General features: G+C 40.3%; 1 long non-coding RNA gene across 6 annotated transcripts; it reads left to right on the top strand.

Annotated features, from left to right (window-relative positions):
• Positions 1 to 50,489: 50,489 nt before the first annotated feature.
• On the top strand, positions 50,490 to 128,896 carry LOC125631277 (uncharacterized). 6 transcript variants are annotated; one of them, XR_012667284.1, is made up of 6 exons: positions 50,490 to 50,576; positions 55,274 to 55,370; positions 65,463 to 65,587; positions 86,180 to 86,305; positions 98,021 to 98,177; positions 128,405 to 128,896. It is a non-coding gene; the product is annotated as an uncharacterized LOC125631277 (long non-coding RNA). The 6 variants fall into 6 exon arrangements; XR_012667283.1 differs by lacking the exon at positions 128,405 to 128,896 and adding an exon at positions 83,952 to 84,168 and having other exon boundaries at positions 98,021 to 101,454; XR_007354899.2 differs by lacking the exon at positions 128,405 to 128,896 and having other exon boundaries at positions 98,024 to 101,454.
• The last annotated feature ends 15,283 nt before the right edge of the window (positions 128,897 to 144,179 follow it).

The raw sequence follows: 144,179 nt of genomic DNA, 5'->3' as shown, positions 1-144,179 counted from the left end.
ACAGATACACACTCTTGTGTAGGATCCACCCTTATTTATGGCGCCAGTTTCAATGGTTTAAAATATTTCATTTTTTTTGTTTTCCGGACACCTTAATTCTATGATATTTTAATTCTGTTTCTTCAGCAGAACGAACTGGGAATTTTTGGACCAAACATCTTTGTGTCAGAAAATGCTGATTCGCCAAAACTGAAACTGAGAAAGTCTTGATTTCAATGAATTGCCTGATTCAAAAAAAAAAAAAATGTTTTTTCAAAAAACTTTTGATGGTCCCATTTCAACATTTTCAAAACAAAAACGTTTTAGTACTTGGTCAAAATGACCTTTTGTTTTGAAATGTAAGTTAATTTGTAGTAAAAAAAAAGTTAAAGAAATTAAAAAGGTTAAAATTGAAACAAAATATTTCAGAATTATATATAAAAAAAAGTTTTAATTGACCTGATCTAAATAATCAAGATTTCAACTTTTTGTCCCAATGTGGGCTGGAAAATTTGTATAAATTTTGAAAATTCCCATAGGACAGAAGAAAAAAAAATCTTGCCTGGCTCTATTCTTCAGTACCCTCAGGGCACTGGAGAAGGGGAAAGGGATGCTATTATTTGCATTATTATTAAAATTATCAGAAACCAAATTTCAGTGCTAATAGTTTCAGTTAAAAACTCTACTACCATTGACTACCCACCAAGCCCCTAACTGCACATTCACCCCTGTTCCAAAGGCATATTGCCAAGGGAAACGCGTAAAGTTGTTTCTAGCAGCATAAACCAACATACAGACTTCGGCCCTGAAATCTGCTGATGCTGAAGGAAAACACAATGTGTATAGTGGCAGCTCCCCAACTCCTGAACATTTGCATTCGCCGGTTACGGTGTTCATGCAAAACTTTTAGACTTACTAAGTTAAAGCTGACTAACTCACTAAATGAACAGTGAAAAGAAAGGGAGGAGGAGCTAGAATGATACTAGAGTAGTACAGCTCGGGGAAATCTCTTTGTCTTTGACGTTCCCCAGGGACCTGAGCTTCTCTGAGTTGCCAATTAGGAATCTATCGTGTGCCAGTTTTTTACGGCAGAAAGTGAGAGACCCCTGAAGAAACAGTCATCTGCTCTAAACTGACTGCCATGGATTAATATTGTATCATTACATGTATAATTACAGTTGATTAAAAATCCCTGCAATGCCATGTAATGCTTTATCTGGTCTTTTGGATGAAGCTAAGAAAACCTACTGTGCATTATTAACTGATAAATTAACACTGAGAACCTAACAATGCAACTCACTGCATGGAGGGAATTTCTGGGCAGAAAACTTCTTACTGATTTCAGTGGACAGTTTGTCTTAATAGTCAGCTGCAGAATTTGTTCTGCGAAGAGCTCCCAAACATTTCATATAAATACAATGATGCTAATTATAGGCTTGGTCCCGACAGAGGTGACATTTGGAAGTGTATAAGGAGCCTTTCCCACACCTTGCCTAGCCTGCGTGAGAGTCAGGCAGCACTGCAGCCTTTGGGGGAGATTTTCCAAAGCACCTCAGGGATTTAGAAACACAAATCCAATTGAAATTCAGTGGGGGGTGGGGAGTCTGTGCTGCTCAAGAGACACAGGGGGCAGGGAGGGAGCTAAGGTGGCTTTAAGCCACCTTTTGCACCCTCCTGACTTTGGGCTGCTCCAGGGGCCCCTGGCATAACTTAGGAAGCCCTGGGAGCCCAAAAGTTATGCAGCCTTCCAGGGCTGCTCTATGGTCCACAGCACTACCCAATACTTTTGCACCATTGTGTGCTTGCACCCTATCCCTGACATGCTCCTCTGCTCCCCTGTCCCTCCCTCCCACTGCTCCCTATGCTAGGGCTTCCAAGAGGGATCTCAGAAGGCAGCCTTACAGCTGTCTTTCCCAGTTTCTGTGCTGGGGAAGTTCTCCTCTGGCCAGAAGTAACACTTTTAGGGCCTTTCACATGGTGTAATAAGGCTTGCAAGGGTTAAGGATCTCACCCAATGGTCTAAATTCCTCAGGTGCTTTTGAAAACCTTCCCCTCCTGTTGAGGGGGAGAGCAGAGGCTGCTTCATGCCTGTTCTTCTGATATGGTTGCCAACTTTCTAATCCCAGAAAACTGAACACCCTTGCCCCACTTCTGCCCCACCCCTTCTCTGAGGCCCTGTCCCTGCTCACTCAAATCTCTTTACCTCTGTTGCTTGCTCTCCCCCATCCTCACTAACTTTCACTGGACTGGGACAGGGGATTGGGGTGTGGGAGGGGGTGAGGGCTCCAGCTGAGGGTGCATGCTCTGGGGTTGGTCCAGAAATGAGGGGTTCAGAGTGTGAGAGGTGGTTCCGGTCTGTGGCAGGGGTTTAGCCAGCATCAGAACCCAAATCTCCCTCCCTCAGGGTCATGCACAATGCTTGTCTAGACTGTATTTCTCTGTCCAAGTCATCTTGGTTCCTCCGTCTTTAGCACACCCTCTCCCCAACAACCCCAGACATGCCCAGAAATTCCCTCCATGCAAATCAGCCAAATCTCTGGGCAGCCTTACATTTGCCTTTGTTTTGGGCAGGGACATGTGTCTGTGTTTTGGGTTTGGAGAATCCTATTATTTCAGTCACTTCCTTATGTTCATCCTGAATGAAAGGTGGAGGTTATGCCGAACCCATAACAGCAAGGTTTTACCTGGCGCATAATAATAAATAAATAAATAAATAAAATAATATTTCTGTTTTAATTGGTCATCAGAGAAATAACTAATTTGCCACCTATATTTGTCAAAAATACAAAATGCTACCATCTATGATCATGCTTCACCCAAGAAGTTTTTAGTTTGAGGTAGATAAAAGGAAAGATAGATGAATCAGAAAAATCTGGTTTTCCATTAAATTACACTATATTTCTCACAGGATGACTGATTATAAGATGATTAACTTTTCAAGGAACACACACAAAAGTGTGTTTTCTGTGTTAACAATATACCAGCCCTTACTCATTTGGTTAAAGCCAAATGAAAAGAGGAAACTCAGTGTTGCTGTTGAATTCCATTTCATGCCTTATGCTAGAGATTTGTAAAACTGTCTCTAGCTGACTCTGAGATAAGTGAAATAACAATGAATTCAGCTTGAGGCAAGCTGCTTTTCAAACAGACCTGTCAGGAGACAGAAAGACAGCTCAGAGTAATTCATTCTTGCACTGTGTCTCAAGTGACTTGTGAAGGAATCTGGTGTATTAACTTACTGTAAAAAACATGCATTGCAGTTCATGTTTATAGAGAGACAAAAGCTGTGGAATAGACCATAAGGAACCAGGCTGCAGTTGCTAATCGACAGGAAAAGAGGTCCAATGTATCCACCGTAAGTGCTTTTTAGAGTGTACACACATCCAAAGAAGAGTAGATTACTGAGGTTAATCCATTTTCTGTATTTTTACATGCTGCCTGCTCAAGAAAAGTCTCAGAGGATCAAGTACAAATGAACTGTGAACCAAGAATGAAAATAGAAATTGCCAATTGGAAAATAAAATGGATGGGAACAGCTAGAGATATGCAGAATCTCGTTGCAGCAATATTCCTACAACCAGGCAATTCAGCAACCAAATCCTTTTTTCCAGGGGAGTAGAAAGTGCTTTAACCAGTATCCAAACTGAATTTAGAGCTACCACTGGAGCAAGGACATCCATCTCATTAAGGGAGTAGGACCAATGCCATACAACGAAATAACAAACATAGTTATCATGTCATAGCTTTATTCTGCTTCAAACAGCTGTAATGGGGTATTTTTATTTTTTGAAGAAATGTGAAAGATTTATGGCAGCAAACTGTATAATGAAAAGTGAAAAGATAAAGCCAGCCTTTCCCGCCCTTTAAATTTATAACATTATTACAAATTCTGAGTCACTACCAAATGCTAATAAATAACGATGAAGGAAAACAGTGAGTGGCCTCACTGAAAGCAATCCACTCCACAAAGAAGGATGCTTTGCCTGTAATAATTCTTATGGAGATGAATCACTCTCTGATATTACAGTACTTGGAGCTATTTCCCATTTGGGTTTTATTTGGCAGGGGGAAAGAAAAAAAACAGCCTGAGCAGTATTAAGGCAGGCTTTGCTACCGCCATGTGCTCTCTATGGCAGAGCAGACCAATAGTGTGGGGAAAAGGCAACCTCCTTATGTCGGATGAATCATCATCCACTTTTTGTCACAGTTTAGGCACGCCAGTTTTATTGAACTGTCTTTAAAACTTTCTCCACGAGTGCCACATCAAACAATCTGAGCATGCAGCTGGATGTCTGCTCCAGTGGAAGGGCCTGAGCTGTTAAATAACAGCCCAGATGCTGCTAGCGCCCTTTGGTAAAACACTGATGACATGATCTTTGGAGAGCCTTCTATGCTAGAAAACAGATGTTCTGTTGAGTCTTAAATTAGTTGCACTCTCTTGGTCATTTTAAGTGGCTTTTTCCTAATGCTTAAGTGCAGCATGGATAAAGCTTTTAAGCGGATCTGAGGAGACTGAGGTACTACTGGGTTGCTAAGTGACCTTGCACTAGTCATTTCCACCCTGTGCTTCATCGATAAATGGCAATAACACTGCTTTCTTCTTTTGTAAAGTCCTTTGAGGTCAGTGACTAAAAATTGCAACGTAAGAGCTGGGTATGATCCTATTATCCAAACATCTGCATACTCCCAATCCCTTCCCAGTCCCCCATAGGGGATAATCCAGAGGTTCAGACAATTGAGTAGAGACTCCCAGCTGCGGAGGAGGCAGTCTTGCTGTTAAATGGCTGCTGTGACAGTGCAGGGAGCCCTCTGCAGCCCACTGTCACAGGAGTGAGTGAGCGGGGACATGACAGTGGAACCAGAGAGGCTCCCTGCATTGTTGCTCCTGCCCTATCAATTATCTGAACTCCCGATTATCCGAATAAAATCTGAGTCACCCTGGCTATTTGGCTAAGTGGGAATATACTATGTTTCCAATTATTATAATATATTTATTGCAGCAGCTCCCAAAAGCCTCAGTCAGAACTGGAGTTCTGTTTTGTGTGGCTCTATACAACAGATACAGAGACATGGTCCCTGCCCCAAAGAGGTCACAGTCTAAGTGGTCCCTTCCAACCCTGATATTCTGTGCTGCTTGTGGAGTTATAGAGTCTAGGTTCAGCCATAGAACTTCTACTCCTGCTAAAAAGTCTAAGACAAGTGGTGTTCCAAAGGTGGGTGAGAGGGCTACAAACAGAAAACAGTACAGCCTATGCTGGCAGGACTTGAAGGGGGTTAGGTAATGAATGGAGTGTATGGAAGGGCTTTGCATGGAGAAATCACAAATTCTGCATTGCACAGAATTTTAGCAGGAGTAGAAGTTCTATGGCTGAACCTAGATTCTAGAACTCCGCAAGCAGCACAGAATATCTGTGTTGGAAGGGACCAGGAGGTCATCTAGTCCAGCCCCCTGCTTAAGAAGCAGGACCATTCTCCAACTTTTGCCCCAGATCCCTAAATGGCCTCCTCAAGGATTGAACTCACAACCCTGGCTTTAGCAGGTCGATGGTCAAACCACTGAGATATCCCTCCCTCTGTCCCTCCCACACTCATTGAGAGAGTGATGGTCTGTAGGCCCCAAAAAGGCAATGAATTGATTATGGCTGTAGCATGGGGGCCTTGCAGCTCCTGAAGAAACTGCATTGGCATGGGCCAGACCCTAGAGTGCAGAAGCAGGGGTGGTGGCAGGCATCTGTCTGCAATTATCTTACATCAGAATGGATTTGAAGCCCAGAGGAAGCAATGGAAAAGGCATAAAGAAATGGAGTAATAGGAAAGACACAGAGATTTGAAAAAGGAAGATTTGGAGAGGGAGAGAGAGACACACACAGTGTGACGGAAAAGAAGGACAAATGGGAGAAAAAGAGAGAGAGAACTGTACTGGAAACAGGAAATGGAGGAAGGAGAAAAGCTGATGGAGTACATTGATGGGAGAGAGGGATTGAAGGGTTAGTCACAGAAAGGGAGCTGGGGAAAGATAGACAAAGGAGAGAAAAAATACTACAAGAATGAAAAATAGAAGAGCATACAAGAAAAAAATATGGTAGAAACATAAAATGAGAATGATCAGGAGAAAATGAATCCAACAGAGTGTTAGTTATTCATCACCAACTTAAAAAAGAAAAAAAATACTTCTTGTCCTTTTTGAGTAAGCTTGGAAGGATTAGATTTTATTGTTAAATGTCAGTAAATGTTGATTTCACCATACACACAGAAACTTCTGAAAAATTATTTTCATCAATAATAATAGAAATTTACAGATACAGATACAGATACAGAAAGTAAGAACAATGCTACTTAAGAACTTTTTAGAGTTTAATTTAAATATATTTACTTTGTAGAATTTGACATGTGATGTTGAAAATTTGTGTTTTAACGGTTATAAAGCTTTAACTATTTGGATCTACTGTTATTAAATAATTATCCAACCCCCTTATTATATTGCCCCCCCCCCCAATTTCACACAAGTTTGAACATTTAAATTGATTTAAAAATGCTTTAAGGTAAACATAGATATTATCTGTTGAAATTATAAAAAAATAAAAATCCCATTCTGCCTAATCTACTTTTGAGGAACCAAAACCAATTTATTAGAAGAATGATAAAGTGCAAACAACAATAGGCAGACACCGTTTCTGTTTTGCTTTGTTTTTTCTCCCCATTTTTATGTTATGGTATATAATCATCTCTGAGAAAAGATGCTCTCTATCACACTAGATAGTTCAGATCTTATTGATTTATAAGAGGCACATTATTTCCAATTCCTTGCTAGGGGCATATTTTCGCCTGTGAACTGGATGATGCTTTGGCTGCTGCTGGCACTGTGCTCAGTTCCATATTGCTGCATATTACATGTCAAAAGGCAAATGCCAGTGGAAAATAGCCATCCTCCCACCCCTCACCCCAAGATTGCATAGGCTGCAGAAGGGCATGAATGCTGGCTGACCAGTTTGCATGAAAGGGCAAAAAAAGCCTTTCCCGTACATCAGGCAGACACAGAGGTTCTCGAGGTAAAGAGAAGTCAATCAAATAAACTCCTGTACTCCTCAAACACCCTATCCTGGATCTATCCAGCCCTCCACTGGAACTAGGGAGCCCATGGTAGACATTTGTATACTCTGCAATAGCACAAAACTTGGAAGAAAAGTGTCTTAAGGCAGATCCTTGCAATCTATTCCTTATTATTCCCTTTGAAAAGTCCTATTGTGATGAAATCAATAGGGTTTTACAGAAATGTGTAGGATTTAACAGAAATTAAATAGTTATATCATTCCTGGAGAAGGATAGCTTTTCTTCTGTTGTTGTTGTTTTTTTCTGTACCATCATATAGAATTCTGTACTACGGATGTAAAAATATATTAAATTCACCAAACCCTCAGACAGAGACAAACACCTACAAGATCTCTATCAAGAATTCTTACAACTACAATACCCACCTGCGGAAGTGAAGAAACAGATTGATAGAGCCAGAAGAGTTCCCAAAAGTCACCTACTACAGGACAGGCCTAACAAAGAAAATAACAGAACGCCACTAGCCGTCACCTTCAGCCCCCAACTAAAACCCCTCCAACGCATTATTAAGGATCTACAACCTATCCTGAAGGATGACCCAACACTCTCACAAATCTTGGGAGACAGGCCAGTCCTTGCCTACAGACAGCCCCCCAATCTGAAGCAAATACTCACCAGCAACCACATACCACACAACAGAACCACTAACCCAGGAACCTATCCTTGCAACAAAGTCCGTTGCCAACTGTGCCCACATATCTATTCAGGGGACACCACCACAGGGCCTAATAACATCCGTCACACTATCAGAGGCTCGTTCACCTGCACATCCACCAATGTGATATATGCCATCATGTGCCAGCAATGCCCCTCTGCCATGTACATTGATCAAACTGGACAGTCTCTACGTAAAAGAATAAATGGACACAAATCAGATGTCAAGAATTATAACATTCATAAACCAGTCAGAGAACACTTCAATCCCTCTGGTCACGCAATTACAGACATGAAAGTTGTGATATTACAACAGAAAAACTTCAAAACCAGACTCTAGCGAGAGACTGTTGAATTGGAATTCATTTGCAAATTGGATACAATTAACTTAGGCTTGAATAGAGACTGGAGTGGCTAAGTCATTATGCAAGGTAACCTATTTCCCGTTGTTTTTTCCTACCCCCCCTGGATTTGTGCTGGAAATGGCCCACCTTGATTATCATACACATTGTAAGGAGAGTGATCACTTTCGAATAGCTATTACCAACAGGAGAGTGGGTTTGTGGGGGGAAAGAAAACCTTTTGTAGTGGTAAACACCCATTTTTTCATGGTTTGTGTGTATAAAAAGATCTTGTGTACTTTCCACAGTATGCATCCAATGAAGTGAGCTGTAGCTCACGAAAGCTTATGCTCAAATAAATTGGTTAGTCTCTAAGGTGCCACAAGTACTCCTTTTCTTTTTACTGTTGTCTAAATTAAAAAAAAAAAAAAAGCCTAAAGCAGCTCTCATTGATTCTTTCCCTATGTCTTGGGCCTTGATGTAATGCCTGAATGGGCATTACATAGCCACTACTCAGATGGAAGTACCATCTCTGAAAAAGGATGAGCTTCCATGCCTATATATCCAGTAGGTTCTCTGTTACAGAAGCTAGGTAGGCTAGTTTCTGTTGGATAGTTTGAAGTCTCCTTGCTTAACTTCTTGCTTGCCTATGAAATCTACCAAAAAAAAAAAGAAAGAAAAGAATGTTACAGCACTGGCACTTAGGTGACCTCAGGTTATCTTTAATGACCAAGTTACTTAGAGCTCTTTTGACACAATTTCTTCAGCAATGTCCAAACCCTTTCTTTGGATAGAAGGGCTGCTGGCTATTTTTGTACAGTGTAAACACAAGAAAGCTCTTCATAATTTCTGCCAAGACAGGAAAATGGAAGACATAAATTAGACTTGAGAAGAATCTCAAATATTTATGCAGTCAAGTGGAATTAACATAAAGGAAGCATGAATTAATAGTAAATAAAGTAACGATATAGTAGGTCTGAAACCTCTAAACATTCCAGGGAGAAGCATCTGGGCTTGAAGAATGGCCCTTGAGTGTACAGAAATGTGATGTGGAGTTAAATATGGACTCTGGCATTTCTTCTTATTCCATCTATTCATTCTTAGGTAGGTCCCTTTCCTTCCATCCCACCCACAACTACTTACTGTGAAGTACATCACACACATTTTCTTCTGTGGCATACAAGTCCAGTGTTATCTGGCTGTGCAGAACTACGAAATTATTAATATCAGAAATACTAGGTGAAAACAAGTTTTTAGAAACCTTGAAATATATTTCAGAAATTCAGCCCATGCTAGTCCAAGGTCCTCTGCTATGTTTTTGTTGTGTGCCACACATTCTGATTGTTAGTTGCACATAATAAATGCCACTGTCATACATCTGAGCTTTGGAACCATCTTTTCTGGTGCCTGTAGCTACACAGTGATTTAATTAGCATGCATTTTTCCATCAGGGTAAAATATTGCCTTACTTTTATGTCATTGAGATATTCACCTCACATCTTGAATGATATGAGCAAAATCTTATGCAGCACCTGACCCCAGAAACCTCTATTATGATTCTGCTATTAATAAGTGGGCTTGTCTTCCCTTCATAAGATAGGTGTAGCTTCACATGTTGCCTGTGAAAAGTGGCTGAATAAAGAAGTCCCTCCTCTGCTCAAATTGCAGTCTATGGTCCCTTGTCTCTTCCTAACTCCACCCATCTACTTTGAATGGATGGGAATAGAGTCCACCCTGTCAGGCTGCTTTTTTTGTTAACCTGGAAGCCTTCAAATGAGATCCAGGGCAGGTGTGTTTCTCAGGTTCTTCCATCCCTAACAGCCAGAGTGTGAAGAGCATTGTAGAAGGTGGTGAGGAGAGTGTCCGAAACTTTCGTCCCTGGTAACTTTACACAGACACAGGGGCTATCTATAATCACAGTCTCTGCTTTCTGCTGGGCACAGATACTGCTCCTTCCTAACACCCACCCTGGGTGGCAGAGGTAGCTTGACTCACAGGAAAGAATGAGCACTGAGGGGAATTGTGCCTTTTAGTGATTCCCAGTACCTCCTGATGCTCCATCCAGGACAATGTGGCTTTGCTCTATCACCAGAGAAAATTCATCACAAAGATCAAAGCTAGAAAAATAATTGTCTTTATATAATAATTTGGCTGTGTGTAATAACATATAACCTTTGATTGGAGAAGAATAGTTAATTTGGTTTGTTTGAAGGGAATAAAAGCATTTTTGCTGAATCAGTTCAAAAGTAATGGGATCACTGTCTGTCTATAATACAATCCAGCATAATTCATCCTACACTGCCTTATTCCATTTGCTTTAAAATCAGTTATAAAGGGGAGTTTGGTGCAATAATTTGCCCTAGATCTCCCTTGGTGCTATTTAAAACTAAAGCTAGTCAAATTCAGACTGGAAATAAAGCATACATTTTTAACAGTGAGAGTAATTAACAATTGGAACAATTTACTGAAAGAGTGGTAGTGGATTTTTTATCACTGACCATTTTAAAATCTAAAAAGATATGCTCTAGGAATAATTTTGGGGAAGCTCTATGGCCTTTGTTATACAGGAGGTCAGACTAGATGGTCACAATCATCTCTTCTAGCACTGGAATCTATGAAAAGGGAAAGGACAACACCTCAATGTTGAAAAGTAGAAAAGTAACGTGTCTTTATTCTCAAATAAACAAATAATAAAATGTAATGCTTCTGCTAGGTGGAGGCGACAGTGACAAGGGCTGGGTTCAATATCTAGAGGTTCCTTTTTAACAATATAGCACAAAACCGGCTCCAGCCCCCACCCAGTAACCTGGGAAAAATGACACACCACCCCGGGCACCTCTAAGAGGCAATACTTCCCCTCAAAAGGACTGAGTCCATGTGTAGAAACTTTTAATAAAAAGGAGAAAATAACCTGGCATTAATGTGGGAAAACACTGCAAGCATGGTTCAGAAGCACAGGACCATGAGCAGAACACCCACCGCAGAGTATGCTGGGCAGTGTTCTTTACCTTAGATTCTTACCTTGTGGTGAGAAAGTCCAACAAACAAAAGTTCCTTCAATGTCACTCCCCTCTCCCTCCACCACCCTCCATTCCACTTGTCGTCCTTGGTCAGTGAAGACCCAGAGTTCAGAGGTGCATTCACATGAGTTCATCTCCCACCTGGGGTGGGTGGGCACAGAACGCAGTGATGGAACATGTGAGGATAAATTCCTCATTCCTACTGGTGTAAACGGGTGAAACTCTACTATAGTTAGCACATCTTTTACACTAGCAGAGAATCTGGCCCATACATTGACTTTCCATTTTCATTGGCTGTAGAGGGTCACATCTCCAGACATTTATGTAAAATTTTTCAAAAGTATCCTAGATTATCCTAGGTTGTCCTACTTAAGACACTGAAAATCAGGCCCAAAAGTTGTCTCAGAAGGACATACAAATTGAGGCATCAGTGTCCGTTTAAAAAAATATAGGCCTTATTGCTTGCTCTGTAGAGCACAAGAAGCTTGATTGGTAAGTTAATTCAATATGAAATAGTGTAGGTGAACTTCAAAAAGTTTAGGAGATTTGGTTCAGTTTACAGGGGCACTTACAAGTTGAAATATTTATATCTGAACCTCTTAGATCTACCAGACTGAGCTGCAAGTCTGCAAAGCCCATGTGTGTGATTTCCAGCACTTCATAGTTTGGCCAAAAGTGTTGTAGGAACGATCTATCTTGCAATGTTGAACATTTCCACTTGCAAAAATGAAAAATAATGAAATAAAAAGTTAGGAGGACATTTTCCCATCTGTAAAAGGATTTTGCTCCCTAATTTGTGTGCGTCTGGGGCCTTGTGCAAAGAGTTAGATTTGTTTCTATTTTATCCAGGTAGATTCCTCCACTTACCCTTGTAGGCAGCTTGCTTGTCTACTGCTCTATTATGTAGTATAATTTTACACTGTGTTCTCACTGTACGCCTTAAGCTTTCTGTGTTTCTTTCTCATTTAACGTTAATAAAATGCAGTTTTTTGAATTTCAAAATGCTTACTGTCATGCATAAAATGTTATGGTTGAAAGCCAGATGCAAGGGCCAGCTGAAATCAGAGTCTGTCTGTTTCCAAGCTCTCTATATACCCATGAAAAATGTGTATCCCAAAGTGTTTGCAGAAATGGTGTATTTGATCTGATCCGATCTTTACCAGCTGTAACTTTGTTGATTTCATGCCATTATATGCTGATTTTTAAAAATAAGAAAGCGTTTTTTAAAAATAACAATAGCTTTTGTGAAACAGAAACACAGAAATACTCCAATCAGTTACTTTGTTTGGATATTTTCCACTGACACACCTGAACAAATTGCTTCCCTATCTCTCATTATGTAATATTCTGGTCTGTAGGCTTTCTTAAATTGTTAAATATATTGGTGGCAGGAAAGAAGATTAGAATCTCATACAAAAGACTAACTCTCTAGTAAACATGAATCAATCCATTATTGAATAAACACTTTTTTTTAATTCTTTTTTTTTTTTTTTGCAAAAGCCCACAATAATGAGCTAAAAATTCAAAGGGTGGCACATCTAATTGTAAAATGAAGCTGTTTTTCTGAATAATTGATTTCAATAATGTCAAAAACACGGGGACAAACAAGTTATCTTCATGTGTTGTTATATGAAAGAATGGGTTTTAATCATGTATTTGTTTTAAAACTTGGCTGAAAATAGAAAACATCCAATTTCTTTCAATTTCTTTACCAAATAAACCATTTTAAGAAAGAAAAAAATATAACTTAATATTCAGAAGCATCTTTCTCCTCTGCAGGGGAAATAAAACAAAACTTAAATTAAATTCAGAGATGTCCAGCACTTACCCTCTTGGCCTGTATTTGCAAATCCATTTCACTATATGTCTCATGAAGAGAATGAAAAAAAGATGTGAAAGTGACCAGCTCCCTCATGGTTAAGAGAATGGTAGGAATGAAAAAGGAAAAGACCTGCAGGACAATTCTACCCCATCAAGGAGAGGCTGAGAAAACTGGACTTATTTAGTCTGCAGAAGAAAAGAGTGAGGGGGGATTTGATAGCAGCCTTCAACTACCTGAAGGAGGGTTCCAAAAAGTATGGAGCTTGGCTGTTCTCAGTGGTGGCAGATGACAGAACAAGGAGCAATGGTCTCAAGTGGCAGTGGGGGTGGTCTAGGTTGGATATTAGGAAAAACGATTTCACTAGGAGGATGGTGAAGCACTTGAATGGGTTACCTAGGGAGGTGGTGGAATCTCTATCCTTACAGGTTTTTAAGGTCCTGCTTCACAAATCCCTGGTTGAGATGATTTAGTTGGAATTGGTCCTGCTTTGAGCAGGGGGTTGCACTAAATGACCTCCTGAGGTCTCTTCCAACCCTAATCTTCTATGATGCTATGATTCTATGAATACAGGCCTCAGGAAACATTTTGTACTTGCCACGGTGATGCAACATAATATGATGCTGTTGTTTTGGTTGTATTGTCTAAAGCTACAGAGCCAGGTTCTTTGGCCTGTTCTGCTTCCTTCATGCCATTTAAGTGACACAAAGGGAACAGACTTGTTTAAGGAAGTTCCAAGAAAATATAGAGCTGGCATACTTGGTTCTCATCCCTCCCTCCCTGCAGAAGGCATGGGAGAGGAACAGTGGCCAGAAAACACTTCATTTTGTCAAATTAATCCCTAGCTGGCAATTGGAGCTTGAGGGCTGGAGCTAGGCAGAGATCCAGGAAGCTGTAGAGGGTCTCATATAGCACCAGTGCTCAGCTGAAGCTAGCTGCAGCAGATATTCTGATCCAAAAGATTTACTGAGAGAGAAAGATTTACAGCTAATTGGTGTGTGTGTGTGTGTGTAATATATATGAAAGTTAAATAGAAAAGAAAAGTGTTGATGGAACTTTAAAACTGAGAAATAAAGCACTCAAAACCAGGAAATTCCAAAAATGAACTTGAATATCCTGTGGAGTGGATGGTATATGTTAAATAAGAAACAGTAATACTTTGAGGGTTACATTTAAAAGGAAAATGTGGAATAATGCCAAGTTAATGCTACACTAGAAAAATATTTTTTGTCCTTTCCTGGCTTTTGAGTGCTTGATTTTTAAACCTTGATCTTATACTAACACTCTTCTTTCTTTCTTTTGCATTTAATTTCCTAATTTCCCTGGTACTTTTAAGGAGAAAAAAAGTCAATGACGGGAAAAGGGAATAAAAAAAGATGAAATACCTGATACAGCGAATAAAACTTTTATAGGTGACATACCACGATCTATATTGTCTATCCCACTTTTTTTTTTCCAAAAAGCTAATTTAGTTAGGTACTAAAATGTTTTATATCATTGTAGTTAAACTATTTTTCATATGCCTCTGCTCATAGGACCCAATTGGCTTAATGTCAATATTGTACCAGTGCAGGAAAAAAATAGCACTAATTGATTATTAAAACCTTTTTAAAAGTCTAGAGTAGGGTTTTCTTAAAAAACTGTATTTTATTGTCTAATATCTCACAATGTTCCAGTTAGGAATAAGTTGTGGCTGGCACTATGGGCATACCAGTTTCCCAAGAGTGGTCCTGGGAACAAGATCCTCCACTGGTATAAACTGGCATTACTGCACCATGGACTTACATCAGTTTGCACCAACTGTTCTTCCAGCATTGATACATGGAAAGAGATGAAACATTGAACTTGTCATAGATCCAGGATTGATTATAGCAAGTCCTGGACCACAAGCCAGAAAACTCCCACTATGTGGAATATGTCTATGTGTGTGAAAGGAATATTTTTGTATGTTTATAAAAAAATTGTTATATCAGCTAAGAAGTTTGTAATGCTAGTAATAGTTCTGTCAGAGATGGATCAATGGGCAGCATGCAGGTGAGTAGACAAAGGTTGTAGATTAATGTTCTCTGTGGTCATACAGTTTATTCAATGGTTGCAGAAATAATGTATTATATGATGATCATTATATGATCATCATATAATATGTGAGACTGACAAACAGGCAGGTAGGTTAGAATTAAACAACTCAGGATAAAGAGGACCTGACATTAGTCCCACTCCTGAAATCTACTTTGTAAACAATGGTCACTGTGACACTATTTGCTTCCTTTTTCTGCATTTCATCACTCTCATGCCCAGCACCTGGAAACACTGGAAAACAGCCTCAGAAAGCAGCCAGTAGTTCCATCCTGTAGTGGTTTCCTAGGTAACCAACAGACCAATACAGAAACAGACTGACAATGTGGAAGGAAACAAAAACAAAACAAATGAAACCCTCCAGCATCTCCCCTTTAAAAGCACAACAAAGATTCTGACACTGAAAGTGATACATTGTGAGCAAGATTCATAAACAGGAAGCATTTAAATATCATAGTCTTGAAGCCTTAAAATTAAATTCCTCTCCTGCAGGAAGGCACAGTTCCCTTTACAGAAAATTATTATGAGTTAATTATTATTATTAGTAGTAGTAGTAGGTAGTATTTCAGGAGCACTGAAAGACCCACACCAAGATCAGGGCCCCGTTATATTAGGCACTGTCCAATCACATCATCAAAGACTGTTCCTTACCCGAAGAGCGTACAGTCTAGAGCCACAAGATAAACAAAAGATGGGCAAAAAGAAGTATTACCCCATTTGTAAAACGGGGAATTAAAACACAGAGAGATTAACTGACTGACTGAAGGTAACACAAGAAGCATGTGGCAGAGCCAGAAACTGAATCCAGATTTCCTGAGTCCTAGTTCAGTGCTTTAACCACAAGGTCATCTGCAATGGCATTCATTTTGTGAGGCAAGAAGTTTGCAGAAAATAGGAGGATTTTTAATGCTATAGAATTTTTTTTTCTATATATGCATCAGAAGAAAGAGAAAAAGAAAGGGATTACATATTTTGGAATACCAAAACTGATACAATTAGATAAACTTTATGATGGCACCTTTGTGTGACCTTTGGCAAGTCACTTAACTTCTCTATACCTTTATTTCCTCATCTGTAATTCAGGATAATAATACTTACCTGCTTTCGTGCATCGTTTGAAATCGATGTAGGAAAACCACTATACCAATAGAATTGCTCATTATTTGTATTTTATTTTATTAATGTGAACTGAAATAACATTGTATTATTGCTGCTCAATAGTTATTGGTACCAACACCAGGAGATTAGCCACATGGTTTGTATAATATATAAAACAGATCACCCTGAGAAAAGGTAAAATCTAGGGCTGTCAAGAGATTAAAACAATTAATCACAATTAATCATGTGAATTAAAAAATTTGCATTTTGTCAAATTTGCAGTGAAAGTGTTCTTAAAACCAACATGTGCTGATCATCATCTGAGACTGCTGTAACATGAAATATATGGCAGAATGCGGGTAAAACACAGAGCAGGAGACATACAATTCCCCCCAAGGAGTTAAGTCACAAATTTAATTAATGCATTATTTTTTTTTAACGAGCATGGAAGCATGTCCCCTGGAACAACGGCCAAAGCATGAAGAGGCATCTTTAGCGCATCTGGAATGCAAATATCTTGCAATGCCAACTACAACGATGTCATGCGAATGCCTGTTCTCACTTGCCGGTGACATAGTAATTAAGAAGTGGACAGCATTATCTCCCGTAAATGTAAACAAGCTTGTTTCTCTTAGCAATTAGCTGAACAAGAAGTAGGACTGAGTGGGCTTGTAGGCGTTGAAGTTTTACATTGTTTTGTTTTTGAGTGGAGTTATGTAACAAAAAACTACATCAGTAAGTTGCACTTTAATGATAAAGTACTACAGTACTTGTATGAGGTGAGTTGAAAATTACAATTTCTTTTGTTTATCATTTTACAGTGCAAATATTTGTAATAAAAATAATATAAAGTGTGCACTGTACACTTCGCATTCTGTGTTGTAATTGAAATAGATATATTTGAAAATATAGAAAAACATCCACAATTATTTAATAAATTTCAATTGGTATTCTACTGCTTAACAGTGTTTAATTTTTGTATCATGATTAATTTTTTTGAGTTAATTGTGTGAGTTAAAATCTAACACTGAAGCATATTTAGGGCCAATACTCTGGGACAAATTCTACCCTCTGTTATTTAGGTACAGTTTCCTTTAACTTATAGAATCATAGAATCATAGAATATCAGGGTTGGAAGGGACCCCAGAAGGTCATCTAGTCCAAACCCCTGCTCGAAGCAGGACCAATTCCCAGTTAAATCATCCCAGCCAGGGCTTTGTCAAGCCTGACCTTAAAAACCTCTAAGGAAGGAGATTCTACCACCTCCCTAGGTAACGCATTCCAGTGTTTCACCACCCTCTTAGTGAAAAAGTTTTTCCTAATATCCAATCTAAACCTCCCCCACTGCAACTTGAGACCATTGTTCCTCGTTCTGTCATCTGCTACAATTGAGAACTTCATTAGGAGTTGCACCTCTGAAACTGACAGCAGAATGTAGCCCTCTGCATGTAAGGTATTTAACTGCAATCCATATATACTGAAGTTTATGTAGCTTGCTGGACTGCTAATGTTGATTTTTAATAACTCTTGGAACATAGGGGAAGTTACAGAAGACTGGAAAAAAGCTAATGTGCCAAAATTTGAAAAAGGTAAATAGGATGACTTGCAAGATAGAGTCCTTAGTGAGCAATTACTCTCATGAGCAGTCCAAAAAGTGTACATTTTTACCAGTGTGAATAAGGATTCCACAATCTAGCCAATAGCTTCAACCCCTGAATTCATTCTCACTATTTTTTTGTTAGGGGAGACTGACAGGACACTTGTATTTGTGGCATCGGATGATGTCTTCAGTCCCTTGAGTACTGCTTTGTCTTTTATTGTGTCATGATGAGAACTGTGTGATAATGTTTGTATTGAAAGCAAAGCCAGGACTTTTTTGGCTTTTTTCCAGTTTCACTTGAGAGCAAACATTGCTGGCTGTTAGCCATGAATATTTTCGTGTGGCTTCTCTGTAGCGAAAAGCAGTTTTCATGGTCCAAGTATGTCTTAAAGTCTTCCTTATCATTTAAGGTGGTTGCCCTCCATTAGGTGGTTCCTGACGATGCTAACACATTCCTATCTTTGCAGAAATGGAATTGGATTTTGGAGAGGAAGCCCCATGAGTCATGACTCAGAGCTGACCTGATCCAGTGACTGACAGCTCGATTTACACATATTCCCACCTATTATATTCTGATTAATTCTCAATAAAGAAATTCAAAGGACACATTTTTCTGTTTTGTTTTTCTGTTAGTGTCCCAGCACTCACCAGCTTATGTGCAGTAAAGCTTTGGGTAGCCTCCTCTAAAATTCCTGTCAAATTGTTGGCAGAAAGGGAAGAGCTATTATTACTAATAGGCCAGATTGTGCCTGGGTCTTAGAAGGCAGTAGAGTAAGAGTATTCCCTACACATAACTGTGTGGCTATGCAACGCCTGCCTAAATCTCAGATCCAGGTACAAGTGGGGAAAGTAAGTGCTGCATGTCCTCTACACCTTCCTGTAAATGAGGGGGCCAGAAGAAGGCCCTACTTCTGCCCCTTCCTCATACACCAGCCCAAGGGTGGGGTCAGTTAGTATAATGCATCTGGAACTGGGCAGATGAATTAAACCCTCTCCCAGCCCTCTATGGACAAACGTAGCTCTGGAGAATTGTGTGTGTGTGAGGCTGAATTCCTTTTTGAGCTGCTCCCAGGGCACCTAAAGGCTCAAATGAGCTGATTATTAACTGAAGTATTAATTTAATGAAGGCTGACAGTGTGCTCTGTGCTGTACAAAGATACAATGCAAGAGGGATGTTACCCACCTGCCAGATGCTTACAGTCTAGCTCAGACACAGAGAAAACAATCCAGACACCCATAATATACCTTGTAGTATAAGGATGGGAGATGAAAGTGAAAAGCCCAATTTCTTTTTGAAGCATGTTATTGAGGAGTTACAAGGACTCTGAACATTTTCAAGTAGATTATAATGAGCAGAAAGACATAATGCCTGAATAATTACATTCAAATCATCCATTTTCATAAGATTATCTCTTTGAGATGATGGATCTAGCAATTAAATAACTGGAATTGGAAATCTGGAGTTATTTAACTAGCTGCAGCTTTTTGTCTGTGATAAAAGATAATAAAAACAAAGTGGCTCCACTTCATCTAACCTCATCAAGAGTGAAAGGTCTAACTGTATTCAGGTGCAATAGTTGTCATGTACAAAAGACACTGCATAAACTTCTCACTGTCCCACCCCCACCCTGATGTTCCTTCCCCTACTATTTGCCCTTTGGCACTTACTGCAATTCACATTATTCTTTGGCAGGCTTGCAGGAAATGCCACTGCTTGCTCTTTCATTATCATTCTGGTGAGCTAGATTGAAACTGAGGCTCTGATCCTAAATTGAGATCCACGATATCGGATCCCTGCACCCATGTGGATTCCTACTATCTTCAGAGGAACTCTGTAGCAACACGCACAAGAGTCCATACTAATAGAACTTGATGCAAGATAGGAACCATTATTATGGGAGGCAATAATTAATTATTACATGACTTCACAGAATTTAGATGTTGATTTATATTAGCGGGGGCCTATCTCAGTTTTGTTTATTCTATTGATCACAAACCCATTCCCATTCATGAATGCTGCTATTATAATGTATCCCTATTTAAAGAGTTTCTACTTTACAAAAAAATCTTAAAGGTTCAAGGTCTTCTCATTTACCTTGGCAAAGAGATAATGGAGTGGTGCACATAACAGTCTATAACACATAAACCACAATCTAGAAGAGGAATTTATGGTGGCAAGAGGGTTTATAACTGCATGACAGGACTTTTTTAAGAAATGGAAATTTTAGGCTGACTATCAGGAAGAACTTATTACTTGTGAGATCTGTTAGGCTTTGTAATAATGTCCCTGAAAAATGGTGGATCCTGCCTCTTTCTCAGCAAAAAATTCAATGATCATACATGCATGATACAAAGGATCTTGTGTAGAATATTAGCAAGGCAATATCCTCCAATCTCCATTCATTAGATCTTGCATAATTGAACTTTCGATGCCCTGCATCAGCATATGATCCTTGCAGTTTTCTTAATATAGATAGGACTTCTCTACATGTAGAGTTAGTGCACTGCAAGCTCAGGTGTAAATCTATAGCACACTAGCATGCTGCTCACTAACTGACCATGCAGACTCTGCTGCCATGAATTAAAAGTTCTCTAGTGCGCTTTCATAGATTCCAAGGCTAAAAGGGACCCCTATATGATTATCTTGTCTGAACTACTACATAACATAGGCCATAGAACTTCCCCAAAATAATTCCCAGAGCATATATTTTAGGGGGGAAAAAACCTATCCAATCTTGATTTAAATGTTGTCCGTGATGCAGAATCCACCATGACATTTGGAAAATTGTTGCAATAGCTAGTTACTTTTACTTTTAAAAAATTTATGCTGGTCTGAATTTGTCCAACCTCAAGTTTTAGACATTGAATCATATTATACCTTTCACTGCTAGATTGAAGAGCCCATTATCAAATATCTGTTCTCCATGTTGGGACTAATAGACTATAATCAAGTCACCTCTTAACCTTCTCTTTGTTAAAATAAATAGATTGAGTTCCTTGAGTCTATCATCATAAGGCATGTTTTCTAATCCTTTAATCATTCTCATGGCTCTTCTTTGACCTATCTCCAATTTATCAACATCCTTCTTTAACTGGAGACAGCAGAACAGGATATTCCAGCAGTGGTTGCACCAGTGCCAAATACAGAGGTAAAATAACCTCTCAACTCCTATTCATGATTCCTGTTTGCATCTCCAAGGACCTCATTAGCCCTTTTGGCCACAGTGTTGCCCTGGAGCTGATTTCAGCTGATTAACCAGCATGACCCTCCAAATCTTTTCCAGAGTCACCGCTTCATAGGATAGAGTCCCCATCATGTAAGTATTGCCTACATTCTTTGTTTCTATATATATACATTTACATTTAGTCATACGGTATTAAAACGTATATTGTTTGCTTGCACCCAGTTTACCAAGAGATCCAGATTATTGTGTATCAATGACCTGTCCTTTTCATTATTTACCTCTCCCCCAATATTTTTGTCATCTGCAAGCTTTATCAGAGATGATTTTATGTTTTCTTCTAAGATATTCATAAAAATGTTAAATATCATAGGTGAAGAATCAATCCCCACAGGACCTGACTAGAAACACACCTGATCAATGATGATTCCCCATTTGCAGTTAAATATCGAGAACTATGGATTGGCCAGCTTTCAATCTATTTAATGTGTGCCATGTTAATTTTATATTTTTTTAAATATTTTTTTTATCAGAATGTTGTGTTACACCAAGTCAAATGTCTTAAGGAAGTCTATCATATCAACAGTATTACCTTTATCAACCAAATTTGTAATCTCGTAAAAAATATCAAGTTAGTTTCACAGGATCAATTTTCCATAAACCTATGTTGATTAGCATTAATTACATTCCCCCCTCCCTTAATTCTTTATGAATGACACAGGAGTAGGTCAATGTGCTCTGAGAACATTCAGCACGTGGTAGCAGGGTCCACACAGCCAGTTAGTCAGTTGCGCACCAGTGCTCTATACCACAGCTTGCCATGCCACATTTCTCCATCTAGTCAAGCCCTTTGATTTGTAATTTGGGACTTTTAAGACCCACATCAGACAAAACACTAGACAATGTACATCCCTGATCTAGCAAGGAAATAGACTGGTAATCAATCTTTTCCATCTCTAGCTTTTTGTTTGTTTGTTTCTCTGATACATAAAACTGTTTTTGCGAGAGTGAAAACAATGTAAATAAAATTATTTTTATTGAAGAACCTTAGTCAGAAGAACAAAAACTTGAAAGTAACAGAAGATATTTCTTAGCACTGAAACAGAGTCTCTTTCTGAACATCTCCATTTAAATTTTGAACTTCAAATCTCATTTTGAGGCAATTGAACTCACTGAAGTCCATGTGATTCAATTCTCTTCTCAGTGACACCTCTTTACATTCCCAGTAACTTCATTCCAATGGTAGAATTACTAGGTAGTTAGATTTAAAAAATATCCACCTAATTTTTTATGGAAAATTGTGGTTTCAACGAAACAGACCTGTTTTCCTCAAAAATGTATTAATTGGAAAACCAAAATATGTTGTGGGGGTATGGGGGAGGGGGAAAGGGAAAACTAGGACCAAAAATGTTTTCATTTTAAATCGTTTACTCTTTTGGCTGAAATTGTCTCAGTTTTAGGCAGTTTTGCACATCCCTTTTCCAACTAGCTATAGCTCAGACTCGTTGCAAGTGAAATCAATTGGGGATTTTTCTGACTGCAGTGGAGGTGGATTACACACTTACACCCATGTGACACAGAGCAGACTTTGGCTTGAATCGACTGTAACAGTGCATGGAGGCTAGCCAGTGCAAATCAGGAATGCAAAAGTAAGATTCATGCTATCTTTTCACATCACCCCCTAGCCTGTGTTCTCTACAGTTTTGCAGGACTAGACCTATAACTCTAGACACACAACTGTCCTTTCCGGTATTACCATGTTGAAAATTTATCCTTGGGAATTTTGTAATAAAAAGTCTCTTTCCCACCCCCAGGAACAATAAAAGGAGATCTGATCAGCTCCCTAGTTCATGCATTACAGAAAAAGATGGGTCCTTTTAATCTCATTAATTTCAAGTAACAATTTTCAGCATCTTGTATATAATTAGTATATAAAACAAGTGCTGTGTATCAAATTATTCATTAGATGCTAAACCATGTCCCTTTTGCCCCAGTCCACACTAGCTGCACTGCAGATTGTGATTAAAGAATAGCCACTCTAAATAGGTGAAGTAGTGAGTTTAATTCTGTTGAATCACCATATCTCTTGTGTTCCCGCTCAGTGATTTTTTAAACATATTTGCAGACTGTTGTAACATTCTTTTCCTTTCCTCTGTCTTATACAATATATCTCCTCCAGGCAGTCTCCTTCTGAGGTTAGAATTGCCAACTCATCTTTCTTTGTGGGTTCTCATGGTTTTATTGGTATTAGAATAAAAATAATTTCTTCTTTTATTTTTAACTTGGTAATTATATATTACAGTTTATCATGGGATTTTCCTGCTATTTTCAGTTGTTCTCATATTATATTTCCTTTGAAGAGTGTTCAATGTACTCATACCTAGTCTTAACACTTTTGTCCTTAGCTGATGTACAGTGAACATTTTAAGTTCAGGTATTAAAATTTTAAGAGCTCATTAGAGACTTTTCTTAAGAGAGTACATTTATATCCTGTCATTCAGCTATATGAAGCACATGTGCCCACGGATGATCCAGTTGTGGAATAATTATTTCACATTTAGCAACTTATGTAACCTTGCATTCAGAAATTCAAGGTAATTCTATTTTTATAATACTTGGTTCTTTGTCACAGTTAGCAGCACAAATTATGTAAGAGAATTCTAGTGATACACGTTATCGGGCCCCAGGGGGACAGGTAGAGATGGTTCTGATTCAGTTGTTTGTCTAGCATCCTATTACAACATTGATCTGTGCCAGATGTTTCAGACGAGGTTCAAGAAACCCTGAAATAAGCAGTTGTGGGATGCCCTGTGCCTATGGAAAATTCGCTCTTAAATCCCAAAAGTTAGAGGTTCCTAAAGCCCTGAAAATTTATATCCCTTCATTATTTTATTAATATGATCACTCCGGCTATCACTCAGGGGAATGCCTAATTTCTTTTAAAATCTATTTTAGGTACTTGTATGGCCCCCAGTAGAACATGAGAGTTCTGAACTGACCAGCCAACCATACACCTCATCTGGAACCAGAAATACACAATCAGGAAGCACCAGAGACAAAAAAAAAAAAAAGAAAGAAAAATACGACACAGTATTGTGTTAAACGTAAACTACTAAAAAAAATAAAATAAAGGGAAAACAGCATTTTTCTTCTGCATGGTAAAGTTTCAAAGCTGTATTAAGTCAATGTTCAGTTGTAAACTTTTGAAAAAACAATCATAACGTTTTGTTCAGAGTTACAAACAACCTGCATTCCTGAGGTGTCCATAATTCTGAGGTTCTACTGTATCTGAACACCTCAGTCTTTAACTTATTTATCTTCACAAGGCCTTTTGAGGTCGGGAAGTGCTATTATCTCCATTTTACAGATGGGGAATTGAGGCACAGAGAGTCAAAGTGATCTGCCCAAGGTTATGCAGGAAATGTATGGTGGAACAGGGATTTAAACCCCAGTCCTAGTCTAGATCCTAACTACTGATCCATCCTTCCTCTCTTGAGCTTACAAAGCACTTGGCCTCAGTGATATCTTGTGACAATGAATATCACAGGCTAATTGTGAATTATGTGAAACATATATTTCTCTTTTTTCCTTCAAATGGTAAGGGACTAATATGGTTTACTGGCACTCCCTTCCAATGGACCATATCGTTGCATTGATACTGGCACTGAAATTAAGGGGGAGTTCTGTTTAACAGTTGAGAACATGATTTAATCTGAGGAAATTGATATACTTCAGTTTTAGGCATGGTTTCCCCTTAAACTACTAAACTGTGGCAAACTGAAAACATTTGGCATTTTAACTAAAATGAAATAAAATCTTAGTCATGGCTAGAGCACTGCCAAGTTTTTCATATCAGTACTTTTTTTCACCAAAAAATACAGATTCATGTTGACTGAAACAATTTGCAAATTTGGGCTGATTCTGGCAAATAGTTTCAGTGGAAACAAATCAGAAATGTTGAAACAAATCAGGAAGGTTGATGCAGTCCATTTAGACAAACAAAATATTTGGATTTTTCATTTCGGAAAAATGTTTTGCTTTGGAATTTCCACCAATTTTATTTTAAAATCTCTTAAAACAAAGCAAAATATTTCCTTTGGGGTTAAACAAAAGAGATCGTTTGATCAAAAATGGTTTTTTTAACTTCTTTGATTTCCTGAAAAAAATCTTTTTGTTTTCATTTTGGGTAATCCATAAATGTTTTTTTTTTCAGTTCAGGCACCAAACTGGAAAATTGACTATTCACACAGCTCAACTAATGACCCTGGATAACTAATTTCAGCTAAAGTTTCAACACACGAAGAACAGGTGTACGTCAAAGCGATTGGTCTTTTTCCCTAGAACCTCAGAAGAAAAAGATAATAGTTACCACAAATCCACAACAGATTTATAAATAAGTTGATGCATAATTAGTGTAATGACAATACAATCATAAGGTCACATGCTCCCAGGACTTCTGCTCCATAAAGGATTGACTTACTACAAAATCCTCCCTCCCTCCACAAAATAAGTCATAGAATCATAGAGTTTATGGCCAGAAGGGATCACTTAGCTATTTAGTCTCTCTGTTTAACAGTTGTGCCCCAGTTCCCCATCTGTAAAATGGGCATAATAGCACTTTTCAGTCTCACAGGGGTATTGTGTGGGCAAGTGCATTGAAGATGGTGCGTTGCTGAGATACTAACATGACAGAGGCCACGGAAGTACCTAACATAGCTGGATTGTTATTTATCATATTTTCCATATGCTTCGTCAGTTTGCTCCTGTTTTATTCTATACCCTTATTAAATCAGTGTGGATGATGATCATGCTAGTCTAGCTACTAATGTCATCTATCAAATTGCTACCACAGTGCAATTTCTCTGCTGTTTTCCAGAGTTGCACTGGATCAAGAACGCAAGATTGTTTAAGCACACTTGCCTTCTTTCCACCTGGAGCAAATGGTTTGATAATCTCTGTGAAGAGACAATGACACAAGCTGCTGACTATGGCTTTCATTTTGTTTGATTGATGGATTCAGATTTCAACTATGCGCTATCAATCTACACACATCCACCCACAGTCCAGCTACCACATTGATATGCCTTGCGTTTTCTTTTGTACTTCATCAGAGAGTAAGGATGGGTTTAAAGTTCAGTAGAATAATAGCTCAGCAGTCTAACATATTATTCTACTGAGCAGCCCACGCCTCAGATCAAAATCCATATGAATTTTCCTAGCTGCAGGCGCTGGATGTAAAAGTGGAGAAGGGTGCATCAGTTACATCTGTGGGAGTTCTGAGTATCACGTTGGCCTGGGGAGTCCTGGATTTTGCAGAGGAGTTTCTGCTACTGAATGTAGCTGGAGATATACAGGATTGGAGTACTAGTAACCTGTAGATCCCTGATCTATGCCTGCCTGGTTAGGGCTGCACCCTGCTTTTTTGTGAGGCATCTGATGCTAGGATGAACAGTTTGATCTGGGCATCTTACATCTCTCACAGTTCTGGCAGATAAATTTTCTCCTGCCATGGTCTAGTCTCACAGTGGATAAATGTCACTTCAGTACCAAGTGTAACTAAAAAATCATTTATATTTCACATTGAGCGGAAGCAAAAGAGGCTTAAAGGAATAAAAACATTTCCTATTCAGAACTTACTTTACTACACAAAAGACCAGTGGCAAGAGAAGAGACAAATGTCAGTAACTCCCTGAAAAGCCAGCTTTCCTTGTCCACACATAAATAGTATCAGATCACATTTGTCTGTGACAATAGTGTGAACCTATGTTAGCAGAGGGCAAATTTTTCCTCCACAACTTCACCATCCTGGGCTGAAATACAGTTATCTAGTAGTGCAATATTTGCCTTTTATGGTATAACAATTTTCATTTTCTGACATCTTGATGGCAGGTCAGACTTGACATTGGTTCTGTGACCTGAACATTTTGATCATGGGTTAGTAATTCATTAGAGAAGGCTGCAAAGATGGAAGAGTATTTTTCCTCACTGTTCTTTCTGATACACACAAAGTATTGTTACTCTCTACCTGTTCATTTCTAATAGTTCTAATAGTCTTCCTTCCCTAGCTGTGAAATGAAATCCTAGGTCTCCAATTAAGAGTCTACCACATGAATCTTGAGATTGAAAAGAAGGACAAACCCTTGCTGATATTTTCATTTTTAATGGTGATGACCTTTCCCAGTACATTTCTTAAATATTGAAATCATGAGCTAGAATTAATATCTTTTATGTTTAAATTACCTTTGTGTAAGTCTGCCATTTGAATTGGTCTTTATGATAAATATAAAAAAGCCAATGCTGATCTCAGTTACGTTGTGTCAGAGATTGGGTGCCGGGATTAGAGCAGGAGTCAGGCCTAGTGCTCAGAGCAGGAATTGGTAGTCAGGAATGGGAACCCAGGCTCACAGCTGGAGTCAGAGGCCAGATGCGTCCACAGATGGAGTCAGGAACATCCGAGGAGCAGTGGGGGGTGGGGGAAATAAACATGGGGAAATATTTTTATTTTGTGTAATGACTTCAATCTCTCTGGTCACTCGATTTCAGACCTAAAGGTCGCAATATTAGAACAAAAAAACTTCAAAAACAGACTCCAACGAGAGACTGCTGAATTGGAATTAATTTGCAAACTGGATACAATTAACTTAGGCTTGAATAGAGACTGGGAGTGGATGTGTCATTACACAAAGTAAAACTATTTCCCCATGTTTATTTCCCCCACCCCCCACTGCTCCTCAGACCTTCCTGTTAACTGCTGGAAATGGCCCACCTTGATTATCACTACAAAAGGTTTTCTCCCCCCTGCTCTCCTGCTGGTAATAGCTCATCTTAAGTGATCACTCTCCTTACAGTGTGTATGATAACACCCATTTTTTCATGTTCTGTGTGTATATAAATCTCCTCACTGTATTTTCCACTGAATGCATCCGATGAACTGAGCTGTAGCTCACGAAAGCTTATCCTCAAATAAATTGGTTAGTCTCTAAGGTGCCACTAGTACTCCTTTTCTTTATATAGAGCTAGTGAAAATCAGCACAGCTCTATTGACGTCAGCAAAGTTTCTGGCCCTTACAGGATAGCGCTGAGCAAGACTGTTATATTTTAAGGAGAAACTATTTGCAATATTTATATAGCACTTGGACTACGGATTCATTAAGCAAGTCACCTAGTAGCCTTATCTATTTCCCCACATTACAGCCTCATTTCTGAGTTCTTCTGTCTAGCTTGCTCTTTACATGTGTGTTTGTGTGATAGTCATGATTTTGGCCAACAGCCTAGGAATTAAACTGGGGAACTTCTACAAATGAAAACATGATTCACTACATCTTGATATTGAAAGCCTAGCTTTCTGTGGCTGTGAGCTGTAACAGGCATGTTCTTTGTGCATTTGGCACATAGTAGAAAATGTAACACACACTGAGCAGTGATTGACGTTTGCAATGGATGGATGGAAAGCAGAGATTTGTGCTTGATGTCTAAGTTCCACAGGCTGCTTTTTAAAAGTGCAGAATGGTTTAAAATGTAAGCTGTAGAACTGTTCTAGTTACTCTCTAAGAAAATTCTTAAATTCAAATGTTTTTAAAGTCTCTCATTGGTAGATTTTCCCATATGCAATGTCATGCAGACTGCGGCCAATGCAACAAAAAAAAGAACCACGATATGACCCTTGCAATCATTGAAGCAAAAAATTTTCCTAGGACAAAAAGAGACATGTCTGATCTGTCACTGTATTTTAAAATGTAAAATATGCATGCATTAAAATAGAAAGTGTAAAACACCATAAATGTATGTTCCACTGTACTGTAATGAAGCAGTCCCTGAAGAACTTATAGTCGAAAGACAGAAAGGAAATGAACTGAGCAAACAAAGCAGAACATCTATCGACTGGCCATTAGCATCTGAGTGTTTCTCAAAAAGGGTGAGTTTTTAGTAAGGCTTATAGTATTTTGACTAACATGCTCTGTGCTAACAAAATAAATAGAATTTGGGCAACACATTTTAACATATATGTACTCAAGGAAGTGAAGGAGGAATTTAATTATAGCATTCCTTAATGTGCTCACAAAATGGTCAGAAGAAACACAAAACTCAAGTGAGCTCTTTACACACATTCAAGGAAAGAAACATCAAACAGGAATTTTAAAAATGTGTAAACGTGCAAAGAAACAGCTCTATCCAATTTTTGACATACTGTATCAGGGTAGAGTGTTATTCCTGTATCTGAGGGTACACCCTGTTTATAGCAGGTCATTAAAGGCTTGATCCTGTACAGTGCTGCTGAGCATTCGAGCCCTGACTCAGTGTAGCACTTAAACACATGCTCAACTTGAAGTATGTGAGTGATCGCATAATTTTTTGTCAATTTAGACAAGGAAATTATTTTAATCGGACGTCATGCGTGCTAAAGATAAACACATGCTTATGTTCTCTGCTGAATTGAGGAGAGAGTGCTTGGCCCTTGAGGTGGTTGGAAATTTTTTGTCAAAACAGTTTTCTGTCAGATAATTTCATTTCAACAAAACTGAAATTGTTGTGAGATCATATAGATTTTTGACAAAATTTCATTTAGAAGAAAAACTGGAAAAAGTTTTGCAAGTGTCAAAATGTATTGTTTCAACCTTTTCTAAATAAAACATTGTTTTTTTCTGCTTTTGAAACAACTTTTCATTTAGAAATATACCCTATTTTATATATTAAAAAAATCATGAAGAATTTTTTGTTTTCAAAATCTTGAATTTATTCATGGAATGGTGTCAAGGCTGATTCCCAACTCTGGCACTTTGAGTGCAGAAGGTGGGGGCCTGCAAGGATTCTAATAATTAATACTGGCCACTCCAGGCTTTTATTAAACTCCGAAGGTTACAGCTTTTCTCTGACCTTGGATGGGTAGATGCTGCCACTACCCAAGTGCAAAAACCCCTTTGAGAACCCAGGAAGTCACACTTGGGAATTTCTTCCTGTGGGGTACCCTCAAGTCCTTTCACCCCCGCTTTGGGGAAGACCTCATAAAGAAAACAAAGGAAATCAAGTGTTGCTACCAGCTAATTAAACAACATGTACACAAACCTCTTAGGACACAAAATCTAATCCTGTTTTTTAAAAAGGTAATTTTTAATAAAAACAAAAAGAAAGAAAATACATTTGAAAACTCAGGCTATTGCTAGATTTAAAACCCCCACTTACAAGAATTAAGCATCAAGAATAACCTTTTTGAGGTTCAGCTTAAAGGTTACAAGCAAAACAAAAGCATTTGGGGTTAGCATAGAGGAATCCACAAGCCATAAAGAAATAAAAAGAAATAAACCTAATCCCGTGTTCCTAGACATTTTCCGATCGACTTACATATCTGGGGGTTTTAAGTGAGTAGTTTCTAGGTATGAGTCAGATGATTTTTCGTACCTGGCCCCAAGCGTCTTACAGCATAGTTCCAGCCCTGTCTCTGCTTCTCCCTGAGAACAACAGACAGACAGACAAAGGGGAAGGTTTTTTTCCAATTTTAAAAAGTTCTAGCCTTCCCATTGGCTCTTTTGGTCAGGTGCCCACTCCCTTCCTTTTACCTATGCAGGGAAATCTTTTAACCCTTTATAGGTAAAGCAAGTAGAGAACAACTACTAAGAGGAATTTTATAGCTAACTGGCTGGCTGGGTGTCCATAAAAGAGAGCTACCCACCCTTTCATTTATCACAGATAGTAAATCTGTTTTCCATCCAGCTTGACTCAGCACCTTGCAGAATCAAGCTCTAAATCGTAGCAGTGGCAGAAGAGAATAATGAAAAATGCAGCTTCTCCTCTTTTAATACACATTTCTTCTTCATTTGTTCTGGACATTAGATTGATAAGTGAGAATCTATCATATTATTCTTGTCTACCCACCCCTTCCTTTGAATTTTATATTTACTTGCCATGGTATGTTTTCTGATAAAGCAGGGCATGTTTCAATGCTCGCTGAAGTGAAAGAAAGACTTCCATTGACTTTAAAGGGAGTTGGTTCAGGCCGTTTGTGCTTTTAGACATCTGGGCACTTGGTTTTATTTATTTTTGAAATATGTCACATCGTTTAATGTAGGGATATCCTAGACCTATTGAGAAATAGAGAGAGGCAGATTAAAAAGGTCTTGCTCCATTAATATGCCTCCCAGAATGATCATCACTTCTGCTGTGTTCAGCTCCTCTCCTCTCCTTGTTCCACCTCAGAGCCCATCTTCAGTATTAATCTGTTTGGAGTAACTGTTCACTTGCTTAAATGTATCAAAAAAGATACCTATAATATATGACAAATGCATTTTAGGAAGAACTAATTACAGAGACCAATCTGACTTCCCAGGACAGTGATGCGATAGTGGCATCTTTCCTAAAACAGGCTGTGCAGATAGACTTCAAGATAATTGCATGTCTTATCTCAAGCTCTCCTTGCTAAATTGATATTTAGAGATGACTACTGAACTGTTCTTCTAAAGCCATAAATCTAAATTAACCTCAAGTACAAGAGAGATTTCAGGGCTCTGTGTTAGGAGTCCAATACAAATGTAGAAGTTAAAAATCTCCTTAATCCAGGATCCTTTATCTTAATTATTTTTCTTACCAAAGTAAGCATAAAGTTTGCAAACAATACACCAACGCCCTCAGACTTGTCATCCTGCCCCCACCCCTCACTACGTTCTCATTTTTCTTAAGAGATATGGGAAAGAGATGTTTCTCCAGGTCCCTGCTGGAGTTCAAAGGATTATTATTCCCTCTGTCCTTAAGGTTCTACGTCTTTTGAGTGAGGGGAAACTTATCTGTCCAATCTGAATTTCAGTAATATGGAGTTCTCTGGCTTCACCCCAACGCCTAACCGTGCTATCCTCACACCATGACAATTTTAAACGAAGCAGAGAGACTACCATACTGAATTTGACAGCTGCTGCGCATACACTATGAGCTAGGGGTGTGATTCCCTTGCTCGTGTACATGTACTTACCCTAGCTCTCAGCAAGCTGGCTTGACTATAAACAACAGTGTGGCAGTAGCACAAATGGTGGCAGCGGAGACATGTTTGAGCTCGGCCAAGTTAAACCTCCCCCCTTCCCCTCCCACCCCCCCGAAACCAATGGGTACATACTTGGCGCAGCTAAGCCATGCCTCCACTGCCGCCACCCATCAACTGCAGCTACACGGTTATTTATACTTACACTAACGTGATGAGCACTAGTGCGAGTATGTGTAAACAAGCAGGGGAATCACATCCCCAGCTCCTAGTGTAAATGTAGCCTGACACTACAATGGGAGCTGTTATAGAAGCGGTCATATAGTTTTTAAGTGCTTTTTGTTTTGTCTTTTCTTTTAGGATCAGATCCCATTGAACTCAATGCCAGTCTTTCTTTTGACTACAGTGGGAGTTTGGATTGGGGACCTAATATGGTGTTGTTAATTTACAAAAATAAATGGTGCAGAGGTAGAGAGTTAATAATTGAGAAGCAATGAATGGTAGGAGTTTTATCCTGCAGGGATGCCAGCAGTAGGAGTGAAAATAAAAGTCTTTTAATGGCTACACTTCCCTGCTAGCCTTAAGGTGTTGCCTCGCTACAAAAAGCAAACTTGTCCCTGTTCATATGAAATGCTGGTTTACAATCTGAACATGTTTGCTGATTGTAAGTATCACTACTGGTAAAATTTAGCGGATTGATTGTTTGGGAAAGACAGGGGAGTTTAGTATTAGCTGGAGGGCACATTACTGCAGATGACAAGTGCCCCAGCAGTCTGCTACATTTCTGCGAATTTGCTTGCTTCTGGTCCCAGGAGCTGAACCCTGGTAAGGATTGTCAGTGACCTGCTATTTTATTACAGGTAGCATCTGCTTTTGCAAAGGACAGTTAAATGTACTGCTTTGTCATTTTCAGGAATCTTTATAAAATTGCATTTTCATGGGAATTTTTTTTTTAATATGAAGTCCTTTTTATAACTTTTAAATATATGATACAAGCTACATTTTTAGAAGTGAGCAGTTATTTTGGGTGCCTCAGTTTCTGAGTCCCCAGCTAGAGACATTATAAATGGCTTTATTTTTAGAAGTGCTGAGCACTCACTCTCAGAAAAATTAAGCACCTTACAGGTATTTCAGGCTGTCGACCCAGAAACTGAGGCACTGAAAATCACTGGTCACTTTTGAAAAGGTAGATCTTTGTTGTAGCCTCCCCACATGCCTGTACACAATTACTCCTTTATGCATTTCAGTTTGGACCTACATAAGGAAAGCACCTATTACAGACTCTGGGCAACTTGCACATATCTTACAAATCATACAGATCCAAAGAGAGCACAACTCACACTGAATCCGAAGGCCTATCCTTACCATACAGTCACCCTGCCCCCCGACACACACAAACAAAATAGAAAATAAAAAAAAAAATGAACTACCATTGAGGTCAATAGCCCACCAAATATCAAAACACTACACTTAATCCAATTCTACCCCAAAGGCCCAGTAGCTCCTTACTCCCCTGCATGGGTTACCCATAGCAAATGTGGAGAGAGCAGATTTCTGGGGGTTGCTGCTACTTCTCCTCCCGCAGGTGGGTCTGGACTGGACAGTGAATGACATCTTGGGTGCATTGGTGGGTGTGGCAGGGGAAGTAATCTGCACCTAGGGTGAACAGATAGCAACTGTGAAAAAATGGGACAGGGGTGTGTGTGTGTGTGTGTGTGGGGGGGGGGATAGGCATCTGTATAAGAAAAAGCAAAAAAACCGGGACTCGCCCTTTAAAAATGGGACATGTGGTCACCCTATCTGCACCACATTGGCTGGCACCAATTGCTTCCCCCTGGAGCAAGAGGGAAACCAGCATATCTCTCCATCACAATCTGGTTCCTGGTCTGCTCCTGGGGCAGCATAACTACAAGTTACCTTGTAGCAAACCCACTATCCAGCCTTTTGCCTTGGGCACAGGGGGCAAAAAATGTTGGGGAAGGATTTGGAAATTTCATTCCAAAATGGTCCTGCAGGCAACCCTTCTCCAGCACTGTTGAACAGATGTTATTTAATCTTTTCCCGCAGCCTTGTAAACATAGGGGTTTGTATTTGTACATCACAGATTCAAACCAGTGCCAGGACTACAGGTGAAGTTTGATCAAATATAAAGGAGAGAAACCCAAAGAAATGGCACAACTCATGACTGTACAGAGTGACATCAGAGAGAGCAAAAAAAGGCAAGACTTTTGAGTCACTTTAATCATATTATACCCAGCTGTTGTGAAAGAGAGGCATTAACTTAAGTGTATTACAGATGTGTTGCTATTAACAGCTGCACATCACATTGCTCAACTGAGAGATAGAGTGGGGAAGAAAGGACAAAATCTGATGCTGACTGAGTCTGAATATTCTCAGAGCATCTAAGTTCATGACCGCCATAGCTCACCTCCTGCACCAAGCAACATCAGAAGAATACATTCTGTTGACTGAAGTGTGAAATCCAAGAATATCACATTGTGGCTTTGTCATAAGTCCTCTCTGTAGGACAGCATATAGTGCTTTTTCGCCATAGCATCGCAGGGAAGGCACTGTGCTGCCCCTTGCTGGTCTGTTCTACCAGCAAATTAGAACACCTTCCTCAATGGCTCAGGTGAGCTGGCAGGCGCATGGAGGACATGGAATCAAGGCTCTGCTTACTCCCTTCAAGCCTGCAAAGGATGTTAAAAGGAAATCCAGTGAGCACCTGCATACTTCAAAGTAGGCTAACCACCTCAATTGTAGATCACCAGAAGTGCTGCGTGGTGCAAGTGTTAAGAGTGGAGGGAAGTGCCATGAATAAATTCACCATGCTATCTACAGGAGAAGTCATTAGAAGTCAACGTTTGTAGACAGTGAACAAAGATATCTGTTATTGTCCTCATAGGGAAAACTGTGCTAATCTTCAATAGTACCATGTGGTAACGGTTGGCAAATACTGACTTTATAATGATGTTCTCTGTTTGTCTATTTCAAAGCTATAGAATTAATCTTATTCTAAATTTTGTCTCCTCCCCTTTATATTTCAGCAGCTCTTGATCTTTGTCCAGGAGCAGAACGTTGACCAGTGCAGCCTCTTTATCAGGCCAGACTGAAGGGCTAAACCCACACTGAAGATCTCAAAGAACTCCAAGGACTCCCTGGTACTGCCACAGTTTCATCACCAACACAACCTTCTCAGTTATATTCTTTATATGGGGGAAGATCAGAGGCAGAGTGATAACTGATGCAATAACCAGATTTAAGAGATTACTTATGACTCATGGACTTTAAGTTCAGAAGGGACCATCATGAACATCTAGTTTGAGCTCCTACACATTGCGGGCCATAGAACCTCACACATCCACTCCTATAATAGAACTCTAACCTTTAGCTGAGTTACTGAAGTCCTCATATCATGATTTAAAGACTTCAAGTTACAGAGAATCCACTATTTACACTAGTTTAAATCTGTAAGTGGCTCACGCCCCATGCTGCAGACGAAGGCAAAAAAACTCTTAGGGTCTCTGCCAATCTGACCCAGGGGAAAATATGGTGATTAGATAGACCTTAAGCATTTGGGCAAGACTGTTTCTTTATCAGGGTTAGCAATAGTTTGTATGAGAAATGCTGACACCCTGCCATCTGGAATGCAGATTTTGACAATCTCCAAAAATAAAGGGAAAATAAAATAAAATCTACCAAAAATGTTACCCATCTGGTCTGAATCCAAGCATTCTTAGCTATAAAATAGATCAAAATCTTCTCCCAGAAAAGCACTGACGTTTATATCTGAGTGAAGACAACCCAAATTCACCAGGCTGCCTGGCATCCAGAACAGTCCCACTGGTCAGGAGTTCACAGATCACATGGTGACAAAAAGAAAACTTTCCCTCACATCCAGCAAAGTATTGTATTATGTTTAAATACATTACTTTGCCACTAGCCTGTGGCCAACAGCATTATGGCTGGAGCACAATCTCCTTGGTGCTTTTTTGGACTGAGAGTGCCAGTGACCAAGACTGTCACAATTGTTTCAGCCCAGAGAATACCGGACTTGCTCAAGTCTTAACCACTAAAGAACCCTAATACATGATGATTAGTCATGTCTAAATGAAACAAAAAATAAATGGAGTAAAAGTGCTGCATCTAGATACATGAAAAAGTAATTGTGATATTTCTCATTTACATAGTGCTTTCCATTGGAGGGATCTCAATGATCTTTATGTTTAGCTTTGCGACGACACTTAGATACAGGAAAGTATTATTATCCCCAGTTTCCAAGGTCACAAAGGAGGTCTGTATTTGCAAAAACAAAAATTAAAATCTATGTTTCCCCAGTATGAATTTTGTCTGTTATGGGTTTTCCAGAAATTCGACTCCCTGCAGCACCACTTGTGGGAGTGGTCTAGGCAACTTGGACCTCGGAAGTGTTTCATGGCTGCTGGCTGAGGTTCCACGTGTGGCCTGTTACCAGTTGTCAACCCTGTCCATTGCCTTTGGCCTCTTGGTTATTTTTGTAACTGTGTGCACATTTTGTGCCTTCTAAATATTTTCTCTGAATCCTGGCTGTGCCCCAGCCATCTTGAATTCCTGAGGTGGCCTCTACGCAAGAGAACAAAAGGAACACTTCCTTTATAACACAGAGGCAAAATGTCATTTCCTTGTTCAGGCACAAAATTATTTTTTACTAATTCACTACGGAGAGCAATGAGGAAACAGCTGAATAAGCCCCCCTCTGTCCCCTTTTTCAATCCACTGCTCACACAAACTGGTGTTCCCCTGTCAGAACAGGCACTTTCTTATCACTCAGCATCTGTTTCCTTTTTTCTCAGGCTTGTTTACCAGCTTTTTCATTGAGAAGCTTCCCTATAGAGGATATATATATATTTTTTACTATCTTATTCATTCATGAGAGAGTTACACCTCCCAGCTGCAGCTATTTTAACAAGCTCTAAAAGCTAGGTATATAATTTTTTCCCTGTGACTCATATCCTATCAAATAAAGAGCTACAGTGCAGTACAAAACTTTTGCAGTCCAGGCTGTTTATAGTGACAGTTAATTTAAACAATGTTCCTTTCAGTGACCTTTTGTGCTGCTACATATTCTTTGGCAGCAGAGGGCCAGGAGCAGAACTATTTTCCGCGTCGGTCTAAAACTAAATAGATTATTTTAAATAAGCTATTACCAATTTGCATGCAAGTAATTTAAGATTTTTTTATATAAATACTGATTTTAGACATTTATTATGAATACAAAAAATTTAGAATAAAGAAGCTCCTCAGCTTTTTAAAGGGTGGAGTCAAAATGCTATTTTCAGGAGTTTCCATGGAAACTACTGTCTAAGCAATCCTCTCTACAAAAAAAAAACCACTGATGTTATTGCCATCTTGTTGCTAAGCTTCCTTGACAAAAACAAAACAAAACAAAAAAAAACCAAACAAAACAAACAACAAATACCACACTTGTATCATTATAATATCCACCCTCGCTACCCAACATGGTGGTTGATAGTCTATAATATGAAACCTCCAGGATTACTTGCAGCCTAGTTTAGAAATGAGAATTTTGGCATTTTTAAGTCTAAACATTGATTCAAATCTGCTTCATAGCAAGCTTATATTCTGCCTTATGTATAATGTGGCAAATTCACTCTAAGGCTTGTCTACATGTTGCATTAGTCCCCACCAGAGAGCTGTAAATTTTAGTCTGCACTAGTGTGTCATGTACTAACCGGGCCATGTGGAAACACAGTAAACCCATTTCAAACATTACTACATGCTAAAACAACATGTGGACAAGCCCTGATTTATGTCATGTAACCATGTCAACATCAATATGCTTGCTTTTAGTGTATTTGAGGGCAGATTTTAATCCTATGTGTTCCTTGTTACGATATATGTTGGAAATCCATCAATAGTAACTGGGAAGAGAAAGAGGTTATTCGGGATAATAGGTACTGGGGAAGAAGTGGGTGATTTTTGTACCAGTTTTACAAGTAGGAAACATGGGCCTGGACCAAAACCTTAAATCCAAACACTTTTAAATTTGGGGTTTCAAAGAGATCAGTCTCAGGGCTTCAGGTGTATCCACAATCTAGCATAAAATGGGGGCAGTTTTACATAGGACAAAAGTGCATATATGAGATCAATGTTAACTTTTGGCTATTCTGCCTTATTCTGTATACTGCTACTTTGTATTTATATTTTTGCCTTAGCATGGCATTCCAGGTTACTTCTAAGGGATTTCTGTTCTTGTATATACCTGTAGACATTTTTAGATACTGTACTCTTAAAATAGCATTACTAGTCTATGGTGTCTTTTTTTCAACTACTGTATATTGTACATTAGGAAAGCCAATGTTGTCTACTTTGTATCTGTTCTGGTTTTAATAACCTCTATACATGAGTTTAATTTTATTGAAATATGTCAGAAACCTTAGCAAATATTACATTCATTAGTAGCATTCTATGTCATGGTTATTAATTACATGTACCCAATTTATTGATTATATGATATTCTTACATAAAGCAGTTGTATACTGTAGCAAAGATTTTAATATTTAATTAAAAGTTCCGTATTAATAAACAATGATTCAATAGATCACCAAATGCAAAATTCTACAGTGAAGGCTATATAAATTATTGAACAATCTCAAGAGTGTGAGCTTTAATAAATTAAATTCAAGGACATCTGGTCAACATGCTTACACAAATGAAAAATATAGTACTTTATATCAATGCAGCAAGGTTGAGGATTTTTATACTGCATCATGAGCAAATCCAGATTTTGTTAATCACTTACTCCTTAGAAATGCTACTCATTCTTCAGAAAGCTGGATTAACATTACGGGGGGGTGGGGTGGGGCGGGGGAGTGAATCAAATATGCAATGGGCTTTTCTCCTGCCCTCGCTCACATCTTAACATAAAGGAAGACTCTCTAATTTGCCAAAAGCTGTCAGTTGCCGCTTCAATTTTTCTGTGGGTTTGTCTCATCCCCAAGTTAGGGATTTCCCACATCCCAAATCTGCTATGTGTCTGACTGCTAACAGACTCATTTACAGAGCACTTAGCTCAAGATTAAGCTGGGATTCCTATTTTGAAAGTCTACTGATATGCTATATTTCTATCTAGGGTAGTTTTCACTTGCCGTGCAAAATTCCTTTCAAACGAATTGCTAAATTGCCTCTACATTTTAATTTAGGACACAATTATTCAGTAATCACATGTAGTGCTACAATCTAAACCATTTAATGTCATGATATATGTGTCATTTCATTTTCACACTGTTTTTGTAGTAGATACAAAATACATATACATATGTGTGACCGAGCAGTGGTTTGTTTTTATTTTTTTCCACAGAGAGGAACTCTATAACTAGATGCTGCAGTTACAAGATTTTCTACTACAAGGGTACTGCATTTGAGCAACAAGCTCTCAGTCTATGTTATTTTAGAAGTAGGCTAATTATCTACTCGGGATGAGTAGTTCTGCTAATTGTTTTTTTCTGTAATATTGTCCCTGATTCTAACAATTTTTGTTTTTAATTAGTTTCAAAATTACAAAGATGTTTTACAGCAACAATAATACATCAGAAAATGTATGGGCTTTGGCCCAGATTTGCAAAGGTACCCCCAGATTTACATGCCTAACATCCAATTTTAGGCTCCACATAACTCCTGCTTACACTCGCTTGGCACCTATGTTTTTGCTGCAAAAGTTCCCTAGGCAACTAAGGTGGTGCCCACCTTATAACTTTTAGCCCAGTGGATAAAACACTTACACAGACTGCTGCTGGGAGAGAAGAAAGGACTTCCACCTCTGAGGAAAATGTTCAAACCACTGAGCTATGTGACATTCTGAGGTGGGGATTCCCGCCATCTCGCCTTAGAAACTATTCCACTGTGAGTAACTAGTGAAAGAGTAATTGAGCCAGAAAGAGCACATGAGTAAGAATGACTCTGTTACCTAGTGGTTAGAGCACCAAGCTGGGAGACCCAAGATTCAGTCCCCCATGCTCCAGTGACTCAGCATTGCAATGCCTAAATCTCTTTTTGGATTGAGGCCTTTCTATTTCGATTGATATTCAAAAGACACTGGATAATTTAATCACTATCACCTTATTAAAATTAACAGAATATTATTGAATCAACAGACTTAACATGAAGCAAAACTATTTCTATTTTCTCTTGCGAATATATGACTTAAGGACAGATTTTCATGGGAACAGAGTTTCCATTTATGTCACCCAAATAAAATGGCCAGATTTTCTAAAGAGCTAAACACGCAGCAGAACCCATTTTTCTGTACAGGAGCTGCTGGGGGCTAACCATGTTTGAAAATCTGACCAATAAATGAGAATCGGGCTCTTTTGAGAATCTGAAACTTGTTTAGGTACCTAAAGCAGGAGTTTTAGGATCCTACAGGATGCTCAGCTGTTCTGAAAGTCTGGCCCCTGTTTTTCCCCCTGCCCCTGTACTTTACAGTAAACATAAGCAAGCATTATGCTACTAGGAACAGAGCAATCACCAACTAAGCAACAAGTGACCTTATCAAAAGGGTTTATTTTCAAAACTAATATGTGGAAAAATCATCAGGTCACAGAGTTCACTTGAATTTGAAAATGTAAGCCTTGTAGGAAACAGGGATTACACTGACAAAGTCCTATGAAATGACCTGCAGACAGAGTGATTTTTAAACACAACACAAAATGCTATTTATTGCTTCACTCATGGTAGACATTTCCCAACACCTTTGTCCTGCAACTGCAGTGATGTATCATGTGATGAACAAATTGTGTGTGTGAATGAATGAGGAGCAAATTGCAGGCAGATGAAGGACTAGATTAACGGCAACAGCAGCAGGTGTAATATTGAAAAGCAACAAGATTCCTATAATAATTAAATTCCAAAAAACCCAAAACAAAACACTGAAACATTTTCAGAGGTCTGGATCTTTAAAGTGTTTATATAACAATAAAAAAGCCAATGGTTGAGAATTTGTAGATAATAGGAGTGCACCATAAAAGGTCCCTTTCACACTAGGACTGAATTCATATACACATATGTAGAGAGAAAAAGAAGGTGAAATCCTAGCCCGATTGAAGTCAATGGGAGTTTTGCCATTGACTACAATGGAGCCAGAATTTCACTCAGATGATGATGATGAATGTGTGTGTGTGTGTGTGTGTGTGATACAGACCCAGATCCTCTGCTGATTTAAATAGCTGTAGCTTCATTGACTTCTGGCCTTTAACCTTTAAGGTTTTGGAGGCATCTTCTTAAGTCCTTTCCTCCTTACCTAATATAGTGTGAGAGACACTGGAATGTTTTGCTGCTGCCATGGGACAGATAAGAAGTTCCAAAGTAGTTTTGATCTTCAAAACTTTTCCAAAACTTTCTGGTTGTGATTCAAAGCCTATCTGACCCAAACTTACCAAGGTTACCTCCACCCTGAGTTCCTAATACTTTAGTTTTCGTATTTTAATATTTTTATCAATAATGCCAACAAGTCATATTGTGTCTTGGGGCCACAGTCCTGAGTATACCCTTCTAAGGCATTACACATCCTGGGGCTCCCTCTTGTATTGGAGGGAGAGGAATTTTCCATTTCTCTTTTAAGGGGTGCAGCATATCACCCATCATGGGTCCACCCAGCTCCACTAGCAGCTGAAGGGGGCTTGACGTGGATCCATGACAATTCCCAATACCCACTCACTCCTCCCCCACTTGCTCCTAGAGAAGTATTGCTAACACAGCCTCTTGCACTCCCCTGGGCACAGGAAGCCACAGTCCAAGAGGCTCTGGTGCAAACATCAGGGTGGAGGGGGACCTATACCGCCCACGCCAGAGTTAAGGTTAGGGAGAGGTAACCTAACCCAGAAATGGTTCAAAATGAGTTGTCTTCCCAGCTCCCTTATTTCTGCTTTGAAAAGGGATGATCAGAATGAATACCTATTTTAAAAAGAAAAGGAGGACTTGTGGCACCTTAGAGACTAACACATTTATTTGAGCATAAGCTTTCGGGAGCTACTAAAGTGAGCTGTAGCTCACGAAAGCTCATGCTCAAATAAATTGGTTAGTCTCTAAGGTGCCACAAGTCCTCCTTTTCTTTCTGTGAATACAGATTAATGGCTGCTACTCTGAAACCTACCTATTTTAAGTGCAACTTCCACTGCTGGAAGCATCATTCCTAATGGGAATCAGTCATTACTAATAATTAATGACTGATTTACCCATTGACTTTTCAATCAACATTAGCCTTACTTTGCTAACAAAAAAGCAATGCACTTTAGCTAAAACATTAAACATAGCTTCCTTTCTTTTCTCCCAGTTGAGCTTCCAAAATTTCCATTACATCTGATTGAAATCAACATTTGTTTTGAAGCATTAAAAACAGTAATCCATAAGAGGAACTTTCTATTAGTTTAAAGACTAATGTCTAACAGTTACAGAAGATAGGTACATGACTGAAGTCTGGAATTTATAAACAGTGCTGTGGTTCTTTTTGTATCTATAAAATGGTTGCATAAAGTGTTGGTGTGATAAAGGGACTCACCGCCTGGTGCATCCCCTCATTGCAGAACATGGCATAGCAGTGTCTCCTCCACAGGCATGCCCTACTGCCACTAGCCTTCCAGTCTCCCTGTGACTCAGCCATCTGTCCAAGTCAAGTACAATCCCAGCCCTTTCAGGGTGAATACAGTCTTGTACATCGATAGTCCACTATCTTTACACCAGGTCTTCAGCCTAACTTCATACTTAATAATCCTTTCTAGACCTTTTCTCCAGGGCCTCTGCACCAAGTCATCAGTGAGCCGGTAGGCCTCCCTCTACGCTGAGTTCCAGCCCAGGCACCCTGTAATAAACATCTAAGCTCTGTCTGTTTGGACCTACCACTTCCTCCCTGGGCTACTTCCTACTACAGCTTGCCTCTAAGTCTTTCCACCAGCTCCTTCCCTAGCACATTCCCCCCTGAAAAAAACATTATAGCCCCAACAAACAAAGCACATGTAAAAGTCCCATGCCAAGCCTACTGGCCCCTATGGAGGCCCTGGCATCTAGCAATATCTGGTTATCCCCTGACCCCAGCCAGTCTTTCCTTTAAGGGGTTAGCACAAGATGCTCTCTCCTCCTCCCAGTCAGCCCCTACTGAGCTGGACTTTTCTCCTTTTAACCTCTACCTCGAGGCTTGACACTTCACACAGATGAAGTGCAGTGTGTGGCTGACTGAGCTCACAGACTGTCATTAACCCCTTGCCGATTAGGATGGAGTTTGTATACCCTGTCATTATTTCTGACACTAATCTAAGCATCCATGACAACTGGATTATATCTGTGTGGCTTCTGTTGACTTCAATGGGGGTACTACAAGCACAGGATTTGGATTTAGGAATGGTCACTTAGTAATGCTGTTCACTGCCATTCTATAGTCCCAAGTTTAATTTCCAGCCCTGGTTCCCCAGAAAATGGCCTGTGGCCAGTTCCTCTTGGCAGGAGAACTTAGGATTCTACTGATTGGAAAATAGAGATAAAGAGTGAAATCCTGGCCCTGCTGAAGTCAATGACAAGGTTCCCATTGAGTTCAGTAAGGCCACGATTCCACCCAAGGTGTTTCAAGAAGAGATTATAGCTTTCACAAAAGCAAAAGATGCTATTATGGTTGCAAACAAATTTCCCGTATAGGCCCCCAAGGTTTTGATGGCTCCTTATTATAAATATGTCAAGGGCCTACCATGTTATAAACAGGCCCTCTGACATGGTTGAGGTTGTGCTTTTCAGCTTGCGGATTTCTAAAGTGCTCAGCATTGGCCTAACTCTGCTCCCATTACAGTCATGGTAAAACTTCCACTGCCTTTTGAAAACCCATCCAAAGTGCTAATAGGGTCTTTTTTAGACCCAGTATATTCATTGTATGGTAGATATACCAGGACATTCAGAGGGGGAAAAAGCAGCACTCCTATAAAGGCTGAAGAACAGGTCTCAATAATAATAAATGTACTGAATGTGAAATATGGCACAGTCTCTCTTCCAAAAAGCTTACAATCTAAATAGACAAACAATACAATTAATGTATATAATGTACACTGTAATCAGACGATGGATTTAATAAGAAAGTAGTATAGCTGTTCAAACAAATCCTGTAAAACAAAACTTTTATTGGCAGCTGAATCATGGCAGACTGAGTGAAAGAATTGTCTTTTAAGGAAGGTATGAATGAAGAGTGAGTAGATGCTTGCAGACAAGGAAGGAAAAGAGTTTGTGCATAGAGGATACAGGGAAGGGTAATGAAGATGAGAAGGGAAAAGGGATAAATCTATGGCAAGATGTAAGGACAGAGTCTTTTCTTTGCTGTTTTTCCTTTAAGATGACTGATAGATACCCTTTAAGCCTGGGGCTGCTCTAAGTGTACAGGGTTGATGAGTCCAGCCCAGTTCAGAATTCCGAAAGCTCAAAAATGGCTTAAAGCAACTTTTGCATTCCCTTCCATTTCACTACAGCTAGCACAGGAAGGGTCCATAACATTAATTGTATTTATTCTACCAGTAAAATTTGACACAAATCTCAGAGATTCATCTGGGGAAACATCCCAAAAGTGTTTTGGGGGGAGGGAAAGAAAGAAAAAGAGATTTGGAAATAAAGAGAAAAGAAAGAAAGAAAATGTTGCAAGCACAAACGACAGTGGAATAATCTACACATGCATCCTGGATGCAGAAGCCCATTCCCTTTTGTCAGAAACAAAAATAAATCCAATTTTGGAGACTAAGGATCAAAGACAGAATTATGAAGTGAGAAGCTAATTCCAAAGGAAATTGGGATTTGCAAAAATCTTCATAAATTTCTGGAATTGTATCTGCTTTGTAGAAGTCACAAATAATTTTTCAAATGCAGAATGAAGCTGATCCAGTGCTTTTAAGTTGGCAAACATCAAGTGAAAAATGCAGTCAAAGCAGAGCTCTGAGACTCTTTTGATTGGTAGTGCGACTTCCTCTGATCTTACATCTGACAAATATCATATATATTATACTGATAAATGAACTAAAGTTTAACAGGACATTCCCAGTTATAAAATACAGGAAAAGCAAAAATCCTCTGTTTTGGAAAAAAAAAATCACTTTGAGAGTAAAGAAGATAAAGGAGATGAATTTTTCCAGACTTTTTGTTTGATGTAGAATTTAAGTCACAGACAAGCCATAATTCAAAAGATGAAACAACAATAACTCTTGAACAATAGTAATTTTTAGAATACTTTCTTGTATTGAAACAATGATGAAACACACATAGATTAATTGCTATTAATGCTCTGAAAGGTGGAATGTTATTTATTGTCAGGGGGTTTCTTTAACCACACAATATAAACTTAATTTTAAGTGAATGACAATGTTCTACAGACTTGTTTTCCTTCATTGTTAAAGTATTATAATAATTTACTCCATGTCAATTTTGTTTCTCTGATATTTTTCTTGAATAAGCAGTGTACATTCTATTCTACTATATTCTATTCTATATAAGTTCTAATACTGAGCTCAGATACTGTATTCTCTGAACACCCTCCTTGTTAGCATTTCTGGAGAATAATGAAGATAATTTTGTTGCCTATGTTTACCTAGGGGATGAGGATCTATTGAGTATCTACACCCTCAGCTGATGTACATTTCCATAACTCCACAGAGCCATGTCACTTTATACCAGCTGAGGATCTGCCCCATACTATTTAAGGTCTCATCCTGCAAAGATTTGTTCATGTACTTAGTATGTAAAGTTAAGTATGGGATTAAGTCTTTGTATGATCAGAGTCATAGAATACATTTTCCGCCCCAAAGACTTTACAATGTACTTAAAACAAAACACAAAGATTGGGGGAAACAAACTCATTGGTTAGGAGAGGCAGTGCAACATGAAAGTCCCTAGCCCTAGTGCACTCTGGGAAATATAGTCCAATTGGAGATCCCAGTTTATAGAAAATAGTTATGTGAGACAACCAAATTACAACTCCTATGAGGAATCATGATGGCATATCCAAATTAAAATATTTCACACTAAAAACCAAAAATATTTTGCTTTTTTGGGTGTTTGGTTTTTCAACAAAAAAATGAAATTTTCTTTATTAAGGAGACACTTTTCACATACTCACCCACTCACTCACTCACCCACCCACCCACATGCAAATGCACACAAATTGTTTTGCTGAAAATCCAATTTTCTGTTGAAAAAAATGATGGAAAATTTGCAATGAGTGCTGGAGGGCAGTGTACTGGCTTCATGGATAAGTTTGGGGAGGGTGTTCTGTGCATGAAGGAGGAATGGAAGAAAGTACTTGCAGATGAAATGGACAGTTGATCAATGAAGGCTGACATTATTGGTGGTATTTCATGGGGCAGGTACCTTTTGCTATTTCCAGCCTCATTCCATTTAGAAAGGGAAAGAAACTTGATAATCTTGGTTAATAAGTTCCTTTACTATAAATACTTCAACTGATCACTAGCAAAAAATAACAAGAGGTAGAAGAGGATGGAATGTTCTATATTACTTTTTTTAAAAGATCTTCTTGTTCCAACAAATCTGTATCTGTACCCTGAATAACTGTGGGTTGATTTTCTCTTAAAATATAGGTCAAATGTTGTTGCTAACTTTTTCTGATCTCTCTGCAATTATTTTATTCCTTCCATATCTTACAGAAAATTTAAGAATCTGCTTCCATTTTAACTGTGATGATAACTCCGCTATTTATCCAAGTCTTTCTTGTTGCATTTCCAATAAGGGGACAATAGTATGTAGCTATCTGTAATTTAAAGGCAATATCAATGGAAGATCTGCATCAGTGACTGGAACAGAATGTTACAGTTGAACTTTCAGATATCCTGTGCATTTCTGACTTCTTTGAAGGTGTTAGGAACTTGGCCTTCTTAGAACTTACAAAAGTTGTCTTGCACAAGAACAGTGCTATAGCCCTGAGCCACAGCCTATCAAAGATAATGGGCAAATCATCTATTAATAATAGTTAATAATCTATTGATTATTGGCTTTAGATTTCCCCCCATGCAGCTAATTACAGTTGAGTCTATATATATGCAAAATTCACTGGATGAGTCCTTTTAGAAGTTACCTACCTTTGATATGCCTTTATTACTGAAGCAAATCAGAATAAGAGCTCACCAAGTATCTAAATTATATACATTTACATGCCTGGCTACTTTTAGGCTGAGGCCTCCTAGGAGAAGTGGATATCCAATACCCATTAAAATTAACACACATTGACTGTTCATATCCCCCAAGCAACTTTGAAAATATTATCCTTAGTATTCTTGTTCATGATGAAGAAAAAGTTATATGGAAAGCAAACGAGAAAAGAGTTGGGTTCATAATTAGTAGGCAGTTAAAGACAAGAGTATGAAATCAATGTAACAAAAAAATTTCATAGTCGGTACTAAGATTTGAGCCATTCTACTATTCATCACACCTCAGGGCATACATTATTTACGTGGATAGAAAAGAAAGTAACAAAGCTAATGGGGGGAATTACAAAGAAACCTTTTCCCCCAATGGCTTAGGTTACCTATTACCTGTTAACCATTTTACTATAATATATTCCCTTCAATCAAGACATATGAAATCAAGAAAGATTTTTTACAAGGAGCTTTATAAATTCTCCCAGGGGACTAATTTATCCCAATGACAGCGAAAAGCAATGCTGCTGCATAATTGGAATAGTATTAGCAAATATTCCATTTAATAGGGAAACATTTGCCCAATGCCAAGGGGTTAAGTGGTGTTAACCCTTATGTTAGATTCTGAGCTCTGGTATAGTTCTACATAAGTAAGATTCAAAGAGAAGAGAGAAAAATGAAAAGCAGTCAACATTATTATTATTCTTGCAGTTTCACATAGTCCAATTATTTATTTCATTTTAATCTTTTTTTATTTTTTTTTAATAGATTATTCTTTTAGAGCTTAGGGTCAAATTATGTTTTCAGTAACATGGGTGTAAATCCAGAATAACTCCATTCTAATCTCTGCAATTGTTCCAGATTTATACTGATGTAATTGAGAGAAGAATTTGGCTCTTGATAAGTACAGTTGCTAAACTGGGATGATAAGCAATCTTCCAAGATGCCCTAATTAAGGCCCCAATTCTGCAAGATATTTCACACTGATGTAGCTAAGAATTAGTGCAGGGCCCTATCCATGTGAAGTCATTCATAGGACTGGGTAAATCAGGAATAACCCAATCAGACTCACTGTGCTAATGCCGATTGACTCCAAAGGATTTATTCAGATTTATACTACTGCGAGTGAGGTCAGAATTAGGCACAATTATCTGCAATTCAATGTTTATTTTGCGAGAGTAATGAAAATAGATTCAGACACAATGGACTGCAACAGTGTAACTCAGAGTAGAATTATGCCTTAAGAGTTTAAGCATAGCTGTCTATGTATCCAGAAACTCTTATGGTCATAGTAATATTTTCAAAACTACTAGTACATGCACCAAATTCCAACCGACACTGTATTTATATGGCTAAAACAATGAGCACAAATAAAGCCACCTTCCCTTAACAAAAAGAAAAGGAGTACTTGTGGCACCTTAGAGACTAACCAATTTATTTGAGCATAAGCTTTCGTGAGCTACAGCTCACTTCATCGGATGCATACTGTGGAAAGTGTAGAAGATCTTATTATATACACACAAAGCATGAAAAAATACCTCCCCCCACCCCACTCTCCTGCTGGTAATAGCTTATCTAAAGTGATCATTCTCCTTACAATGTGTATGATAATCAAGTTGGGCCATTTCCAGTCACTTTGGATAAGCTATTACCAGCAGGAGAGTGAGTTTGTGTGTGTGTGTGTGGGGGGGGGGGGTTTGAGAAAACCTGGATTTGTGTTGGAAATGGCCCACCTTGATTATCATACACATTGTAAGGAGAGTGGTCACTTTGGATAAGCTATTGCCAGCAGGAGAGTGAGTTTGTGTGTGTGTGGGGGGGGGGGGTGAGAAAACCTGGATTTGTGTTGAAAATGCCCCACCTTGATTATCATACACATTGTAAGGAGAGTGATCACTTTAGATAAGCTATTACCAGCGGGAGAGTGGGGTGGGGGGAGGTATTTTTTCATGCTTTGTGTGTATATAATAAGATCTTCTACACTTTCCACAGTATGCATCCGATGAAGTGAGCTGTAGCTCATGAAAGCTTATGCTCAAATAAATTGGTTAGTCTCTAAGGTGCCACAAGTACTCCTTTTCTTTTTGCGAATACAGACTAACACGGCTGTTACTCTGAAACCTTCCCTTAACAGGCAACGAAACTGGGTCTGTTCTTTGGTTTGTTTTTCCAGCTAGAAATATAGGAAATAAGGTCCCTTTTTGATGCAAAAAATTTCTGGCTTGGGAATTAAATAGTTTCACTGACTTCATTAAAATTTTCAGTATTAGTGTATAATTACAGTGGACCAAATCCTACAGTTCTTACTCTCAAAAACCTCTCAGAGACCAGTGGGAGTTTACTGAATAAAGACTAATGTTTGGCCCACCGTAAACAGTTTCTTACGGTGAATGCCAGGGCAGATGCATTACAGTGCTGAATAACTTATTAAATTAACAAAGGTGAAGTATCTCAAATTCATGGCCTGATTTATCATCTAATTAAAGTCCCTTTACAGTGCCAAAGGAGTGTAAAGAGACCTAGATGTGAATGATAATCAGGCCCCATGAGAATAAATACGTATGTTCAGTGCACCTTTTTTTCTTTTTAATTGGGAGAATGGCAAAGAGGGCAAGTTAGAAAGAAAATGGGAGCTATAACCATGAGGCACAAGCACAATATTTTTAAAAAGTCTTTTTGATGAGGATTGCTCATCTGAATGGGAGAAGAAACCTGTCTTGCCTCTTTTACTCTGGTTGAAATATGAACTCAGAGTTCAACAATTAATACATGTTAGAATTCCTCTGAGAATATTCAGGCCATATTTATCCCTAGCGGAACTCCAGTGGAGTCAAATAGTTAAAGAAGGATGGCCATGTGGTTAGGGCATTAGCCTAGGTCTCATGAGAACTGAATGTAAACCATAGACTTCCTGTGTGACCGTGGGTAAGACACATAGGTGTCTAAGTCCCAGTTTTAGGCACCACTGCGATCCACAAAACCCTCATTCAGCTGCCACCTAACCCCTTAGGCACTTAAATTGACTCAGCTCCTAAACTTTTGCTGTAAAAGTTCCCTAGTGATCTAGATTTGTACCTCTGGACATGAACACTGCTGCTCCACTCTAGGTGTCCAGATGCCTATCTCCCCCAGAATGACCTATAAGGGAAACTAGGCAAAGGAGCACCTGTATCACTTTACCAATTTTGGTAGGCATGCTCAGAGGCCACCTACTGGATTGGGTCCCATACAAAATCGGGCTGGAGGAGGAGGAGGTAGGGGCCCACCTTATAACTTTTAGGCCAGTGATTAGAGCATTTTCCTGAGATGTGGAAGACTTTGGATAACTACTTAAAGAATTGTTGGACCAGAGAGCAACAGCAAAACAAAAGGAGTCTGTAGCACAGAAGTTCAGGGAGCCATCCAGTCTCCCTGCTTCAGTGGCTGTTTAATTATTTATTCACAGTAGAACTGCTTCAGCAGGAGAGACTGAGGGCACACACACTTCACATTGACTGCCATAGCTCAGTGTTTAGAGCATTCTCTGGCTAGAGGGAAAACACCCCTTTTCAAATTGCGTCTGCATGAGGGGTAAGTGAACTTGAGTCTCCCACATACCAGGTGAGTACGCTATTTACTATGTTCGAAGTTATATGGTGGGTACTACCTCCTTCTCTGGACAGCTTGTTGGTGTCAGGCAAGTTCCAACCTCATTCTCAGAAGAAATTACTTAGGTACCTAAACTGCATGACTCTGAGAGAGGTCCCTGGTCATGGACTGCTAGTAGACATAGACAACTCACTGCAGCCCAGCCTTAGGTGCCTAACTCGGTCAGAGATGCACAGATGAGGATCCAGCCCTGTCATCACCATCTCCCATTGGCTAGCTAAGGTGGCTCCTGCCTAGCATGCTGGCTTTTGTGGATTGTATCCTTTGGTTCTTCTCTCTCGTCATTCATTGTATAGGGAGCCTAGGTGCCTAATACAATATTGTTCCTGAAAATTATGCCATGCTGGGTTGTCAAGGTTCCTTCCCCACTCTGAACTCTAGGGTACAGATGTGGGGACCTGCATGAAAACCTCCTAAGCTTACTTTTACCAGCTTAGGTTAAAACTTCCCCAAGGTACAAATTAATTTTACCCTTTGCCCTTGGATTTCCACTGCCACCACCAAACTTTATCTGGGTTCCTGAAAAAACGGAGTTTGGACATGTCTTTCCCCCCAAAATCCTCCCAACCCTTGCACCCCACTTCCTGGGGAAGGTTTGGTAAAAATCCTCACCAATTTGCATAGGTGACCACAGACCCAAACCCTTGGATCTTAAAACAATGAAAAAGCATTCAGTTTCCTTACAAGAAGGCTTTTAATAGAAGTAAAAAGAAAAGAATCACCTCTGTAAAATCAGGATGGTGAATACCTTACAGGGTAATTAGATTCAAAACATAGAGAATCCCTCTAGGCAAAACCTTAAGATACAAAAAAGACACACAGACAGGAATATTCATTCTATTCAGCACAGCTATTTTCTCAGCCATTTAAAGAAATCATAATCTAATACATACCTAGCTAGATTACTTACTAAGTTCTAAGACTCCATTCCTGTTCTGTCTCCAGCAAAAGCAGCACACAGACAGACCAGACCCTTTGTTTTTCTCCCTCCTCCCAGCTTTTGAAAGTATCTTGTCTCCTCATTGGTCATTTTGGTCAGGTGCCAGGGAGGTTACCTTTAGTTTCTTAACCCTTTACAGGTAAGAGGATTTTTTTCCTCTGGCCAGGAGGGATTTTAAAGGGGTTTACCCTTCCCTTTATATTTATGACATGGGTGATGTACCTTTGTGGGTCTGGGCATTAGTGTCTCTGTGCCTCCAGTCCCCACCTGTACGATGGGGATAGTAGCACCTCTTGACTTCACAGGGTCCTCCTATATCTATTGCACTTCACTGCTATCTTTTTTTTTAAAGCAGAAAAGAATTTTATTTGTGTAACATTTACAAAGAATCACTAAAGAGAATAAAGCAAGACTATGCGACAAAACAAAAGCAAACAGAAGGTATAACACAGCAGCCTTCAGGAGGGAGAAGTGTTCAGGCTAGCCTGGGCCCAGAGCAGGGGGGCTTCCTCGACACTCGTGGTCTTCCACTCCCTCGAGTTACCTAGTGCCACGCCCAGTGTCACCGATTATTCCTCTCCTGAGAGTGCCCGACAAGATGGGCACGGCTGCGGGGTGGGCGGTTTGGGGGTGGGGGGGATTACACCCACGTGTTATAGGACCCCTCCTAGGTGACAGTAATGATGCTATCCACAGCGACAACGGCTAGGGCTGGGGTCTCTCGCTCTTCCCCTCAATCAAAGGGTCAGATGGAGGGAACCGGACGGGGTCACCGAGCAGAGAACTTCGGACAGCGCCCACCGCTCCTCGAAGGCGTCAAGGGAGTCGGTGGACGCCGCCCAGAGGAATTCCGCCCAGATACGTGAATGTACTGAGGATCGGAAAACGGCCCTACAATCGCAGGACGCTTCATTAGCCAACCTCCCCTCTCTGGTTTTATAAATGGCTGTTTTAGCTATGGCTAGGAGGAGGTTAACCAGGAGATCTCGCGATTGGGGAGTGTGTAGATAAACTTCACTGCTATCATCAGGTTTTTGCTGCTTGAAGTTTTATATTAACAGTTTGCATTTTAAAATGCTCTGGGCCATACTCTGACTTCAGTTTCACCATTAACTTCAGTGGAGTTACAAGTAATTAATTTGCACTTACACAACTGAGATCAAAATCTCACTTTTGGGGATGCAGTCTCATCTCACAACAGTGTCATTCCATTGACCTCAGTAGAGTCATTCCTGATTTACACCAGTGTGACTTAGATAAGACTCTCAGGCCAGCTGGCTGATACATTGTTCTGGATGAATTTCTATATTTGGTGAAAACATATTCAGCTCTGGTAAAATGGAGATACAAAAAGAATTTGTTTTCAATTCATAATGTTCTGCTGTTAATATTTTCACTCAGACAACACTGTTAACCAAATCCTTTGCCTTTGCTTGAAATGCTTACATAACTTACAGTACATGATGGAAGCCTTTGCTATTTACTTAAAGATTAACATTGAGGCTGTTGCTTTTAAGTGCTATTAATAATGAATAAGGTTTTCCATCTTGTGCCTTATGTTTCTTCTGTAAACCTTCCCAAAAATACTTTTGGAGGAGAGCAGCAGAATTCGTAAAAGGTAGTTTACAAATTGCTGTATATATTTTTCAGTAACTAATTTTATTTTTAAAAATCAAACTTCCTGAACCTGGAGTTCTTCAGCTGGTGTTAATCAGGAGAGATCCATTGAAATCAGTGGATTTATACCAGCTGAGAATCGGGCCAGGAAACTCTACTGATTCTAAAACAAACATAGCTTTGTGATTACTGAAATTCTAGACATTTTTCTCATTGTTGCAAGCACTATTTATGTTGCAATGGACCATTAAGTGCAAGTGGGAAAAGTAAACACTTTCTCCGTACATAATATTAATCACAGAACTTAGATAGATAGAAGACAATGGACCTACAGTATTTTTGTCTCTGTTCCAGTATTTAACCAGCACAGTTCAGTTCAGCTCTATCAGATCTTGAAGGCGTTCACAACTTATATGGACATATACTAAAATGCTCCCAGTTTTATTTTTTTCTTCATGGTGTTAAAACTCAGTGAAGATTGGTAAAGGAAGGTGGTGAGGTTACAGCAATCATCTGCTGGTTAGAGTGAAGAATAAAGAGCTAGAAGCCAAGAGACCCCTGCTGAGTTGACCTAGGTCAAGTCATTTAATGCCCTTCATCATCAACTGGCACAACTGGAAAAAAATGTAGGTTAAAAGCAGGAACACGCTTGAAACCAAAAGCTGCTTATGGTCAAAGCTTTCTTGAGTAAGTAAAACAGAAGAGATCTGTCAGAGAATTTCATTTTAGCTGTGCTGCCCTTACTGAAAGAGAGACAAATCCCAAAGGACTAGGAAATTCTGTCACAATAAAAAAATGAAAAAAGTGTGAGTGCATTGGCTTGGCAACTCAGTAGCTCATAAATTCCTAGTCTGAGCTTCTCCACATTATCTTTAGTCACTCTGACCTGGGAAAGGCAACAAGTAAACACCTTGCATCTTCTATTTAGGAGAAATCATACTCTGTGCTGCTCTGATATTATCAAGAATACCATAATTATGACTGTGCAATTATGTATGACACTTTTAAAATATGAGTCATCTTACATAACTTAATTTACCAAGCATTTTAGATGATGTTCACTAATGGTAAAAAATAGAAGTGGATATCAAAATGCAGTTTGGTGAGGAACAGTGATTACACTGGAATTATTCAAACTTTCAGGCTTAAACACAAAGGATAACATTTTCATAAGTGTCTAAGAGCTAGATTTTTAAAAGTAGTTAGGCACCTAACTCCCATTGAAGTCCGTGGGAGTTAGGTGCCTAAATACCTTTATAATGTGGCCCTAAGTGATATGGTTTCCTAAATCCCATTGAAAGTCAATGGGACTTGGGGGATCTTGGAAATTCGATCATAGCTCTATGTCTATGCTGCAGTCAGAGGTGGGATTACAGCACGGGTTGAAATACCTGCGCGAGCTTTCATCTGGCAACTAACATAGTTAAAGATCGCATTGAAACTGTGGTAGCGTTGGCTTCGGAATAAGCCCGCCGAGAACCTGGGGCAGATACTTGCATCCCTAACCTGTGCTGCTTCATCTTCACTGATATTTTCAGTGAGCTAGCTAGATTAGAGCTAGGGTGGATATGCCTACCTGAGCTGGGAATAATGTGGGTGGGCGATTCTGAGTCCTCCTCTCTCCCTTCTGAGTTTTCATCATTATTGTTTTGTACTACAGAAGTACGTAGAGACTCCAACTGAAGTCAGGCCCCCAGTGCATGCTATAAGGACAGTCTCTGTCTTAAAGAGCTCACGATCCAGACAGACAAAGCAGGCAACGATGGAGTTATCCATATTTTATAGTTAGTAAACTGAGGCACAGAGAGATTGGCTACGGTCACAGAGGAGATCTGTGGCAGAGCTTTATCCTGAATCCAGATCGGCCCGAGTCACAAGACCATTCTTCTTTCCAAGCAGGGAAAAGAAAACAGCACAATTCATTTGAAGTTTAGTGCCTATCTCGAAAAAAGATGTGCCCAGGTCTGTGATACAAAGGCTCACAAAGAACAGGTGTTTTGCATCATTAGTTCATAATCTCATATTCAGAGAAATGAAATATTCCAAAATTTTTTCCCAACAGAATCCCAAACTGCTGGGAAACCAGAGGTGCACCTGCCACTGCCTAAGTCCAGAGAAGAATGGTTCCTGAGGGTCTTTCATGCATGTGCAAACATAAGGTGAGCTGCTATGCATTTTGTGCTTTCATTCACTGCTGTCCTCTGCACCTGCCGAAGGACCGAGATATGCTAGAGCCAGCCTCTTTGATGATGCTCTACAAAATAAGCCAGCTAACCCTGTTTTCAACATTGACTTCACCTAGTTATTTCACCTAGAGTTATTTCTTTGCTGATGTGAACTAGCTCAACTATTTTGAATTCAATATACACCAGCAGAGAATTTGCCCCTCATATATACATACATTTAGGTCAAGTTTTTATTACCCAACATTCGCTATGATATATTGAAATGGAAGTAACTCTTCTTTGTATGAATAAACTCAAGAATACAAACATGTAAGCTCAAAGAAGAAAAGGGCTGCAAATCTGGTAAGAAACAGGAATACTCCTAGCGTATTGCTTAAGAACGAGGAGAGTCACAAAAATGACAAATATCTAAAACACTAAGGAGTGACCCAGTACTTCTGCCAAACACACCAGCAGCACATCCCAAACATTTTATGAAACACTATACAAAGCAGAAAATATTCCATCCCAATGACTTTTAATTTCATATATGGGGGATCTAAAGAAAAACCCTCCCAAGAAGATCAGCCAATCCCACAGATACCAGCTATTCAAGCTATGCAAATTAAACCTAACACCTCAGGCCTGGATGGGTTATCCATAGAATCTTGCAAGAGCTATGGTACTGTACACTTCTGTCACTAAATAATAATAAATATCTAGCTCTTACATAGCACTTTTCATCAGTAGATCTCAAAGCACTTCACAAAGGAAGTTAGTATCATTTTTCCCATTTTCAGATGGGGAAAATGACGTACAGAGAGATGAAGTGACTTGCCTAAGGCCAGAGGAAGAGCTAGCATGGAATGGAACTCATAGCAATGGAACTCATATTTACTGAGTCCCAGTCTAGTACTTTATCCATGAGGCAACACTACCCAAATTCTTTGAGAAAGCCCCAGTGATCAGTTGAGAACTTCACAAATAACTTTAATATCTAAATGAACCAAAGAATTGTAGGGTCAAATTCTGCCATATGGGTTCATCTAAGCCAATGGGATCTATGTGTCTGCATCAGAGGGCAGGGATGAGGTTTATAATCCATAAAGGATCTTCTTTGGTCAGGAAGGATGTCACCCCAATACTGAAGTGACAGAAGGAAAATCACTTCCATTCCCTCAAGCAGCCAAAGAAGAGGACAGTCTCATAATAGTTAGTATGGTGGCTAGCAATCACATACAAACCACAACCTCTAGTGAAAAGAGAGGATGCAGGGGGTGAGATGGAGGAAGAGAGCAAGAGAAGCTGGTTGGGAGAAGGGAGTATCATGCATTTTATGTCCACATGAATAACCAGAGCCCATGTTTGCACACTTCTGTTGAGGTTCACAAACACATTATAGCAGAGGCTAGTTTGGAGTGGGTCTGATGTTTGTTGAGAACATTTGCACAACTCTAATAAGAGCTCCTTTAACAAATGTAACTCAGAGTAATTTCCATCCCTTCCTTTGACAAATCATACATGGTTTAGGTCTAGATTCTTCCTCACTTACACCGGTAGCACATTATTTCATGATTTGAAAAGGGACTATTTATGAAGATGCAACACAACTACAGTTGTGTTGCAGAACCTGGGCCTTTGACAGGTAGACAGAGGTCTGCTAGTGCTTTTGAATACATAATGTATCGGCTACTTATGGGTGGGAGATCAATATGATTAGAATTAATATCTTTATAATTCAGTTTTCTTAATTTGTTTCACTCCCCAGAGCCACAAGTGCATGCACTATTCTTCCTTAACATTAATATTTTCAGAAATATATGTTTAATATAAGGAAACACTTGATTTTGCAATCATTTCAAAGGAAATTTTGACTCAGTAAAGAATGCAAGTTTGAGCTCCAGTGGTCTAAATCAACAGTTTTTAAGCTCAGCTTCCCATTGCTTTCGTTGGGGAGTTATGTTTTAAAATTAGTGGCTTCAGATAGCCCATTATTTTTACCCCTTTAAAGCAAGAAAATAAAAACATAAAGAGAACCAATTATGACACATTTCCTCGACATCAGTGAAACTTCTGGATAAAGCTTTGGTCTACAGAAAGTCTGGGTTGGATAACAATAGAAAAGCAGTATGTTGTAAATCTTCTGCTTCTTACCATTGTGTTAAGCTCTCTATCCATGGTAAGAATAAATTCTCAGCTTCTCACCACACAACAACATACACATAGTACCTGGAATACTACGTTGAAAGTAAATAAAAAGAACACTACCTGCATTCTTGAGCAAGACTGTTTGATAATAATCCTTACTTTAAAATGAACAAGAAAACTAGCCCCTGGCCTGTATGGATCAAAGACAGCATGTCTTCAGTCCTCAGATAAACACACACAACATCTTCTCTGTAGTGACAATTGGGCCTACAAATTTACCCAAACTGTGAGCTCAGCTGTAAAAAGTATGTAAAAGTTCATAAGATGTTACACAAACTTAGAATAACAAATGTTGATGGGGAAAAGTACAAAAGGAAGACAGGATAACTGAATTCATCTAAACAAAAAGGACAAGCTGATATGATTCAAGGACTGTCTTGAAATTATGTTTGTTAAAAACAGGAGCTATGGAGCCAGAAGCTAATGAGACAACATTATGTCAAATATTAGGCCCAATTGGTGGATAAAATAATGAGGTGATGGGATATTCCACCCATCAATCCTTTTTTGGGCCTTTAAAAGAAAGATTTTGTGGGGAAACAAACAAAAGAACAAGAAAAAGAACAAATGGAAAGAACACAAAGAGGCTAGTAGAGAGAACTTCACCATCATGGCTGTCTCCCACACCTTTTCCTGGGACCCCCGGCCTTCATCATTCTGATCCTGATAAGTGTCCTGACCAGAACAGGTGAGAGAGAGAGAGAAAGAGAGAGAGAGAGAGATCCAACTGATATTGGGATGACCGTTATTACAGTAAATGTACCACCAGGAAATGTACCACCAGGTCACCCAAGCTACCCCCCAAAATTATGAGTACTATTTTAAAAAGAAGCATTTCAGTTATTCTATTCTAAAAATGGGTTACTGGACAAGAGTAATAAATGTATTTAAATTATTCCAAACTGATCTGAGTCTCCTCTCACACTGGTTTTCACAACAATGTATCTTCACTGGTTGCAATGGAGTTACCCTGATGTACAGGTGAGAAGAGGTATCCCCACCAACAATTCTTCTATGCACATGCAACATCAACCTGGACCAACTAATGACAACTGGGGTTGATGATCAGTAAATTAAAAATTCTCTAATGAGACTTTGATATGGTACCATATAATGGCTCCAAAGAATACAGTATGCTCTACTAAATCATTGATTTGTTAACTACAAACTCTCTTGCATTCCATAACATTAATCAGCTTTAATGGCTCCAATGGAGGCATATTAATTAATTGCAGCTCCATTAATAACTCCCTGATTATGTATTTACCTGACCTAGGCTGTACTGTGCATGTTAGAAATTCTTTAATTATATTTTACACAATAGTGGCTCCAAGGGAGATTATAAATAGTGCATTGTAGGTGCTATTATTTCTAAAGAGAGGAAATGTGACTAAATTAGGCTAATTGTGAGTAACAGAATTAATTTTGCTAAAGGTTATTTCATGGGTATAAATTAAATCCACAAGAGCAGACAACTCACAGATGAAGATATTACTCCAAGCTGATTCATGGCCTTTAGTCTTGGAAGTCACATTTTTATATAGAGTGAAATTCACCCCAGTGCAGAGGGCCCACACAAGGTATTATATGTACCACTTAAGTGCCACTTAAACCCCACATTCAGGGAAAAATCCCTCTGCTACCTTTCAAGGGGCTGAGGGCTGAGGGCTCTCTGGCTGTGGGAAGCAAGGATTTTCTAGTTACCCTAATGCCCTGTGGAGACCACATTGGGACCATGGAGGCTATTCTAGCCATTGGCTAGACCCGGCCCCTTGGGGATAAGTTGTGGGGGGCAGAACTACTGCCTCTTTCATGGGGTAGAAAGGGGAAAATCTTTCCCCAGGCATTTCCTTGGAGAGGACAATCCTTGTACAACTAAGGATTTCTGGAGGGAGTACTCCCAGGTGATTTGCTTCTTAGAGCAAGCAGTCTCTCCTTGTGGTGATTCTGTGACTTAATTGCTAAAAGAAAGCCTGCAAAATGAGAAGCATCTTGCATCATGGTATGGAGATGGCAAAAGTAGAGCTGTTTGAACTGTTATTTGAGAAATGTGGCCTCTGAAAAGAAAGGGCACTGGTCCTTGGTCAGTTGAAGACTGCGTTAAGGTATTTCTGGCCACAGTTGCTCGCAGGGAGAGTCCAAGAGCACAGATGAATCCAGTAAAGCTCCAGAACTGAGCTCCACCTTGCCATTCATTGGAAAGTGAGGTCATGCCACCTTTGCTAAATCATCAGAGTCCTTCCTTTTGTCAACAAACATCTCCTGTCTCTTACTAGGATTGTGCGTGAACCAGCTACTTTTCAGTAGGATTCCCATTTCAGTCAGACATTAGAATAGCATGGCAAGAGTTCTACCTCTGCTTTATAAGAAGGAGACATAGAGCTAAGTGTCATCAACATATTGCAATCCATATGGTACGAATATCTCCCTATGTAGTTCACGGCGCTAACTGGATAGTTACAGAAATAAGAATTCATCGTCATCATGATGGTTTTAGGATCGTGACTTTTTTGTTAAATGCAGATACATAGTAACATCAATAGTGAACAGAGATATAAGTCATGTAAATGCTCTTTAGCATATCTTTTAGGAACTCTAACTTTTATTTATTCCAGGAATGCATAGAGCTCTGTAAAATATCAGCAGCTTTTGCTGAGACAATGCTATGCATTTCAGCAATCTATCCAAGGCATGACTCTTGCCAGGCATCTCAGAGACTTTACCATGCATTTTACTGGTCTTGTTATTTTCAGAGGAGCATATGTCTTGTGCAGATAACACTGGTGGTTTGGTTTGTTGGTTTCTTTGTTTTTGTCAGATCTACTTTGTAATCAGGGAATGTTTCGCATAGTCAAGAACAAATATATGGGGAGAAATTCTGGATAAATAGAGTTATACTACATTGGATTTACATTGGTATAATTGAGATCAGTATTTGGCCTCATGATGAAAAATAATTATTTTAATAATGACTAAATAAATACAAAGCCAGCAACTGTCATTCCCACCTGAGAAGATTGTGAAGAATACCGTCAAATCCTTGAAATGGATCATTAAAATGTGAAGAATATCTTACAGATCCGAAAAATATGGTACTGGTGTAAATTATAGGTGAGGCTATGACAATTTATATCAGCTAAGAATCAGACCCATATTTTAAACTACAATAGAAAACATTGATCTCTCTTTCTATGTAAACTAATATGGCTCCCATCACAACAGTACCTGAATTTGATTCTATTCCATTCATGTATGTTCTTACACCACAGTCATCACGGTAGTATCTGAGCACCTTCCCTGTAGTGCATTGAGTCACAGTGATAGTGAGTCACATCTGTCACATGTTTGGTGTGTTTGTTTGAATGTGTATAAAGTATCAGAGCAGGCAGACAAATAAAAAATAAATCGAGGTCACCTGTCAGTTTGTCAAACCTTGGTGTACTAGAAACTATGCACGTGTTTTGTACGTAAAGTGAAAATGTAAACAGGAGGCAATTAATGAGTGACAGAGATTTTATCAGGACAGGGCAAGGACAAATCATGGCAATGATCCATGGAAGTGTTGATAGTCTTACATGAGAGACCAATGTGGTCCATAAAAAGACAATTCAGCTTCAAGGTTGAATCTCGGATTTCTGGCTAAGGAAGCAAAGTTAAACTCTGATACTGGACCCAGAGGAGACAAAAAAAAAAAGGCTATTGACCCAGAAAGAAGACTTCTATCTGAAATATTCTGATAAGAGAAAAATTAGCAGTGTGGCCAGGAGCTGACATCGTCAGGACATGCAACTGGATGGGTCGAAGATGGATCAGAGAGTCAGGGGGAGGGATAGAAAATGTTTAGTGTCATTTGCAGAGAAATGAAAGCTTCTGAAAAACAGATTTAACTTTGCTCATCCTCACCCCCTCTCTACCTACAGATGCTGTCAAAATAATTGTAGGGAATCAAGCAACTTGAATAATGAAATACTCAAAAAAAGTGTCAATCTGGTACCTTGTCTCTGGGGTTCAGAACAAAAACCTAATACAAACTCAAAGTAATTTTCATAGAAATGGGGCACATTCAGGCCAACCTTTAAGGATGGCCTGCAACCACCAATCTCATGTTTCACAAAAGTCAGGGTCAGGGTGGGTAAATGATCATTTGTTTAAAAAGAACAATTATTTTTATGCTCCCCCAATTCCCCAAGATATCTGCCTCCTTTTCCTGGAATCTCCCTTCTGCTTGGAGCTGCTGTCTCTGAATTCAAGCCTTCTCCCATTAGCAGACTTCAATGGAAGCAGGATTAGGTGTGCACAATAACCCAGAGGAGGTGGAGCCAATAGGATAGCAGTAGGAAGGTAGCAGCAACTTCCAGTGAGAGAAAGGTACTGGGGTTCTTCTGTGTAATCTGGAAGCCAAGAGGAGGGGCAGGCAAGGAGAAGCACCCAAAGACAGACAGGGAAGAAATCATCCATGGCCCTCAAGGCATCTGGTGGCAGGAGGCTACGAGGATGACAAGCCCTCTCCACCTGTGAATGGAAAGTTGGCCTGGGGGACTGGATGGAAGCAGCTCAAGGCCAGTCAATAGGTAGCATTGTTCCTGAACCCATCCTGCCAACTATCTTTGCAAAGCCCCCTGCCATCAACTTCAGCTTCCTTCCCAGCATCCCTTTGATTTGTCACCTAGAGAGAAGGCACCCACTCTGTGAGTCTCTGCTGTCCCCACTGTCCCTTGTCTCATAGTGGGAGGATTCAGCATTCCCCACCAGATGATGAGATAAGGGAACTTGCGGGAGTGAATAGGGAGACTCACCATATGGGACTCCCTCCTCCAAGAGGCAGAACATGGAGCATTTGGAGGGAAGCTGACGTGGGCAACTGCAGAGGAGCAGATGGGTGAAGCTCATGGCTCTTGGTCAGATTCTCTGCTCAGCTCAGATCTGAGCTTCTTTCAGCAGTGCTGTCCCTAGTGTCTCCAAAAGTGTCTTTTTTCCAGCTTGTTCTCTTCTCTTCCCTTGACAGAGTTTGTCCTTTTCTTCTTATACATGTTCAGTTTTAGGCCCCATCGTTGGTCCTCCTGTATATGTGGTCTCCCTTAGCCTAACATTCCATTTATTTGAGAGTGAGTCATTATACCACAACCACTGCAAGTTATCTGGAGAGAGGTATATATGCTCCTCCTAGTCTATAGCAAGGCTCTTTCTCCTTGGGTAGGTACATCTCCCTGTTCCCCACCTTGGATGCTAGAGTCTTTATGGAACACAACTGCTCCTACTTTTCACCTACTAGTGATTTGTGTTAGCAACCATCTGCTGCCTTCACAACACTCCTACTCCCGATGCTGGCCCTAACCCTGGTGATAAATGACCAGTCCTCTCAAGTCACTGGGAGTTTGCCACTGACTTCAGCAGGAGTGTGATCATCCCCACAGATAGATGCTGCTAGCAGTTGGAGGGGATTCACTGAGTGGTCGGTAGCGGTCACAAAAAGCCTGTGGAAAGATGCCCATCTCTTGAAATATTTCCTAGCTGGTGTACTAGTAAAAAGAATTACTTAACAGATGTTCAAGTGCTTCTTGGGATAAATACATTATTGATAGAGAACTGTCACCACACATCATGGTCATACTATTTTCTTCTGTTCTTGAGGTTTACCCTTCAGATGCATTCCAGATTCAAAGCTAGCCTTCTAAACACTTCTGGGACAAATTCTGTTTTAACTTCAGTGCAATCCTGGTAACCTTTTGTCCTCCCTTTCAATCTAACTATGAACTTTTTAAAATATAGCCATTAGGAAATACAGTTAGATGAAATTATCCAAACAGCATACAAATAAAATAAAAGCCCTGTTAGCAAGAATAGAGACAGCAAATATTCCTGTGTGTTTTTATGCAGCTAATGTAGCATAAAGAATATGAAATCATGAAAGTGTGATTCTAAGGGCAATGGAACCCTGTGAATTTCCCTCTGGATCACTGTTGTACACACACATGAAAATTGAGATTGTTCTATATTCCTCAGCATTTTTCATGTCTTTCCCGTGAAGCATGAATCCTGCTTTTAATCTGCAATATAATCTGCATGTTGCAGGGCGGTCACCCCACTCTGGCTCAGAAGGGGTTAAAAGCCAGCCCCTGGAGAGGCCCGGGGCTGAGAGAAAAGCCTAGACTGATTGGGGAAGCAGCCACAGCTGGGGCCATGCTCCAATCAGGACACAGCAGGCCCTATAAAAGGGCTGTGAGCCAGGTACTTAGGAGACACTCTCTCTAGCTTTTGAGAGAGAAGGACTGGCTGCCTGGGAGAAAAGGGTACCTGGAGAGGAGCAGGGTTGGGGGAAGGCCTGGGGAGCTCTAGCCTGGAAAACCCCCTGGCTGCAGGCCTTGCTAAAGGCCAGGAAAGATACTGGGGCTACAGAGATGTAGCCTGGGAATAGGCAGAGGCAGCTGGTCCAACCCCCTTGCCCATGTTGAGTGGTTTACAGACTGCAGTCTGTCCCAGTGAGTGGGGGCTAGATGGTGACTGGCAGTAGCCACTAAGGCAATGTGGGTATAGAGGGTTGGGGGTTCCCCTGGGTGGGGAGACCCAGATTGTGGGTTACTGCTGGGCACAGAACCCTGAGGCAGAGGGGCACTGGGGTCTGGGAGGGACACAGGGGCCAGTGGCAGGTAAGACACCTGCCTGCAGAGGGCACTCCTTAGGCTGGAGAGCTAATTCCCAGGATGACCAGCAGGAGGTGCTGCACTGGTGAGTCATCACCTTGCTACACTGCAATATAAAGAGAACTTTTTAAAGGAGACTTAAAAGAGTTATTTTAAGTCCCCACCCCACCCCCACTCACACACAGATCACAACCTCAACATGAGTCAGCAATGTAATGTTATTGCAAAAAAAGCAAATGCAATTTTGGGTTGCATTAATAGAGAGAGGCATAGCATGCAAGTCACAGGAGGCGATAGTACCACTCTACTTGGCACTAGTTAGGCCTCAACTGGAGTACTGTGTCCAGTTTTGATCACCAATGTATAGAAAGGATGTAGAGAAACTGGAAAGGATCCAGATGTGAGTGACTAAGATGATCAAAGGGATGGAATGCAAGCCATATGACCAAAGGCTGAAGGAACTGGGTATGTTTAGTTTCGAAATGAGGAGATTAAGAGAGGGATATGATAGTGGTCTTCAAATAACTGAAAGGCTGCCATAAAAAAATGGAGAAAAGTTGTCCTCTCTTGCCACAGAGGACAGGACAAGTGGCAATAACTTCAAACTACAGCATAGCAGATTTAAATTAAATATCAGGAAAAACTTCCTCACTGAGGAAGTTTTTCCTGATATTTAATCTAAATCTGAACAGTAAGACAATGGAATAAACTACCTAGGGAAGACGTGGAAGGTCCTTCAAAAGGAAACTGGATAGCCATCTGTCTTGGATCATTTAGACACAACAAATCCTGCATCTTGGCAGGAGGTTAGACTAGATGACCCTTGTGGTCCCTTCTAACCCTGTGCTATGATTCTATGATTTTATTTGGCACAAAGCTAAAAAGTGTGAATTGGGCCAGATTCTCAGTGTAAATGCGTGTAGTTCCATTGATTCCTGTGCTGGTTTATGCTAGCTGAGAATCTGGCCCATAAATATTCTGTTGGGAGCAATTTACCATTGTCAAAGACATGGACTAAATGATAAGAGTTTTCCATCTCTATTTCTATGATCTTATTCTAATTGCAAGATATTTGCATCTATTTTAATCATCAGTTGTTCAAAATGAGGGGGAAATAACGTTTTTACAAGAGAAGAGAAGTATTTTTATTAAAGTGATTGGCCCATTAAACTGGCTGCTAAATGACCAAAGGAATATCATACAGGAATGTCATTCAGTTTTATTGTTTCATTCGTAGGTCTCCAAAGAATCTCTGCAGCTGTCACTTCACTTTGCCTCTGGTGCTTAGGCATCTCAGCTTGCAGTATCATCAGTAACACAACTGAGCAATGATGGAGAAGGATGTCTGCTGAGTAGAAAACAGTAAGTGGACTCATCCTCAGTGTCAAGTGGATTCCTGTGGTTTTCCTATTTCTATAGTCTTATTTATGAGTTCCCTTATTTCAGCTCACTGTGCATAAAGAAAACACAACGCTCATTTTTGACACATAAAGAAAACAACACAACCCACATAGGAGATGACAGAAGATCCACATGTATTCACTCTATTCTCAGCAACAATTCCCTATAACGGGCACAAGTAAAACTGGGAGAATTATTGTATTCATCAGCATAAACCTTTCTGTAGGAAATTTGAAAACTGAAAAAATCAAAACCCAGACAAAGAAGGGGGAAAAAAGTCATTTTTTGGTTTTGGCTTGGGAAAGCTTCCGAAGGAAAATGTTGATGAAAACAACAAGTTTTAAGTTTCTAAAAATTTTTGCAGGAAAAACAAATTCCAACCAGCTCTGCTGAGAAGTGCTATCCTAACACAGGTTAACATGTGTCTGGCAAAGACTGATAATTAATATATGTCCAAACAATACATTCAGCCCCTAGTGACCTTTTGCATATGTTACATGTAGTGATTTGTAGGAGCAGCATTAGAACCATTTAAATATAGGTGGGAATTTCAGTGGCACACAAGATTGTACAACAAGGGTAGTAGGACAGTACCAGGAGTAAAAGAGGGGTGCAACATGGAAAGTATTTGGAACAGGAATCTTAATGAATATAAACAAAGCTTTTTTCCTCCGCTTCCCAGCTCAGTTGGTATGGTGCATTTCTAGTGGCTTCATGATATACTGTAAACAATCAAAACAATGTATTCTTTTTACAAGTATGTAGTTGTGATCACTTGCAATCCAATGGTATGACAAACAGGAGAGATTTCAAGAATGTTTACACTGTTCATTCCAGCCTTACAAGTAAATGCTATCAGAAAAGAGATGACAGGATTTAATGTCTTATGCAAGAGTCAAGGAATTTGGAAGGGTTTACTGGGAAGGAAACTCAAATTCCAAATGCTGGACTCAGATTTCAGGACATGTTTTTCATCTCTGTTGCTCCTTAGCACATCTCTTCATCTTTATTTAGGGTGCCTTGGGGGCATTGAAGTAGCTTTTCTTAATAAAAGGCAAACAGATTAATCAGCTCTCAGCATAACACAAATTATTTCATGGAACAAAACAAAGCTATTCTGATGGTATAGTGCCAGCATAATTGTAACTTAGTATTTTAAAAAGGAGTTCTTCTACTGAGTTAATTTATTATTCTTATTGTTCTGTAGGAGGGTTTCATAGTTCACCTGTATAGGCATCCACACAGGAAAAAAATGATTTTGCATTCCATTAGGGCTGTTGATTGATTGCAGTTAACTCACGCAATAAACTCAACAAAATTAATTGTGATTAAAAAATTAATCGTGATTCAGTGTACTTTTAATCACACTGTTAAACAATAGAATAACAATTGAAATGTATTAAATATTTGTGATGGTTTCTACATTTCAATTGCAACACAGTATACAAAGTGTACAGTGCTCACTTTATATTTTTATTACAAATATTTGCACTGTAAAAATGATGAACAAAAGAAATAGTATTTTTTAATTCACCTCATACAAGTACTGTTGTGAAATCTCTTTATCATGAAAGTGCAACGGACAAATGTAGATTTTTTTTGTTATATAACTGCACTCAAAACCCCAAAATCTAAAACTTTAGCGCCGAGAAGTCCACTCAGTCCTACTTGTTCAGCCAATTGCTCAGAAAAACAAATTTGTTTACATTTATGGGAGATAATGCTGCCAGCTTATTATTTACAATGTCACCTGAAAATGAGAATATGCATTCACATGGCACTTTTGTAACCAGCATTGCAAGGTATTTACATGCCAGATATGCTAAACATTCCTATGCCTCTTCATACTTCGGCCACTTATGGACATGCTTACATGCTGATGATGCTCTTTAAAAAAAGTTAGTTAAATTTCTCACTGAACTTCTTGGGGGAGACTTGAATGTCTACTGCTCCATGGTTTTAGCCACATTCTGCCATATATATTCATGTCTCAGATGATGACCCAGCACATGTTCTTCATTTTAAGAACACTTTCACTTCAGATTTGACAAAACACAAAGAAGGTACCAATGTGAGATTTCTAAAGATAACTACAGCACTCGACCCCAAGTTTAAGAATCTGAAGTGCCTTCCAAAATCTGAGAGGGAGGAGGTGTGGAACATGGTTGCAGATGAGTTAAAAGAGCCACACTCCAATGCAGAATCTTCAGAACCCGAACCACCAAAAAAGAAAATCAATCTTCTGCTGGTGGCATCTGACTCAAATAATGAAAATGAACATGCATTGGTCTGCACCACTTTGGATCATTATTGAGCAGAAACCATCCTTGGCATGGATGCATGTCCTCTGGAATGGTGATTGAAGCATGAAGGGACATATGAATCTTTAGTGCATCTGGCACATAAATATCTTCCGACGCCAGCTACAATTGTGCTATGCAAATGTCTGTTCTTATTTTCAGGGGACATCGTAAACAAGAAGCAGGCAGCATTATCTTCTGAAAATGTAAACAAACTTGTTTGAGTGATTGGCTGAACACGAAGTAGGACTTAGTGGACTTTGTTTTATTTTTGAGTGCAGTTGTCTTTTGTCCATAATTCTACATTTGTAAGTTCAACTTTAATGATAAAGAGATTGCACTACAGTACTTGTATTGGGTGAATTGAAAAATACTTTTTTTCTTTTTAACTGTGCAAATATTGGTAATAAAAATAATATAAAGTGAGCACTATTCGCTTTGAATTCTGTTGTAATTGAAATCAATATATTTGAAAATATAGAAAATATCCAAAATATTTAAATGGTATTTTATTATTTAAGAGTGCAATTAATTGTGCAATTAATCACAATTTTTTTAAGCGCTTGACAGCCCTACAATCCATCCATGTCTACAAAATGCTTTTTGCATGGGAAATTAGTTAAATTGGAGGAGACAGGAATTAGTACAAGAATTGTAAAGTAGGTTAAGAACTGGTTATAAGAGGAGAAAAGAACTGGTTGTTCTGAAAAGCGCTAGAGGGAAACTTCTAGAATTCCCCAAGAATCAGTGCTGGGGCTGATCTTTTATAGTATGTTTAATAATGACCTTGGCAAAACTAAAAAGAGGAATGTACTAATGAAATTTGCAGATGACACAAAGCTGGGAGGTTTTGGCAATACAGAGGAGGATCAGAATATTATACAGGAAGAATTGGATAACCTAACAGACTGGAGTAATAAAAGTGGGATGAAATTTAAAAATACAAAGTGGAAGGTCATGAACTTGTGGACTAATAGGAATTTCTGCTATAAACTGAGGGCTCATTAGTTGAAAATAACAGCAGAGGAGAGAAATATATTTTATATTAATATATTAGTATATATTAGTAAATCTCAGTATGACTATGAGCCATCTGTGTGATCCTAGGATATATCTGGTGTTTTCAGTAGAAATAGGGAAGTATTAATGCTATTGTACAAGGTGGTGATAGAGCCTCATTTGGAATAATATGTACAATTGTGGTTGCTCATGTTCAAGAAAGATTAATTCAAACTGGAACAGGTGCAGAGATGGGCTATTGGATCAGGGGAATGGAAGGCCTAACTTACGAGAGGAGACTAAAAGAGCTTGGTTTGTTTAACCTAGCAAAACAAGGGCTGAGAACTATGATTGCTTTTAATAAACTTATCAGGAGGGTGAACAGTGGGAGAGGGCAGCAGAATCAAGATAAAGTAAAATGTTGGCACAAAAGTATGTGTATAAACTGGACATGAATAAAAATTAGGCTGGAAATTAGACAGTTGCTAAGAATCAGAAGTGAGCCTCCCAGTGGGAACAAAGGGGCAAACAACCTATCTAGTTTTAAGATGGTTTGATAAAGGTATTACTGAGATTGTATGATTACCAAATCCATGACCCTGTCATTGCAGGCAATGTTACAACTGAAGGGTCAGGGTCAAACTGATCCCCATTTTCAGGGATGGGAAGAAATTTTTCCTCAGGTCAGGTACCGTGGTTATTTGTTTTTTGTTTGCTTTTTTTGTTTTTGGGAGAAGGGGTTGCCTTCTTCTGCATCCTGGGGCAGGAGGTACTTGCCCAGTTCATCTGTGTATAGCTCACCAAATTTCCCTGACACTAACGGTTGCAGGCATTGTTAAACCTCATTCCCTGTTCTCTGCTCGTGCCATAGAATGGTTTAATCTCCTGTGGGCTGTAATACATTTAGTCTAATGCAAGTGATTGGAGTCAAAACAGGAGCAACTGGGTAGGGTTTAGTGGTCTGATATACTTCAGTCAAATGAGATGATCTGGTTGTTCCTTCTGGCCTTAAACTTTGATTCTATGGTTGTATGAAGTGCCATGGATTGAGAGCTTTTTGCCAAAATGCTGATAACCTGAAAACACAATGGGTGTCATTCAGCTGTGGCACTGAGTGGCCAACTCAAGTCCTTCTGTACTACTCCACATAAGGTTTCCACTGTCAGAGTAGCTGGACAAGTATGCCTGCATTCACCGTAAGTGCTGCAAAAAGCACCTCCGTGTTGGTTTCACATTTGTTAGCACAGAAGGTCACAGAGTATAAGAGGGGCCACAGATCTACATTTATGTAGATCCAGTGATCCCAATAACATAGACAAATATCTCAGAGGAGCTGCTGTCTGTCTTGTTGGAATAGCAGCTGCAGGGAGCAGTCCGGCAGCCACAGAGTGGTGGCCTGGGTTAGGGTATGACATTCATCTCCCCTCTGCTCTTCTCTCCAGCTGCATAGAGCTTTATTCAGCTGGAGTGGTTTTCACCCATTCAAAGTATGGGAAGAAACAGGAGTTTTAAAGATTCAGAATCAAACATTGAGTTTTCCCCAAAAGTTATTTCCAGCAAATAAAATGTCTTTCCCAACCAACTTGTTTCTCAGTTCAACCAATATTAACAGTTTTCACTCTGCTTCTGATAGGTCACAAACAAGGCTTGGCTTAATCTACCATGGGCATTTCCTGAGGAAGCCAAAAGTAACTTGGAAATAGGAATCTATAGCTGGGGAGATCTGCTGCTTTGTGGTCCTTTTTGCTGCGGAACAGGACACAGCTGGGTCTCAGTATTGAGTCCACTGTGTTTCTTTATCACAAGAGAAACTTGGGAAATTCAAAGGATGAATTTGTGAGCAGCTGATTCTGAGTCAGGAGAGAATTTCAGAAAGAAATGTCATATCTCAGTGAACCTGTCTAATTGATGAGTAGGTTCCTTTGGACCAGTAACTATCTTTTTGTTCTGTGTTTGTATAGCACCTAGAACAACGGGGTCATGGTCCATGACTGGAGATCCCAGGTGCTACCACAAAACAAAGAATCATCATAATCATTTATTATTAATTACAATAAAAATAAATCTGAACCCCATGGAAAAGCAAAATAAAAATGTCCCGTGTTCAAACTGAGCAATACACAATATTGCATTGATCCAAAGATCAATATTTTGTATTGCTAAGTTTGAATGTAGAGCGTTCTAATGTAAACTGTGATAATAACAATAAAAATTATTTCTTGTTTTACATTCGTCTGCCCATCATTTAAATTTAAACCTTCTTTCAGGTGGAATTGGCAGTGACAAGGGCCAGGTTCAGTATATAGGGTTTCCTTTTAAACAGTACCACAAACACATGCGAGCTCCCACCCAGTAATGTGGGGAAATCACACACCACCCCTTTTGCACCGCAAAGAGGCAATGTTTCCCCTCTCACAAGCACTGAGTCTGTGGGTAGAAAAGAAACTTTTAATAAAAAGAGGGAAAGTGATCTGGCATTAACTTGGGAAAATGCCATAAGCATAAGAGCATGAGCAAAACACCCAGCTTAGAGAACACTGAACAGTGTCTTTTGTCTCAGATTCTTAAGTCCAACAACCAGAAGTTCTTATAATGTGCCCCTGCCTTTCTATCTACTGAACCCCGCTCACAGCAGTTGTCCTTGGTCAGTGAAGACCCAGTGTTCAGAGGTACATTGACATGAATTTACCTCACACCGGGGAAAAGAGGGAAGGTACCATGCTCAGTCCTCCAGCTGCTTGCTCTACCAGCCACTCTGCTCACCATTCCACTCGCTCCGCCACTCTGTTGGCTTCTCTGTTCCCCTCACTCCACTGCAACCTCTGGGATGTCTTGAGGTCCCACCACTTAACACAGCTTCCAATAATTTCAGCTTTCAGTGATTTCAGCTGTTTGTGGAGGAGCCTCTTAGCTAGTGCAGGCTGGGCAGTCTCTTTCACCAGAGACACTGTCCCAAAGCAAGCCTAATGCTTAGACCCAGTTTTCAGTGATATCAGCTCTGTTGGCATGCTACAAAAAGACTCTTAATTGAGTGTCAATCAGCTGTGTTATTATGCAATGGAGAGAGGGAGAATCAAATGGTACCTAGGACCCTTAGATGTACCCCATACCACCAGATACAGACCCCTGTCACCACCCTCTCTCATGTCCTCTGGGTTTGGGCACCCCTACCCCCTGCTTAGCGAGTGAAGTTCATTTGAGTGTGAATCCCTCAGTCAGGATATGCCATGCACAGTTCTGCAGCCCTTGATTCACACAACAGCGATAACGACTCTTTATTGCCCCAGCACCGATAACAAAAAGTGACTTGCAATCCAACACCCGCCATAAGTGATCATTTGGACAAAGCAGCTCCACCATGCAGCACACCTAGGCAGAGTGGGTGTGTCTATGCAAACAAGGTCAGTTCCTGCAGTCTTCTCTCCCAGCTCATCACTAGATCTCAGGAGAGAGCTCACTCAGACTCTGCTTACGTAAACAAGGGTATGATGTAAAAGAAAATAAATAAGGATAGACGTGCTGTGGGGAGACGGGACAGAAAACTAATAAGAATGGTAAAAAGCATCCCATTGAAGGGCTTCATAACCTACGTAACCTTGATGATGTTAGTTCAAGGCCTCACTATGGCTCACAGCAAGGGGTATGATCTCAGTCCGTCATCAATTGCATTTTGTTCACAGCATATGCAGTTTACACACTGGTGTGTTCCAAAACGCCAGCAAAGATGGAAGGAAACCACTGCTCCCCAGCGTCATTATTTTTTTCTTTAGTTGAAACTTTATCCTTAGTTGTGCTATTCATTTTGTCTCATGACAAAATGTCTGTTCATTCATGTCTCATTTTGTAGCTTTGTAAATGGTAACACTGTTGCATGACTATGCTCAACCCAGGGCTACAGGGTTTGTCAATAAACAATCTTGCCCAAATCTGTGATTTCATGCCATCATCGGTTTCTTTAAAGATGTTTTTAATTCATCTTTCCATTGCCATTATGCTCAATTAAAAAAACCCAGAAAATCCTCTTGGTGCACCAAAAGTGTGTTCCCAATTAGAGAAATGGTGTTCTGTGTATAAATCCCACTGAAGTCAATGAGGCAAATTCACCATTGGTGCAAGGGGTACATCTTTATTGACTCGAGCAGAATTGTGTCCATATAAAGCACAGCTAAAGTTGGCCGATGGGTGTTTTGATAGCATATTAATGATTGTGTATGCCCCACAATTAATAAAATAAAGTTTTCTCTCTCATTAATATTTAAGGATAAAGCAATTATGAAATAAAGAAGGGAAATGATAAAAAGAGTTACAAGGGGAAGAAGTGGCTTTGTATTTATTATTATCCTATCTTGCTTTAAGATTAAACTCGATAAGTTTATGGAGGAGATGGTATGATGGGATAACATGGTTTTGGTAATTAAATATTCATGGTAAATAGGCCCAATGGCCTGTGATGGGTTTTTAGATGGGGTAAGATCCAAGTTACCCGGGAAAGAATTTTCTGTAGTATCTGGCTGATGAATCTTGCCCATATGCTCAGGGTTTAGCTGATCGCCATATTTGGGGTCGGGAAGGAATTTTCCTCCAGGGCAGATTAGAAGGCCCTGGAGGTTTTTCGCCTTCCTCTGTAGCATGGGGCACGGGTCACTTGCTGGAGGATTCTCTGCTCCTTGAGGTCTTCAAACTACAATTTGAGGACTTCAATAGCACAGATATAGGTGTGTGGTCTTTTTTAGGAGTGGTGGGTGAAATTCTGTGGCCTGCATTGTGCAGGAGGTCAGACTAGATGATCATAATGGTCCCTTCTGGCCTAAATATCTATGAATCTATTATTATTTTATTATTATACTGGTGTCCAAAGGTTCAGATCAGGATTGGAGCTCCATTGTTCTAGGTGCTTTACCAAACATGCAGGAACGTACAGTCGCTATTCTGAACAGTTTACAATCCAACGTGAAATAAAACACACTTTGTGCCTGTGGCTACATCTACAGTTTGAGCTAGGGGTTTGATTCTCCTGCTCATGTTAACATTCTTATGCTAGCTCTTGTTGAGAGCCATGAACAAACCCAGCTGGAAGAGGCAAGCATGACTCAGTTGTCATTCTGCTGATGCTACAGTGGCTACACTGCTATTTATACTCCTGCTAGCTCATGTATATATAGCCTGTGATAAACAAAGGAAGAAAATGATTGAAAACAGATGCAAGTAACAGACATAAGAGCACACGGTGACGTTAGTTATTGGGCAACTTGATGGTTCCAGGGGTCGCCTGATGAAATTGACAGGCAGCAGGTTTAAAACAAATAAAAGGAAGTACTTCTTCACACAATGCACAGTCAAGCTGTGGAATTCATTGCCAGGGGAAGTTTTGAAGGCCAAAAGCATAACTGGGTTCAAAAACTAACTAGATAAGTTCATGGAGGGAATATCCATCAATGGCTGTGAGCCAAGTTGGTCACGGACTCAACCCTGTGCCCTGGGTGTCCCTAAGCCTCTGACAGCCAGAAGCTTGGACTGGATAACAGGGTTTGGATCACTCCATAATTGCCCTGTTCTGTTCATTCCATCTGAAGCATCTGGCATGAGCCACTTTGCAAGACAGGACACTGGTATATATGGATCCAGTATCACCTTTTGTGTATTCTAAATAATCTGCTTTTTGTCTTTTAACAATAAATAAATAAAATGAGCTCCCCTGAACTGGCTCCCACTGCCTCCCTGATTTCTTGTCAGTGTTATGGCATAAATGGGTCTTGCAGTGGAATTTGATGGAGGAGAGGACAAAGGTGTTTCAATAATAAGTCAGGATTTGTGTATGGGAATAAAATAATGCTATAAAGGAAATTATTATGCTAGGGCCTGATCCAATTTCCACTGAATTCAAATAGGAGTGTTTCCATGGCCTGGAAACTGGACACACAGGGCTGGGTCTTGATCTTTATAAGCAGTAGAGCGGGGCAAATGACAGATTTTTTCAGTTAATTGAAAATTCAAAAAAAAAGAAAAGAAAAATAAATTGGTTGAACTGAAAATAAATATTCTATAAATTTTCAGTGAATAGAGAGAAGTAAAAAAAATAATTTGGGGTTGAACAAATCATTTCATTCAGTCTGAAACAGAATATTTTGTGCATTTTTTAATACCTGAAATTTAAAAAAAATTGAAACAAAGTCATTTAAAATAAAAAAAACTTAAAAACATTTTGTTTAGAAAATGTCAAAATGGAGTGTTTGATTTTTTTTTTTTAACTGAAACCATTTGGCAAAATTGACACAATTTGGGAAATGTTTCCATGTTACTGAATCTGCATGTTTCATGGGGAAAAAATGTTAGAAAAATTTCATCCAGTTCTATTGAGAAGTGCTCAATACAAATTCACTACTGATAGTGTCAATTTCACTTTCTTCCTCACACAATAGAACAACCATTTCCACATTTGTCCATGTTCACTTTCCACTAAGGTTCATTAGCCTCAGACCCATCTACAGTACGCTACAAGCATCAAAGGCACCTGTAAATGGTAGATACAAACCATGCATCTGTTTAATGCATACTTTAATCAAAATCTAGTAATTCTTTAATAAGCAAAAATAAATATGAAACTTGAACAGAATCCAATTGTGAAGGTGGGTGCCTGGTTGTGCATTTTCATTGTTTCTTCCAAGAATTCCCACTAACTTCCATACTAGGAGGAGGAAGTATCTTATTGCATAAAGAGTCTGGATATGCAGGGTTATTATTGCGTAAATATATCCTACACATTTGGAAGAGAGAGAGCTTTATTCAGCCCTTCACAAATTCAGTGACATGTCTAACATTTACACCATTTTGTGTTCACTTTTTCTGCAACATATATACAATCCTTTATTGATCACAGCGAAGGGTATTTATTTTTCCCTGATAAGCCCATGATTTATAGCGAAGAATCAAATACTTATTAATCATCCTGAGCACAGTATATGAAATATTTTTTTCAAGTTCTCCAGCTGAGCCTGTCCAGTTAAATTCTCCCATCAATTGTAAGATACAGTCTAAACTTGTATGCCAATCTTTCTTCAAGAATAGTTTTAATTTCAATCTCAACCTCTACACCAATGTTTAGACAGTGAGTTATGAATTTTCAGTCTTCTGGATGGACAAGTCCTTCACAAGTTCACTTCTGGTATCAGGAACAAAATCAAGCTGAATTGTCCTAGGTCAATATGGTGGTTTTAATTTTAAACCATTCCCTAGCCATCTCCTCCATAGATGAAACTCAGATCTCATGCATGATTCAAAGACATTAAACATGTCTGGTGGTTAAAATGTGTTTTTGTCCATTTTGAAAATCTTACTGTGATATACTGGAAATCAATTTGTATCTGCAGAGACGGAATCCTTTCAAGCAAACTCATTCCCCTAATAATTCCCATGGGCAACAGACAAACGCCATTATCAACCAGCTTTCCAAAGTGATAGTTTTAATGGCAAAAAACACCATTAGTGCCGAATCCACTCCCAAACTGATGTGACTGTTGTAAAACGAGACGGAAAAGCATCAAGTAAATATATTGCTTTACACTGATTGAATTAAGAAAACAAGGATATCCCTAGAGGAGAAGTTTTGAACGATATTATCAAGACAGCTGAGTTCCAACGTCAATCCTTTGATAAAGTCAAAAAAATCTGCTTCAACCCGCAGTTTCCAAAGGTCGCAGAATTTCTAGTTACACTGTCCCAGGAAGCTGAACATTTCTTAACATACCTCATTATCTCTAACGACAGTAAATATTTCTTTATCAAAGGTTTGGATTTCCTAAACATTTCCACTGTATTTTGCATCAAGCCAATGTCAGAATGACACTTACAATAACAGATTTTATTTTGCTTGGTAAAATATGAGATACAGGATTAAGAAGAAAAACAGCCTTTGAATGGAAAGTTATTTATAATATATTATTGAAATGTTCCATATTGCCTTTGTATCATTGATCAGTTTTTGGTTCACATTTTGCAAAAAGTGCAATCATATTGCTGTTCAGATCCAAAGGATGCAAATTTAATAAATATTTATAGAAAACATTAAAATAGATTACAAAGAAAATAAAATGTCCTTTTTCTCTTTTTCCTCATTCTTAGTCTTCAGGATTCAAAGATGGGAAAATATCAATACCTAGTGACAACATTAACTTACGGGACAGATCCGTGGCTAGTGTAAATTGTCATAGCTCCACTGAGTCACATAGAACTCTAACAAATTATACCAGATGAGGATTTGCCCCATAATAATTACAATTTATTCTAGTACGATGGCTTTATGGAGGTTTTAAACTGCAGGAGGCAAAAATCTGGATATCTGTTCCCATCTTATTTTTTTTTAAAGTGTTGTTCTCATCCCAAGAGTGGTGCATGGTACTAATAATTTCTTTTGGAAAAATAGAAAACCCCAGGGGAAAAAAATAACATGTTAAAATGATTACAAACCGGATGTTCAGGAGTAAATAGTTTCAAGCTAAGGATTTATTTTTAAGCCTGGAGGAGCAAGGTCAGTGATCCAATCTGAAAGTGAGTTTTATCTTTTCTTCATAATGAGACAACCTGCTAAATTCTGCTGATATTTATTCAAGTTCCCCTGAAGTCATTGGACTAGATTTTGCACCTGTCATAAATTGGCCTGGATCTACTGACTTCAGGGAAGCTACGCCGATCTATCCTAACTGACTATCTGGTCCATTAAGAATAAATCAAGTATAATGGACCATCTCCAATGAGGTGGGCATCTCCAGAGAAGTACTGAGCTGTAATCTCCTTCAATTCCCATTGAAGTCATTTTGGGCTGAGAGTGCTAAACCACTCATGATCAGGTATCAAGTCAGGAGAGTACGTCGCCATCTTCTGAATGCTATTAACATTTTTAAGTGATGCACTGATGCTGTTCATAAGAACCACCAAACACTATGACAAGCATGAAGAAAATCTCAGCACCTTTGACCAGACCAGAGAATCTGAGACCACATGTGGATTGCAGGAGGTATCTGTAGAAGCTTGCAATATAATACCAAATGTAAACACTTTAAGAACTCTTATAGGAAAGGAACACCATGTACAGGAATGGAGAACTGCTTGAAGATCTGGACAACAGGACTATAAGATGTAAGGTAAACTACCCAAAGAAGAGCTGGAGAACATACATGAGAATTGGATGTTTGAAATTTCACAGCATTTTGGGTTACCATCCCCATCTATATTTTGGAAGCAGTCTGCCTTATTCCTGGGAAAAGATCCATTTTGGAGAGAGATCAGAGAGGAGGAATAATCAATTGCTCCATTGTCCACTTTGCAGATGTATAACAAAAATTTAAAAGGAGAATGCTAGTTAGACATCTCATGTCCAAATAGATGAAAACTGTATCTCAGCAGAGTTCCTAGGTTGTACTGGATCATTTCTAAAGTGACTGGACTTGAGACTCAGGGGTCAGCTCCCAATGAGGTACCTAAAAGAAGTGGACAGTTTTTCAGAAGAGCTCAGCAGCAGAACTGAGCAAATAACTGTTTTGCTGGCAGTTCTGAAAAACTGAATAAAACATTCAATTTGGGTCAAACCAAATCTGAATTTCTTTGGAATACTCAGGAAATCAAAAAAGGGCACCAAGAAGTCAGTTTGGTGTTGAACAAACCATGTTGTTCAACCCAAAATGTTTTGTTTCTGATAATTTTTAAAGGGCTAGATTAACAGAATGGCCAGAGGAGGCGGCCCCTGCCTTATAGCTTTTAGCACAATGGAGAGGGCACTCACATGGGATGTAGGACACCAAGGTTCAAACTCACAACCTGGAACAGTGAGTTAAACCCATGTTTGCTCATTCTTTGCAGAAGGCCCTAAACACCCAGCTACAAGTTATTATGGGTGGTGGTGGTGATCTCAATTTCTCCTGGTGAAGCTGGAGAACTTGAGTCACCAGCCTGTTAACTGCATACCTTAACCACTAGGCTACTGAGTAATTTTGTTTGTCTCTATTAGCACAATGAATATTTAATTTAAATCCATGTTCCAAGAGGCTCCCACATCCCATGCATTTTGTACCTAGAAAAGCAAGCACTAAGGTATAGTTGCAATCAGATACTGTTCATTCACGCTTTTCAGTCATGAGGACCCCAGGTTATTTTATGGTTTTATCCATTAACAATAATTATGTGGCTATTCTTGTAGCCCTTTGAGGTACTTATGAGCATTAGTGATAACTTTGGCTCTATCAATAGAGACTATACATCTGGGTAAGGCCATTAGTCAGGCATTTGACTGAAGGGTCTGTTATGTCCCCCTTAGTTATGTGCACACCTGATGAGGAACAGTATGTCTCAGGTTATAGCGATACAACGGGTTAGAAGCGCCTAATGGAGGCAGATCTAAGTTTTCATTTGTTTATGTTTTGGCTCCTCTGTATAAGGTGATGTACTACCGGATTTACAGAAATTTTATTTTATGACATTAATACAGTTTTAGATTTAACAGAAAAGCCGTGTTATTGACTTTCCCATAGATATTGAAAGTTTCCCCTTTCCGGGGACTCTCCAACATAGCTATTTCATCATATCATGTATTTTTTTGTGTGCCAGGTGAGTTCTGATTTATTTTCCTGGATTGCAGACTATGTGTTGCAGCTTTTATTGTATGTCTGTTTATATCTATTGCAGTTTTCATTGTATCTCTGTTCTTGTAACTTCATTATCAAGTGTTTGATAGTCACAATGGTAACATTATACATATAAAATTATTAACAAAAATAAAGTTTAAAAACCTGAGTGTCAAAAATTATTTTCAACTAAAATACCTGGGGCACAATCAAATTTTTATACTATAGAGAGATCTGACTTCAGAAACAAACCTTCAATCTTTACGCAGAGTTTCTGGGTCCCTGAGCTACTGGAAACCTACAGGTACAAAGGAGGGATAGCTCAGTGGTTTGAGCATTGGCTTGCTAAACCCAGGGTTGTGAGTTCAATCCTTGAGGGTGCCATACAGGGATCTGGGGTCATTTAGCAATCTGGGGCAAAAACTGTGGATTGGTCCTGCTTTGAGATCCCGTCCAACCCTGATATTCTATGAAATGGATAATAAAAGAGAAAAATCTTCTTGTTCTTACTGTTACATTATTCAGCCACTAGGTGTCTTTAGAGTTTCAGACAGGGTGTGGTCTCTGGTATTTAGGGTGAGACAAAGCTGGAACCCAAGCTATGTGGAAACCTGTCTGTAGTTGTAGTTGTTTTCTTTAATTAGCACCATGGGCAGTGGGTATCATAGGCTGAGGCTGTGCCTCTCAAAACAGGTAGGCCTGGTCCCGCCTACAGGCTCCCCCTTGCTTCTGCTCAGTACACCGCTCTAGCCTCCGTGTGGGGTGGCACCGGCTCGGGCCGCACCACCCACCCTTCCAGGGTTCTGGAGCTGGGAAGCGGGGCCTGCAGCTGCACTGCCTGTCCTCCCAGAGTTCCCAGAGCGGGGCCGGGGTGGCTGCGGCCGTGCTGCCCGGCTTCCCTTCGCTCTGGGGGTGGAGGCTGGGGGCACTCTAGGGCTGGGTTGGGACTGGCAGCTGAGATGGGTGGGGGCTCTGGGCTCAGGCGGGGGGCACAAAAGGGGTGGGGCCTCAGGTAGAAGGGGTGGGACTGTGGCCTAGCCTCCCCTAGCTGGCAGTTCATGTGCCAACCATGGTAAGAACCTTCTGTTTTAGAGAGGCTGTGATTCCATATAGCATGGTCCTTGATAACAATATTCTCTGTTTAGAGCTTTATTGTTATTACAGTAGAATCTCAGAGTTACAAACACCTCAGGAATGGAGGTTCTTTGTAACTCTGAAATGTTCATAACTCTGAACAAAACATTATGGTTGTTCTTTCAAAAGTTTATGACTGAATATTGACTTAACACAGTTTGAAACTTTACTATGCAGAAGAAAAGGCTGCTTTAACCATCTTAATTTAAATGAAACAAGCACAGAAACAGTTTCCTTACTTCGTCAACTTTTTTTAAACTTTCCCTTTATTTTTAGTAGTTTACGTTTAACACAGTATTGTACAGTATTTTCTTTTCTTTTTCTTTTCTTGTCTCTGCTGCTGTCTGACTTCGTACTTGCAGTTCCAAATGAGGTGTATGGTTGACTGCTCAATTCATATGTCTGGTGTTCATAACTCTGAGGTTCTACCGTACTACTTTCATGGGAGGAGTATAACATAACTTATAGTAAAAATAAAATAAAAGGGAACGTACAAAGTTGTTCTTAGTCCCAGAGGCCAGTATTCTTGAGGGGGGGAAAAAACTAATAACATTCAGGATGCCTTCCCAATAAAAGCTGAAGTTATCTAACATATTATGTGTACACAGTGACCCCGGGCTTAAGACAAACAAGAAACTTAATAGCTATGGCATTTACCACCTCTGCAACAATCCAGGTCCAACTCCCTCTTGGAATTAACACACCATCAGCATGATCTCCACTTTAACACAGAGTGATGTTAATTGTTGTAATTTACATCTGACAGTCGGGATTATCCCCAAGGAGTTCAGTGTGGAGTCAGCGTCTCAAAAGGATTGATGGCCACTGAAGCAATGGCATTATTAATGGCCACTAAAGCAATGGTATTATTAAATTTAAAGGGGGGAAAAAAGCAGCAGCAGCCAGTGTTTTACTAGCAGTCATTTAAACTAGAAAAAAAGCAGCATTGAAACTCCCATCCCCACTTCATCAGACAATAACATTTTTGACAAACTGTTGGTTCCAGGTTTCAGAGTAGCAGCCATGTTAGTCTGTATTTGCAAAAAGAAAAGGAGTACTTGTGGCACCTTAGAGACTAACCAAATTTATTTGAGCATAAGCTTTTGGCACGAAAGCTTATGCTCAAATAAATTGGTTAGTCTCTAAGGTGCCACTAGTAATTCTTTTCTTTTTGTTGGTTCCAGTTTCCTTCTAAGGCATCATCTAAAATGCTATACAGCCAGCCCAGTATATTTATGTCAGCCTGTAAAGGCAAATACAGCTCCAGTACAGGATTAACTATATTTTGGTGAGAAAGAGTGATCTTGAGTTAGCTGAGGATTTGAAAATCAATTTACTCCTTCACTTGAACACAGATTTGACTCCTTTTTCGTCAGCCTGAGAGTGACAGGAGTATATATTCATGAACCAATCAAAAGATTATTTTGCATACTGTTGTTTTCATTTTGTTTATAAAGTAAACGTTCAAAGTCTGGAATAAAAGGAATTTGTGAGCATCCGTATTTTTATATATGTGAGGCAACACTGGTTTTGCTGAGACAAGATTGTATAGCTATTGGGCCAGATCCTCAGCTAGTATAAACAGCCATAGTTCCATTGAAGTCAGTGGAACCACAGAGATATTTTACCAGTTGAGGATCTGATCTCAGGGGGAGGGGATGGGGCAATAAGACTTCTGTAACTTCTGTCACTCACACTTGCAATCTGTTCATGATCAAAATATTACTCAGAGATATTTTGATGTAGACAGGATTGATGAAGTCCCCTCTGGTGTATTCAAACATTACAATTGCCTTATAGTATATATAAGCAGGGCACCCATGATAACCAGTAATTTCACCATTTGGCTAAGTGTTGCAATTTTGTTGCACTGTGTTCATGGTGAGAAACATGTTTATATGAGGTGGTTTTTTTAAACAAAACACTATGGGTCAGATGGTTTGGAATTTTTTAATGGAACAGTTTTCGATCAGAAAATGCCCATTTGTCAAAACCAAAACATTTTGAGGAACTGTATCAGTTTTGATGAAAATCGCTCAGCTCAAGGATGGAATTTCTGGTCAAAACCAGAGTGAGTGAGACCCCTGCAGCCACCCACCTCAGTAGCCAGGCGGTTGCAGCACTTGTCTTACATGCAGGAGCCAGCTCTGCCTGCTTCAGAGCAGGGATTTGAATGTAGGCTCCTACTTCCTAAGTTCTGTTATCCACTGGGATAGTGGCTCCTCCAGGGGAAGGGTCTTTCTTGTTCAATCTTTATGAACATTTTCAAAAAGTCTCAGGTTTGTTCTGATGTGGAATGTAAACATTTCAAAACCTCACCAAGTTTCAAGAAACAGAATTCTTGTTGTCCAACTAGCCCATTAACTTAAATAGTAACAGATCCATGACTAAGATTTCAATATACAGATGATAAAATAATTCTTACTTTAGTTTATATTTTTAAACATTGCTACAAACAAAAAACCCAGTAATAATCATTTTATGTACTGTGTAACACACCAAGTTTAATTTATATATTATATAACACAAACTTATTATATAAAATTATTTTATATGATGTCTCCAGTAAAGTTTTATAAAAGTGCAGGAATATGTAATCAGGAAGAAGGCTGGAGGCTCTTTTTATCTACCAGTTAGACCATTTTTCAGATGATTATTTTCAGAAAACAGGATATTTGTTCATAGCAGAAACAGACTCTTTCTTCTCAGCAAATAATACTGTCTCCCATAAATGTAAAGACAAAATGAAAAGAGCACAGATAAAGAAAGAAAAAAAAAACCCTGTTGAGGTTAGGGTTCCCTGTGCTAGGCATGGTATCTCCACATAGCAAGACACAGTTTTGGCCCTGAGCAGCTTGCAATATAAATCCCTGATGCATGTGTTTAACTTTAAGAATAAAGTTAGCCTCATTGAATGAATGAATGATGGGGATCTACTGTAGATTTTTATATTGCTATTGTGACACTTTGGTTATATGTCTCTGTCAAACTGTAAATTCCATTTTGTTTTGTGAATGCCAATTGTGAATGTTGCCTTCATTGTGGATCAGTGCATCCATTTTGTAGCAAGGCTTGACACCTAGTGGACAGTCTATATCTGAGAATCTGCAACAGAGCAATCAAGGGCCATCAATATATAATTACGTTTCCCTACTAGAACAGTGGGTGGGTGAGATTCTGTGGCCTGCAATGTGCAGAAGGGCAGACTAGATGATCTCTATGGTACCTTATGACCTTAAAGCATATGAGTCTATGAGTCAATGGGTTTTCTGCCCATAGGGCCGATGACTGAATGATTCTCTACACAGAAGCTGATGGGGGAGGAGGTGAAGTGTGGACTTGCTGCACATTGGGAAATGGAGGACAGATCTGTTTTTTTTTAAAAAAGTACTTCTCTAAGCAAGGGAGGGTGACCAATGCCAGAAGATTAGACCATGCAGGCTGGAAGAAATGCCTGTCTTAAGGACTTGGACCAAACACAGCACTCACAGAGCTGGTGAGATCAAACCAGGGGGGAATTGCGTTCCAGAGTCTGTTGTTTTCCACAGATCTATAATTGTCTTGTGCTTTCTAAGAGTAAAGTGCATGTGTGTGTGTGTGTTTGTATGTGTGTATGTGGGAGTATAAGAAATTTGCTAGGCCTGTGTGTCTAGCTTTAGTGCCACATTGTCCCTGAATGGTGTAAGTAGGAAGTCAGAGCTCCCACAGCCTGGTGGACTGGGGGGAGGAGGGCTGAGACACTGGTTCCAGGGTGCAAGGGCATGGATGACAGGGTCCCACTGCCCCAAAAGAGGGTCAGACATGCAGTCTGCACATGGGGGATTTCCTGGGAAACCCAGAGCCAGGAACAGTCACTACTCAGACCCTGGGGTTTTAGAAGCATGTGGGATCTAGAGAAGGGAGGCAGTCACAATAGACTGAGATCCATCCAGAGAATGGGGTTGGTCCAGGTTGTGACAGACTCTCTAATATTAATTTGTATATTGGTATCATATTAATCCCTGGTACCATACTGCCTATTAGAAGGTGCATCTAGGCATACATATGGGTGTCAGTTTAACACTACTTTATTTTCAGAGCAGCAGTAGCTAGTTAAGCTCTTTCACCCTACACTTGCTCTGGACTGACTACAGACAACACAAAGATTCTCCGGTTACATGCTGGACTTAAAGTGACACACCATTACACTCCTCTGAATACTCCCAGCAAGAGGGCCAATTAATGCTATTTATGTGGATAGTTTTGTAATGTGAAGTCTCTCCATTGGAAACTAAATTGAAACTGCTAATTGTACACAAGTTATCAAAGAAGGCTCAGCTGGTAACAACTTCTGGCCATTAGTACTAAACTAGGCTATATTTTAAATGGGAATGTAGAGATAACAGGTTCCATCCCATTGTCAATTGTCTTTCATGTGCAATTAAAAAAATACAATGATTTAAAAAATAAATTTCTGGTCTGTTTGGAAATGAAAGTTGCCCTCAAGCTATAAAACTTGTCCCTAGCTTTATAAAAATATCATTTAATAATCTGCTGACTGGAATCAACCAGTGCATACAATCAGCATCCTGATGGGAGATTTACAAAAGCAGTTACTAGACATGTCTAAATTTTATCATACAAATTAATAGAGAGCTGGTAAAGAAATTTAAACTCACCTCATGATGCCCAAGTATAATGTGATGTAAGAGAAGAGTCATTTTCCACACGGTCTGTGCTATAGGGTATGTTTTCTTCAAAATGACAGCCAGTCCAAAGTCCACTGACATCAATAGAAAGATTCCTGTTGATTTTAGTTAGCTCTGGAGCAGGTCCCTAATTCCCACAATCACCAAATGGACTTGGTGTATTGTCACCGGGTCCAATCACTGCTAGGGGCTGCTCTGGGGATGAGCTCTTTCCAGACGTTGCATCTTCCTCTAGCGGTCTCTCCACCCATCTCTGCAACTCCAGGTGCTTCTTGTTCATGACATGATCCTCCAGCAAGTCTTCCACTATGAACTGTCCCAGACTGTCCACTCTCTGCCACTTCATCAGTGCCTGGTAGAGGAATCTGAGCCCACCCTCTACTCTAGGTTCCAGCTCAGGGGCGCTCTCATCAGCAGCCAAGGTCTGCACTGTCCTATCCCTTGTTGCTTTTCCCCTGGGCCTTGTCTACCTTTCTGGCTGCCACAGGTTTGCCAGTCCAAACTCCCTCCACCCAGGGAGTAACTGTAGGCTGCTCTCTATAGCCCCAAACACACCTCCCTTCTCCCAGGGAGTGACTGAAGGCTACTTGCCTGCAGCCCCATTCTGCTCTCAGCTCCTGTTCCTGTCCAGATGAGACTCATTTGGTCAATCCCTTCTCCCTAGCTTCTCCTCCAGGTGCAGCCTGGGGAGTTAACTGGACACCCCATCAGATGTACATAAAATGGAGCATGTGCACCTGTGGGTGTAATAAAACAATATGTAGGCACAATCAAATGCTCATGATTAAGAGCTAAATTATCCTCTTTGATCCACAACAGGTCTTTTGATTCCTCTTCACACATTTGTAGACGGACTCCACCCCCCCACCCACGCCAACCCACTGATGTGCAAAACTCCGATTGATGTCAATGGAGGATCTACCCGTGTATGAAAAGTGGAATATGGTAACAGTGCAACTTTATTTGTGCACCTTAATTTATAGAGGCTGTGTCCAAAAGCCCTTAACAGAGTACATAGCATTACACAGAAAACTAATGCATTCCAGCAGAGGGAGAGAGAAATTCATGACTACGGGCAAAAGAGAAAGGTGAGACTAGAAATGAGATGGAGTCAGTCTGCTGACTGAGGGCTTGTCTATATGTAAAGCACCGCAGCGCGTCTGGTGAAGGTACTCTATGCCAGAGTTCTCCAGTCGACATAATAAAACCACCTTCGTGAGTGGTAGAAACTATGTCAGCAAGAGAAACACTCCTGCCTACATAGCTCTGTGCACACCGGTGCTTATGTCAGTGTAACTTAGGTCTCTCACGGGGTGGTTTATTGACACCTCTGAGAGACATAAGTTATGTCAACATAAGCTGTAGTGGAGCCTAAGTTAGCTTTCCTCTGTGGTGACAAAGTTCCGGTCAGGCAGAGATACAGGAAGGCTACTCCAGTGGGAAGGCATTCCAGTGGAAAAAGCCCTCTCAAGTAAAGGTCTGATCCCCATTGACTGGTCTGGACCCCAAAGGTCTGGGCCCCATTGACTGGTCTGGATCCCATCAGTGCCAATATTGTAGGAAAAGGTGAGGCAGAAGTAGATGGGTGGAGGGAGTGGAGGCAGTAGCAAAGAAAGAAAGTTAATGTGATTAGCTTCAGTAAACTGTCAAAGGTAAAACAATCCAAAGGCATTCTGAACAGCATCCTGAAATAAATGGGGAGCATTTATAATAAATTTGTTGTGGAGGTGTTTGAGAATAGGGTGCTATGGATGCACTTCTAAGTACATATAAAATAGCTTTAAAATGTATTTTCCTTTAGTGGTTGCATTAAAGGCATTTAAAATTATTTTCTTGTTCTCAAAAGAGAAATTAAAAAATACATTGTTACTGGAATTGTGTGAAATCCTTACAAGCCATTAGAATACTCCCAAATTATTTGCACAAGGCATCTCTATTATCCATGGATCACTGACATGATAGAACATAATGGCATCCAAAAGAGCCCTTGAAGACTATTATATTATGTGAATGAGCAGTTGAGACGCCCTCAAATTTCTGAAGCCTCAGTTTATCGAATGAGTCAGTGGAGAAACAGCCACTAAAGACAGCAATATTTCCATATGATGGACCTAGTTGGCACTGTATCAATGTGTCATCTTGTGCTGTACTTGGAAGGTCTTTTAATCATGGCTAGATGCATGCAGAATAATTCTGCCTATCATAACATTCTCTCTCTATACATATGATGGCAATACAAAAATATTTCTGCAATCAGAAGTTTCTATCTATGCATTTTCATATAAATTAAACCTCTCAAACTACAGAGAACTGTAATGATGGAACCTTAAGTGTTGATGCTTCTGTTGGCAATTACTAAAAATATTCCAGCATTTTAAGTCCTCAAGGGAATGGATAGTTCACAACTAGCCCAAATTTGCAAGAGTGAGTCCCGTAAGGATGGACTCAATGCAGGAGTAACCAGTGAAATTCTATGGCCTGTGGTATACAGGAAATCAGACTGAATGATCTAATGAAGTGATACTCAGACCTCAGTGGTTCAGGAGCCAAATTAGCGATCAACATTACCCAAAGAACCACAGTAGTGTGAATTCATTTTTCATTTATTATAGTACTGTATATTCATATTTAAACAGTATGACGGGAAATATTTAGTGTGTGTATATAAATAAAAAGCTTGGTTAATTGGTTAATAACTTAGATTGGTGAATAATTAAATCTCACAGTGTTTTAATATCATGTGCTGCAGAGAGCAGCAGGGGACACATTAAAGAGCCGCTTGCAGCTTGTGAGCCACAGTCTGACTATCACTGATCAAATGGTTCCAACTGGTCGTAAAATCTGTGAATTTATAAAACCCCATGTCATAAATATAAAGGGAAGGGTAAACACCTTTAAATCCCACCTGGCCAGAGGAAAAACCCTTTCACCTGTAAAGGGTTAAGAAGCTAGGATAACCTTGCTGGCACCTGACCCAAAATGACCCATGAGGAGACAAGATACTTTCAAAGCTGGGAGGGGGGGGGAGAAACAAAGGTTCTCTCTGTCTGTGTGTTGCTTTTGCTGGGACCAGAGCAGGAATGCAGGTCAGAACTCCTGTAAAGGGCTAATAAGCAATCTAGTTAGATATGTGTTAGATTCTGTTTTGTTTAAATGGCTGATAAAATAAGTTGTGCTGAATGGAATGTATATTCCTGTTTTTGTGTCTTTTTGTAACTTAAGATTTTGCCTGGAGGGATTCTCTATGTTTTGAATCTGATTACCCTGTAAGGTATTTACCATCCTGATTTTACAGAGGTGATTCTTTTACGTTTTCTTCACTTAAAATTCTTCTTTTAAGAACCTGATTGCTTTTTCATTGTTCTTAAGATCCAAGGGTTTGGGTCTGTGTTCACCTGTGCAAATTGGTGAGGATTTTTATCAAGCCTTCCTCAGGAAAGGGGGTGTAGGGTTTGGGGAGGATTTTGGGGGGAAAGACATTTCCAAGCGGGCTCTTTCCCTGTTATATATTTGTTAGACCCTTGGTGGTGGCAGCAATAAAGTCCAGGGGCAAAAGGTAAAATAGTTTGTACCTTGGGGAAGTTTTAACCTAAGCTGGTAAAAATAAGCTTAGGGGGTTTTTCATGCAGGTCCCCACATCTGTACCCTAGACCTCAGAGTGGCGAAGGAACCTTGACACCCCACATCTGGATTCTCCAAGGGGTGTGTAGAGTAAGCATTTAAAAAGTTAATTACATTTCTAGAGCTACTACTAATGGTAGCGATACCCTTATTTTGAAGTTCTAGAATATCTCTGAGTACTGTCATCAATGGAATGAACTTTGTATGTGCACCGAGTGTAGACACTTACAATTTTTTTGAACTGTGAAGTGTCAGCATTTGAAAACTGGGCTTCTCATATGGGGCCTGATCCTAGGTCCAGTGGTCAATGGGAATCTTTCCATTGTCTTCAGTGGACTTTGGTTAAGGCCCCATGGTCTACAGTGTTGTCTTGAAATGAAAATAAACCACTGGGCATCTGGTGCTCGCTGAAAGTGTGACTTTGCATTATATACAACTGTTTTGTGTACCTTAGTTTATTCATCTATAAAATATTACTCACGAAGATGAAAATATGTTGTGAAACATTAATTAATTAATGTAAGTAACATGCTTTGATGAGAGGTACTATATATAATACACACTTTGAACTTTCTGTAATTATTATTGCTTTGATTCCTCAATCTTTTAATATTGCAGTCAAAGTATGAATGTACCAGACATACGGGGCACTGTTAAATCAGCTGAAGAAATCGGATTGATTGTCAAGTCAGCACATATTTTGTTACTTGTCAGTTCACACAGAATGCAATACTTATACAGCAACCTCTTTCTACTGGGAAACCAGCTATTGGAATTCAATCAGAAAAAATGTGATTTTGCTTAGTAACGTTATATTATTTGTGTTTGTCTCCCTGTTAGCAGTTTTATTATAGGAAAATAGTGTCAAATGGATTAAATGCAGAGTGCCTGAATTAATCCAATTTCAGCTCCATCCACCAGATTCCATGGTCCTTCTCTTCTTCACCTCCTAAATGAACTGTTATTCCCTGCTCCCATCAGCAGAATAGAATCCTGTATCTTCTTGTTTCTGTCCTCCCTGGTTAGACTATATTTTTCACTTACTTATTGTATTTCAGGCCCTCTCAGGAGGTGAGGCCCAGATAACAGCCAGTATGTAGGCTTTATTTAAGGGCTTGGTTTTGTTTTGCACAGACCTATCACTCAGCTCCTCCTGCCTTCTGGATTTTTTGGTGCCTTCAAATCACTGAAATTTACAAGGCTCACACTGTCCCAGAATGTAACAGGAAAGGGAGATGATAATGTATGACAAAACGCAACTGCAAAGACAGTCATTGTTATGGATTTTTGGTTGGCAGGTGGTGCAGTGTTTTAGTCCTTGGCTATATTGGTGGCAGTTTTGCACACTTTGGGGATTTTATCTTGATTCCCACAATATTTGGTGTTTATTGTACAGCCCCAGGTCCTGGGGTCTCATTGTTACCAGAGAATCTCAGTTTTCATTTAAAACAACAAGTACATTTCTAGCTCTCATCATTGTGGAGTAAAACATAAAAAGTTTGATTGTAAAGGGTTGGAATCCAAAAGGCAAATTAAAAGGAGCCCAACAGTTTTTTATTTTTAAAAAAATAATAGAATAATGTATTGGTCCAGACTCATGATTTTTGAACATGTGTGTTAAATTTTTAGCATTTGTACCTTTATTATGTCTTCTCTAATGTACTCCAATTAATATCGATGAAGATATATATTATATATGATGCTGGTAGCAATGCCTAATACTACCCATTATAGTACCTTGTTTTCAGTTGCTTATAACTTCAGCAAACTTGAAGTGTTTGTGCTGAAATTTTACATGCCAGGTTCTGCCTAATGATGACATTTTTGATTTTGGTTTTGGGTTGCTGTTTTGTTTTTGTTTTTTTTTAATTTATGCCAAAATAGTTCAACCATTTCCAAGACAGAGGCTAGGGGGAAATGCCAAATTTCAAATTCCTGCGTGAAAATATAGGGCTGCTAAAGCTTCCAATGGAAAATGTCACTTTACATCAGGAATTGTGCCTTTTGCCATCCTGTGAAATCTGTCCAAATTTGGCCAAGTTATAAGTTTTTGAAAAATGAATTTGCACATGCTCACTAGACACTTCCTAGATCCATGTAAGTAAATTCACCAAAGATTCCATGTGTACTGAACATGCTCCAACCCAGGGCTGAGCTGGACTTTCCCTGCAGTTTCAGCTCTGGGCTTCTGTGGGCCATACTGGAACTGGGCACCAGAACTGAGTACATGAGAATTTTCTACTGTGATCTCAATACCCCAACCACCCACCAGCAGGACCCAGGCAGTGTGGAGGAGGAAGCTTCCTGGTTTGAATACAGATGGGACAAGGGCTGGACACAAGGGGAGATGCGGAAATAGACTGAGACAAGAAACTTAAGTAGGGGAGACTGGGAATGGAAGCTACAGCAGTGTGAAACTTTGGAGCTCACCCAGATCAGCAAGCAGTTCTGTCACCACCTGCCCTGTAACCTTGGGGGTCACAAGCTCTCAAACAGCCTGGTTACTCCTTGCAGAGTGATACCAACAGCCCTTCCAGTTCCAAGTCTCCCCAAATCCACCCACCCCAAGTTCTTAACTACCAGACACATGAGGCGTTCGTTGAAGGCATGAAATCAGCCCCCAGTTATGAGTTCGCTCTGGCTCACACACTCCACACAGTTTGCACAACAGAGACCTGCCTGGGGTAAAACTAAACAAAAGGTTTATTTATTAGAAAAATCTCAGACTGAAAGGTAAAATCATAAGGAATAGAAAATGTATGCAAGTTGCAGAGAAAATAAACATAAAGATGCAACCACAGGCTTTACACTTCCAAATCAAATAAATTCCCTTTTCTAATACAAATTATCTATTGCCTTTGAATAGTTTCCCACCATAAGCCCTGCCATAGCGGGGTTCCCCAGCATTTCATGGATACCACCCACCAAGCAACTGTGCCTCAGTTTCTGGATAGATTTCACATCAGAAGGCTTTTTTAAAAAGGTTTGCAGGTGTATTTTTTTCTTTCTCTCAGACTATGGTGACTCATGGTTATTCAGAGAAGGGGAAATTCTCTCTCAGCTTGATAGGTGGATGTCATACACATTAACTGTAATGGCCCGTCATTTGTCTTTTCCTGGGCTGTACACTGCTAAGTGCTGGGAGCTAGTCTCCTCTGGTTGGGAAGGCTACCTTTCCCTGCCTGACTGCAGGTGGAGCTGAATGTTTGCAGCACAAATTATGAATACAGTTTTATATATTCTCAAATACATAAATTCATAACCAGCATCCCTATACATACCTCATAATGACCATCAAGTTTAGGACATTACAAGCTTTTAAGAAAGACCTTACTTAATATATTTTTATACACAGTAACATTGTATACATGCAGCTGATTCAATTGCCTGCTCTTTGGGTTCAGACCCTGTGTTCTTTCCCTGGGGTGTCTGGACCCTGATTGTCACCAGGGGTATTGGGACTGGGAAGGGAAACAGGGAGGAGGGATTAGGAGCCGATGGCTTGGAGGTAGACTGAGATCCCAAAAGTCGAGGGGGAGACTAGGACTGTGTTGACAAGGAGAGTGAGAACAGTGGGGAGAAAATGGGGGGAAGGGAGACGCATCAGATAAAGAGCCACTGAGGGGGAGAATGGAACTGGGAATGGCTGGTGTCATAAATATAAAGGGAAGGGTAAACCACCTTTAAATCCCTCCTGGCCAGAGGAAAAAACCCTTTCACCTGTAAAGGGTTAAGGAGCTAAAGATAACCTCGCTGGCAACTGATCAAAATGACCAATGAGGAGACAAAATACTTTCAAAGCTGGGGGGGGGGGTGAAGGGTTCTCTCTGCCTGTGTGGCTTTTGCAGGGACCAGATCAGGAATGCAGGTCAGAACTCCTGTAAAGGGCTAATAAGCAATCTAGTTAGATATGCGTTAGATTCTGTTTTGTTTAAATGGCTGATAAAATAAGCTGTGCTGAATGGAATGTATATTTCTGTTTTTGTGTCTTTTTGTAACTTAAGGTTTAGCCTAGAGGGATTCTCTATGTTTTGAATCTGATTACCCTGTAAGGTATTTACCATCCTGATTTTAGAGAGGTGATTCTTTTACTTTAATTAAAATTCTTCTTTTAAGAACCTGATTGCTTTTTTGTTGTTCTTAAGATCCAAGGGTTTGGGTCTGTGTTCACCTATACAAATTGGTGAGGATTTTTATCAAGCCTTCCCCAGGAAAGGAGGTGTAGGGCTTGGGGGGATTTTGGGGGGAAAGACGTTTCCAAGCACGCTCTTTCCCTGTTATATTTGTTAGACCCTTAGTGGTGGCAGCAATAAAATCCGGGGACAAAAGGTAAAATAGTTTGTACCTTGGGCAAGTTTTAACCTAAGCTGGTAAAAATAAGCTTAGGGGGTTTTTCATGCAGGTCCCCACATCTGTACCCTATAGTTCAGAGCGGGGAAGGAACCTTGACAGCTGGTCTCAAAAGTAACTTTTGGAGATTCTTGTGGTAGTTTTTCTCAGTTGCTTCCATGATCAGCATATCACACAGGTAAAACTGAGTACCAGGAATGCATTGTAATACTCTGGTGCAAGGCTCCCTGCCAAATAGCAGGTGTGGGTACTATTCCAAGCACTAGTCTGCTATATTGAAAATTATTGCTGAAAACCTGTGCTGTCACAGGCGTTTGGAATTTGGGCCAAGTAATCCACCATGAGTACAGTCTCCCTCATACAACCAATGAAATTGCTGCCTGCAGATTAGCTGCAGAGTAAGGAAGATGTTTGGTTGAGTTACTTCTGATATCACACTAGTCTAGGATTCTTAGCATGGCATAGCTACATGCCTTATTGTAGCTGAACACAAAACGAGTGTAATTCATAAGGCTGAGAGCTTAATAATTGTTTAGTAACAGACTGCAAATCCCAGTAATGATTGAACCTGGTGATATTCTAACCAAGGAGCTCTCAACTGTGCTTGTTGCTATTTCCATCGATTCACACGGACTCAACAGAAATTTTGGGCTTCAGAGTGACCCATAGACAGAGTGACAATCTTGGAACTTTATTATATAGACAAACCCTTGTCTGTGTTAATTGTGAGGCACTTCTTGTCACAATCTTCAATCTCCATATGTAGATAGGCTTGGGCTAGGTCGATCATGAAGACATGTTTAGCACCATCTAATGATGCAAATATATGCTGTATTCTGAGCAAAGAATCCTGATCTGTGTGTAATACTGAGTTAACTCTAACTCTGAAATTACCACAGATACGAACAGATCCATTTTTTTTCATTATTGGCACTATAGCAATGCTCCATTCATTCCAGTTAACTCTGGATAAAAATCCAGAGTCCTGTAAGTACTAAAGGTATTTCTCTATCTTTGGCTGAATAGCAAAAGGTACTGGACAAACGTTGCAAACTTTAAGAATTGCTCCCTTTTTAAGCACAGTTTTTTTTCTTTCAGATGTTTTCAGGTTCTAATAACATCCTGAAAGACATCAGTGAGCTGCCTTGTCTAAAAATTCAGCTAATTTTTGTTTGGGGCTGGATTGTTGTATGCATTTACACATGTTATGCATTACCCATCCAATTGAATCTCTCAGCCATTCTTTACCAAGTAATGCATGGGCCCCCCGCTTCTCAAAACAGAGGTTTAGTATAAGATGTTTACAGTTGTATGGTACCACTATCATAATAATTCCCAGTGAACAAGGATTTCTCCTTTATATGTTTTTAGAAGCACTGACATTTTCTGCAACTTCATCCTTTTAAGTGGTCTCTGATAATCCTGTTGTGAAATTACAGAAACAGCAAACCCCATATCAAGCTCCAATTTAAGTCTTACTTTTTCCACTTGTATAGGAATCCAAATAATACATTGTTATTGTATTTTAAACTGTCAAAGAGATACTACAGTATTCTCTTCTCTGTGAACTCCTTGTCATCTGCAAGCTGATGAATGTGGAATTCTCTAGTACAGTAGAACACCATTTATCCGAGCCGCCATTATCCAGCTCTCCATATTAACAGAACTGGGCAGCGGGGCTCCGGCTGACAGCCGGAGCCGTGCTCCCCAGTGCTGACTGCCGCAAGCCCCGTTGCCTGGAGCTGACAGCTGGAGATAGAAAGCTCTTTGCCCATTCTCCTGATTATCCACATTTTTGATTATCCAATCTGGCCCAGTCCCAATTAGATTGGATAAACAGGGTTCCATTGTATTGTCTTTGTGTCTTTGTATTATCTTAGGTGGTTGTGTTTTTTTGTACTGATCTGCATGTTGTCTGTGTGCCTCAATTTCTTGCTGTTTCCTTAGGGTTTTGCCATGAACCAACAACCATCAGCCCTGTGAGATTGTTTCCCACAACCAAAAGCACACAGCCTTTGAGTGGTCTCCATGCTATCCTTTCTGCTTTACCCCCAGTTTATTTGTTGCACAGATTTCATGGTGCTGTTGTAACTCTCAGGCATCTTTAATAACTTGTCTCCCTTGAAACTGCAATATCTAGTGCATGTTTTAGGGACAATTCAGCTCAGTCAATAACTGTGTTTGTGTTGCTTCATTTTGCACATATTATCGGGTCCTTTACTGCAACATTTAAACTCTTTCCAGCCTGGCAATGCTCGGTTAATTTCCTTAATCCAGTCACATATTCAGGAATTGTTTAATTTTCTTTTTTATTTCATCTATGAAATCATAACCACTCTGCAAACACTGGTGGCTTTGGGGAAATGTAACTTTTTAGAAATCCCACCGTTTTAGCAAATGTTTCTGCTGGTTTAGGCAGCCCCACAGAGTATGGGGTTCAGCCCCTATTATTCTCAGTAAAACTGCCTCCTTTTTCTTATCATTATGATTAGCAGTCTCTCAGTATAGGTGACACAGTCCTCTACTGAGCTATCAAATCAGTCCTTTTGCCCCAAATAGCCAGACATATTTTTAACCCCCAAATGAGCAGGTTACTCACAGTCCCAGAAATGCAGACTGCAGTTTGAGTTTCGCTTTCTCTAGACCTCTGAATTCCCTCTGTATTCCACTGCACTCCTGGATGAGAATCCCAGTGTCACCAGTATGACCTTGCTCTTTACACAACATTAAGAATATGAAAAACTACACAAAGACTGTTGGATTCCAGATAACCATATTTATTGTATACCCATATGCAAGTTCTATCTACTTATGTAGTATACGTAAGAATAATACTGATGGATACTACCATAGAAGACAGGGAGGTCCACTAAAGTGCTCCCAATTATTTAAAGGCATATTATACAATTCCTGTGCATGTCAGTTATAACAGTCTTTAATTACATGATCACATAATAGTTTTTCTCACAGGACCCTTGTTTCATTCAGTGCACAGATTGGACTTGCTCTGGTGATGAATCAGGGTTGTGTAGTGAAGGCTGTTGTCTGTAGGACCCCTGCTTCATTTTCTTGCAGAAGCTGGAAGATGTGTAGTGTAGCGAAGGAGGCAGGGGACTGCGGAAAGAGAAAGGACGGCCTCATGGTTAAGACAGTTAAATGGTCTTTTCACAGATGGTCACTTATTGTGTGTTCCTCATTTTCGGAGTGCCTGACTTAATACCCTGGGGTCTGATCTGAGAAGTACTGAGGACTCACAGATGCAACTGTCAATGGAAACTGTGCCTTGAACATGTGAAGTGCTTTATAGTGCTAAATTCTCTTTAAAAATGGGACATAAGTGTCTCAAGTTGGGCACCAAAATTAATGAAAACTTTTGCCCTTATTTTCTCTGTGCCTTAGTTCCCCATCTGTCAAATGAATATAATAATACTTCTTCATCTCACAAGAGTGTTGAGAAAATAAATCTATTAATGTTTGTGAAACACTCAGATACTATAGCAATGAACACCATGGAAAACTCCCATGAGGAAATTCATAATTCTGTCTGCTGAGCAGGTTTTGAGTAGTGTGTAATAGATAAAGCATGAAGCCACACATTGAACAATGAGGAGAAAACAAAATATTGAACAGCTGCTTATGAAGTGAGCACCATCCGTCTTGTGCACTGAATGAGGCAGGAACCCAGTGGAAAAATTACGATGTAATCATGTAATTAAAAACTGTATCATTACACATACACACAAGGGGGTCCGAAGTAAGGTTGTCCAGACAACCTTACTTCTGGGATCTCCTAATGTCTGAGTGCTTGGCTTTGCAACCTCAATAATGTTCTGTTAACATAGGGCTTTTTGTGATTTTATATATACTAAGTTAAGAAACCATTATTAAGGTTGTAAAGTCAAGCACTCAAATGTTAGAAGATCCCAAAAGTAAGGTTGCCTGTGAAACCTTAATTCAGATCTCTTGTGTGTATTTATTATGATACAGTGTTTAACTATATATAAATATACCTCCCTTACTTCCCTCCCTTCCACCCCCCCAAATACTATCCCAGCATAGATTCATAACTATTTTACTTCTCCGTACACTGTCAAGATCAACGGGATAAACATGTAGTCTAACCTCTGAATAGTGTTTTTTAACAATATTCTCTTTCTCTCATGAATCTATCAGCTGCATGCTTTCCTGCCACCAGCAGCCTGTAAAAAAAGAATGCACAGATATAAATGATTTGCGTGGGGATTTAAACCCACTGGAACCTGTTTGAATCCATCAGATAAAAAGGGTATTATTAGAAGAAATTAGTATTGTAATGCAATGCCATGACAAATACGTCATTGCTATTAACCATAACAATACGGTAGCTGTCACTATAAATTGTGCCTTTTGCCTAATGGCTCACAGGATGACGTCTGTAAATATTGTTATGGTGACCACTGGAATAAAATATGCTAAATAGTAATAAAACAATTAAATAGTGGTTATTGTTTATGTTGCGCTAGCTATGTGATAGGTATTTTGCAGACTGATATAAAGACAAAAGTCCCTCCTGTAAAGGGCTTACAACTTGAATAGACAATGCACGGATTAGAAATGGATTCAGATGCAACAAAAGGCAGAACAGTTTAGTCTGTCTAGTGATGCAGGCGATGGAGCTCAAGTTTCACTGTGTTCTGTTTGCTTTGGCAGCAGAAGATTCAAGAATATGTTGGGAAGGCCATTAAATATGTGAGGAAAGGGAAGGTGATGCCAGAGATCCAAAGTCATCCTATCATGATGTCAGCCCAGATGAGTCTCTGGTGTACCCCCAGCATGAATCACAGGCGAATGCAGACACAATGGAAAGGTAGCTAAGAAGAACACTGCTCCCTGTCTGTTCTGAAAATATGGGAAGGGCCAGCTTCTTTCCCCATGCAGCCAGTCTGCTTGTGCCACCTAAAGTCCAGGATGGATCCTCATCAGAGTGTAAGATCTTCTATAGCAGGTGGAGTAGTATATTTGTGTGTCAACAAGAACAATCTTTCTGGGGTTTGGGTTTTCTGAATTTTACAGCTGTAATCCAAATGTAAACTCCTTTGGCTTTTATGCTTCTATCCTGAATACTGCTGACTACTAGAAAGGGCTATATATAAATAGTACTGCTATTTTCTCTCATCAGCCCTAAATGAGTTACAATTTTATAGCTTAAACCAGAGAATTCCATGTGGTGTTTCTCCTTAGCTATCCAATGGGTAATTGCACTACTAATTTAGTAGCTACCTCAGGCTGTACACTGGGAATAGCATGTACACAAACACACATACACATTGTGCTGTGTTATAAATCCTACAGTCTGAAACTTATTTAAACCTATCTAAATTTAATAGAATGTGCCTGACTTAATACCCTGAAACTTGAACTCAAACCCGAATTTCTAACCCCAAAAACTTTATATTTAGTGTAAGGAAGAAATCTAGACTCAAACCTGGATCTCAACTCCAAAATCCTAACCTAGGGTCTGATTTTGAATATAATGGGCTGAACAGGAAAATCTGAACAGCCCCAAACTTTGTGGGTGAAGGAAATAAGAATGCAAACTCAGAGTTACATTTTCTGGCTTAGGCTCATCTAAATAATGTTAATAATTATGGGAATGATTTTCAGTAGTGCCGAGGGCATTTAGGAGCACAAGCCCCATTGGTTTTCATGGGGACATGTGCTGCTAAATCCCTTCAGAGACTTTGCAAATCTTAACTACATTGTATTAATGAAAGGAAACAAGTTATTGCAGTTTATTCAAAGGTATCCCAATTTGTCCAAAAAGAATCCACAAGTTAGTAGGAGGTAGCTGTAAAAGCAAAGCACATCCACCAGGAACTTTTAGAATTTTGTATATTGCAAATAAGGATATATCCTGACTGTTTGGGAGAAAAGCCAAGTTATAGTCAAGACTACTGCGTTTATTTCTTTCCAGTTTTAGTACATTTTATACTCCTGGGAGAATTCTACACCAAAAAATTAAAAATTCTGCACACAATATTTTAAAATTCTGCATGATTCTGCATATTTTTTTACAAAATAATAAAATATAACCATGCCAGTTTCAATTATTTTGGTAATTTATTTCAAAATACCTGTCAGCAAGTATGCCTGTAACAATATAGAAAACAAAAAAGATTCAGGAAATGTTTCTGACAAATAGATTTTTACTAGATATATTAATACAGAACTTTGAGTAATAATTCATTTAAACCACAATACAGAAACATTTCCTGCACCCCTCAGAAACATTGCAAAGGCTTGGGAGAGTCAAGGGTAATGAAGGAGCTGATGAAGAGGAAAGTAATTGCTAGGAATGAGCCTGGAGGGCTATTGGCTATAGGAGGGAGAAGTATGGAACAATGTTTTTGCAGGGAGGATTGTTAGGGAGTGGGAGAGCCTCCCCCCACTCAGACTTTGGCTGACCCCTAGCCTCTCTTATTCAGTCAGGCACATTTACCCCTGTCCCCATGTGTCCCTGTACCCCCACTCAGCCACCCCTCCCGCATCCCTATGTGTCCCTGCACATCCCACCCTGTGTCCCCATGTGTCCCTACGCCCCCACTCAGCTACCCCTCCCCATCCCCATGTGTCTCTGCATCCCCTCCCCCCTTCCCATATGTCCCTGCACTCCCACTCAGCCATCCTCTTCCCCCACCCCCACATGTCCCTGCACCCCCTTCTGCCTATGGCCCTGCACCCCCCCAGTCCCATTCAGCCCCACCCCAGTCTGTCCCCCCCTTAGCCCTTCTGAACACCAGTCTGTGATCACTCATCAGAACCAATTGCCTCATATTGTCCCCCTCCATATCCTGTGCTTCCTCATCTGGCCCATGGGCAGGACGCTGTGAGGAACACAGACTCTTCTCGTCTCTCTCCCCTCTCTGTGGCTGGCTACTTTTGACTGGGAGTGGCTTCCCTCTGTTCTGGTGCACAGCAGCCTCTGGTGGGTGAAAGGCATAACTGCAGTGTCTCTCTGGCAATATGTATTTTCTGCTGAAAAAAAAAATTCGGCAGAGGATAAGAATTCTGCATGCGCGCAGTACCTCAGAATTCCCCCAGAAGTAATTTATTAAAATGAAGAAATTTCAAGATCGAGAAGAAAAATACAAATGTTTCCATTATTCCCTACTAAAATGCAGATCAAACATAAAAGTACTATATATTTCTTCTGAGACTATGAATCCGCTGAAAAACTTTTGCATAAGGATTACAAAATTTTCAAGATGGAATGATTCAGGGTTGGAGGTGGATCTAGATGGCACCCAAATTCAGGAATACAACCATTTGTTCTTCCTGATGTTCCTTTGACACTAAAGAAATGTGTCAGAGTGCTTAAAGGGCTATTTATGACCATTTGTTGTTGATGATTTTGCCGTTAGAGCTATTTTGTTCTCTGCTACCTATGTTCTCCCATTAAAAAATATAAACTTTTTAGGGTTTCTTAGCATAGAATTATGCCAAGTGCTCTTTAAAGATTTTTGTAAAATGAGGTAAATGACTACAATTTACTTTCTCAATCGATGTCCTGGTCAAATTAGTGTTGGACTCAGTGTTCTGGTCAAATTCTTTCCCCTCATTCTGCTTTCCTAAATTTTCCCAGTAGTTTCTGTTTGTGGTACATAGTATTCTTTTCCACTGTCTATCTTAACCTTTTGTGCCCTATTAAAAAAGCTGCCATATTCCATTTTAGCAGAAGCTACATTTCAGTGGTGGATGAAATGATTCCAAGATGAAGCTTTAAGCTTTGTTTTCTTCAGCAAGAAAGGAACAATATATAGTAGTAACATGATTTTTACATTTGCTATCAGATAATAGCCTTAACTGAAGTAGCAATAATAATAGTTTTCCAGCTTGTATGTATGACATTCTTTAACGGACAGTTTTTTGACCATGTGTATCTCTGTGACATTTATCCACATAGATCTTTGTGAAATCCTGTGGACTATAATTAAATTATATGAATATCACCTTTCATTTACCTTTGATTAAAGTTCACAAATCTACTGATTGGGAAGTTTTTCCTTTAGTATTGCACAGGCATATCTGCCAGAAGCTGGGAGTGGACAACAGGGGATGGATCACTCCATGATTGCCTGTTCTTTTCATTCCCTCTGAAGCACCTGGCATTGGCTGCTGTCAGAAGACAGGATACTGGGCTAGGTGGACCATTGGTGTGGTCCAGTGTGGCCATTCTTCTGTTCATTTGTATGCTTTAACTGACTGAAGGTTGTGTTAAAATGTAAGACTCAATAGAAAGAATCAGGAGAGAATACATCTTGGACAATGCAACAACACTTCATTGCTATGTAAAATAGAGCACTATACAATATGCCTACAGGAGAAAGATCGATAGAGATATGCATGCATTTACGGAAACTTAGTGTACAACGTTCAGTGAATGTGGTGCCATGCTTAAATCACTATTGCTTTTAAGAAGACTCCTTAGTAAACAATCAATAATAATAAATAATAACTACATTTTATTTATTTGTGGTAACATTTTCAAAAGTGCTTAAGTCACTTAGGTTCCTAAATTCCACTGAAAGTTAATAGGACTTTAAAGTCTTTGGAAGATGGGACTTAGGTCCAAGTGACATAACCCAGCTCCTCAAAGGTATTTCAAACAATATTGTACAGGGAAATCTATGCTGTTGGGGATAAGAATCCACCTCATAATCTGCAGGAAAGCTGGGGTCAGCACTGCATCCCTTCTGCACCTGAAGTCAAGCTTCTTGGCTGATGAGAGGTTTCAACTTTTCAATTCATTCACACCTTTTATGTAGAAGTTTGGCAGATGTGGGATCTGCTTCCTCCCCCTGCTCCCCACCACATTAGATCTCATCCTGATCTCTAATAGTTAGATATTGGCTTAAGCCCTGAAGTACAAGATTGAACATCCCTTCCAAATTTTTGGTTGTCACGAAGGATACAACACTGTCCCAAAAGCCAAATAGTAAATGAAGGATGGTCCTGAATCAACACCCGATGTTAGAGCACTTATTAACTTTGCAAGTGTTTATAAATTAACCCTGGATAGGATTTTGAATTTTAGTGCTAGCCACTAACTCCATAATAAAGTGAAACAAATATCGGTATTCAAACAGCCACAATAACACCACACACTCCAATATTTGGAGGTTTTGAAATCCAAAGACAGAAGCAAATTTTTAGCGCAGCCCCATCTATATGCTAAAAAATCTTCAAAGAACTGAAGAGACTAAAATGACTAATGTTAGGTGTTGTTTATACCAGATTGCTCCAGTTTGAATCTCTGTACAACATTTCTTTTCTGTCTTTTTTTTTTTTTTTTGGCACAAATATCCTCCACATTGTTTCCTGATGCACTAATTAGATATACAGAACAATAATATGATATCAAGTGGAAAGATCCTGAGGACAAAGAAACTTTTATGGGCCAAAAAAAAGGCTTTCATAGCTTGGCTTTAAACACAGAACAATGTGAACATGTTAGAACTGTGGTGCTTCTTGCAGTCAGAGTTCAAGCTCGAGCTTGATGCAAAGTCTGCAAATTGTGCCAGATCTCACATGAAACTCTGCCACATCTTGTGCTGCGCTAGAAATGTCAGTGACACAAACAGTGCGAATGCAGGGAATTACACCCAAAACAATGTGACCAAGAACAGGGTTTATTTCCTCAATTTATAATTAAATACATTTCCTCTGTAAAAGAGTATCAATTTATGAATTACATTAAAAAAAAAACATAGATGGAGGAGCTAGGTCTAGTTTTACAGGTGTTGTTGGGCCTAACTGGGGAGGAGTGGTCTGTTTAGGCTCTCTCTCTACAATTATAAAAACCTGACTTTGGGCGATAAGAGAGAGAGAGAGAGTTAGCAGGAGTTTTGTCAAGAGAATTATTTTACCAGGTGTGTCCCTCAGCCCCAGGGCGCTTTATATAGCATGGGTTTTGTCCAGGTCCACAAAGATACTTAGGCTCCTAAACCCGAGATTTAGGCACTAAGCCTCAGGTTTAAGCATCTAAGTCCTAGTTTTGGCTTCAATGTGATGCACAAAACGCCCACTGCACCTAGACTCACTCGGCACCTACGTTTTCAGGGTAAAAGTTCCCTGGGTGCCTGGGAGAGGCCAGCACTTAACTGATTGCTACAAGAAACTACTTAGATGCCAAAGTGGGTTTCTTTTCATGGATCGCTAAGCAGTCATATATGTGCCTCTCTGCAACCTGGACCTAGGTGCCTATCTCAGAGAGAAGGTAGGGCTTAGCATTGCAGTCTCCCACTGTCTAGCTTAGGAGGCTCCCTGCTTAGCATGCTGGCTTTTGGGGATGCTATTCTAAGGCACCTATCTCTCCCCTCTCATTGTATGGGAGCCTCGGCACCTAACACGGCTTTGGGCATCGCAGCATTGTTCCTGTGATTTTCTAGGTGCCTAAAAGTTAGGCACTCAACATTGCAATGCCTGAGATCCTTTGGGGATCTGGGCTTTATTTTTATGCATTTATTGACACAGGTGGATATATAAACACAGGAGAGAGCATACTTGCCCCTTGATGCAGATACATAACACCCACACACAAATATATATGGATATGTCAAGTAGATTTTTTGTGGGCAGTACAACAGAAGTGGGTTGTTCCAGTTTATGCCCGGTGACTTGCCTTGCACAAAGCACCTCTAGGATCAGCAGAGTGCAAAGGTGAGCTTTAGGCCATCTTTGCTTTTGCTTCTGCTCCTGTCCTGTGCTGTGCCCAGTTTGACTGGACTCCAGGATCTGGCCCACCGTTTATAGAACAATCCCACTTGCCTCATGCTAATTCTGAGGACATCTTTCTCCTTCCACAGTTTGCCTGGCTGTGAGGGTCTCAGTTCTAAATTTAATTATGAAGCCAACTGAAATACCAGGATCAGTTCAGGGGAATGATTTCCAGCTGTATTAGTCCTCCCACACCACTGCTCAGTCTGTGCACTTTCCAAATCTGACTGCACAAGCTGAAGTGCTGCTTGAAATATTGAATCAAAAGTGGAAAAAATGTGCTTAAAAGTTTAATGAGCACCAGAAATAAGTCACTAGTATAGATAACAATAAAAATCAATTCTGCTCCCATTGAACTAAATATCAAGAACTGCCATTTCCTTTTTAACTGAAATAAACTAGTTAAATAAAATACAGTGACAGATAATTCAGTCTTGTAAATAGTTAAAGTCCTGGGTCTTATTTACATGAATTCTTATCACAAAATAAATAAAATACTGTGGAAAACAAGAGGGGCAAATACTTCCCCTTTATTTAATGGAATAAAGGCACTTGATTTTCGTATAATAACTGCATGCCTAATTTAAAACACTGATACCCAATTAAGAAGTAAGAACTGTTCATGGTATCACATATTGGAAATGGCCAAATTTCTGAAAATCAGTGGTAAAAAAGAATCTTGATGTAACTGTGCAAAGGGTATTTGATTTTACCCTTTCTGAAGGGTTTTAAAAATCTAATCAGAGGATAATCTGTATGTCAGAATAAAAGGTCTTTGGGGAAGAAAGGTAGCCATTATGGTAAAGAGCATTCAGGCTGCACAAGTCTCCTGAACTACTCTGAACAACTTTGGTAAGCTGACTAATATTCCTACAGTTCCTATCAATCAACTATTCTGTTGCTCAAAATGATAACCACCATTACCATCAGGATAGCTGAATTGATAGCCCAGCTGGGGATACTGAATTAAATTCTTTCAAACCCAAGTTATGCTGCAAAGTAGTGTTTTAAAATGAAATTAGCTTTCAGATACATTTTGGCCATTTAAGCAGGTCTCAGGCGTGTCTTCCAGAATCAAAGCTAATTTGCACCTAACCTGAAGCTCTTTTCAGCTTTCATAACTCATGCTATATTCTGGGAACAAAAGTGGTTGAATGCCCTGTGATGGATACAGAGGAACTGGTCAAACTCTCAAGTGAACTTTTAATGTCCACTGAGACAAGCTTGTTAGGAAAAAATCCCATTGGAATGGATTGTTCATTGTTAGTATTCTTAATTATAACATGTGTTACTGTGTAATCACTGGATGTGCGCTTCACTGTCTTCTCTTTTATAATCATTTATCACCTTCATATTCCAGTACCAAGCTAATTTAGTATTTACGGGCTGTTGGATGATTTATAGAGGTATCTTGAAAAAGCTCTTCCCACACAAAAAATTGGGCAGCCTCTAATGCTTCTTCCTTTAAACTGGTTTCAGAATAGCAGCCATGTTAGTCTGTATTTGCAAAAAGAAAAGGAGTACTTGTGGCACCTTAGAGACTAACCAATTTATTTTAGCATAAGCTTTTGTGAGCTACAGCTCACTTCATTGGATGCATTCAGTGGAAAATACAGTGAGGAGATTTATATACACACAGAACATGAAAAAATGGGTGTTAGCATATACACTGTAAGGAGAGTGATCACTTAAGATGAGCTATTTGCCTACAGACAGTCCCCCAACCTGAAGCAAATACTCACCAGCAACCACACAACACAACCACTAACCCAGAAACCTATCCTTGCAACAAAGCCCTTTGCTAACTGTGCCCACATATCTATTCAGGGGACACCATCATAGGGCCTAATCACATCACCCACACTATCAGAGGCTCGTTCACCTACACATCTACCAATGTGATATATGCCATCATATGCCAGCAATGCCCCTCTGCCATGTACATTGGTCAAACTGGACAGTCTCTATGTAAAAGAATAAATGGACACAAATCAGATGTCAAGAATTATAACATTCAAAAACCAATCGGAGAACACTTCAATCTCTCTGGTCACTCGATTACAGACCTAAAAGTCGCAATATTAGAACAAAAAGACTTCAAAAACAGACTCCAACGAGAGACTGCTGAATTGGAATTAATTTGCAAACTGGATACAATTAACTTAGGCTTGAATAGAGACTGGGAGTGGATGGGTCATTACACAAAGTAAAACTATTTCCCCATGTGTATTATCCCCCATCCCCCACTGTTCCTCAGATGTTCTTGTTAACTGCTGGAAATGGCCCACCTTGATTATCACTACAAAAGGTTTTCTCCCCCCCCCCCACTCTCCTACTGGTAATAGCTCATCTTAAGTGATCGCTCTCCTTATAGTGTGTATAACACCCATTTTTTCATGTTCTGTGTGTATATACATCTCCTCACTGTATTTTCCACTGAATGCATCTGATGAAGTGAGCTGTAGCTCACGAAAGCTTATGCTCAAATTAGTCTCTAAGGTGCCACAAGTACTCCTTTTCTTTTTTCCTTTAAACTGTACTCCTAAACTCAAACTCATTGTCAGGTGCTGTTTCTTAGCTGAAATTAACTAGACAAAATATTTCTGAATAATTCTCTTTTAAATTGTGGAGACTTTTATTTAATAACAAAACATAAAACCAATCTGCCCAGTTCTGTAGCCACTGAAACCCTGTAAATCTACTCTACTTTTCCAACTAAAATCAGATCCAAAGAGTCTTATATTTAATTTAAGTGACTGCACAGAATCATTAAAAAATTATCAAGGTTTCCATTGTTGTATGCAGTGTTATTTAGCCCACATTAGTCCCAGGATATTAGCGAGACAAGGTGGATCTTCTGTTCATCCAATAAAAGATATTACCTCACCCAAGTTTTCCATGTATTAGTAGTAATTATTAATATTATGCAAGTGCCCAAAGGCACTAATCAGGGTCAGGGAACCATAGTGCTGAGTGCTCTACGGACAGAGAAGGGAGTTAATCCTTGATTCAGAGGGTCATTTACAATTAAGCTTGTATTTTCAGGGATTTAAAACCCATCTGACAAATAGCAAATATAACCCTAATCCAAGAACACATTTTAATGACCATATTTTTTTTCAAACTAATATTATCACTTACCAGTTTAACAAGAGAGAGGAATTCAGAAATAATGCAGGGAGGAATTGAAAATTAGAAGACTGGGCCTGACCAACCTGATTACCTTCAAGGATGAGATAACTGGCTGTATGGATATGGGGAAAGCGGTGGATGTGATATATCTTGACTTTAGCAAAGCTTTTGATACGGTCTCCCACAGTATTCTTGCCAGCAAGTTAAAGAAGTATGGATTGGATGAATGGACTATAAGGTGGATAAAAAGCTGGCTAGATTGTTGGGTTAAATGGGTAGTGATTAATGGCTCGATGTCTAGTTGGCAGCCTGTATCAAGCGGAGTGCCCCAGGGTCGGTCCTGGGGCCGGTTTTGTTCAACATCTTTATTAATGATCTGGATGATGGAAGGAATTGCACCCTCAGCAAGTTCGCCGCTAAAGGCTGGGGACCGACTGGCTAAGCAGCAGTTCTGCAGAAAAGGACCTGGAGATTACAGTGGATGAGAATCTGGATATGAGTCAGCAATGTGCCCTTGTTGCAAAGAAGGCCAACGGCATATTGGGCTGTACTAGCAGCAGCATTCCCAGCAGATCGAGGGAGGTGATTATTCCCCTCTATTCAGCACTGGTGAGGCTGCACCTGGAGTATTGTGTCCAGTTTTGGTCCCCCCCACTACAGAAAGGATGTGGACAAATTGGAGAGAGTCCAGTGGAAGACAATGAAAATGATTAGGGAATTGGGGCACATGACTTATGAGGAGAGACTGAAGGAACTGGGGTTATTTAGTCTGCAGAAGAGAAGAGTGGGGGGGATTTGATAGCAGCCTTCATCTACCTGAAGTGGGGTTCCAAAGAGGATGGAGCTAGGCTGTTCTCAGTGGTGGCAGATGACAGAAAAAGAAGCAATGGTCTCAAGTTGCAGTGGGCGGGGAGGGTGGTGAAGCACTGGAATGGGTTACCTAGGGAGGTGGTGGAATCTCCATCCTTAGAGGTTCTTAAGGCTCGGCTTGACAAAGCCCTGGCTGGGATGATTTAGTTGATGTTGGTCCTGCTTTGAGCAGGGGGTTGGACTAGATGACCTTCTGAGGTCTCTTCCAACCCTAATATTCTATGTTTCTATGATTCTATGATTATTTAGCTTAAACTGGAGACAAATAAGTGGAGACATAATGGATAATCTGAAGAAAGCACATCTGAAGTAACATTTTACCATCTCATAATATAAGAATAAAATAAAATTTGTTGTCTTTTAAAAAGAATATGTTTCAGACAACATGTAATTAACCTATGAAGTCCACTTTCAGACACATTATGAGGCCCAGAGCTTAGAATGAGACTTGTCTACGGATAATGAGGATACCCGCAGTTATAGTAGATGGCATACATGAAATAAAATATTTGTATACTTATAGATTCATATTTATGGATTTGGAAATTCACACTTGTGGATGTTATAAATAGTTACAGCACAATACAAATTATTAATATTTTTTCTCTAAAGAATGTCATCACCTAAACTAGGCAGAACACCAGAAGTCAAACCAACTTCTTCAGTTAGACCAGGAGAGTCTACTTAATCACAGTCCTGTTGTAAGGTCTTACATTATTTCACATAACTCATGGAAAGATGTTATATAAACGTGGCAATCAGTAGTATTATTGCCATGTTATATGATGCATCAGTAATAAACTTGTGACATGACTATATTTCATTCTAGGAGGCAAAGGTTCTGCTCACTAAAGCAGGGCTACATGAAACCAGTCATGCATTCTATAATTTGTTGTAATCCAAGCCACTGTTCTATAATACCAACTAGATAATCTGAAGTGTTGATAAATGCCATGAAAAAACATATTAATTCAAAATACTCCTATTAATATAAAAGACAAAACACTATAAACATAAACAATTCCAAGAGTAAGCCTACTGTACGCTGTCTGGAATGTCCTATTAGTAAAACAAAAACAACCACAAAATTTGTACATAGTGTCTTGAGTTCATATATTCCTCCAGATGCCAAAGAGTAACATGGCAGACTGAATAATATCATGACACCCCCTACTTATTGTACCTTTAATAGTGCATAGATTTTACTGGAATCTCAGAAATTTTATTTTCTTAAAAATCTGCTCATTCATCCGTTTCCTTTAACAAAATACAAGACTAAATATATTTATTACACATCCGTGAGTTAAGCCAAAGTGCTTTACAACAACAGACTTCTGTTTGTAAAGGGTGTGGAAGCAGGGCTCTTTCAAAGCTGGAAAAAACACTTGCAATCAAAGGCTACATGAAAGTAATCTTATTTTTATTACCCATAAGGAATGTTTTCCCAGGGGTACTGATGCTTGCCAGGAAATAAATAAAAAACGGAGGGAGGAGGGAGAGAGAAGGAGAGAGGGAGATTACTTGAGATAAACCATTCTGCCAAGTTTTCTTTAGCTACACACACCCTTGAGGAGTTGGGCTTCTTCTGTGCTCAGCTGCCATTGATTGAACTTGCAACCACAAGAATTGTCTACAATTTACATCATTATTGTTCAGGCTGCCTCTGAGTCTCAACTTTTGCTGCTCTTATTTCTATATTCTGCCCCATCCAAAGCACAGCAATAATTCTGATCCTGCCTAGTTATTGGCCCTCTTGTAAGTAACCCAGCCAGCATGCACAAGCCAGGAACCACCCAGTGGACATGTAGAGTGTTGCTTTTTAGAGCTAATTCTGTGTTAAAGAGCCAGCAGCCCTTAACCGGCACATACTGCTGCTGTTAATTCTGAATAACAGAAGAATAAGTATACAAGGAACCAAATCAAATGTAATGATGTGTTCCAAAAAAATGACGGAAAATAATAGTAAAACAAATTAAACAAAAGGGGAAATTACGACATCATCTGGGCTCCCATCAACCCCCAGTTTCAATGTAAACCCTGAATTCACATTGCTTAGATTTAGATGGAAAAAAATAGGTTTTGGATTTTTAAAGCTTTCTGAGAGTGTCGGCTATTAAAGATGGTGGCAGAAAGTGTGCATTTCCAATCTGGAGGGAAGCCCATATGCCCATTCTAACACTGGAGAATGCTCTACAGCAGTGGTGGGCAATCTCTGGCCAGCGGGCTACATGCACCCCATCAGGGTAATCTGATTGAGGGCTGCGAGACATTTTGCTGACATTGACTGTCCGCAGGCACAGCCCCCAACAGCTCCCAGTGGCCATGGTTCGTCATTCCCGGCCAATGGGAGCCGCGGGAAGTGTCAGTAAAATGTCTCACGGCCTGCAATCAGATTACCCTCTTGGGCCGCATGTGGCCCGTGGGCACAGTTGCCCACCACCGCTCTACAGCTTCGAAACTAAGTGATTCCAGCACAAAGTAAGACTTGTATATATTTTGTTAAGTAAGGCAAAGACCAAGGATGAAATAAAATGCCTATCACACCAGATGGATCAACTACACACCATATGAATATTTGCTGATATGAACAGAGGGAAAAAATCTCAGAACGCCCTAGAATTAACTTTTTTAATGGTAGGAAGATGGGCCTGAGGACAAGCTTAAATCCTCTGGATATAGCCTATATTTTTGAACGATCAGAAGTCCTACAAGTATCCGATATAGTAGAGCAGATTCAGCCAATCAGCTCACTGCTACAGGTCCTTACCTTGCAGGGCAATCAGTTTAGGGACAACAGGAAAAAAACACATTTATTTTTGCAAAAAAAAATAAGGTTTCAACATTTAGTTTTGTTCCTGGTCAAAATAACCGCCAAAAAAAAAAAAGAAAAGAAGAAGAAGAAGAAGAAGAAGGGAAAGAGAGAGAGTTGACATGAAAAACAACTTTATTCACATATTAAAAACTGTTAAAAGCATATAAAAATTCCATATATACACAAAAAGACATGAATAAAATAAAGCAAAACAAGTCTTAAATAAACATTAAACCTGGATCACTAAAGCATTACCATCACCAAGTTCACTCAAAATATTGTTAACACACCAAGTCAAATGAAAAGTGTTCAGGTTACAAGTCAATTTATAAAAGGTGTAATCAATCTGCAGTCAGGCCACAACCAGCGTGTGGAACAGCCCAAGCACATCACCCCGCTCTACCCCGGCCATTCTGTTCTGGTGAGATTTCAAAATGGCTAGTTTTGCCTGACTCAGCAAAAAGTTAGCTGGGCAGGAAACCAGCCCAACAAGAGCACTGTATCTCACTCCAAAACCAAACAGGGGCTTGGAGAAAAACAGTTTGAAATTGTTGAAAAGCTGCTGCCAAAAAACAAAAAGAGGAATAAAACAAGGGCGATGCAGGAAAAAATGAAACATTGTGTCTGACACCTAACAAAAGGGGCACTGTACAGACGCCTCATAGGTAATATGGTGCACAAAATGATTGTTTGCTATCCACTGCAAGTCACTGTAACCCTTAGGAAGAGCAGGGTTGTACGACGTTCTCCAGGGACACAGAGTCACCCAGGGACAGAGGCATCCTCCAGGCTGCATCAAGGAGATCAGAGAGCTGCTTCTTGGTCATGGATCCAAAATGAACCAGATCCTTCCAGGACAACAATCTACCAGGTTGCACAAGGATCTCATCCACAGAAGGGGGGGACAGCTAGTGAGGAGAACACAGGACTCCCCCATGGAAGAACAAACCATTCAAAGCATTCTGCAAATACCGAGCAGCCCTCTGTGCAAGCACCACCTGGAATTCAGAGAGGATCTTATCCAAAAAACATACAGAACAGATTCTGGTCTGAACACCAAGAGCTGTCACTGACTTCCAGCTTGATTAACTAGGAACAATCAGGTAAGACCGCTTGGTCAACTCAGCCAAGGTAAAGGCAGAAAACAGGCTCCTGGAGAGAGAGCTTCAGCTGGAACAAAGTGCATCAAAAAACAACGGCTCTTCCAAAACTGGAACATGCCTCTCCAGTTGCGCAATTCAGAGAAGTCACCGGGAGTTAAAAAGGCCATTATAGAATGGAGGCAAATCTAGACTCTGTAATCAACCAGGTGCCAACAAAAATAAGTGAGCATCAAAGCACCTCCCCACAGCATGAGAGAGGAGAGAGAAGGCAAGAAACTTCCAGGCTAGTGGGGAGTACAGCAACCGCTGAGTAGACTGGAGGAGAAAGGCCACCACCAGCTGCCTCAACCAATGATTCTCTAATTCCTTTCTTCTAAAGGCAGGAGCAGCAAAGCAGGGCACAAACAGTAGTCATTATTCAAAAAATGGTTAATATGATACTGCATCTGGCCCAAAAGGCCTGGGGGAGGGTCCAGACTGACTAGCCGGTGACACAACTTCAAAGCCACAAGTTTGTTGGCAATCAAAATCTATCCCCAAAAACAGAGTTCAAGAAAGAGCCAATGCCATTTCTGCAGGAGGCTTTACACCTTCTCCTCAGCGCTTTCCCAACTCCTTAACATATATTTTTGTTCAGATCTAAAAAAAGACCCCCAACACCTAGAACACAATCTGCAGTTCAATTGAAATCCCCTCCCATTACAAAAATAGTACCATGGGTGTAGCACGGGCAACTGTCTGTAGACAGGAGACACAATCTTGCCCCAAAGTAGGGGCAAACATACTAAAAAGATTAAAACTAACAGCGTCAATACATGTTTCCACCAAGAGGAGCCGACCCAGCACAATCTCCTTCACAGAGAGGATCTGTGTCCCTGCACCCTGCAAAAAGAGAACAGCTCCCCCAGCAGTGATATTGGAGCCATGGCTCGAGGGAGCTTCCCCTTCCCATTCCTTCAACCAGTTCCCCTGGTTATCAGGGTCTGAGGGGGTCTTTTGCAAAAAGATAACATCAGCCTGTTTTTTCTCTGAGAAATTCAGAGTTGTGCCCTTCTATGACCATCCTGGCATCCCTTTAGAATATTTAGAGACACAAAATTGAGCATAGAGACTAGGAGGAGAGAGCCAAGCAGCGGAGAGGAACAATAGAAACTGGAAATACTTTGAAGAAGATGAGCCATGGGGAGGCCTGTGTATCTTGAACTATCCCTGCATGCTTCCTCACCTTGCTCAACAACTGTTTGAAATGGAAATGTTTCCTACAATCAACCGAGGTCTCTCAAGACGAGGGCAGCTGGGTGATCAAAGTGCTGTAAATCAGGGAAATAGGCTTTAACCGCAACTGCCTACTTCCTTTAGGTGCTATTCAAAAAGTCACTAATCTCCTTCACACGGCACCAACCATTCCTATATAGCTGACTGGCTGGGATATCAGGAACCAGTGAGGAGTCAGGGAGATCATCATCATCCTCTTCATCCCCTTCAGACTCCACCAGCTGAGAAGAACATTGAACTGCCTCTGTAACATTCTCTTCATTCATGAAGGAATGAAATTCAGTGGGAGCAGCTGTTATATCTATTTTCCCAAGAGGGATAGGCAGTGCAGCCCTAGGCTGGGACCCAGCTTCATCACTGCAGCATGCAGAATTGGGGGCTTAAAGACTCAGGATGCTGGGAAAAACAGTTCTGCTCTACAGATATGGAGCTCCCACCCAACACAATGCTATGCTCCTCCTTAGGATGCCCAGCTCCCTCCTCAGCCATTTCCAGCAGCTCAGAGGTATCCAAAGTCTTAGCCCGTTTAGAAACAGTCCCACATAAATCAGTCTGTTCTTCAACCCCATCTCTAGAACTTGTCTTTGCTTCCTCTGCAGGGAAGTGCTCCTCAATCTCCAGGACTCATGTCTCTCCTGGCACAAATTATGGGGTCATAACAGTATTCTTCTGAGGGGACTGCTCCCTGGAAAATGGCAGACCACATATGGAGGGGAAATAGAATCTGGCAGAGTAGATGTAGGCTCTTTCTGCTGCTGGTGCCTTGATGTCCCAGCTGCCTCCCCACTATCATGGGGTCCCACACTCTTACCAGGGACTCCTGAGCCAGCAGTGCATGGGCAGGAGCCCCTCAAGTGACCAGGGTCACCACACAAGAAACATTTAATATTTTCAGAGGTAGCAAACACTGTATAACCTGCCCCATCTATGTGGTGCTTTAACACCGGGTTCAAGGGCTGTTCAGGATTATGTAAAACCACATAAACCTGGCACTTGAATGATATAACTACCTTCTCCATTTATGGGAGAGATCAGACACTAGCGTCTCATGATGAAGGTGGGTGGCGGGGGGCATTGTAAAAAAACACTTTAATGGCAGTAGTAAACAAGGAAAAATTTGAACAAAAGACTCCTTGACCCAGAGTCCATCCTGTACCAAAAAATTCACAAACTGCTCCTGGGCTAGGAAAATCACTTTAGATTTGGATATTTGGAAGGCAGATTTTATATTAGCACATCCAATAAGCTTACCTACACTCAGCAACACACCCTCCACCAGCAATCACACACTGAACCCTATGCTTGTGGGTCAAACCACTAAACCTATCTGAACTGTACCCTATGGAGAAAATCCCTCATATCCCGCCCCGCCCGTAAGGAAAAGGGAAGAGAGAACCAACAACAGCCCTAACACAAAGAAACAGCAAGTAGCAAACGAAAAACAAACACAGAATATGAGAAACGGAGAGAAAGAGAGAATGCACACATCCACAAACTCAGTATTGTCAATAACCCTTTGATTAGGCCTTTCGCCTGCCATTGGGAAACCCAGGTTCAATATCTTGCTTCATATTAGGCAGAGCCTGGACTTCTTGAAAATCTGTAGACACGGCAAAGAATATTTTTACTTTGATTAATATTTCTCACAGCTCCAGCTGGAAACCTCACCTAAGGTTACTTTATCTGGAAAATTTTAAGTACTTGTTCATTTTTGATGCAAGAATAGCCTTTCTTTCTGTATTTTGGTACATCTCCACTTACAGCAAAAATGAGAAATAATTGATTTGGGTTCAGTTTGAGTTTTGGTAGAATTTCAGGTCAGTTTTTATTTCATCTAGCCTAGTTTTCCAATGGATAGTTTAAAAAATATACCAATAAATGATAACATGACTGTGACACTAAGCACTCCTTTATTTACACCTTACACAGTATTGTAATAATCTTTGCACAAAATATATCTTGTGAGGTATCATTTGAAAATGAATAACTCACTGATCACTAATGTTCTTGCATAATATATGTCCGTGGTGGCTATTAAGAGTTATGGATATATGCTCAAATTATGACTAACGTGAGTTTAACCAGGCATGTCAGGGGAAGTTGGTAACAAGGTCTGCTTTAGAGAAAGGAATGTGTATTTGATTCTCTAACCAGACACAGGATTGTGTATTTGATTCTCTGACCAGCCTGATCTTCAGGCAGACAACAAAAATCTATTTTTACATACCAAGTAGACAAAGCTATTAAGCTAACAAGTGGGGAAAGAAAGACAATGGAGCTTCCTTCACCACCAGATTTCATGTTGTCTTCCTGACAGCTTGAATAAACTTTACTTTGAGGGGTTACCCTCATAAGAATCCATTTCAAAGGTTTGCTGGTCTATAAAGACAAGGGGTCTGAACCTCAGGTGATTAGCAACTGAATCAACTGATTATATACAATACTTCTGTATTATAAAAGTGTATAGAAAAGGGTCTTTTCTAAAAGCTAATGGCACACTGATGATTAATATCATTGTGCAATGTCTGTATTAACACTATATGCAGAAATATGGATGCCTAATGATATTATGCTTCCAGTCTGCAACTAAACAAAGGGAGAAACAGGTTCCCTCCCAGACAGGAGAGAAGGCAGCTATATATCTGTCTCCTATGTAAATTAAGCATGGTGGAATCAAAACAATGGAAGCCCCAGTGATGTCCAGAGGGATGGGAAACCCACAGGAAGGGAAGAACAGCATGAGGCATCCCGCCTGTTGAAACAAAGTCAATGAACTTTGGAAGATAGAAGCAAAGACAGAAGCCATATTTGGCATCCCTCACTGGACAGATAATAGGGAACAGAACTCTTTCAATCTGAGAAAGATGAGTCCTTCAGCTAAGGAGCAACTGAAGTCTCTGGAAACTGAATGTAGGTGAGAAATCTGCTTAGGCAAAGATTTTCCCCCGAGAAGACAAGGGAAACTAGTCTCTTGTACTTCTATGTAAGGGCCTGACTAAGGGAAAGTCAGCTATGGCTGGGAACATGGAAGATTGTTAAGAGAAATCGTATTGAATAAAGGTTGTATCTTGCTAGACTAAGTTTTAGACTTGCTGATTGTGAGATTGTAGATGCATTTTTTCTCTTTTTTTTGTTTTTTTTGTTTGGTTTGTTTGTTGTTGTTGCTTGTAACTCCGTCTAACTTTGTTCCTTTTACTTGGCATCACTTAACCTATGTCCTATTGTTAAGGTGAAGATTCTGTCATGGGTATTTTTAGTAAAAGTCAGGGAAAGTCTGTGACTTCCATGACAGAATTGTAGCTTTACCGATTGTTAATAACTTTGTTTTATGTGTACTATAAACCAACTTGGTGCTGTGTTTAAATAAAAGGGTGTAGTCATCCCAGTTTAGTTAATACGATGTGTTGTGCTTTTGTATCTTTAGAGGAACAAACAAACCACATTATTTCTCTGAACTGTCCAAGATAGGGATGGACATTACAGAGCATATAGTTTCTGGAAAATTCAGGATTAGGAGTGTGTTGGGGTCACCGTGCTGTCTGTAACTCAGGTTGGTGGAAGCCAGAGGGAGAATGTGAGGTTGTAGATAGGCTGCTGAGGTCAAAGCTGCTGAACCAGGATTTTCTAGCACAAAGACCTGCATGTTTGTGGGCTGATTGTGAGTATCCCAGTCTGGGAGCTACAGGAGCAAAGCATTGTAGGGACCCAGGGTTGCAGAGAAAGTGGTGACAACCCCTCACTGGGCTGAATTGCATCCCCAAACTCTGTAACAATGACATTATTTGTAAACGTGCTTTAAACATCTTCCTAATCACAATTTTCTTCATTTGGTGGTCACCAAAATGTGCTTTAAAAAAAAGATAGATGACTTATGTGTTTCTTAATACAGTCTTCTTTTTCTCTCTCTCTTTAAACAATAGGCAGATTTTTATATGATATTTTTGAAAAAAAAACTGTTTCAGTTATCCCAAACCTTCACATTTTTGAATTACAGTCATTTGATCTAGCTGGGGAATATTAGAAGATGAAAAGAAATGTTAATCCTGCCTTCCTTCAAAACTTGAGTTACACATTCATTCACACTCTCACATATACAGATGTATACATACGTGCAGACAAAGCAACACAAGAAATAAGTCTCCACTCAGTTAATATGGAGCAAGATAAAACAAGAGTTTTGCTTCTGTCAATAATTTTATTTATTCAGAACCTGGCAACTGATGCTGGAAGGAAAGTTTCTTCATTCATGTTTGTCTGGATCATGTTTTTGCTTCTGTCAGTCAGGGTATGAATTACACTGATTAGGATAATGGCTAGACTCAGAGTGATGATACTGATCCCTAAGTACAAGATTTCCATCATTAGAAAAGTTTAGGAACTTGTCCTCCATAGCACGTGAGTGCACTGCTTGGAAAAGGCATGAAGCATTCTGTGTCAATTTCCTTTGCAAATTTAGTAGAAGGATGTTTTAGTTTTTAAGAAGTCTAAAAAGGTGTTGAGAGTATCTGTGCTTTCTTGAAAAGCAGCCAACACACCATCTATGCATCTCAGCCACAATCTCCCTCTTGGCTTGGATTCCAGCAAAGCATTCTGTCTAAATGCTGATAGGAAGGTATTAGCACAAACTGGACTGAATTCTGTTTATAAGAATTTAGTGATAGAAGACAAGGAAAGCCATAAATAAAGCATCAGCATGCACTTGGGTGATCAGAATTAAGGCTGGAAGAACCTAGAGAAGCTCAAGTTCTGTTATTAATCAAAAGGGCCAGACTGTCACCTCTGTTACCCAGATGGATAGCGGGGTAAAAGTGAGTAAGACTCCTCTTTGCTTCCCAGCTCAGATTGTGACTCCAACCATGGGAAGTGGAAAGCCAATCAGCTAGCTTGATGCTCCTCCCAGGGGAAGGGAAAGAGGCTTGGAGGTACAGGGAGTGGGTGGAGCCTCCCCTCCTACAACTCACTGGTGAGAACAGCTGACTGGGCATATGTAGGGGAGAGTGGCCAGGCCACAGGGAATGGAAGGGAAAATGTGCTCCCTGGAAAGGTAAGATGTAATTTACTCTTTCCCCAAAGCACAGAGGGAGAAAAGGAGGAATTTTGACCCTTGGCCCAGTGTAGTTATGTACCCCCTCTCTCCTTTCTTAGGGCTAGAGCTGGTCAAAAAATCGGATGATTTTTTGTGACAATTTTAATGAAAAGAATGGCTGTTTTTTGTCAAAAAATGTGTGTGTGTGTGTGCTTGTGTGTGCGTGCATACGCAGGGGGAGGCATTCAACCAGGCTACTCAGGACACATTGTAAAACTACCATCGAGTTGTAGAGTGAAGAGAAACAACTCCAAACTTGAATCTGTATAGTTTGAATACAGTCAGGAACAGGTTCTTTAACATCTGAGTATAAGGCTTTGTCTGAGGCTCAGCAAAGCACACTCAGTTAGAACAACTCGGGTAAGTACTACTGAGTCTTGGCTCTGGGTCTGCAAGTGGAATTGTGTCACAGACGTCTGTCTCTCTCCATAAGGCTGGTCTTTAGACTGCAGAGATGTTGAAATCTGTATCTATCCACCACTACTCTGGCTGAAGGGGCTTCTTATTCTTGTCCACAAGAATTCTTGTCCACCTTATTGTTGCCATGAGGGTGATCTAGGTTGTCTCTGAGATGCTACAGCAGGGTCAGGGCTTCTTCCTATTAAGAGGGGGGGTATCCTTGTGACCCCATATGCTCTTCCCCACTCTCATTTAACAACAAAAAATATATAGACACATATGGGGCAACAAATAATTCTGACTATAAAAGGAGGCACTCACCCTGGAGTATCCTGGTGAAAAAACACAGTTGTTGGGGAAGGATTCCTGGTCTGGGTTCAAAGTCCCTGCAGAGTTCAAACCACAGAAGCCTTCTTCAGAATGTCATGTCATTGTTCTATAGCTTGGAGCACCTGCTGCTACCTGGTGAGGTCCTCCCACTGGACCAGAGTAGGGTTAGGCATTCACAGCTCTTTTCTTTTGAAGCCTCTTCCTGCTAGGAGAACTCTTCCTCAGTTTCCGTTCCTGGTGAGCTCCCTCACCAGCTCCCCTGAGAAGCCCTGTCCTTAAGAGCTACCGCTCTGTGCTCTCCTCCCCTATTTGAACCTTCATAACTCTTTGTACAGCCCAGGTGCTCCTTCCAGAATTAACTGCAGCCAAACTACTGAGGCAATTTACTATCCATGGGTGGATCTGGGTTGGCACATTCTCATTAGTGGAGCCTGTCACAGGTAGTCTGGGTTCCTGACCCCCTCAGGAGCCAGCCCCCATGACACTGCCCTTCACATTTTTACAAAGGGATGAGCAGGGAGACAACAATGCTTGAGGAGATAAATTAGCATTCCCAGTGAGCAGCTATTGTCAACCTAGTTGCTAAATATTCAAACATGTTCAGAGATTGCTGTTTATTTTAGGATTGTCCCTCATGACCATATAGGAAGCTAACTTCACGGTCAGTTTGGGGAATGCAGGCTGAGATCCATTACAAATCTGTTTCCCAACTCAGAGATACAACAGCAAAAGCCTTCTAATGCATTTGCAGTTGCTAACATATTCCATGTTTGTGGTGATCATAACAGTAAAGAGTCAGATAAATAAAGAGGAAGAAGGATTGTGTGGGTGTCACTGAGGAGATTTTTTTTTTAAAAAAAGAGTCTTAAAAAGGCAAATGTCTTACTTTAAATATGAATGATGTGGGATAAAACAGATAAATGATAAGTATGCATATTTTATTGCCAGTGAGATATCTGTATTAGTGGCAGCTTTAGCCTTCAGATTAAAATGGAAAATGACTCAGATATATACAGTAGCTCTCTCTTGATACAAGTCAGTGTAGCTTCCAGGCTTCTCTACTAGGTCTTTAATGTCCCCAATGCTAGTAAAGGATTGTTGGAGCAGAGTTCTGCTCTGCCACATCCAATCCCTACCCTTAATTTTCTCCTCCCTCCGCTGTTGTGTCCCATATGTTGGGCTGGCTTCAGAGAGGGCACATGATTTGGATCTGGCACATTTGCACTAGCAGGGAGTTTCCCCTCTGACAAAGGTATCATAATGAATTAGAGAATCTAACCCACCACCCTTCAGGCGACTAACTACCCTCACTACATTCAAGTTAAGACTGGAAGAAAAATCTATGTTTCGATGCCTATAAGAAACTTATTAATGGAGGTGCCAATCCTGCAAGCACTTACACACATCTTAACTCTACACACAGGAGTAATAAAGTCAGGCATTATTTGTTTGCAGAATCCAGACCTTAACTGTTAACTTGCTGCTTCCCTTTCTTTTACTCCCTCTGTTTACTTTTCTCTCGTCATCCTGTGAGCTCTTTTGAGCAGGGATAATGCCTTTTCCTTTGTTTGGAAAGCTTCTGGAGTCCAGAAGAAATAAATACAGGATAACAATACAAACAATGTACACTCCCACTCTGCTGTAACCTAAAAGAATGGTCTGAGAAAACACCATTTAACACCTTTTTAAATGCTTGTGTGATAGGTTCCTTTTAAATTAGGTTTCAGAGTAGCAGCCGTGTTAGTCTGCATCCGCAAAAAGAACAGGAGTACTTGTAGCACCTTAGAGACTAACAGAAGATATATATATATATATATATACACAGAAGTTTTTATGGAAACTTCTAACTTCCATATATATATATCTTCTTACTACATGTTCCATTCTATGCATCCGATGAAGTGGGCTGTAGCCCACGAAAACTTACGCTCTAATAAATTTGTCAGTCTCTAAGGTGCCACAAGTACTCCTGTTCTTTTTTTAAATTAGATAGATATATAGATAGATAGATCCTGGATTTTTTATGTTGCCCGTATAGACTAGCAACTTTTTCTGCACTTCAGAGATCGATGAATTTTAGTGGTGGATGAAGTGATCTCCATGCATACAATCTATAAAGTACTAGGTGACCCTCTGAAATGGAAAGTGCTATATAAATACCAGTCCAATACTAGCAGTAGTAATAACAATGGACCACCTTTATTTACATTCAGTAGCACCTTCCTCCATGACTAGTTTCACTGAAGTCAATGAGAGTACTCATGGATAAAAACACTAATTAGCATTAGCTAGGCCTGAAGGAGGAACAGAAAGAAAAGGAGAAAATATATACCTACTTACAATCAACAATGTTTCATTATTCCCTGCTGCTTAGATATTGTAGTGAGAGGTGCTTTATAAGAACATGATCCTGCCAGTGGTGCAAGGAGAACTCACCACTATGAATCTCCAGTTGCACCCTAGGTGCAACTAGCCTGTTGGCTTTTGCTACAATGTGCCGGTGGGGCTCTCCTCCCACAACACCCTGCTCCACCTTGCCCTGAGCTGGGCTGTGGTGGGCAGAAAAGTGCTTGGGCCATGACCTGACTGAACACCTCAGCACTATGGCCTATGTCTTAAGGTTGGCCCAGCCCATGATGCCCCCAATAAGAAAGCTGGAGAGGTACATCAGACAGAACTCCCCTCCTCTGTGGCACATGGATCACCTTTTCATGGAGGCCTGTTCCATGATCCATGGGTGGGCTTTGGATCCCACGCTGCTCTGCAGGGTGCTCACCAAGTCTCCACAATAATGGTGATTGTGAAAGTTGTTCATCAGGCATATTTTCATAAGGCAGGAATAAAGGCAGTGTCTTCACACTACCACTGGGGCATTTTGCCATTCAGAGCAGGAGGACAATGAAAACATAGAATCACAGGGTTAGAAGGGTCATCCAGTATAATCCCCTGCCAAGATGAAGGATTTATTGTGTCTAAACCATCCAAGACAGATCTATCCAGCTTCCTTTTGAAAACCTCCGGAGAAGAAGCTCCCACAACCTCCGAGGCAGTCTGTTCCATCGTCCCAGTGTTCTTAAAGTTAGGAAGTTTTTCCTGAGATTTAATCTAAATCTTCTATGCTGTAGTTTGAACCCATTGCCTCTTGTCCTGCCTTCCGTTGCAAAAGACAATAACTTTTCTCTATCATTTCTGTGGCAGCCTTTCAAGTATCTGAAGATTGCTATTATACCTCCCCTTAATCTCTTCTTTTCCAAACTAAACATACTCAGTTCTTTTCAGCCTTTGCTTGTATGGCTTGCATTCCATCCCTTCAATCATCTTTGTCACTCGCCTCTGTGTCCTTTCCAGTTCCTCTACATCCTTTCTATGCATTGGTGACCAAAATTGGACATAGTACTCCAGCTGAGGCCTAACCACTGTCAAGTAGAGTGATACTATCACCTCCCATGACTAGCATGCTATGCCTCTGTTAATGCAACCTAAAATGGCATTTGCTTTTTTTTTTTTTTTTTTGCAACAGCATCACATTGCTGACTCATGTTGAGGCTGTAATTCACCACAACTCCCAGATCCTTCTCAGCAGTGCTGCTGCCAAGCCAATTTCCCCCCATTCTGTATTTGTGCATCAGAATACTTCATCCTAATTCTATGTACCATGAAGAGCTGTTAGTATAATGGAATAGTTCCTCCAGAAGAAAGTTCCATGTGAGCCAGCTGTTCTGGTCTCCTGAATTCTGAAGGTGCATGCGCTCATTCCAAAGCAGCAGACTTCACAAAATGTTCTAGAGCACTGAGAGGCACTTTCATAAGTGCCCTTAAGTAATGTGCATGTAAACCAACCCCTCCCTTTCCCCCCTCTCCGCCCTATTTTCTCCCTGGGTTACTCGGGAGCAGGAAACACTCACCTCGTGCCTGGGCACCTGATGTTGACATTAAAGGAGATCCTGGGTATCCAAGTGGTGATGTTGGATAGGTGGGAATCCACCCCTCTACTGCAGTCCCTTTACTCCTAAAGGAATTTAAAATTGGCAGTGCCTCCACCTGGCTGGCCCCTGTACACACTCAATGGCATTGCCTTTGGAACCTCCAGGAATAAACCAATAATAGTAATAATAATTAATTAATAATCTGTGGCATGGGTCTAACTCAGAAATACCAATTATAAATAATATACACCCAATATACTTAAATTAGAGTTAACACACCTTTACTTAACAACTTAAAGAAACAGGGTATAACCAACTAGAATTAAATGTCACTACTAATTTGAATCCACAGGGGGCAGTTATATAAAATCAATTAACAAATAGAGTATACAGTAATAAATGAAACTTATCTAACTGGCATTTACACTGCCACCGTTTACCCCACCCTGGAGCGTACACTCCTCTGGATTTCAGGGTACTAGACACTTGCTTGCATGGGCACTCTTGAAGATCTGCAACCAGAGACAGCACTCTGTTGGTTCTGTGTATCAGTCCAGCCATGGCAACAAGCTGCACAACCCCTCAGACGATTGGAGCTGGCCCCACCAAATGTCTGCAGCTCTGGGTCCTGGTTCGACAGGAAGATCACTCTGCATCTCCTCAGACTCAGTCTTTCTGCTGTGCCTTGCAAGTACTTTCCCAAAGAAGAATGGGGGTTACTCATAATTCCTTCACTGCAGGCCCAACTCAGTCAGCTCTAGGCACAGCAATATTCTCTCCCTTGCTCCAATGAAGCCACCAACCACCTCTGAAGCTCCCTGCTCAATCAAAGCCCCAGCAGGCTCTCAGCAGCAGCTTCTGGCTTCCTAGCAGCAGCTCTTGGTATGGATGGAGCTCCACACAAGCAATCTCACTCCTCTCCCAAAATGGAGCCCACTGCCCTCTCTCCCTGCACTCCCTGGATGAGGAAGTCTCTCACTCTTTCCCCAAGGCATCATGGGAGTAGTGGTCTCTAAGGCTGGATAGCAGCCGAGAGGATCTTCCCAACTGGAACATTCTCAATTACGTTTAGAGTCCTCACTAGTAAAGGGTGTCTACATGCACAGTGTGGCACAAGAGTTTTGCCAGTGCTTTCAATCAGAGCAAAATGGATGCTTTGAGAAGGTTGCATCCAGATGGCGTTAACTTCCTGAGCTTCTTCAAATTAGGCATGCCAAACTGAGAACTCCACAGAACTCATAATATACACTTAAATTGCTTCTAATAACTCCACTAAATTCTCCCCTCCTCATCTGCAAAACTTGGGAAATGGTCAAAAAAGATGAAACATTTTTGTGAAAAATTCAAAAATTTTCATGAAAAACATTATTAAATTTAGAAATTTGAAGATGTTTGACCAGCACTTACCAAAATAGCCATAGGCATAAATCCTCACCAACAGACACATACTGGAACACAAGTGTCTGAGCCAAGACGTTTTAGAGTTTCAGGGCCTGAAGTCAATTGAAGTCTTGTCACTGAATTCAGTGGATCTTGTATTAGGCTAATGATAAGCCAACAAAGAAACAAACAGGAAAATGTTCAAGAAATGCAATCAGGCCATGCTGTGACTGATATCTTTTAAATACCGTGTTCAGTCTGTCTCAAGCTTACCAGAAAAAAGTTACCCTGTTGAAAGATAAAAGATTTGAAATTTCAAGATGGCTCAGATTAGTTCTGGTGAAGTCGGTAGGGTGAGGTGTAAAATAAGGGGAACATTGCCTTAATATTAATTATGCAGAGGCTATCATACAACCCACTACTCTTAGACAAATTGCCTGAATTAACTCATTGGAATTATTAACGAAAAACATCTTTGGTATTTTCTTTCATATCATTTTAGTTTATCTTTTGTTTAAGTTCTTTGGGTTTATTTTTATGGTAGAATAACACCTGTTAAAATAATCTCCCATTAACATTTTAAGTGGTGACATGTTCAGAGATAGGAAAGTTGTGTCAAAAATTCATATTGCCATTGACATAAAAGTCTATCGAAATTGTATTCCTGTCTCAATACAGCTTTAATGGATATTTCACACTCTGCATCAGTTACAATTGAATTCCATGTTAAGGGGCATTAACTCTGCCATTTCCTCATTTGCTACAAATGTCTTGCAGCCAGACTGCAGATATATGCCAGAATGTGACAGGTTATTGGGAAAGGGTGAATCCTCACAACTTTAATAGCTACTAGTTATTAGTTTTCAGCTGAATAAAAGAGATTGCCCAGTATTCCTCTTACTTTCATGGGGTAATTAGATACAGATGTTTTTGCTCATTTCCTATTTATTACCATCCAAAGTGATTTGATGTATTTACTCTTGTCAGCCCAGCAGCATTTTTCAGTCATTATCTATGTGCTAGTCAACAATTTATTTAATCATTCTCATTGAGAGACACACAGTAAAAGCCTTCTTGCTTGTCCTTCCTGTTCATCAGGATACAAATTATTTTCAAAAGAGGGAGTAGTTCTCAAAAGAGTAGTAGGGACCTCAAAAGAAAATCTCTTGTGTTTTAGTTATGTCTCAGCCACTCTCTTGATATGTGACTGTGGGCAAGCCAGATAAGCTTTTTTGTTTCCGTATAACAACCTGTAAAAAGTGGGTTTTTTTTTACTAAACTGGGTTCCAACTCTGCTCTCAGAAACTCACACTACTTCCAAAAAATCTTTCTGGAAAACTGTCCATCTCTGTGGCTGTGTTTACCATTGGTACATCTCCACTCGCAGTAGTACTAGGGTAGACAGCACATCATGTCTTCTAACCATCATGTCTTCTAACATTGCATGGAGTATGACTAGCACCCTACCAAATTCAGGCCCTGAAAAATGCCTCATGGACCATGAAATCTGGTCTCCACCATGAAGTCTGGTCTTTTGCATACTTTTACCCTATACTATAAAAATACTCTATAGAATAGGGTAAAAGTTCACAGTGTTTCTCATACTGGGGGTTCTAACCCAAAAGGGGGTCGCAAGGCTATTGTAAGGGCAGGTCACAGTATAGAGCTGGGTGGCTGGAGAGCAGCCACTGCTGGCCAGGTGCCTAGCTCTGAAAGCAGCGCTGATGCCCTGCCTATGTTAGCACTCCTACTGTAACACCCATGGAGCTACAGTGGTGGGAATAGAGCTAACTGAAAGATTTTGCAGCAGAGTTTTGAAATTCCTTTTCATTCCACCTTGTACAAAAACCAAAACCTTTGAAAAGTTCTTGTGAAATGGAGTTGTGTCAAAACATCAGTTTTCAGATCAAAAACACAGAATTTTGAGTTTATTTTCTCTCTATCTCCAGAAGTGACGAGAGCCCTGGACCAAACTAAGCCACCTCCTGAAGAAAATTTAATCAAAACCAATATGTCTCTGCAAAAGTTTGACTTCAGTGAAACGGCATATTTCTGAAATTTCATTTGTCAAAAATGTTCTGACCACCTGTTGATGGGAGGCTTTCTGGAGTAGATTGGCCTACTATCTCCATTTTGTCAGACTCAGATTGTGTGGCCAATCAACTTTACTAGTGTCTGGCCAAGATTGGAGCTTGAATGAGAGCTATTGGGAACTAGCTAAAGCTCCGTCCAGGTACAGTGGTGGTGATATTGATGGGATGATGGAAGCAACCATATGAGAAATCAAATATAATTACCTACCTAGCACCTTAGATACATAGTATCTATTAAAGCAGCGCATAAATTCATAGATTATAGGGCCAGAAGGGACCACTGTAATCATCTAGTCTGACCTCCTGTATAACACAGTCCGTAAAACAAACTATAAAACAAACTTTCAGACTAGTTTAGGGGAAGGATTGATGGGGTTATTTTGTTTAGTTTCAGGTGACTCTTTCAGCAAATAGTTATAGAAATAACAGAACGATGTCTCTATTCTCGCTGCCATAAGCAGGGATTTTTCATTTTATAATTTTTCTATTTTATTAATTTCTATAATTTGAAAAATGTGCCTCTCACTATATTTTGTGAATTTAATACAACAATATAAAATGTAATACTGGAGAAAAGAAAACACTAGGTAAAATACTTCATAACTAGCAACCAGAATAGAAAAATAAATCTACTTATCCTTCTGGCAAAAGCCTAAGTGACACAGAGAAGCTAGTGAGAAATTGTGTAATTGTCAGGGTTGGATTTCCATTTAGGCACAGTAGGCATGTGCCTAGGGGCCCCAGGATTCTAGGAGTGCCTAAAAGTTAAAAGTGTGTTAAAATTTTCATTTTTTATGGAAAACACGAAGGTGAGCTGTAAGTGTGGGGGGGTTGGGGAGGTGGGCACTGAAGATGTAAGTGTGTGTGGGGGCGGGGGCGGTGGGCACTGAAGATGCTGTGCCTAGGGGCACGTAAGGTGTAAATCTGGCCCTGGTAATTGTTATGGATTATAGTTCAATGTCCAGTATGAACTAGATTGACACCATTCAAAACATTGCATTTGTGACCTAATTCAGACACTGAACCCACTTCTCACTTCAGAATAGAAAAGTTAGTGTGTTAACCCCTTGCTTCACCTAGACCTAATAATAATTAGTTTTCAATTATTCAAAGTTTATTCTCTTCTTTTACTTATGTTTTGCTCATTACATAAACAAGGGCTGCTTAGTGGCGGCACAGCTTGCTACTGAAATTTTAAGGGGCAAGGTACAGGAGGGTGTGTTTGTCACATCTGTATCAGGAAATGCTAATATTTTGCATAATGTGACTGTGGTGGATCACTGAAGAATTAAAATGAAATGTCATTTTAATATATACTATATTGTTCTATAAAAATAGGCTGTACTGACATGTCTATCTATTACTAAACTTAGATCAGAAAAGCCTTTTGACAATTTTGACAATGGGAGCTGCTGGAAGCAGGGCGGGCCAAGGGAGCTTCCAGCAGCTCCCATTGGCCTGGAGCAGCGAACCACAGCCACTGGGAGCCACGATCGGCTGAACCTGCGGATGCGGCAGGTAAACAAACTGGCCCGACCCACCAGGGGCTTTCCCTGTACAAGCGGCGGAACAAGTTTGGGAACCACTGAGCCTTACAGACTTCTGTTTGGGACGTAGCTTGAACAGCAGGTGGGCCCTGCAAAGAATTTGGATTGGACATTATATCAGATGCTCACCCAACCTTTATCCCATGATGCCTTTTCAAAAGAAAAAATGACAGAGTTGTTCAGGGTTAATTTTTGTCTCTGAAACTACAGATGTCATACTGGATCATGAATCTTCCTACCCAGTTCTTCAACCTAATCTGTCTCTCATGCAGACATAATGTTTTTTTTTATTTAGATACCAATTGTATGAATTAAAGCATTTCCCTGTCATTATAATTGATCCAACTCCTCTGCTTCTCCCTCAGTAACATAATGATCCATCGGTATTCTTCAGAAGGAAATATCTAGAGGAAGAAGAAAACTTGACATCCATTTTGTTGCTGTTTCTGATGAGGAAAAAATCTTTGCAATGATGTGACTTCTAAACCGTCCTCTCACAGAGGCAAAATACAAACTCATCCTGATCTTCTTCCATAGAGAAATCTGTGGCTGGGGGACCTGCTTCAAGAACTCATTACCCTGTTTCCCAATACCTTTGTCCTGGGCTTAATTATCTTCAACACCCTGGTTGACTATATTATGTTGGTGGTGTGCAAAGAAAGGGTCTCTAAGGTAGCTGCGGCCTAGCCCACTGAGAGGTTCAAAGTTTAAGACATAGTTTTACCTGTGTTCTACAGGACCTACTATCTGGGCTCTAAACACTGAAATTGTCAAATGGTAAATCTGAAGATGAATGCAATGATAAAGTAACAACTGAATGACCATGAATATGTGTTTGACATTGTGGTTTTTTTCCCCATTAACCTTGCCTAAGTGAAGAGAATAAATGATCCTCTGAGGCCTTTGGCCAAGTCAATCGATGTTAGCATTAAAAAAAAGGTATGGTAAAAAGGAAGGTAATTTGCGTTGGATCAGGAATAAATAAAAAATGGAGCTCTCTGAGTAAATGAATTATAGCCCATGACAAGATCTAAAAAAGGAGGTGCACCGAATTTTAAAAGCAAGCAACACAGCATGGACATTTGGCATAAGAAAGTAAGTTCAATTTAGATAATAAGAGCCACTAGATAATAAAAATAGGGAGAATCATTTTTGTATGTAGCAAATATAATAGGTGTATGTAGGCTTAGATGGGTTTACAGAGAAATGTATGTGTGGCAGGTATGGAAGCCCCTCCCAACAAGACTCTTCCTAGAATGGTCACTATAAGCAGGACTATTTTTCTGAGGTTATGAATCACAGCTGGCTGGGGTCCCAACCCCAAACAAAAAGAATGGGACAAGGGGGAGTAGAATTTGGGGACACAGAAGGAACAAGAAGTACTATTGGACAGCCAGAGTATGTGACTTACCAAACCTCCCCTCTGTAGAAGTGAAACATCTGAGAAAAACGGCTTATAAAAAAGCCCACGCAGCCATTTGATTTTGTATATAGAAGAGTATAAGGCTTTTTCTTGAGATCTTAACAAAGAAAAGAAAAGCCTATTTTATATTCAACAAGCTCTTCATAAAGTGTTCTCTCGTCAGCAAAGCAGAATACATTGTGAGATGGTCACATTTCACTTCCTAATGGACCTGATCTGGCATAACAGAAATAGCATTTGGGAGCATTCCAGAATAAATTATTTAGGGCAACTTTCATTAGATAAAATCTTTGAGTTGTTCACTAGACTACCAGATGAATTTAAAACAAATAAACATGTTTTTTTTTCTTTAATTACCAAACACAGGGCATTTGGGGTGGGATTTTCTAAAGTGACCAGGAATCTTAGGCACTTTTGAAAACTGCACTTTTTCCCCCCCAGCCTTAATTCTCCTACTACTTAAGTTCTACTTTAAGGCCTTGATCCTGCAGCAGTAGGGTTCTGCAGAGGTCCACCTGCAGACAGGATCTCAGTTTATTTCTATTACAGTACTTGTCAAATGTCTAACCTTGATTAATTAATTAAGATTACACACATGCTGAAGGAGCTTAATTGGGATCTTTAAGATGAGCAGTATTGGGCTCCCTCATAGCAAATATCTGGGGTTTTTTTTTAGTTAAATATAGTATACAATATAACCACATTTAACTGAAAGTCTGAATTGGCTGAAGTTGGATAATGATGAACTGTTCATATAAAGAAAGTCCCAGATAGTCACTGCAACCCATCACAACACACTTGAACAGTAAAAGGAAGCTGGATGTTTGGCCTACTAACATGTTCTTGTGTGACTACATTAAGAGGACATGTTCTATGCACGTGTAGTGCAAACATTGATTCACCTCTCTTCTAATTGTCCTTGTCTCCAAAACAATGGTTTCTGGTTACTTGCAACTTCAACATCACTTTCAAAAATCATCTTATGCCAGATGAGCTCATAATACTCATACTCCCTAGAATTTTAGAGACTGAAAAAATGATCCATTCTGAATATTATCATAACCTAATAATCATGGAGAAATTAAAGGTGTCCAAATCCTTGAACAGAGAATTCTAAAATGAAAGCATATGCTTTGCAAATAATAGAGTGTCATAGGGTATTGAAAGGACATACCATAGTTTCTAACTCTCTAGTACATTTTGGATATCTCATATTAACTGCCTCATTGAAAAGATGAAAAGGGATCACTCGTGTAAACAAAACCTGTGTGAAACAAACCACCCATTCATAAAAGGGAGCTGTATGAAATCTAATACGAAATGGAACATGCTGTGAAAATGACAAGATTTGCATACTGTTCTAACAAAGTGAGAATTTAACCACAATGAGTCTCCTGATTACATTAGAATACTTCAGCAGCAATATTGAAAATACTGTCTCTGCAACAAAGAGCACTTTAAAATCCATCAGTACTTGTATAACACAATTTACTCTAAAGTGCAGGCCTTTCGACAATTGGACCTAAAAGATCTTCAGAAAAAAAGTCTGATGTTTATTTATAATGAATTATAATTACAGAGAGTACAAATCTCCAATTTACAGGTGCTCAGACTGTTAGAGAGCTTATTCCTTCACTCTCCCACTTCCGTGGTCCTTCTCACATGAACAGAGAGCAACAATACCCAAAGTCCAAAGGTGCAAACAATTCGATGTTTATTGGGGTGAACTTCCAGCAAGCATGATTCCAGTTTCCTTCCTTAGTGTCCCCCTTCCCAGCTCTGACACTACAGAGCCTTACACCTGTGTCCCTGTTCCCATTCCTGCCCTTAGCCAAACATGATTCCAATTTCCTTACCCCCATTCCCTGTTCCCATTTCCCGTTTTAGCAAAACAAGACTCCAATTTCCTTACCCCCATTCCCCCGTTCCCATCTCCCATCTCCACATCCACCCACACACCCACCCACTCACTTCCTGATTGTTTGCAGACTATATAGTAAAACTTGAGTTCTGCTTAGCTATACCTTAACCAATCATTTTCCTGAAATTTAACTAACCAATCCTAACATATTGTAACATGATTATGTAACCAATTATATCCCACCACCTTAATTAGTTTACACCCAGCAAAATTAATTATACAGCAGACAGGAACAATCACAGAACCAGACAGAGATTATACAGACAAACAATAGCAAAGTGGGAACTATAATGACAAGACAATACAGAAGTGAGGATTTCACATCCCAGTATTGATAAGTGAGTTCTTGCCAGACAGAATGCTATCAAGCTAAATTTCCTTTTACATTTTCTAGGCACTTCCCTTTCTCTGGAGGTGATAGGCACTATCAGGACAGGATTGTATTCCTAACAGCCCAATAGCACCTTATTTCAATGTGACTAGTTTGGAATGTGAGGATGTGACCGGTCACTTCCCAGCTTATGACTGCCTCTGTTGCTTAGCCAAAGGCATTGGCCTAAGAACAGGGCCTCAGACTGTCACAGTAAGAGAAGGCCCTTACACTGGCAGACAGTGATTTTGACTCTTTCTTTTATACCTCTGGAACTAGCCAAGTGATAAGAATACACCTAAATTCTTAGCATATAGGCCTTTACAGAGAGACCTGATTATCTATATCCTAACACTCCACCCCTTTTTTTTCTTTTTCTTTTGGAATCCTCGTGCCCAGGTATCCCTGGGAAAGCATAGGACATATGGCCACACATTTCCTGATAGGGCCAGGCATCAAGGTGGAAGATATCGATATTCCATTTGTCCCACTGCCCCTTGTGTAGTATAGTGCCTTGCACCTTCTCGCATATGGGCATACCACACCTATTCCAATTAGTGTTCCAGACTTCCCATTATAGTGGGCCCGAGAAGGTTGGGTCTGGGTTGTCTAGTACACTGCATGGTTTGGAGGGCTTACTACATTACTTATAGGTTATCTCCCTATGCAATGTAACACAAGTACAGTTAACAATACAAAATCCACAGCAACACCGAGTCCTGACCACTGCAGTATGATCCAACATCCGAGACACCCCCAAAACACTGCCTCTCCTCCTTCGACGGGGTCACGATCTTATGTGTCCAGTTGCTGGTAGTTGCAACAAGCTGCTCCTGCAAGTTTTGCATGCTTTTCTCCATATCATAAGTCCATTGAATGTTCACAGAGAAATGGGATATTGTCCAAACCAGCTTGACCACTTGGTATGGAATCAAGCAGTATGCCCTGGTTTGATTATTCACAGCAATAAGATTCACAGATCCATTTGTGCACCAAAGTCCAGATAGTAGCATGTAAATGTGTGTAGTGTGGTTATGGGCTGGTGTAATTGTGCCCCCAGTAATATGTACATTCCCAGCAAAACACCCTATACACAGTACAACCAATTGTCCACCCCTTGCATAGGCCATTGATCCTGCTCCTCTATAGTCATAGGAGAGGGGCACATCTAAACATCTTCTATTGATTTACACTATTTTACATACCCCTCTGTCATAAATATAAAGGGAAGGGTAAACCCCTTTGAAATCCCTCCTGGCCAGGGGAAAGCTCCTCTCACCTGTAAAGGGTTAAGAAGCTAAAGGTAACCTTGCTGGCACCTGACCAAAATGACCAATGAGGAGACAAGATACTTTCAAAAGCTGGGAGGAGGGAGACAAACAAAGGGTTTGTGTCTGTCTGTGTGCTTCTTGCCAGGGACAGAACAGGAATGGAGTCTTAGAACTTTTAGTAAGTAATCTAGCTAGGTATGTGTTAGATTATGATTTCTTTAAATGGCTGAGAAAAGCATTGTGCTGAATAGAATAACTATTTCTGTCTGTGTATCTTTTTTGTAACTTAAGGTTTTGCCTAGAGGGGTTCTCTATGTTTTTGAATCTAATTACCCTGTAAGATATCTACCATCCTGATTTTACAGGGGGGATTTCTTTATTTCTATTTACTTCTATTTTTTATTAAAAGTCTTCTTGTAAAAACTGAATGCTTTTTCATTGTTCTCAGATCCAAGGGTTTGGGTCTGTGGTCACCTATGCAAATTGGTGAGGCTTTTTATCCAACATTTCCCAGGAAAGGGGGGGTGCAAGTGTTGGGAGGATTGTTCATTGTTCTTAAGATCCAAGGGTCTGGGTCTGTAGTCACCTAGGCAAATTGGTGAGGCTTTTTACCAAACCTTGTCCAGGAAGTGGGGTGCAAGGTTTTGGGAAGTATTTTGGGGGGAAAGACGCGTCCAAACAGCTCTTCCCCAGTAACCAGTATTAGTTTGGTGGTGGTAGCGGCCATTCCAAGGATAACGGGTGTAATATTTTGTACCTTGGGGAAGTTTTGACCTAAGCTGGTAAAGATAAGCTTAGGAGGTTTTTCATGCAGGTCCCCACATCTGTACCCTAGAGTTCAGAGTGGGGGAGGAACCTTGACATGGTGGCACAGTGGTGGGATTAACCTGAAATCATTTGAGATCCAGTTGAGATTTTTTGAACTAGAAATACAGATTTTAAAAAGGAAAATTTTTTTTTCTTTGGAAAGAAAGTCCAGAAAGCAGCTTTGAAACTGAAAGCAGCTTGGTTTCTCTCTGCTTTGTGGCCAAGCAGAGACAAAAGGGGATTATCTTGTGAATTGCAGGTTTTTTTTGCCTGGAGGCAGGGTACTTAACTCCTGCAGGGAAATCTTCCAATCCAGAGGTTTTTTTTTTCTTTTCTTCCTAAAAGTAAATAGGGGGTGTGTGTTCTACCCATTTGCTTTTTCTTTGGGCTGGGTAAGCAGGTTTCCAAGTAGTTGGAGGTTTTTTGCTTTAATTTGGGCCCAGAGCAGAGACAAGGGAATCGTCTTTTTCTGTAGGCTGACAATCACTATCAGAGAATAGGTATTCTATTGCAGCACAGCAAAATTTTACAGCCAAGTTTTGTTTGTTTATTTCTAAACCTCAGGTGTAAAGTTAGTTAAAAACAGAGAGGTTAGAATGACCAAATCCTCAGCTCAACTACAGCTGGAATTAGCCAAATTTCAGGCTGAGGAAAGACAAAGGGAACATGAAAGACAGATAGAACTCATGCGGCTGGAGAAGGAGGTACAGGAGGCTGCCCACAAGAGGGAAATGGAGGCAAGGAAGCATGTGGAGGAGGAGAAGGAAAAAGAGAGGAAGCATGTGGAGGAGGAGAAGGAAAAAGAGAGGAAGCATGTGGAGGAGGAGAAGGAAAAAGAGAGGAAGCATGTGGAGGAGGTGGAGAGGATAAAGGCCCAGCAGAATATACCAACAAACCCTAGCAATCCTTCTCCAGGTACCACTTCCCATCCCAGAAAGTTCCCCACCTACAAGGCAGGTGATGATACTGAGGCCTTCTTAGAAAACTTTGAAAGGGCCTGCCTTGGGTACAACATCTCTACTGACCAATACATGGTAGAGCTGAGGCCGCAGCTCAGTGGACCCTTAGCTGAGGTGGCAGCTGAAATGCCTAAAGAACACATGAACAAGTATGAACTGTTTAAATCCAAGGCGAGAGTCAGAATGGGGATAACACCCGAGCAGTCTCGTCGGAGGTTCAGAGCCCTAAGGTGGAAACCAGACATGTCATTTACCCGACATGCCTACCACATTGTGAAACATTGGGATGCCTGGATATCAGGAGCAAGTGTTGAATCTCCAGTAAATTTGCCCTTCCTAATGCAAATGGAACAATTCTTAGAGGGTGTTCCTGAGGAAATAGAAAGATACATCCTAGACGGGAAGCCCAAAACTGTAATCGAGGCAGGAGAGATTGGAGCCAGATGGGTGGAGGTGGCAGAGAAGAAGAAAACTGGTCGCAGTTGGAGTGGAGACCAGAAGGGACCACCCCAGACCACACCTTATTACCGGGGGCCGCCCAAAGCCCCACCTACCTCCCAAAGAACCCTCCAGACCCCTTATCGTCCCACCACCCCGTTCTCCAGCAACCCTCCTCGCCCCAGTGACCCGTCAGCTGGGCGATGTTTTAAGTGTAACGAGCTGGGGCATGTAAAGGCCAACTGCCCCAAGAACCCCAACAGATTACAGTTCATTGCACCGGAATCACACCAGAGGTCCACAGGCCCAGATACCTCCCAGATACCCTTGGAGCGGAGGGAAACTGTGAGTGTGGGCGGGAAGAAGGTCACCGCGTGGAGGGACACCGGAGCACAAGTGTCAGCTATCCATGCTTCCTTAGTGGACCCCAATTTAATCAACCCAGAGATCCAAGTGATGATTCAACCCTTCAAGTCCAACTCTTTCAATTTGCCTACAGCCAAGTTGCCTGTCCAGTACAAGGGCTGGTCAGGAATGTGGACTTTTGCAGTCTATGATGATTATCCCATCCCCATGCTGTTGGGGGAAGACTTGGCCAATCATGTGAAGCAGGCCAAGAGGGTGGGAATGGTCACCCGCAGCCAGGCTAAACAAGCCGTGAGGCCTAGCTCTGTTCCGGAAACTTCTATCAGGACCCAGTCAGAGGTGATGGACCTGGACCCCAGGCCAATGTCTGCAACAGCAGTAGTGGATCCAGTCCCAGAGACCCAGACGGAACCAGTCCCAGAACCGGAACCAGCCGAACAACCAACACCAGACCCCGTGTCAGCACTGAATCCAGTACTTGCAACCTCAACAACAGAGGGCCCCACCGAACCTGAACTGGCAGCAGCCCATAACCCTACACAAGAGGCTCAGCCGGAGCCTGAATCCCAACATAGTGCACCAGCGGAGAGCGGTTCACAGTCAACAGAAACAGCTCCATCCCCTATATCGCTTCCAGAGGGACCAAGCCTAGGTCCACAATCCCATGAGGAACTGATGTCTCCAGCATCAAGGGAACAGTTCCAGACCGAACAGGAAGCAGATGAAAGCCTCCAAAGAGCTTGGACGGCGGCACGGAGCAACCCACCGCCTCTCAGCTCTTCTAATCGATCCAGGTTTGTTGTAGAAAGAGGACTTTTATACAAGGAAACTCTTTCTGGGGGACACCAGAAAGACTGGCATCCTCAGAAACAGTTGGTAGTTCCAACTAAATACCGGGCCAAGCTCTTGAGCTTAGCCCACGATCACCCTAGTGGCCATGCTGGGGTGAACAGGACCAAAGACCGTTTGGGGGGGTCATTCCACTGGGAGGGAATGGGCAAGGATGTTTCTACCTATGTCCAGTCTTGTGAGGTGTGCCAAAGAGTGGGAAAACCCCAAGACCAGGTCAAAGCCCTCTACAGCCACTCCCCATCATTGAAGTTCCATTTCAGCGAGTAGCTGTGGATATTCTGGGTCCTTTTCCGAAAAAGACACCCAGAGGAAAGCAGTACATACTGACTTTCATGGATTTTGCCACCCGATGGCCGGAAGCAGTAGCTCTGAGCAACACCAGGGCTATAAGTGTGTGCCAGGCACTAGCAGACATTTTTGCCAGGGTAGGTTGGCCCTCCGACATCCTCACAGATGCAGGGACTAATTTCCTGGCAGGAACTATGAAAAACCTTTGGGAAGCTCATGGGGTAAATCACTTGGTTGCCACTCCTTACCACCATCAAACAAATGGCATGGTGGAGAAGTTTAATGGAAATTTGGGGGCCATGATACGTAAATTTGTAAATGAGCACTCCAATGATTGGGACCTAGTGTTGCAGCAGTTGCTCTTTGCCTACAGAGCTGTACCACATCCCAGTTTAGGGTTTTCCCCATTTGAACTTGTATATGGCCGTGAGGTTAAGGGGCCATTGCAGTTGGTGAAGCAGCAATGGGAGGGATTTACACCGTCTCCAGGAACTAACATTCTGGACTTTGTAACCAACCTACAAAACACCCTCCGAACCTCTTTAGCCCTTGCTAGAGAAAACTTACAGGATGCTCAAAAAGAGCAAAAAGCCTGGTATGATAAACATGCCAGAGAGCGTTCCTTCAAAGTAGGAGACCAGGTCATGGTCTTAAAGGCGCTCCAGGCCCATAAAATGGAAGCATCGTGGGAAGGGCCATTCATGGTCCAGGAGCGCCTGGGAGCTGTTAATTATCTCATAGCATTCCCCACCTCCAACCGAAAGCCTAAGGTGTACCATATTAATTCTCTAAAGCCCTTTTATTCCAGAGAATTAAAGGTTTGTCAGTTTACAGCCCAGGGAGGAGATGACGCTGAGTGGCCCAAAGGTGTCTACTATGAAGGGAAATGTGCTGGTGGTGTGGAAGAGGTGAACCTCTCCATGACCCTTGGGCGTATGCAGCGACAGCAGATCCAGGAGCTGTGCACTAGCTACGCGCCAACGTTCTCAGCCACCCCAGGACTGACTGAACGGGCATACCACTCCATTGACACAGGTAATGCTCACCCAATTAGGGTCCAACCTTACCGGGTGTCTCCTCAAGCTAAAACTGCTATGGAACGGGAGATCCAGGATATGTTACAGATGGGGGTAATCCGCCCCTCTGAAAGTGCATGGGCATCTCCAGTGGTTCTAGTTCCCAAACCAGATGGGGAAATACGTTTTTGCGTGGACTACCGTAAGCTAAATGCTGTAACTCGCCCAGACAACTATCCAATGCCACGCACAGATGAACTATTAGAGAAACTGGGACGGGCCCAGTTCATCTCTACCTTGGACTTAACCAAGGGGTACTGGCAGGTACCGCTAGATGAATCTGCCAAGGAAAGGTCAGCCTTCATCACACATCTCGGGCTGTATGAATTTAATGTACTCCCTTTCGGGCTGCGAAATGCACCCGCCACTTTCCAAAGACTTGTAGATGGTCTCCTAGCGGGATTAGGAGAATATGCAGTCGCCTACCTTGACGATGTGGCCATATTTTCGGATTCCTGGGCAGACCACCTGGAACATCTACAAAAAGTCCTTGAGCGCATAAGGGAGGCAGGACTAACTGTTAAGGCCAAGAAGTGTCAAATAGGCCTAAACAGAGTGACTTACCTTGGACACCAGGTGGGTCAAGGAACTATCAGCCCCCTACAGGCCAAAGTGGATGCTATCCAAAAGTGGCCTGTCCCAAAGTCAAAGAAACAGGTTCAATCCTTCTTAGGCTTGGCTGGTTATTACAGACGCTTTGTACCGCACTACAGCCAAATCGCTGCCCCACTGACAGACCTAACCAAAAAGAAACAGCCAAATGCTGTTCAGTGGACCGGAAAGTGTCAGAAGGCCTTTAACAAGCTTAAAGCGACACTCATGTCTGACCCTGTACTAAGGGCCCCAGACTTTGACAAACCGTTCCTAGTAACCACAGATGCGTCCGAGCATGGTGTGGGAGCAGTTTTAATGCAGAAAGGACCTGATCAAGAATTCCACCCTGTAGTGTTTCTCAGCAAAAAACTGTCTGAGAGGGAAAGCAACTGGTCAGTCACTGAAAAAGAATGTTACGCCATTGTCTACGCTCTGGAAAAGCTACGCCCATATGTTTGGGGACGGCGTTTCCACCTGCAAACCGACCATGCTGCACTGAAGTGGCTTCACACCGTCAAAGAAACTAACAAAAAACTTCTTCGGTGGAGTTTAGCTCTCCAAGATTTTGATTTCGACATCCAACACATCTCAGGAGCTTCTAACAAAGTGGCTGATGCACTCTCCCGTGAAAGTTTCCCAGAGTCAACTGGTTAAAATCGTCCTTGAGATGTGGAAAATATTGTTAGTCTTTATGTACTTGGTAGTATATTTAGAGATGCATGTGTCTTATTAACTCTGTTTTTCCTAGAGCTCCAGGAAGAAATCCCAGCCAGTGTTTCACCCTAGCTGAGATTTGGGGGGCGTGTCATAAATATAAAGGGAAGGGTAAACCCCTTTGAAATCCCTCCTGGCCAGGGGAAAGCTCCTCTCACCTGTAAAGGGTTAAGAAGCTAAAGGTAACCTTGCTGGCACCTGACCAAAATGACCAATGAGGAGACAAGATACTTTCAAAAGCTGGGAGGAGGGAGACAAACAAAGGGTTTGTGTCTGTCTGTGTGCTTCTTGCCAGGGACAGAACAGGAATGGAGTCTTAGAACTTTTAGTAAGTAATCTAGCTAGGTATGTGTTAGATTATGATTTCTTTAAATGGCTGAGAAAAGCATTGTGCTGAATAGAATAACTATTTCTGTCTGTGTATCTTTTTTGTAACTTAAGGTTTTGCCTAGAGGGGTTCTCTATGTTTTTGAATCTAATTACCCTGTAAGATATCTACCATCCTGATTTTACAGGGGGGATTTCTTTATTTCTATTTACTTCTATTTTTTATTAAAAGTCTTCTTGTAAAAACTGAATGCTTTTTCATTGTTCTCAGATCCAAGGGTTTGGGTCTGTGGTCACCTATGCAAATTGGTGAGGCTTTTTATCCAACATTTCCCAGGAAAGGGGGGGTGCAAGTGTTGGGAGGATTGTTCATTGTTCTTAAGATCCAAGGGTCTGGGTCTGTAGTCACCTAGGCAAATTGGTGAGGCTTTTTACCAAACCTTGTCCAGGAAGTGGGGTGCAAGGTTTTGGGAAGTATTTTGGGGGGAAAGACGCGTCCAAACAGCTCTTCCCCAGTAACCAGTATTAGTTTGGTGGTGGTAGCGGCCATTCCAAGGATAATGGGTGTAATATTTTGTACCTTGGGGAAGTTTTGACCTAAGCTGGTAAAGATAAGCTTAGGAGGTTTTTCATGCAGGTCCCCACATCTGTACCCTAGAGTTCAGAGTGGGGGAGGAACCTTGACACCCTCCATTGATTCCCAGTGAGCTCCTCCCCTTCTCATTATTTTCACAGGGCTTGTGGGGACCACCTTAGTTGCAGTTCCATTTCCAGGTACCATGGTAGCTATTACACAGGTGCTGGCCTCCTAGTTGAGCATTTTGCATTCCCATACACATCTTCCCCCCCCAAGGTCAGTGTTTTGAAGCCATCCCCCACCCATGTCATGAGGTTTTCTGTTCATTAAAACACAACAATGCTAGCAACAAGACAAACACCACAGACAAACACAAAACATAGATCCATGGTATTCTGGGTTATTTTTCCCGCTGGCGCCAGCTTGCTTGTAGAGTGTCTGAAAAACAAAAGAAACAATTTCCACCCTTATGGTGGGGATAGACTATTGCTTAATAATAATACCACTTTCTTTTACAAATTTCCTTGCTAATTGCAGGAAAAACAGAAGAATTACCTCCAGGCTGTCCTTATTTTGTTCTATAGTCAGGCTAGTGAATTACCCCACTCACTGGTCATTTATGAAATTCATGAGGTGGTGTACCTCAGTTTTCCCTCTTGTACGACAGACCATGTTTGCAATAGTTTCTCTGCTGTACCAAGCTTTAAGTTTATTCTCAGATAATAGCTGAGACACAGCTTCAGACTTTAGCACTGTACACATACACACACACACACCCCTTAGTTCCTATCAAAATTGGTAACAGGTACTGTATTTACAATATGTTTGGACATGCATATACATTCATATATAAATGTCTATGTTACAGGAAGTTTAAGGCAGCAAAATCAAGCACTCAAAAGCCAGGAAATGCTAAAAGTCTGATACCTTCTTTAAGCACAAGATCACATCCGTTTTTTTCAAGTGGGTTTGGATGGTGTACAGTAAATTAGGGATAGCAGCAGAGATTTCAAGATAAAGATAAAAAGAAATACTGAACAGCTAGCTAATTTCCTGAGCACCGTCCACCCTATGCGCTGAATGAGTTTCTGTAGAAAAAAATAGTATGTGATCATGTAATTAAAGGCTATGGACAATATTTCAAAAAGCACCTAACTTAGGAACACAAATCCCATTGACTTCAGTTGGGCTTGTGCTCTGATTCACTGAGGTGCTTTTTGAAAATTCCATCCTAAACCATAATGAATACATTATTTTCCTGTGATCATACTTCTGGGGAGTTTCTTAGCTAAAAGAGCCAGATCCTGCCACCTTTGCTCCCATTCAGTAATACTGTGCCCCTTGAGTGGACACACTGAGGTCAAGACTATACCTCTGTTGCCTCTTCATGCCTACTGCTATTTGAAAGAAGGCGGTGGAAGGGAGCACATATTAAAATGATATGCTGCAGCAGGGAAGGCAGCTGCCAACCACACAGTGACTCTAGGTCCACCCTGAGCATTCTTTCATGAAGAAGCAGAATGGTTCCGAGACACTCCTCTGAGTTGCCACATTTCTGTTTCCAAGTCAGCAAGGGTACACCAGACTTTAGCCCTGAGTATTTTGATTCACATTTATGTTAAATTAATCCCAAATGTCTGGGTGTGACCTTGCAGTTTTTAGCTCCCTCTTGCCATTTTTGGCAATACTAAAACCAGGTTTTAGAAAACTGTTAAAAGACTTTCAACATTCGTACTATACAAAAATCACAGAGATTTTTTATCAGGGAAGACTTTGCTATTGCAAAATTCTTTAGTATCATATTACTGAGCAAAGCACAGTATATGCTTCTTCTCTTTGGTTATATAATGAGGTGGAGGGGAGTGTTTTAAGAGAGCATAAGGAAGTGGTTTTGGCTGGGTTAGATCATTAATAAGATCAACATGTGGTATTCTGGTGAGTCATCAGAATCAGAAGCACAGATGAAACAGTGCACAACATGAAAGATCTTCAAACAGAAGATTTAGCTGTGGAGGATTTTCATACAATAATGGTAGAGCGCACACTTTCAGAGTGTCACACACAGCTGAGATGGAAATAATAATCTTCCACTGGGGAATAATTTTATAATTTCTCATAAAATTTAGCAGTCCCTTGTTATATTCAAATTATGCTTTTCTGTGGGTAATATACTAAGACACTAAAGAAGACAAATCCAATGAATCTTTAATAAAACTATTCACATTAATAACTACACATAATTCAACTGAGTCTATGAAATTTTATACAGTAGCTCCAGTAATAATTAACTGTACAGTAAGAGCCCAAATCTGTAGTAACTAATGCAGATGAATCTCTCATTGATTGAAACCTTTACTAGTATGGAATTCCCATTGATTTCAGAGGGAATTATATCCATAAGAACTGTAGGGTAATCCATGAAGAGTGCACGATCATCTCACTGCTAATAGTCAGAGCTGAGGGTATGTCTACACTACCATGTAGCGTACAGTAGTTATAGAGTACAGCGTTGCCGTTGTGACACTGTAGTGATGTATAAGGTTGCGATTTAGTTGCCGTGGTTACATAAGTCATGGAATCCGTGACTTCCCAAGACCTCCATGGCTTCAGCCAGCCTGGGCTGAGAACTGCAAGGTTCTCTGCTGTCGGCGACAGGTGGACCTCCTGCAGCTCCCGGCCACCGTGTGTGTCAGGGGGTACTCCCATAGGTCCCCCCTGCTGCAGGAGGCAGGAGGGACCCCCAGAGCTCCCAGCCGCCATGGCAGCAGGAGAAACCCACCAGAGTTTGGAGCCGCCAGCGGAGGGGGACCCTGAAGCTCCCAGCCCACCCGCAGCTGCTCAGGCTCCTCATTTTATCATGGATATTTTTAGTAAAAGTCAGGGACAGGTCACGGGGCTTCCATGGATTTTTCATTATTGCCCGTGACCTGCCCATGACTTTTACTATAAATATCCCTGACAAAATCTTAGCCTTAGTGTTGTAGTGTGGATTCTTCCTACCTCGACAGAAGGTTTTTAAGTTTCTATCAGTGTAGGTAAACCACCTCTCAAGAAGCAGTAGCTAAATCGAAGGAATGATTCTTCCATCGAACTAGCTGCACCAGAGTGTGGGTTACAGTGAGGCATGAATTTTTTCACAGCTCTGAACTATGTAGGTATGTCAATCTAATATTTAGGTATAGACTAGGCCTAAAAGTGGAGAGGTTCACAAGGTTGTTGCTTCCTCTGTGCCTGTTCTATTGACAAAACAGTTCATGGTTTTACTTGCAAGACTGTCTGTAAAGCATCTATCACTTAAATCCTAAAAAAGTTTAAGGGAAAAAAAAATTTCATAAATAAAGGAAAACACACACTCCTTCTCAGAAATAGGCATTCTCAAATTACTTGTTGAGATCTGGTCCAAAATACTAAACAAAACCAAAACCTACTAACACTAACAACAGCACAATGAACAATCATTCTTGGAATCCACAAAATTAAGATGTTTTTCACCAAGTTAATTAAGAAACAGACAAGTATTTAGGGAAAGCAACTTATTTGCTCTGTGAATTCAGGCTCAGGTCCCAAAATAAAACTTCCTTGACTCAACCTGCAGTATTACCAGAGTAAAACTGTGATCTCAGCACCACAGGTATGCCTGTCACAAGCCCGCTTGTAAAATGTTGGTTTTGTTTACGCTGAGATTTCAAATCTTTCTTTCTCCAGGACTCTCTGTTCTCAACTACAGAAACTCAGAGTACTGTAGCTCTTTCTTCCTTGCACTCTGAGTTTCTCACTCTCTCTCCCAGGCATATACGTGCGTTCTCATTATGCATCTAAAAGCACTGTTCCCCATAGCAAATTGGCTATGGAGAGTAAAGTCTCCAGAGCAACCAGAGGACACCATAGCAAAGTCACACAACACAGTCCACACAGAAAAATCTTATTTATTTATTTAAAGCCTAACACTGCAGGCTTCATTCAGGCAAAACTCACATTGACTTCAAAGGAAATTTTGTAATACTGAGAACTGTCAGATTGGGTCCAAAGAAAGCTAAACTAATATGTTAGTAAAGAGATTTCTCAAATCTCTGGTCAAATTTTGTTCCCAGTTGTTCTAGTGTAAATCTGAACAGAATCTGGTCTTTAGGTTTAGAATGAAAAAGAACTCAATGCTG

The sequence above is a fragment of the Caretta caretta genome, chromosome 2, assembly GCF_965140235.1.
Source record: "Caretta caretta isolate rCarCar2 chromosome 2, rCarCar1.hap1, whole genome shotgun sequence".
Classification (NCBI taxonomy): domain Eukaryota; kingdom Metazoa; phylum Chordata; order Testudines; family Cheloniidae; genus Caretta; species Caretta caretta.
This window is presented reverse-complemented; position numbering and strand designations above follow the sequence as displayed.